Below are 144,179 nucleotides of genomic sequence, written 5' to 3' on the forward strand. Positions count from 1 at the left end.
CAGCAAACCCGGGGAGGGCCGAGCAGACAGAAAGAACAGCGCAGGGTTCAGTGTTGCTCCTCCACGAAGAGGGGGAGCGACATAATGGTGCCGTGACTCGGATATGAAGCCTAGGCAGGGTTTAGTGTCGTTCCTCCACGAAGAGGGGGAGCGACATAATGGTGCCGTGACTCGGATAGGAAACCTAGCTCGGATAGGAAACCTAGGACGGATATGAAACTTAGGAGGGAAGAAACGGGAAGAAGAAATGGGAAATTACCGGAGAGAGAGACTAGCAAACAGCCTAGGGAAAAGCCGGACGAAAAAGGGTGCCGGAAGAAGCTATTGAAAGCCTAGGCATAGACTCAGATACGGACTACGGGGGAAGCTGGGAGAAATCTTTAAGGTCGAAAGCGAAAGTGAAAGCTAGAACAAACAGACTCGGACGCGGACTGTGGGGAGAGGCCAGGAGAAATGAGGGAGGAATATCGTTGGAGGAAAGTTTGGGGAAACATACCGGGTAGAGAAAAATGTTAGGGAAATTGAAGCCGCGGGGGGCAGGCCAAGGCGGAAACGGAAGCCACTTTGGGGTTCTCAAGTTAGCCCGGGAATGGGGGGCGAAAAGTTGAAACCAGAAGCTGAAACGTAAGCCAGATTGGGATCCGTCTGATTAGCCCGGGGAGCAAAGGACGGGAAGCCAAATCGTGGGGCGGAGACGTACGCTGGGTTGAATTCGCCAGGCTAGCCCGGGGAACTTAGATTGAATGAGCACCTGCACGCAGTTCTAGCAGAGTAGAGCATGCGCTGCAGGGCACCGAACACAGGCATGCATCAGCGCCTAAAAACCTCCTCACAACATGGCGAAGAGAGGACCCGGATTCGGTTTGCCTGATGGATAGGACTTGTAAGAGCCTGTGGCAACTCTAGCAAGTAGAGCAGAGTGTGTGCCGCGGGACACCGAAGACAGGCGCGTATCAACGCCAAAAATAAAAAGAAAGGGGGATCTGTGGGGAGCAATCCGGACTAGACTGAGTTATTGGAATTAAGACTTATTGTATGCATCTGCTCTCCCACAATATGGCGCTGGGAGAGAAGTAAACAGCTTCCGCACAGCTGCCTCCAGTTCAACTAATAAACTGTAGGACTTGCTCCTGATTGGAGGAGAGCAGCGTACTCGGCGTGTGGGCAGCCGAGTTAGGATTGGCGGAGGAGGACTATAAAGGAGGAGAGAGACGGCATGCACCAGGAACATCTATGGGGAACATCTAAGGGAACCCGTGCAGCCCCCGAGAAAGCCGGCCGGCGGTGTGCCGCTCCCCTGCGGAAGTGGGGAATGCGGCCAGGGGGAACTGCCCTTCCACGGAGGTGGAAGGGATAGTAGCCAACCCGGGAAGAACCAGCAGCAAACCCGGGGAGGGCCGAGCAGACAGAAAGAACAGCGCAGGGTTCAGTGTTGCTCCTCCACGAAGAGGGGGAGCGACACAGGGGCCCAAGCACTTGGGCCATCCCACACTGCTTTCCCAGGCTATAGCGGAGAGCTGGATTGGAAGTGGAGGAGCTGGGACTCCAGCTGGCGCCCGTATGGCATCTGGCACTGCAGGTGGCAGTTTCATCCACTATGCCACAGCACCAGCCCCACAATAGGTGTTTTGGATTCTATTATGTAAGCCCTTTGAGATATCACAGGGAAGGTGATCATCCCGAGCCTCTCCGGCCTGGCTGGCTTTTCATAACAGGCTGTCATAAGACTTCAAAAAGCATTTAGTTTCTGACCATTAAATGCGCTGTTGTTGCAGGATTTGGGGGGGGTGTTGTTTGTTTATTTTACAGGTGTTCTTTATCAAGCTGAGGAAGGTCCTCACCAGTCCTAGTTTAACAGGAGATTGTTTTTGTTCTTTTATTAAATCATGAAAGGGTTTTGCATTTCGTCAAATACATCTCTATATCCATTGATATAGCCATATGGTTTTTCTTCTTTAGCCTGTTGATATTGTGGATTCCAGTAATGAATTTTTAAATTGGAAAATAGCCTGTCATATGTGGAATAAATCCCATTTGGTCACATTTTATAATTCTTTATATACATTGTTGGATTTGATTTGCCAATATTTTATTGAGGATCTTTGCATCTATGTTCAAGAGCAATGTTGTCCTGTAGTTTTCCTATCTTAAAATGTCCTTATTTGGTTCTGTTCTTAGGGTAATCCTGGTTACATCGAATAAGTTGGAAGTTTTCCCTCTGCTTCTGAACTCAGGGAGAGATTGTAGAACCCTGAGGTCACATAAATGTTGGAGAATTCAGCCAGCGAAACCATTTGGGCTTGGTGCTTTTTTCCCCCTTAACTTTTGATTGTAGGTATATCCAGGTTATCTGCTTCTCCTCTGAATTTTTTGTGCTTTGTGTTTCTTAAAGCATTTTTCCATTTCATCCAAGTTATCACATAGGTGGGCATGGAGTTCTTCATGTCATTCTTTCATTATCCTGTTGATGTCCAGGGGATCAGTAGTGGGTTATTAATCTTTCATTTCAGGTGTTAGCACTTTATGCCTATATTTTTCTGGGTTGACCTGGATAGAATTTGATCAATTTTACTGATCTTTTTGAAGAACCATCTTTTGGTTTCATTGATTTTTATGTATTGATTTTCTACTTTTGATGTTGATTTCTGCTTTAATTTTCATTATTTCTTTCCTATTGCTTTAGTCTTCCTCTGCACTTCTTTATTTCTCTAAGGGGAAAGTTTAGACTACAACTATAGACCTTTCTGCTTTTCTAATGTATGGGCATACTCAGTGTTGTTTCATCCTAAACACTGTTTTCCCTGCATCCTGCACATTTTTGATAGGTTTTATTTTCATTTTCATTTAGTTCAAAACATTTTACAATTTCTCTTGAGACTCCTTTGACCCATGTTTGGTTTACTTGGAACTGTATTGACTGATCTCCAAATATTTTGGGATTTTCCAGCTGTTTATCTGTTATGGATTTCTCATTTCATTTCACTGTGTCCACAGTGGTCTGAAAGCACACTTTGTATGGTTTCTATCATCTTGAATTTATTAAGATGTGTTTTTAGCACAGAATATGGTTTGCCTTAGTGAACGTTCTACATATATGATTGAGGAAAGTGTTTATTCTACTATTGTTAAGTCATTCTATACATATCAATAAGATCAAGTTTATTTGTGGTGCTTTTTAGTTCAATTATACTTTTGCTGATTTTCTGCCTTCCGGCAGTTACTGCTAGGAGGATGTTGAAGTCTCCCACTATGATAGTTATTTTCTTTTTCTCTTTATTTTGAAGCTTTTTCGGTCTTTGCCTCAAGTATTTCAACACCCTGCTGTTGAATTCTTAGAAGCTAGGGGTTTTTAAGTCTTCTTGGAGGGCTGATGCCTTTATCATTACACAGTGTCCCTCTGTATCCTTCATGTTTTCCTTGTTCTGAAGCTGGCTCTGTCAGAAATTTATAGAGCTACTGTGACTGTTTTTGTTAGTGTAAGCATGAAAATATTTCTTTATCTTTTTAATTTATTTGTCTTTATATTTAAAGTGGGCATTTACATAGAGTAGATCTTCATTTTTAATCCACTCTATTAATACATTTAACTTAGTTACACTTGAAGTAAGTATTTATATAGTTAGATGAATGTTTACCATGTTTGCAACTTTTTCCTTTTCATTGAACTTGTACTTTCTTCTTAATCTTCCCTGCTTTTTCTGCTTTCTCTGACTTTATTATTTTACTTTTTAATTTTATTTGACAGAGGGAGACGGAGAGGGAGGGGAGATACAGACAGAGAGGGCTTCCGTGTGCTGACTCACTTCCCAAATGCCTGCAACATCTATGGCTCGATTAAACTGAAGCCAGGAGCCAGGAACTCAATCCAGGCCTCCCATACGGGTGGCAAGGACCCAAATAGTTCAGCCTTAATCTGCTGCTCCCCACATAACATATGTTAGCAGGAAGTTGCAATTAGGACCAGAGCCGGAACTCAAACCCAGGCACTCCAATATGGGATTCAGGGGTCCCAACCAGCAACTTAAGCACAAAACCAAATGCCCATCCCATGCCTTCTCTGGTTTTAATTAAGCAGCTTCTATTATTCCATTTCTCTTTTCTCTTAGCGCACCAATTATATTTATTATAAAAGTTTTAAATTTCCCCGTAGTTTGCACATTACATTTACAAGTAATCTAAGTCCACTTTCAAGCAGTGCTATGTTGTTTCACAGACAATCCAGGTACCTCAAAAGAATTTCCAATTCCTGTCTCCCTTGCTTTAAAACATTGCTGTCATTCATTTCGTTACCCACATGCTACAGTCAGCCATGATATTGTTACTTTGGATAAGTGTTTTTCTTGTTAAGAAAAGAATATTAAGAACAAGGAAAATAGCAGATGTTATTTTACCTTACTTATTTGTTTATTTATTTTTTAAAGATTTATTTATTTATTTGAAAGTCAGAGTTACACACAGAGAGAAGGAGAAGCAGAGAGAGAAAGAAAGATCTTCCACCTGCTGGTTCACTCCCCAGATGGCCGCAGTGGTTAGAGCTGCGCTGATTCGAAGCCAGGAGCTTCTTCTGGGTCTCCCACACAGGTGCAGGGGCCCAAGGATTTGGGCCATCTAATAGTGCTTTCTCAGGCCATAGCAGAAAGCTGGATTGGAAGTGGATCAGCCAGGACTCGAACCAATGCCCATGTGGGATGCCGGTGCTGCAGGCGGCAGCTTTACCAGCTACACTACAGTGCTGCCCCCCACCCTTATTTTTTTTAATGTTCTTCTTTTTTTTTTTCTTTATGCAGATGATTTTCTGACCCATATCACTTTCCCTATGGGAAAAAATTCTTTTTATAATTTCTTGCAAAGCAGATATGCTAACAAAGTATCCCATTTTTCATTTGCCTGAGAAAGTCTTTATTTTTCCTTTATTCTTTTTTAAAACAATTTATTTATTTATTTGAATGACAAAGTCACAGAGAGAAAGTGACAGGCAGAGGTAGATACAGAGAGGAGATCTTTCATCTACTGGTTCACCCAGGCTGAAGCCAGGAGCCCGGAACTCCATCTGAGTCTCCTACATGAGTGATGGGCCCAGGCACTCGAACCATCTTCTTATGCTTTCCCAGGTGCATTACCAGGGAGGCAGATCAGAAGTGGAGTAGCCAGGAATGGAACTATTGCCCATATGGGATGTTGATGTCACAGGTGGTAGCTTAACCTGCTGTACCACAATGCTGGCCCCTCCTTTACTGGTGAAAGATAATTTTGTTGGAGATATAATTTTAGAATTTTTAAAATTCTTTTTGTTTTTAATTTGACAGGTAGAGTTATAGACAGTGAGAGAGAGAGACAGAGAGAAAGGTCTTGCTTCCGTTGGTTCACTCCCCAAATGGCTGCTAGGGCTAGTGCTGCACCAACCCAAAGCCAGGAGCCAGGTGCTTCTTCCTGGTCTCCCATGCGGGTGCAGGGCCCAAGCACTTGGGCCATCCTCCACTGCCCTCATGGGTCACAGCAGAGAGCTGGACTGGAAGAGGAGCAATCGGGACTAGAACTGTGCGCCCATATGGGATGCGGCGCCGCAGGCGGAGGATTAACCAAGTAAGCCGGCCCCAAATTTTAGAATGTTATACCCAGTTTCAGCACCTTAATTGTAACTGTTTTAGGCTATAACTTTTAGAAACATTTGTTAACCTGTTTTTATTTCACTGCACTCTTTGTGACTGCATGGTTTCTGAAGAGATGTCCTATGACAGTCTTAGCTTTTTTCTGTATAGGTAAAGTGTGTTTTTCTTTTTCAGAATTTCTACCTCTCTGTTTATATTTCCAATTTGCTCCTGCATACTGTATCCTTTTTTTTTTCCCATCAGAGCCTTTAACACATTAATCGTAGTTACTTTAAATTCATTATCTGAGGGTTGGTAAGAGTTAAGGCCTATTAGTTAGTTGTTTGTTGGAAGTCAGACATGGTATATATGGGATAAGGAACTGAGGGGATTGGTATGAAGTTCTGTGTTCACCCTGTAGGAACTGGGTTGCGTCTAACTGCTGAATCTCTAGGTGCCACAGACCTCAGTTTTCCTTTTCGCGTGTGTTATGCTCCCCTGTTTCTTTGGAGTTTTCTGAAAATCCCTTCCTATGTAGTGTTTATGACTTTACTTCTTAGTTGTAATCTTTGCTCTGAGTCCTCACAGGACAAGTCTGCCTATTCTTGTGGGTCAGCTGAGGTCCTCAAATAACTCTTCAAAAAGCAAAATTATTAGTAAAGATTTTGCTTTTGCTATATTAAGAGTGTTGTACTTTTTAGCTCATCTGTTTTTACCTACCTCTTCTGATTCTCTCAGAAATCTGCTACTGGCAGGAAAACTCCCTAGTAAGTTCTTCACCATAATGGGAAGAAATCTTGCTTTGTTTTATATGATGTTGCTTTTATAAATCTTTCTGTTGCCTTGGACAACGTAACTTAGATTACTGGCCAGCTTCTATTACAACACAAGTCTGTGGATTCTGTATTTGAAATAGTTTTGGACAACTAACTAGCCCAAGAATATCTACTGGCAGAACAAGGTGGATGTGTGCAGTAACTAATAGAATCTTTCATGCTTACTTTACCACCAATGTGCTAATGGAAAGAGCTATCACAAGGATTTATGTCCAAGCTGATGGTCCTATAACTTTGGTTAGGGAGCAACAGAAAACACTTTCCCTTTTCTAAAAGGAATCCCACCCATTATCTCTCTTTTTGTCAGTTATGCTCATCTTAACTGCTAAATTTATCTCTTTCAAAATTTGAGTTTATCACAGAAATGATGATCATGCAGAGACCCTAGACATTGGCCATGAGTGTTGTCAATCTTCCAGCTCTTGAAGATGTAACCACTAAATTAGTTAAGGATTTTCCAGGATAGGCAGGAAGAATGCCCCAATTTAGACAAACTGTCTTCATTCAATCTTTCTTAAATATTATGAGACAAAAATGTTTGAGGGGCCAAAGAGAAGAGGCACAGATAGGCAGAGAGTTAGAGTGAAATGATCTGAAAGATTTTTTCCACAATTTTTGTCTCTAACCCTTCACCTTAACTCCACCCCCTTACATGCCAATCATCTAGTAGACCCACTTTTCCATGATGCACCTCATTCTCTTCCAGGACCAGGAAGAAGAGGGTGCCATGATAAACATGCACACATAGAGCTCCCAGTAGAATTCACATGCACTAAACCTTGTCCGAACTCCACCTCGTTTGTATATTCAATTAGGGCACAATTCCCTATCCCACAAAGGGGACATAGGGGTATCCCTTTTTCAGCATCCCTTGTGGTCTCCTTCCATATTGTCTCATCACAGGGTTTGTCCACACTCATGCCTGAAGGTGTAATCACTCTCTTAATTTAAATAAATCCTGCTCTTATTACTGTCCATGACATATTTTTTATGCCTCAGCTTTGACTTCTCTTATGCAGCAGCAAGAGGCTGGTATAAAAACTGGGAAGCACATTCCTGCAACAACTAGAGTGACCTCAACGGCATTTTACAAACACAGAGCAGGTGGATTTTTGAAGATGCCCTAATAGCCTATGCAGGGGTCAGTAGATTCCAGCCCACCAGCCACGAATGGAATACCACCTCTTTTTCTATCTTCATGGGCTACAAATGATCTTTATGCTTATAAATCATTGGGGGGAGCATCAGTGAAGAATATTTCATGACATGATAATTATGTCACTGTAATGTTACTGTTCACAAAAAAGAGTTTATTGGAACCTGGCCATGCATGTGTGTTTACCTATTGTCTGGGAACCCTCACATTTTAGTGGCAGGGTTGAGTAGCTGCGTCAGAGACTAGATACGGCACTCACATCACTGGGCCCTGCTTCTTGGCATGCTGCAGACAGCACTGATGCTGTTAGAACGCAACAGTATCTCACAGCATTTTATAATGTGAAACCCATGCATCACTCCTTCCCTTCCTGTGTGTCCCCTTTCCCTCTCTCCCTCCTTTCTTACTGGTTATAACAGTACATATCCATCAAGCAAAGGCAAGCAAGGAAATCTGGGCATTGAATATCCACTTTTAAGGCACAGTGGTGTGTGTGCAGATTATTTCGTTATAAAATTAGATGGCAAAGCATTTTGCATACTATGTAATGACATTATAGTGTGCTAAGAAAATACATGTCAACATAATCACACTGACAACCATCACAATATTCCCACTCCATGGAAAAACAGTGGTTAGAAAAAATGTAAACTGGAGTCTCTCATCATGGCAGAGGTTATTCACAAGATAATGATTGAAAATGAGCTGGCAACCATAGAAAGTTTCCAAGTGGTGCATGAACCAATGGTGAGTTAACTGAATTAGCTTTGGGTACAGCAGACAGCAGAAAAAGAAAAATTTCTTTTCTTTTTAGTGAGAACACTTGCTCCAAGATTTGAGGACACTGGGGACAACATCAATAGTCAATTAAAAATAAGATAAGTGGTTACGAGGGGTTTTCTTTGGCTCATGATGAGCCAGCTGGTATCACTGGTACTGCACATTTATCACCAAAAATACTTCAAAAAATTCATGGAACTGGAATTACAAGATAAGTTTATTTTGCTGAGAAAACTTTGAAGTCCATGCATATGAGGGGGTCCTCAAAAATGCATATCTGGAAAAAGCTATGTACAAATTTAAACATTTTTGTACCAAAATAAATTTATCTTTTAATTCCATTTTCTATGAACTTTCTGAAGGACCCTTGTACTTTATTCAAAGAGCCAATTCCAATTTGGAAAGTAACTGAAGAATTAGCTATATAATATGTAGTCTGAATGGATTGACTAGAAGCAAGAATATTTGCAAAGAATTTGACCAAAGATGAATTTAGTAGCACCTGAGGGAGAATCTGCTGAGATATGTCATGTTGATGGCAGTAAAAATGTGTAGAACAGTGAAAAGGCTTAGTTGGCTACGTTTACAAAATTTGAGAAAAGGTATTTATTGTGTGACTCGTGAGCAGGTTCTTTGCAGTGCATATCTGACTTAGCAAGTGCCGTTGGTTCAATAGTTTGAATAGTGAATTCCACTCTCATGGATAGTTCCATGAATTTTTGTTGGAAAGAGAAGCTCAATATCCTAACTTGCTGTGCTTCCCAGAAGGGGAGGGGCTCAGCTGTGGGACAACATTCTTGTGATTTGTTTTTAGTTCAGAGAGGAGACTGGATTTTTTTTTTTTAATAATGAGAAGAACTGCTCTCAACCACAACTATTAAACAGTGAATGGCTTTAGAAATTAATTTTTGTGGCAGACTTGCTGGTGTTTCTTAATGAAGTCCATCTGAAATTCTGAGCCCAAACTGCTCACAGGAGAAGCTGATACTGTAGGTAAAGAAAGTCAAGTCAACAGCAGCTGACAGCATTTGGGTGCTGTTAAACAATCAAGATGTGAGATCTGCATGGAGCTTTCCATGCAGACTTGTAATGTACTGTGAATATTTGTTGAGTTCAAATTTCACTTCCAGCAGTGGTTTCCAACGTCCATGCAAGAACAAGCAACATTTCCTTATTTCAGAATCTATTTAACTGAGCAATTGAAGAGCTTCCACTTAACCTTCAATTGATGACCTTCAATTGGAAGCGACTAATCAGCAGTGTAATGATAGCTAAAAGATAAATATCAAGAGAGTAATTTAACAGAACTCTGTAAATGCCTTTCAAGTGACCAATATGTTCCATTAAAAACACATGCTCATGAATTAATATTGGTATTTGACAGTACTTACTGGGTGAAAAGAGGAAATAACTCATTAGTCTTTTACTTACAATGATGACTATACTTTAGCACATTTAGTTACAGACATACATAGCTGAGGAAAGGGGTGGGGACCAGGAGGCAGAGGAGGATAAAGAGGCCACCCTGAACTCCATCCCTGGGCCCCATTGCTTTCGAGGGGGAGGAGCCATGCAAATAAGGGGCAGAGGAGCGTCTTGGCCCCACCCACTCCGAGGCTGGCCCTGCTCCAGAACGCCCTGGGTAAGTCCCCAACTCCAGCTTCTCCGGGTCTTTCCGCAGTCGATCGCCTGCCCAGCTCCCTGCGATACCTCAAACCCCTCTGCAGAGTCCGAACTCTGCCAAGTAAAAAGGGGTCTGGTGGGAATGGCGGAGCCTTGGGCTGCAGCTGCTGCCTGTGCTGCGCTTTAAGCTCCTAACGGCGGCAGCTGCGTGGCGCAGGCTGTGGGCTGGGTTTGTGGTGGTGGGAGACAGTGCCGCATGCGGCCTTGCGGTGGCTTTGGTGTTGAAACTGTAGGCCAGTTTGGCACTCTTACCTCAGCGACATTGACCTTGTTCTGGATATAGAAGCTTGAAGATCCCTTCTCCAGAGAAGGAGTCACAGTTCCCAAAATGGCCCCTGAATCTGTCGGGGTTGGGCTCCGAGGTCACTGAGGGCACAGGACAGGCCTAGGGTGTCCCCACATGAGGCCTGTCTGCTTTGAGTGTGGCCTCCACGCGCGTGCTCAGCTTGGAGGGCCCCACATGTCACCTGCCTGCTTCGGGTGTGGGCTCCACGCGCGTGCTCAGCGTGGAGGGCCTTCTCTGACTGGGGCCGGAACCTGGTAGGCGCATTTCCGTGCGGTTTCCTCTGGCACTGGTACCTCTGCCTGAGTTTCTTCATGAAGGTAGTGGTCGCCTCGCCCTCTGCAGTGGGCCTGCTGTCCTCATCCTCCTTGGATGATACGTGAATGAAGGCATGAGTCGTGACCTTGGGCGTCGTGAGGGTGGGAGGGGTCTGACTGACAGGGACAGGGCAGAGCTATCTTTACAGAGCTTGCAGGTCGAAGTTCTCATTCACCTTTGAGTTTAAAAAACCCGGTGAGATAAAGATCTTACTACAGATCAGCATTAACAGGTGTTGGTTCAATCCCATTTGAACCGCAAGTAAGTGAAATGCACCCCGAAAGAATTCCGTTCTATATATCTCCTCCCTCTCTTATTCCCACTCCTATATTTAAGAGATCACTTTTCTGTTAATTTTAAACGCCCAAGAATGATTGTGTATTGATTACAGAGTTCAACCAGTGGTATTAAGTAGAACAAACGGAGCAACAACAACAACAAAAAATACTAAAAGGAATAAAATAGTAAGTTGTTCCTCAACAGTCTAGACAAGGGCTGATCATGTCATTGTCTCTCATTGTCTCACTTCAATGGGTATCATTTAGATGCTCGTTTAGTTGCCATCAATAGGTCGGCATATGCTCACTTGGACTTACCTCCAATGGTGGAGCTAGAAATGTGCCAGGGGATTTCAACTCAATCTTATCAAGGAGGCAGGTACCAATGCCAGTGCACTTGGTAAAGTGATAAGTATAAGTATATAACCGATCAAAAATATAGGGTAAGGGCAGGTGCCGCGGCTCACTAGGCTAATCCTCCGCCTAGCGGCGCCGGCACACCGGGTTCTAGTCCCGGTCGGGGCGCCGGATTCTGTCCCGGTTGCCCCTCTTCCAGGCCAGCTCTCTGCTGTGGCCCGGGAGTGCAGTGGAGGATGGCCCAGGTGCTTGGGTCCTGCACCCCATGGGAGACCAGGAAAAGCACCTGGCTCCTGGCTCCTGCCATCGGATCAGCGCGGTGCGCTGGCCGCGGCGGCCATTGGAGGGTGAACCAACGGCAAAGGAAGACCTTTCTCTCTGTCTCTCTCTCTCACTGTCCACTCTGCCTGTCAAAAAAAAAAAAATATATAGGGTAAGTGTCGGAGAGATTTCACAAATAAGACCAGTGTAAGCAAATAATGAAGGATAGAATTAAAAGGGAGAGAATGATCCTGCAGGGGAAGCAGGACACACAGCAGACTCATAGAATGGCAAATGCCCAAAACAGCACTCCGGCCTCAGAATCAACCCTTGGGACATTCGGATCTGGCTAAAAGGCCCATGAGAGTCTCACAGGCATGGAAAGCCATGACACAGTGGCAAAAACAACCTAAATGAAAGATCCTGGTGAACAAGACCCCAGCAGAAGGAACAGGCCATCAAGGAGAGAGGCGCCTTTCTCCGAAGGGAGGAAGGAATCTCCACTGTGATACGGCATTGACTAAACAAGTTCAGAGTTGGTGAACTCAAGGGGTTTCCATAGCCTAGACAGCTCATAGCAAGAGTCTCGGGTGATTGCTGACGTCATAAATAAGAGTGCCAATTGTTAAATCAACAAGGGGAGTCACTGAGTACAGGCTCCCCACGTAGGATCTCTGTCCTTAATGTGTTTTACTATGAAACTTAAAAACAACACTCCTAGTTGAACAATACCCTATACCTTGTGCGGTTGTGTGAGGGCAGCCTGTTGAAATCCTTGCTTAGTGTATACTAAGTTGATCTTCTGTATATGAAGGTAATTGAAAATGAAACTCGATGAAGGGCAGGATGGGAGAGGGAGCGGGAGAGGGGAGGGCAGCGGGAGGGAGGGAGGTTGGGGGGGGGGAAGCCACAACAATACAAAAGTTGTACTTTGTAAATTCACATTTATTAAGAAAAAAAAGAAAAAAAAAGAAAAATAATTCCATTCTGTATTATAAAAATGTGTTCTTAAGTATTATTATTGTATTTTGAATTTTTTTTAGCAAAAAGTCAAAAAGTGTAAAAATTTGTTTTCTTTCTGTTCTGCAAGTACATCTAGTCATATAATATTTTGTCTTTTGGTCTATAAAAACTAAAATATGTACTATCTGTCCCACATTGTTTGCCCAGGCTACCTGTAATTTTTTTTTTTTTTGCCTTGCTGTGTTCTAGAAGACAGTCTGAGGTCCTCAAGTGGAAAAGCCTCAGGTATAGAGCCAATGATGTACAAAGATCCTTGGATATTATAAATGAACAAAGTCAGACTTTCTATGTAAAGTCTGGAGCACAAGCACAATAGAGTGCCTCTTTCCAATGAATCCGTCTTAGTGACCCAGGGCTGCTGTGATCAAATCCCAGACTATGGAGCTTAGGGCAAACAAGTGTGTTCTTCGGCAGTTCTGCAGGCTCAAAATCTCAAATCAGGGAGGCAGCAGGGCCAGGCTTTCACCGAAACCCGGAGCAAAGAATCTTTGTCCTTTTCTAGATTCTGGTGGTTGTCTGTAATTCTTAGTATCCCTGGGCTTGCCACTGTGTCACTCCAGCCTCTCATGCCATTGTGACCACTGTGACATGATCTTCTTCCCTCTTGCTTTTGTGTCTAAGTCTCCTTTTGTAAAGGGACCAGCAATAGTGGGTCTAGGGCCCACCCTATTCCACACAACCTCATCCTAACTTATCTAGCACACCTGTAAAGATTACCAAAAAGGTACATCGTGAGGTTTTAGGTTAACATGAATTTGGAAGAGAGGGGTCACTTTTCAACTCAGTATATTTTAGCAGTAAAAGGAGGAATTGATCAAAGTGATAGTTAGCTAGAAAGCTTCAGGAAGCCTGGTAGACAGAGTAATGTCTCCCCTTAACTGCCCCCCCCCCCCCCCCCCCGCCAAAAGGGTGTTCCCATCCTAATCCTTGAAACCTGTGAATATGTTGAGAGGCTTTGCTGATGTGCGCGTTACTCTCAAGATAGGGGTCTACCCAGGATGTGCCCAGTGAAGGGAAAGGAAAGCAGGAGAATCAAAGCAGAAGAATGAGGTGGAATGAAGGAGGCAGAAGCTGGAACGATGCACTTTGAGCATGGAAGAAAAGGCAAGAGGTCAAGGACTGCAGGCCGCCTCTGGACGCTGGAAAGCACAAGGAAATAGTCTTCCTTAGAGCTCCCAGAAGGAGCGCAGCCCTGCTAACACCTTGATGTTAGTCCTGCAAGCATCACTGGAGACTTCTGACACGCAGAACTGTAAGAGAACATACTCACAAGGCACCGAATTTGTGGTAGTTTGTTTTAGCAGCAATAGGAAACTAATACAGTCCTCCCTTCATATCCTTGGGGGATTGTGTCCAGATCCTTCTCAGATACCAAAATGCAGGGTTACTTAAGTCCCTTACATCAAGTGGCATAGTGTTTGTACCTAACCTGCACACAACTGCCATGTACCTCCTGTTATCTAACACAGCGTACATGCTATGTAAGTAGTTTTTATTCTATATTGTTTAGGGAATGATAACAAGAAAAAAAGTCTATACGTGTTCAGTACTGATGTAGTTTTCTCCCTCCCAGATATTTTGATCAGTCGATTATGATTGAATCCAAAGATGCAAAACCACGAATGTGGAGGGCTGACTGTACAAAGGCTGTAGCACGAGTGTAGAGTCTACTACAGACCTGACTATGGATAAAAGAGAGAGCAGCAGTGGAAGGATGGGAAAGGGAGCAATGCAGGAAAAATCACGGGAGAACAGATGTGTGCATGAATGTGTGGCAAACGAAAAGTCAGAGATTTCATGCTTCTGATCTGTTACCGGCATATGTTCTATAGATGATTTAAAAGGGCAGGCACATTCTGTTTCAGGCATGAAATTTTAAATACATAGGACTATTATGTATGTAGAAGAGAGGTGGGGTAGCTGAGCATTGACATGCAGTTGTTCAGATTCTGAGCACTGGGAAGCAATCCCATGGTCACTTTGTTTCCAGATGGTCCTGGTAGACATGCTTTTCATTTCATTGAATGCCACAGTGCCAGTGGACCTCTCAGTGTTGGAAGTCTTGGGGTGGGAGGAATGGGAAATGCTTCACTTTGGCTTGAGGAGCTAAGAAATATTTGTAGCCACACAAACATTTGATAGGTGGACTCTTCTTGCAGAAAATGGTTTGCCCAGGACCATAGAGAAATGTCAAGGCAGGAGGAAGAGGTTGGGCAGTGCCACTCTTTATCGAAGTTGGATCTTTGGGCTAAAAATACACTATCTGCTAGCCAGCTCATTCTGTCATGACTCTAAACTTCTTAGGAAATGGCAATGGCAGAACTATTTTCTTTTAAAGACATTCCGAACTAAGAGGGCATCAAGCCAACCAGGGGATAGAAGATCAAATGTCCAGAAAAAGACTTCAAAACTATTTTTTTAAATGATAAAACAAGCTTTTTTTTTGAAAAATAAATGAGAATAGCTACACGCCTCCTTTAATACTTGATTTTATTTATTTTTTTAAAGCAGAAAATTGTAGGGCGGGGAGGGAGATTCTCTGATTTTGTTCCCAGAGACTGTACAAAGTAATAAGACACCTATCTTCTTGGCATGACAGGATGACAGAGTAAAAGATGGAGACCTTCCATCCTCTGGTTCACTTCCCAAATGTGTACAACAGTCAGGGCTAGGCCAGGCTGAGGCCAGGAACTCAGACCTCTGTACAGATCTCACAGGTGGGTGGTAGGGAACCAAGAATTCGGACCATTGCCTGTTGCTTTCCCAGGTGCTTTAGCAGAAAGCCAGATTGGAAACCGAGCATCAGTAACCTGAATGGGCACTCTGAAATGGAATGTGAGCATTGCAAGTAGCATCTTTTTTTTTTTTTTAAGATTTAAGATTTATTTATTTATTTGAAAGTCAGAGTTACACAGAGAGAGGAGAAGCAGAGCGAGAGGCCTTCCATCCAATGGTTCACTCCCTAGATGGCCACAATGGCTGGAGCTGCACTGATCCGAAGCCAGGAGCTGGGAGCCTCCTCTAGGTCCCCCATGTGGGTGCAGGGGCCCAAGGACTTGGACCACCTTCTACTGCTATCCCAGGCCATAGCAGAGAGCTGGAATGGAAGTGGAACTGGCACCCACGTGGGATGCCAGCACTTCAGGCCAGGGCATTAACCTGCTGCGCCACAGCGCCAGCCCTGCAAGTAGCATTTTAACCCACTGTACCACAATGCCAGTGCAAGAAAACCATGCCTGTTTATGGTTATCTTGGGTAGGAACGTGTGGGAAAAAAAATAATGATGCCCAGGCCCCAAATCCTGATAACCTGATACAGTTGGCTAAGAAACAAGATTATATGTGATCAGGAATTACTTGAAAATGTAAAAAATCCCTGTCAGAAAGATATAATGATGATAAAAGCTTCAGTGGGCTGAATCCTTTCACAGATTTCATTTAGCAAAAATTTATCACCACACACTGAATATGTAGCCTACTTTTTTAAAATCTGCAGTCTAGTAGGGAAGTAAAACATGAAAAAAGAGAAAGATGTCTCATGCTGTGCAACATGTGCCAGGCTAGAATTATGTGTCAAGTTGTGGAAGAGAGGGAGGAGAGGGTACATTAATTCAGGCTCTGGTCTTAGCTGAGTCGGGAAGGCTGACCAGAGTTTGCCACATTGTCAAACAAACGGAGCAAAAGGAAAAGCATGTGAAAAATCACAGGGATGTGGCACAGTACATTTAGAAAATGAACGGTAAAATCACTGGAAGATATTAAGGGATAAAGCAGACGTCAGAATTGGCAGAAGGAGCAGAAGCTGTTGAGTCAGGCTGGCCCTAAGGATCACAAGTATTTCAACCCCAGAGGCCTCGTGCAGGGCATTCTGGATGGGTATCTATTGCAGGGTGCTAACAGTTGGAACATGATTAACTTTTTTCTTTTCTTTCTTTTTTTTTAAATTTACTTGACAGGTAGAGTTATAGACAGTGAGAGAGAGAGAGAGACAGAGGGAAAAGTCTTCCTCTGTTGGTTCACCCCCCAAATGGCTGCTACAGCTGGCACTGCACCGATCTGAAGCCAAGAGCCAGGTGCTTCTTCCTGGTCTCCCATGCAGGTTCAGGGACCCAAGAACTTGGGCCATCCTCCACTGCCCTCCTGGGCCACAGCAGAGAGCTGGACTGGAAGAGGAGCAACTGAGACTAGAAGCCGGTGCCCATATGGGATGTTGGTGCTGCAGATAGAGGATTAACCAAGTGAGCCATGGTGCCGGCCCCTCTTTTCTTTCTTCCTTTTTTTTTTTTTTTTTTAAAAAAAAAAAAAAAAAAGATCCTTTTGGCCACCCTGGGAAAGATAGCTTAGGTCATCTTTTGGTCATTAGACATTGCACCACAATTTATTTTATAGAATCAGCCACAGAGCAACAGATATCTTTCTAAATTAATTAATTTGAAAGGCAGAGTGATGGGAGTGAGGAGAGATGTCTTCTATCCTCTGGTTCACTCTCCCATGCTTGCATCAGCCAAGTCTGGGCCAGGCTGAAGCCAGGAACCAGGAACTCCATCCAGGCCTCCCATGTGGGTAGCAGGAAGTCAAGTATATGGGCTGTTATCTGCTGCCTCTCAAATGCATTAGCAGGAAGCTAGATTAGTATCAGAAGCAGGAATGAATCCCAGACACTCTAATATGGATGTGAGCTCTCCAAGCCATGGTTTGACCTATTGCACCTCACAGCTGTCCCTGGAACAGGTGTCTTGAGGTATAGTTCAGCAGTGTGCAAAGCAAACCATGCCTCTGCAGGCCCCTCCAGCCTTTGAATGTGTGGCTGTGTGGCTGTGGGTTTGGAGTGTGAGGGGTGTGTGTATACCAGAGGTCTTCAAGAAGTTCATGGAAAAATATATATTATGAAAAAACTATGCATGATTGGCACCAAAATAAACTTAATTGTTTCCCATGAGCTTTTTGAAACTTGTAGGTGTGCAGGGTGAAATGTCAAAATATGGGAGTGAAGCAATGGCTTAGATTTAATTAGCTGCAGCAACTACAACCCCTAAAGCATTCGTATGGTTGAGGGGACTGTGAGGTTTTTGAATGTGTCTATGGCAGTGCTCTTATCCTTTCCTTTCCCTGGTCAATGTCGTTCTATGTCTCCTGGACGTTGATGCTGCCTTGTTGCTGAGCCAATGTCCAGAATAGCTGTCTACGCCTTCACATGGTCTCCCCAGTGTCCCTGTGGAATCTCTCTCTTCTTTCCCTTATAAGCACATCAGTCATTGAGTTTGGGGCTCACTCTAAATCCAGGATGATCTCATGTTAATATTCTTAACTTAATCACATCTGCAAGATCCTATTTCCAAATGAGGTCACATTCATGGGTGCAGGGGATTAGAACTTTGTGGTATCTTTCTGGAGCTGCTGTTTAACCCATTTCAGAGCTCAGCATCGTCTCCACATTGGTTGTTTCACTAAGGTGGTGAAGAAAGATGAATCTGATCATTGGCTGTTTGGGATAAACTGAGATATGGTTCTCCTCTGCCTTTAAGGTTAGGAAGATCCTATTTGGTGTCCTAAAATCTTTTTATTATTAATGGAAGTGTAGAGTAACACACACACACACACTCTAAAACATTGCTGTTATATATTTTTTTTTTGCTTTCAATAAATCTCCCATCTGCTGAGATGAATTTCCCTCTTAGTTTTCCACAAGCCACTCTATCCTCATACCTTCCCCCAGAGTTGTCTGACACATGATTTACCTTTCCAAAGAATGTCTTCCACCTGCATTCTTTAAGGCACAGAGAATCCTGGCATAGGTAATACCTCTTCTCAGCATATGCTGCCCCTGAATTTGATAGTGAAGGAATTCCTGACCATGCCCACCCTCCCACTGGCTTTGGCCTTGGCCATATACTCCTCCTACTCAGAGACCAGCAGGAAATAGCAGGAGGAGGCTAGAGCTGATTGGAGTGGTGTGGTTGATTCTCCCATTGCTTGACCCACTGGCTTTGATGATCTTACAACGTTGCTTGCAAATATCAGTTTCCATTTAGCATCTAAGGAGGGTTACTACTCACACCATCCTCAGACTAATGGCTGGGAACCTCTTTAGAAAACAGGATGCAGAGAAGAGAGTTAGCTGCCATCCTCCAGCACCTCCAGAGCAGAGACTAAACACAATGTTCTCCTTGGTCAACAGCAGGATCTCAGATCTCAATCACAAGTACTCAGTGAAAAAGCAAAGTCTTCTGGGAGAAAGAAGACTGACAAGGACATGTGGGAGTCAGAGAGAGATCGATGGCACTGATGTCAGCCCTGCTTCCAAGAATCCTCGTTCTGCTTAACACAGAGGAGCAGAGGCCGATATGAAGGTTAGGTCCCCAGTTCCTGTTCAGTTGCTTTTCCTACCTGCTCTGAGTTGGGCAGTGCAAGCGACCAGGGAGAGGATGCTAGCTGAATCTCATCAAAGGTCCCTTGGACCACAAAGGTGACTCACATGCGAAGTCCACTTTAGATACCTTTGGAATTGGTTAGGTAGCCTGGCGGGGGTTTTGATCTGTGATACTGAGTTAAAGAGAAACTACAGGTGTCTTCCCAGACCTAATGCAAGATATGGGACTTTGCAAAATTAGGAATGAGACCGGCATGTAAGTTGAACATTTAAAATAAAGAGGTGCAGTACTCTGTACATCCAGGAGACGGAAGCAGCTGCAAATAAGGTGCACTTCACTGTCTTAGGTGAAAGTAGTGAGATGCATGGGGAAATGTCTTCACAGAAAATGCCTTCATAACTTAAACATATATTTAACTTCCCAGAAGCGGCTTGAAAAATCCATGACAAATGGCTAAAAATCCCATTTTCCATTATACCTGCCCAAATTTGTCTAGAGGAAGGAAGCACAATAACACGCAGTTGTGTAGATTCAGAGAAATTGTCCTTCAATAAATGCATCCATCTGAGGTCACCCACCTACCCATATGTCCATCATTCTGCAAACACACTGAATCATTGTGGGGTATTGGGCATGGTAGAGGAATATGACATGATGCCCAAATCACACACCTTTCAAACTCAGAAGCTGTGACTCTGTAGTTTTTCCCATCGCATGATGAATCTTCTGAGCTTCCTTTAGCCTTAGCAGTTGACTACCAGGCAAGGTGGTTTGTGTCTGAGGCCAAAAAGTTGCAGTGCAGGTCTCAAGCCCTATTACAAGTTGGGTTGATGGTGGGTCAATTAGTTAACTGTCTGGACCATGGTTTGCTCATTTGTAAATGAGAAATAATTCCAGCTTCAGAGAGTCATTACTTGTAATAAGTACATAAAACACCCAGAGAGAGAGAGAGAGAGAGAGAGAGAGAGAGAGAGAGTCTTTCTCTTTTTCTTGTTCTTGGTGGAAGATCTTTCCTCTAATAGGAACGAGGAATTTTTCTCTCAAATAACCTGTGGTGCTTATAACTTGAATTTAAGGGTCATAAAAAAAGAGGTTTCATTGTATACTCCAGGTCAGGATTTCCCAGAAGGACTCATAATTTTGTTTTTCTGCCCCTCAATAGCTCCCTTCCAGGTTTCTTAGAATGTCCACATTTGCAAGGTTTCATAGATCTCAGTCTGCTGCTTCGTTCCAGGTCAGCTTAGAGGTCTTTTCTTGCCACAGCTGCATCTGCTTGAGTCTTTGTGGGTCTGGTGCCTGCTAGAGCACTGAGGGTTTCCGAAGGCATTGGCATCGCTGTTGCTCAAACTTAAATATTTGCTGACTCAGTGACACATACCAGGAAGTCACATACATTTCCCAAGTGTGTAGGTCAAACGCTGTTGTTTATCATTTGGATCAGACACATGCGATTTAGAAGCTTCTCTTAATTTGATCTCAATTTTTTTTTTAAATCATAAAGTGTCTCTAACCAAAATGTTGGGATCATAAAACATTTCTTTCTGAAAGATATTCTTTATTATTTAAAATACCGTTTATAGTTTATACGGGAACAAGAATACCTACCTTCAGAGTGGTTGTAAGGTTACCGATAATGCCTATGAAAAATGTCACATAAAGCCTGGCACATCATACTTAGTAAGCACTATATTATGATTTCTTTTCTATATTTATTCCTCAGAATTTCTGTAGGTCACTGTGTCTCAAAGGTGGGGACTTTTGTGGATAAAAATATCATGCACAGTGGTGTAAACTTAAAATGCAATCACTTTCTTCTATCTGTGAATGTGAGCTACTTAGAAATCACTGGTCAAGTAAGTCACTAAATGTGGTGTTAGGGATTATTAAGAACTGAAATCCATATTGTGGTGCAGGACACAGAGGGGTATTAGAATTTCATGTTTCATGAATTTCTTGCACACTTTATTTATTTATTTATTTATTTTTACCAGACAGAGTGGATAGTGAGAGAGAGAGAGAGAGAGAGAGAGAGAGAGAGAAAGAGAAAGGTCTTCCTTTGCCGTTGGTTCACCCTCCAATGGCTGCCAAGGCCAGCGTGCTGCGCTGATCCGAAGGCAGGAGCCAGGTGCTATCCTGGTCTCCCATGGGGTACAGGGTCCAAGCACTTGGGCCATCCTCCACTGCACTCCTGGGCCACAGCAGAGAGCTGGCCTGGAAGAGGGACAACCGAGACAGAATCTGGCGCCCCAACTGGGACTAGAATCCGGTGTGCTGGCACCGCTAGGCGGAGGATTAGCCTGTTGAGCTGCGGCGCTGGCTTCTTGCACACTTTAGGTATCAGGTGCTGCTAGGCTCAGTCACTCAGCAACAGACCAAACATAACTTCCATGTTTTTTTTTTCAATGATACTTAAAGCCTAAAACAAATACCTGGGTTACTGGCATAATTATTGATAGTGGTAAGTTCCATGAAATAAAAGACCAGGAGCTACTAGGGAGCATGACAAGGAGACATGATTTAGATTGAGGGATAGTTCAAAGAGGTATGGGGTGTGGATTAGAAGTAGAGGAGCTGGGGCTCAAATGGCACCCATATGGGATGCCAGCATCACAGGCAGAGTTTTATGTCACTGTGCCAGTCCCAAGCAAGTGCTGGTTTGATGAACCAGGTGAAGAGAATGAGTCCCAATCACTGAAGGAAAGGAAGCATGTGGAAAGAAATAATTAGAGCAGGTTCAAGGCAAGATCCTCCAAGGCCATATCATGTTATAGCTTCTATATGGCATCCGGTATAATGAAGACCATAGGAATGTTTACACAGGTGAATAATCTCATTAGATTTGGAACTTTTAGATGACGTTAGCTGCTGTGTAAGGAATGGATTAGGGTTAGGAATACATTGAAGCAAGGAATTTAGTTGGAAGGTGTTAAGGGGTCAGCTGACTTGGCCTAGGGTGGCGGTGGACAGACTGAAATGGAGGCAGGGCTGAGAGTACTTGCTGATGGCTGGTTGATGAGGATAGGATAGAGGATGAGTTCCAGGTTTCCTGTTTAACCAGCTGGGAAGAGTTCTTTTTCAACATGGCATTGTAGAATGATCTCAAGCTGATCATGGATCTCAGTTGCTGTTATTTTTGGTATTAACTCATATATCTAGAGAATTTGGCTTAGAGTTTTTGCTTTCTTGATCATTTTGTTTCTACCCAATCACTTAGTTGCTACTGTCTTGACTGCTTCGTAGATTGTTTCTAATCCTTTGTTGTCATCAAGGTCTTTTCACTCAGGCATATGAAACTTTTGTTTTTCCTGTGATTGAAGTCACAGACTTTTAATAACAATGCTTTTGTAGAAGGATCACACAAGGGAATTGGCCTCCTCTTTGTTCTCTGGACATCTGTCCTTTCTTTTCTGCAACTTAACTCTTCTCTGAAATACCCTCCTTTTTCCTGCCTACCCAGTAGACATTCTTTGAAATTTAGCTCATGCCTACTGTTCATGAGAAGCCTTTTATCATTCAGCTCACTGGGGCTTCTGATGCATCATACTTGGCTATGCAATCTTAGTTTTCTTTGGGTGAAAATAGACCTCTCCCATCCTCAAAAAAGTTTAAGGTCCTTGAAGGAAGGGTAGAGTTGGTAGACCCTACAGAGTTTTGCAAAAAGCCTGTCACATGATCAAAACTCAAATTATGTTTCTTGGTTCAAAGAGTTGAATTCATGTCAAGTCAGGCAGGAGAGGAGACTTAAAAAAATATCCCTCTTCACACCATACATTGAAAACATTCAATTACTGGTAAATAATATTAAGTTTCTAATATATTCTGCACATATGACAGAAGAATTGTGTTTACAGCCACTGTCCTTACTTGTCTGCCACTAACTGGACACTGTGTTAGAAGGAAAACCCATTTTGAGAGCTTTACTTTCATGTATTTGTTGGACTTTCTAGAGCCAGATTGTCCATTTTTGTTTTTTGTTCTCTGAAACACATTCATCAAGGCAACTCCTGGGCATGAGTCCAAAAAACAGTTTTAAGAAAGCAGGGAATTAATTAACACCAACCAAATTTTCAGTTGCAACAATAATTATTAATTCCAGACTGTGATCTGGACCATGGAAAATTAACTCTTGCCTTTTTGAAGTCTCAAGATTTATGAAGCTGGGTCACCAAAATGATGTCTAAGTTTTTGATAGCCTCATCCTCCTTCCAAAATGACACCTATATGACACATACATCCTTAAAACTCATCTAAAGTAACCTCCTTTTGCAAATTGGGCAATGTTTAAAAATGCCCTGTGGGTCACTTATAGTATCATGAAACCATACATGTAGTGTTTTGGTTAGGAGATTGAAATAAACAAAGAAAAGATAAAGTCAATGGGCACAATATATATTTTTAAAGATTTGTTTTATTTATTTGAAAGACAGAGTTAAAGAGAGAGAGGGAGAGACAGAGAGAGAGAGGCCTTCCATCTGCTGGTTCATTCCCCAAATGGCCACAGTGGCAGGGACTAGGCCAGGCCAATGCCAGGAACCAGGAGCTTCATTAGGGTCTCTCCCACATGAATGTAGGAGTTGAAGCACTTGGGCCATCTTTGGCAGCTTTCCCAGGCGCATTAGCAAAGAGCTGGATTAGAATCAGAGCAGCTGGGATTTGAACCAGTGTCTGTATGGGATGCCTGTGCTGCAAGCAGAGGCTAAACCTTCTATGCCACAGTGCCAGCCTCCTACAATATAATTTTTTAAAAATTATTTATTTGAGAGGCAGAGAGAGAAAGAACACTCCCCATCTGCTGATTTACTCCCTGAAAAGTCTGTAATGGTTAAGCCTGTGCTAGGGCCAAAGCTGGGAGGCAGGAACTCAGTCCTCCCAGGCAGGTGTCGGGAAGCCAATTGTTTGAGCCATCACTGTTGCACCCCAGAGTCCATACTAGCAGGATGCTGGAGTCAGGAGCTGGAGCTGGCTGCTAAATCCATGCACTCTGATATTGGACATGGGTATGTATCCAATGAGGTATCACAACCACCAGACCAAATACCCACCCCTATGTTGCCGTTAAGTATCGTCTTTCTAGAAAGCAATTCATTGAGGATTCTCTGAGCTGGATTATCATCTCATTTGTTCTGGAAATTTCAACATTTGACACAGTGATTCTTAACCCCAGCTCAGACTACAGTTACCTGCAGACCCGGCACCCAGGCACCGGGGTGATTCTGCTGTGTAGCAAGGGTATACGACTAAGGCAGCAAACTGCTGTCATTGGTAAACTCCTATCTAAACACAATGGAAAGGAATATGCATATCATCCTCCTTTATAAACAGCTCTAGGGTAGAACTGACTCATGTGTCTGCAGTGGAGTGGATAACTCCCATTGTGGAATACTCATAACACGGGAATAGCATATAGCAATGACAGTAACTGAGTTCCTGCTGTGCCAAGTGGCATGGATGAGCCTCGTAATACTGAGTGAAGGAAGCTAGACAGAAGAGAATGCACAGTTTCACATTATTGTTCTAAACCTCAGAGGCAAATCTAATCTATGGTGTTAAAAATTAGGACGTTCGTTAAATTTGGAGAGGGAGATAGGAGCAGTTATTGGGAATAATCACAAGAGACAGCTTCCATGATGCTGGCAATGTTATTATTAGTATCTTTTGAGTTTTGTGGAAGTTAGAACGAAAGGTTATACAAAATAAAACCTGTTTTTGCTTTATTACTTCAATATGTTCTAAAATCCATACACTGAGATAATTAAAGTGATTCACCTAAAATATGAAGTAGTATAATCTTTTTGAAGGAGATGTTTGGTTCAAAAATAATGAGATTTACAGTGGCATTTATCATTGTGAGTTTTAATTTTTATGAAATCTTTGAGACAGACCTACTTAAGATAATATTTTTGAAGATAATATACTAATCCCAGTAATTGAAGTCTAAGATGAATCTATTCATTTAATTCTGCTCTAAAGCAACTAGAATACTGCATAAGGCCATTTATAATCACTTCCAAATAATTGTAATTTTTTATATACTCATATTGCAATCTAGACCTTAATAGTGTTAGCACTAGACTACTTTAATCTCCCTTAATATCTTTAGCATCCCTAACAAATTTATGAGCTGAGATATCTTATTGAAAATGAAGCAATACTGGAGTGAATCATTTAATTCACTTCCAAATATTATTTTCAGAATATAATAGTAATACATGTTTATTGTAGAAAAGTTAGAAAATAATAAAAGAATTTAAAATGCTCATAATTCAGCCTCCCAGAGGTAAACACTTTAACATTGTGGTATCATTTCTGGAAAGGAAGAAGGATGCCCACATGTATGCACTTGAACAAAATTAGCTGTGTAGCTTTGAGTCCCACTTTTTCCATTCGGTATTGATATGAGCATCTTCCTAAAGCATGAAGTTCTGCAGAGGGATGAATTTTAAAGGTTACACAGCATGACACAATTTATTTAAACCTATTGCACTTCCATTTTCTTGAATCCATTAAATGCCAACAATGGATAGAGCCTTTGGTGGAGAAAGCAGGCTGAAGACTCATTGCAAGGGATGTGAGGAGTGGAGTCTGCATGGCTGAGCGTTGCTGCAGAACCCTTGTATGGCTGGCAGCATTTGCACCCTCCCTCTTCCTCTTACTCCTTCTCCCCCTTCCCCATCCCTCTCCCTCTCCCTCCTTCTTTCCCTCCTCTTCCTCATCTCTGTCTCTGTTCTGGTCACACTGACTTCCTTGGTGTCTATCAGTGTCTAGGCCTTCTCCTGCCTTTGGCAATTGTCAGCTCTTTCTGCATGGATTACTTTTCTGTCCTGTCACCAATGTCCCTTTCACCCCCAGAGGTATTCATTCAGATGACACCGTTTTAGACCTTCTGCAGTCACCCTGTTTTGCTTTTTCACACACACACACACACACACACATCCCAATTCCTGTATCACCTCCAGAGATTTATTTACCTTTTTCCTCTCTAGAATTTATTATTATTGTTAATCTAAAAACAACAGAGAGAGTGGTCCCTAAAGGAATGCATTAATTTGGGAATATGTCGGGATTGTAGTCCGAGGTACGCATACTGTGATGGATACGAGGGAAGGATAAATACACATGGGTTGTTCTGAAACAGCAGTTCATTGGTTGTAGGGACTTATCCCAGGCATTGGTGTGTGTGTGTGTGTGTGTGTGTGCTGGCTGTTGCTGGGAGGAGCTTCATAGAAGACACTCTGACTGCCAATTTGTAATTCAAGAAGGCTGCTTGCCAGGCTGTGGTTAGAACTGGCTGTTATCAGAGATATCCGCATAGAAGCATCCTTAACTGCTAGATTGTGCTTTTGGCAGAGACGTTTGCAACATTTTCTGTTACCAGGCAAATATGAGGGAACTTCAGGAAGTTTGTGAAAAATGGGATTAAATGTATGAACTTATTTTACTGCAAAAATTTTTTGGTGGAAAAATTTTTTGTCAGAATATGTGGCAAATGTGCACTGTGAAAAAAACTATGCATGAATTTCAATTTTTTTGCACTAAAATTAGCTCATACTTTTCATTTTCCCATGACATTCTTTGAAGTACTCTCATGTGAGTGAGGACGCCCCAACCTCCTGGCTTCATTTTTTAAGGACATAAGTGACTCTATTTTGATTCTGACGACATTCACATTATCAACCAAAAGCTCTGCTTCACTTATTTATTTTTCTTTTTAGTCTCCACAACTGGAATAGAAGCACCAAAAAAGGTAGGGATTTTTGCCTCTTTTGTTCAATGCTGTGTCTTCAGTCATTGGCCTGTCTGTGTAATTCTTACTGCTCAGAAAGTATTTGTTGGATAAATCAGTTAATCCACATCACTGTTGTCATCATCACCATTCCCATTTCTGCCAGAAATGTTGACTAGTCAAGCTATATGGAGATGTGTAACCTGGGCAGGGGGATCAGATACATGATACTGCTTAAAAAATTCCATGCTATAAAGTGGCCCAGGAATGTCTCATCAGAAGCAGATCAAACCATGAAGTCAAATAGATGGTCTCTGTTTATATCACCGAACATAATGGACAGTAAGAGGCTGGAAAGGCTACTTAAAGTGTATAATTAACCAGATTAAAATGATCCAAAGAGGATTTGTGAAGGAAAAGGAAGTTCAGGATTAAGAAACATCTTAATCTCTCTATGTCTTGCAAAATATAAAAATTAATTTACTAAGGCAACTGGCTTATCTTCCTTATCAGGAAGAACAGGACAACCTGACCTACTCCAGCCACAGCAGCTCTGCCAAACCTCAGCCCTGAATCGACCCAACAATACATGGTCTTTGTTCCTCCTGCTACTCCAAGGCCAGTAAATGCTGTAGAAGAAAACTGAGTTACCATTACAAATCTGCTATATATCCAGCCTCAAGCCAGCTCAGCTGTGCTTAGCAATCCTGGAATGTGCATGTTCTCAAAGAGTTTGATCTTAGGATCCCTTTACATGAATTACTGAGGACCCTAAAGAACTTTTGTTTAGGGCCAGAGCCGTGGCTCACTTGGTTAATCCTCCACCTGCAATGCCAGCATCCCATATGGGCACCGGCTTCTACTCCTGGTTGCTCCTCTTCCAGTCCAGCTCTCTGCTGTGGCCCAGGAGGGCAGTGGAGGATGGCCCAAGTGCTTGGGTCCCTGTACCCACATGGGAGACCAGGAAGAAGCACCTGGCTCCTGGCTTCAGATCAGCACAGCGCCAGCCATAGCAGCCATTTGGGGAGTGAACCAACGGAAGGAAGACCTTTGTCTCTGTCTCTCTCTCTCTCTCTATCTCTACCTGTCAAATAAATAAAAAAAAAATGAGTAGCACTTTTCTTTAAAAAAAAAAAGAGCTTTTGTTTAAATACATCATATCTACTGATATTTATTGGAAATTTAATTTTTTTATTGTGGTAAAATTTAAATATTTAAATCAGGAACTGACAAACTGACATTATGGCTTAGCAGATTTAAGTCACCACCTTTGATGCCAGTATCCCATATGAGTGCTGTTTCAGTCCAGGCTTCTCCACTTCCGATTCAGTTCCCTGCAGGAATTCCCACATTTGCTTCTGCATTCAATCTGTTGAGCTACAAATGCCAGCTCTTCTCTAGAATACTCTACTCTCTACTCACAAGGGAAAGGAGTGAATAAACAATTGTCTTTTAATTTACCTTGCATTTTCTTCAATGTGTAAAATGCACAGAATCTCTCTTTCTAGAAGTCTCTGATAACTGCTTAGTTAGTGTCAGAGTCAATGACAAGCTGAAGGGTTGGGGAGGCTCCAAGGATGTTAAGGTAGATGTTAAAGAACAGATCTGTTATGTCAGGGTAAGAGAATCAGCAGAGAGGGATGATAATAGATGGTGAACAGTCCCTGTGATGCTGGGAGAGGAAAGAGAGACAAGGAGTGCCCTGCTCAGAATTCTGGATGCTCCTGGAGACATTAAGGAGCCATGGAGGGTGACAGAGACCAGCTTGGGAAGAAGTATAAGATGACCCTTCTCTAGTGCAGGGAGAAGTGTCCTGAGGATGCAGCCCCTGATGTTGGTGGTAATGAAGCAAAGGAGAGTGGAGACTTCAGTCATCGATTAATTCACTTAATTCATCGAGCACCTACTATGTACCAGATAATTGATAGCTTCTATGTATCCATTGTTATTAAGTGAATGCCATTTGTTAAAAATAAATAGCCCTGGCTGTGGCTATGATGAGCAGAAAGTGTTTAGAGCAACTTCTGGAACTGGACGTCATCACAAGGTTTGACAGTCATGTAGCCACCAGGGTTTAGTCAGTGGTTACACTGATGGGCAGAAGACCAGAAGGTGAAAGGAAGCTGTGAGTGCTGCTTAAAATGGTTGATCCTGGATTCTAGGCCGAGGCTTAAAAATTATTGAGATACATTTTTCTTAGCATAAATGTAGCTGTTATTTAGTAGTATTTAGCACATTCATATGGTATGCCAGCATCATCTCTCTTGATTCATACTTTGTCACACTGAAACCATTAAACAGTCATTCCAGCTCTGCACACCATTGGTCTACTCTAGATCTCTGTAGATTTTCTTATTCTGAATGTTTCATATAAATATTTCATGCACTATACAGTCCTTGTGAATAGTATCTTTCTTGGCATACTGATTTCAAGGTGTACTCAAGTAACTCCAGGTTTACCACTTTAAGGAAGTGCCAAACTGCTTTCCAAAGAGACTGGACTCTGTTACACTTCATCCAACAGTGTCAGTGTTTCTAAGTTGTCCGATTTTTTTCCAACAGTTGTTATTTTCTATCTCTTTGATTATAGCCAACCTTGTGGTTTTGATTTGCATTTTCCTAGTGGCTAATTCTGTTACACAGTATTTCATTTGTTTACTTGACATATGTAAAGTTTCTTTGATGACATGCTGTTCAACTCTTGTCATTTCATTGTTTTTTATTTGACAGGTAGAGTTATAGACAGTCAGAGAGAGAGAGAGACAGACAGAAAGGTCTTTCTTCTGTTGGTTCACTCCCGAAATGGCTGCTATGGCCGGCGCTGTACTGATCTGAAGCCAGGAGCCAGGTGCTTCCTCCTGGTCTCCCATGCAGGTACAGGGCCCAAGCACTTGGAATATCCTCCACTGCCTTCCCAGGCCACAGCAGAGAGCTGGACTGGAAGAGGAGCAACCGGGACTCGAAGCCGGTGCCCATATGGGATGCCGGCGTTGCAGGTGGAGGATTAACCAAGTGAGCCATGGTGCCAGCCCCGCCCATTTCATTTTTAAAACAACTTTCATGTATTTGTTTCATTTCATTAGAGAGAGAGAGAGAGAGAGAGAGAGAGAGAGAGATCTTTCATTTGCTGGTTCACTCCCCAAATACCTGAAACAGCCTGGGCTGAAGTCAAGAGCTCAGATCTCCATTCAGGTCTCCCACATGGATGGCAGGGACGCAGGTACCTGAGCCACCCTCTGTTGCTTCCCCAGGTGCACATTAGGAGCAATCTGGATCAGAAACGGTGGGGCCAGGCACTCCAGTATGGGTTACGGAGTTCCAAGTAGCATATTCACCACTGTGCCAAATGCTCATTTCATCTTGCCCATTTTTGCTGTAGAGTTTACAGAGCTCTTAATACATTCTGCATGCAGACCTTCATCAGAAATGTGATCTACAAATATTTCCTTCAGGTTTATGGCTTGCCTTTTCAGCTTCTTAAGAGTGTCTTTGCTAGGGTAACACTTTTAAGTTTGTTGAATCCCACTGTAATGTTTTCGAAAAAAATTGTACAGATCATCTTTTTCCATGCCATGTCTAAGAACTCTTCATCTAACTAATTTCCTAAGATTTCTTCCAATTTTTAAAAGACCTTTAGAGTTTTAGATGTTAACATTTATGTTAGTGATCCATTTGAGTTAATTTTTATATCAGGTGTGAGTTTATGTCCAGGTTTATTTGTTTTGACCACAAATATCCAATTATTCCAATAACAGTTATTGAAAAGATGCTCCTTTTTCTCCCATTGAGTTGATTCTGCACCTTTGTCAAGAATTGGTTGGCTCTCCTGTATTGTAAGGTCTATTTCTGGATTCATTATTGTGTATACCTTTTTGTATATCTTTTCTTCAGTGCCACATTGTCTTGACTATTGTTGTTCTGTAAAATGTCTTCAAATTGTGTACTGTGAGTTCTCCAACTGTTCTTTTTCGAAACTATTTTGGCTTATTCCAATTCCTTTGCTTTTCCATATTCACTTTAAAATCAGATTGTTGATATCTACACAAAACTGTTAATGAACTTTTTTTTTTAAAGATTTATCTATTTATTTGAAAGGCAGAGTTACAGAGATGCAGAGGTGGGGTTGGTCTTCCATCTGCTGGTTCACTCCCCAGTTGGCTGAAATGGCCAGAGCTGCGCCAATCTGAAGCCAGGAACCAGGAGCCTCCCCTGGGACCCCCACATAGGTTCAGGGGCACAAGGACTTGGGCCATTCTCTCCTGCCTTCCCAGGCCATAGCAGAGAGCTGGATCAGAAGCGGAGCAGCCAGGACTTGAACCGGTGCCCATATGAGATGCTGGCACTGCAGTAGGCGGCTTTACCCACTACGCCACAGCTCCGGTCCCTGTTAATGAACTTTTAAGAAAAGATTTACTTATTTGAAATGCAGAGTTATATACACAGAGACAGAAAGACAGAGAGAGGGAAAAAGAGAGAGAGAGAGAGAGAGTCAGAGAGAGACAGAGAGAGAGAGATATGTCTTCCATGCACTGTTTCACTCTCCAAATGGCCACAGATGCCGGGGCTGGGCCAGGCTGAAGCCAGGAGCCAAGAGCTTCTTCCAGGTCTCCCACATGGTTCTTGGGTTGCTTTTCCAGGCCATTAACATGGAGCTAGATTGGAAGTAGAGCAGCCAGGACTCGAACTGGCACCTATATGGGATGCAGGCACTGCAAATTGTAGCTTAACCAGCTATGCCACAGTGCTGGCCCCTATTCTGGAATTTTGATTGGAATTATATTGATTGTACAGGTAAATTTAGAGAGAATTAGTATCTTGACAACATTGACTCTTTAATCTATGAGCATGATATATCGCTCTACTTACTCAGGTCTTTCTTGATTTCTTTCATCAAGCTCTGTAGTTTTTAGGATGCAAAATCTATATGTGCTTTGTTAGATTTAAATCTAAGTTTTTCATTATTTGTTATTTTAAATGCTCCTGTTTTTAAAATTTTAATCTTCTAGCTGTTTATTGCCAATATTTAAAAATAAAATTCCTTTTCTTTATTAAGCTTATTTTAATAGTTCTGAGAACTTTATATATTCCTTAGATTTTCTGCTGTAGATATTTGTGTCATCTGGAAATAGTTTTATTTTTCATTTCTGTAGATCTTTGCTGTTCTGCTTTGTGTCCATACCCCACACATACTTTAGGAAAATATAGGGGTTTGTATAGGTACACACAGGTTTGAAGGGTTCCTTTCTTTGATTCTCCCCTTTTTTGAATTCCTCTCACAGTTTTCATATTCAAAGGCCTTTATTCCTCATCCTTTACCTAGAAAATTGGTACTTTTTTTTTACTCTGACTGGCTGTTGCATATCTGTGCTAAACTCAATAACCTTCAGGTTACAGTGGCAAGACAACAGCCCAAAAGTGGTTAGGGATTGACAAAGGGCATCTTTGCTTTGCTCATCTGGCTAGAAACATGCATTTTCTCTTGGAGTTTCAGGTTCCTATTCCACTCTGCAACTGAGACTGCTCATGTGGCAAGAAAAAAAAAGGAGGAAAAAAGAGAAAATGACAAGAAGAGACAAAGATCTCGGGATATTTCCACTGCCTTCTCTGGCTGACAGAAGCCTCCTTTCCAAGGCGTATGACCAGGAATATGGGATTCCTGTTTCTGTCATCCATACCCACTGTGTTAGCTAGTTTATCACCACTATAGCTAAAAAAAAAAAAAAAAACCAAGAAGAGCTACTTAGGAAGGAAGAAGATTTATTTTGGTGCACAATTTTTGGAGGTGTACAATTTAAGATTGGGTGAACTTACCAGTCTGTTGTCTGATGAGGGTGGTGGAAAGTAGAACCCCTACAGAGGAGGGATCTTCTGGTGAGTTAGGAAGCAGAGAGAAAGAATGGCTAGGCCCGGCCCAGGCCTGTATACCAAGTCCCCTTGTGAGAATTCTCTCCTGAAAGCATGCCTTTAGCGACCCAAGGTTCATAGCCGAGAGAGTTTGCCTTGAGTCTCAGATGAGACTTTGGATTTTTGACCAATGCTGGAGCTTTGGGACTTGACTTTAGGACTTTGAGGGATGGGATGAATGCATTTTGTATTGTGAGATGGACATAACCTAGATTCTATAACTGGATCAAGTTTTAGCATCTCAATCCTTAATCCATTGACAATGAATATTAATTAACCATTCACATAAGACTTTGATGAGCAAGCCCACAATTCATAGGACTTTTGGGGGACACCCACACTATTATCCAAATCATAACGTTCCATCCCTGACCCTTCAAACCCTTCATTTGGTTGGGTGGGTACCAACTCTGCTTTAATGAAATAATTTGTGTTGTATGTGCTCCTAGAAAAGTTACTTATCCTCTTTGAGTCTCACTCCTCATCTATAAAGTGGAGATCCTAATGAGGTTTATACAGATTGAATGCCAATATGAGCAAAAGCCTTAATGCAGTACTTGACAACACAGAAGAAGTGCTCAATAATTGATAGCTACTTTTATCCATATCATAACAGCTAAGAGGGACTAAATGGTCTTCCTCAGGTCATATACCTGGAGGGTGATATACTTAAGACTGCTAGTTCTTACCAAGGCAGTATTTCCTGGATGGATTTCTGTTTGTCATGTAAGCAGTGGTTTTGGTGTTTTTCTCTCTAAGAGACAGAGATGACAAATTCCTGAACTTTGTCATTCTGGTCTGCTGGGAGGGCCAGTAACAACCAGTGAAGCTCACTGACAGATGGAATTTGAAGAGGAGAGCTTAAATTCTTCTGTGCCACATGTCAGGCCTGTGAAAAGTGAAAAGTGGGACTTCAAATGGCATTCATGATTTCCGTCAGCTCCTTTGCACGGAATCTGACTGTTCTCATTCCACTGCCTTCCCAAATTCTTTCCCTATTTTTTTCTTTTCAACCATATTTCCCATCTGTCAACTCATTCCCTCTAATTTCTCCCCATGTCTAGCAATTACCATTCCCCATATGGCCACATAAAATCTACCATCTAAGGAGAAAAAAAATCATAAAAACAAAACTAGAAAAATAAAACTCAACACTAAAACATAATTTAGAGTTAAACACTTCTACCTGCAGCCAAAAAATAATAAAAGGGACCAGATTTATGTTCCTGCTGGAAACTAAAAAATTTAGACAAAATATATATGATACAACTGTTCTCAATACATCAATGCATCAAATTTCAGTTGATGGAGGGACAATGGTCTCTGAGAGACAGGAAATGGAGCGATCCCTTCAGTTGTCTTAGCTTACTGACTGCACAGGTTTTCAGGTCATAATGAAGAGAGCAGATCCTCAGAGATTTCCTGAATTGTGGTAATGGAATCAGTAGTTCAGGGAGGCTGCTAGATTCACAGCGTGTGTTTGCAGGGAAACTCTCTGAAACCAGGGGATGAGACATCCAAAAGATTACAGGGGACAATAATTAGGGTCTATTCCCTAACTTTATAATTCATGTATCATTTGGTAGAACACTAAGGAGACTCTTGCTTCTATAGTGGGATGAACTAGCCTTCTACTAAATGCTGTTCCAGCCTTGCCCCAAAACTTAAAAGCAAGACCTAAAAAGATCAGACTATTTTCAAGTAACTTTACTTTGTTCCTGAATGAAAATAAAAAAAATTCATAGGAATGGGAAAATATCTTCCACCCTACAAGATGAAATTGACAATTTTGGCCCCCAATCTAATCAGGCATGCAGAGAAATAGGAAAATAGAAATACAATATAATAAGTGGGGAAACCATTGAAACTGACCCAGAAATTATACAGACAATAGAATGAGTAGATATGAACAGTAAAGCAATAGTTATTATAGTCGCATTCCATATGTTCAAGAAGTTAGAGTGCTGCTGATTGAATGTGTTCAATAGAGACACACAAGTAACAGACTTTGGTGCGGCCATTAAGATGCTGCTTGGGATAGCCGGATCCCATAGTGGAGTATCTACTAGGTGCAAGTCTTAGTATCTCCAGACTCCCAATTCCAGCTTCTTGCTAATGAGCATCTAGGGAAACAGCAAGTGATGGCTCAAGTAGTTGTGTCGGCTGCCCACCTGAGAGATCCAGATTGAGTTCCTGGCTCCTGGCTTTGGCATGACCTAGCCCTGGCTGTTGTGGCCATTCTCCATCTCCACCCCCCCACTGCCTTTCAACAACAAAAATTGTAAAGATAAAAACTAGAATAACTAAAGTGAAAGATACAAAGACTTCTGAATGGGATTAACAAGAGATTAGACACTTCAAAAGAAAAGATTAGTAAAGTTGAAGACATAGCAATGAAAAACTTGTAAATAGACGTACACAGAGAAGACTTCGATCCCCCCAAAGGAGATGAAGTAGGCAGGAAAAATAATTGAATACATAACAAACATGAATTTTTTAAAGCTGATGAAAAAAATTCATAGATCAAATCTCAATGAACTCTAACCACAGGAAAGCATGAAGAAGAGTACACCAAGACATACAATAATCATAAATTTAGGTATAAAGAGGAATTATTAAGTTAGAAGAAAAGATGCAAATGAAGGTGGATTTCTCATCAGAACCAATGCAATCTGGAATATAGTAGAAGAATGTTTTTAAAGAAAAAAATCCCTGTGACTGAGTTAGACAAAGATTTCTTAGTAACAGCAGCAGAAGCAAGATTTATTAAAAGAAAAATTAAACTTCATGAAAATAAGATGTTTTGCCTCTTGAAAGACTTATGAATATAAGATACCAAGGCACAGACTGGAAGAATATGTTTGCAAATGACATATGTGACTCAGGATTTGGATCCAGAATATATAAAGAACTCCCAAGACTCGATGTTGTGAAGATTGTCCAGTAAAAAATGGGCAACATATTGTAACAGACACATTAGCAAAGAAAATGCATGCATGGGTGCCAAATAAGTGCAGGAGAAGTTGTTGAACATTGTAAGACATTAGGAGAAATGTGAATAACAACTACGAGATAACACTATACACCTGTCAGAATGCCTAAATTAAAAGGCACATTGTTGATGGAATGTAAAAATGGAATGCTCAATTTGGAAAAGCTGTTTGGCAGTTTTTAAAAAACTTCAAGTATTTGGGGCCAGTGTTGTGGTGCAGAGGGCTGTCCATGTTGCCAGTATCCCATGAGTGTAGCCTGTATTCCTACTGCTCTACTTCTGATCTAGTTCCCTGCTAAAGTGCATGAGAAAGCAGCGGAAGATTGTCCAAGTAATTGGGCCTCTAACACCCATGTGGGAGAGCCAGATAGAGTTCCAGGCTCCCAGCTTTAGCCTGGCTTGGCCCCAGCTGTTCATTGCAGTTGTTTGGGGGAGTGAACCACTGGATGGAAGATCCCTCTCTCTCTGTAACACTGCTTTTACAACAACTAGTTACCCAAATAAATAAAACTTTTTTAAAAAATGAAAATGTGAAGCATTCTCCTGGCACATGACCTAATCTACTTCCAGGTATTTTAACCCAAGAAATTAGAACATACTTCCATACAGAGAATTTCACAGCAGTGTTTATTTCTGGGAGAGAAGGAGTGAAGGAAAACTGAATTCCTTACTAGGGACTTTTGTCCCTCACAGAGACAGCTTACCATCTAAGGAAGCCCTGTGTGTATGTGTGTGTTGGGGAGGGTGTGGTGTAGCAAATATGAAACTCTGGCAGTTGTTGAAAGAGCAGGAGTGTCTCAATAACAACATTCTCTGAATTGTGCCTTAAGCACTGGCATGGTAATCAAAGCCAGTTGTGAAGTACCTATTGTAAATAGCTCAGAAGCCGACCATTTTTCTACACGTCAACAGCTATTTATAATATTTAATCATGTCTGTACTTTGCATGTGAACACCCCCTTGGTAGTCATATCCCCTTCCCCCCACCATATATTTCAGTGGGTTTGCAAATTTAACCTTTCCATGAGTGAGGAATTGGAGGTGGCAAAAAAGGCATCTCCTGATAGCATTTTTTATTTTATTGGGTAGTTATGAAACTTGATTCTTGTTTTTTATTTTATTGGTTAGTTATGAACCTACCCTGTGAAAGGGTTCAGACTTTTCTCAGTTTGTCCCTAGATTGAATTGAAAGCCCATTGTCTATATTCAATTCAGCTGGACAGTGGTTATTTTCTAGACATTGTATGATATGTATTTGAAGAAAAATTGCATTTCAAAGGTCATTTGTAATGGATACAAAAGGTTTATTCTAAAAACCTGTCCACTAGGATTCCATGTGTTTTGAATTCCATGAAACCACTTAGTGAATCAGGATCAGCATGGTTTAAAATGAAATAGAACCAATTCCACAATGCATCTACAAATCAAAGCATCAACTTATATACCTTAACTATATCTGATTCCCATTTGTTAATCATACCTCCATAATGCTGGAGAAAATCTTTGAAAAATAAAAATCATACAGAAATTTTCAGAGTACATCACACTTAGGGCAACTAATGTTTCATGAAAATTTGATCTCATATATTTGTATTTTATGTGTGTTCTTAGGCTGGGTTCAGTGAAATAAATGTGTTCTTATAGTGAGGTGGGTCAGCATGTTTGAAAAACATTGTTCAATGCTTCTTCCTGAACTACCTGACTCCTTGCTAGCTGGCACTATAGGCAGGACTTAGGCTCAGCAAATCAGTGCGACTTGCATGAGATTTGAAAGTGTGATGGTTAATTTTATGTGCTCAAATACTCATCAAACATTATTCTGGGTGTTCCTATGAAAGTGTTTTTGGATGTGATTAACATTTTATGTATTTTAAAGGTTTATTTATTTGAAAAACAGAGAGAAGGGCACACATATACACACACACAGTGAGTAGGAGAGAGAGAGATTTCTCATCCATCCATTAGTTCACTCACCAAATGCCCACAAAAGCCAGGAGCCAGGAACCCTATCCAGGTCTCTCACAAGGGTGGCGGGGGCCCCAAGCACCTGGGCCATCTTCCACTGCTTTGCCAGGAGAGTTAGCAAGAAGCTGGATCAGAAGCAGAGCAATCAGTACAGAAGCAAGCACTGATACGAGATGCTTGAGATGCAAGTGACAGCTTTACTTGCTGTGCCACAATGCTGGCCCTGAGATTAACATTTTAACTGGTAGACAGTAAAGCCATTGTCCTCCCTCCTGTGAGTGGAGCTCATTCCATCAAGTGTTGTCCTCAACATGGAACAAAATGACTCCTGCGGACAGGGATATGGATTGCCCCTGCTTTTTTTTTTTTTTTTTTTTTTTTTTTTTTTTTTTTTTTGACAGGCAGAGTGGACAGTGAGAGAGAGAGACAGAGAGAAAGGTCTTCCTTTGCCGGTGGTTCACCCTCCAATGGCCGCTGCGGCTGGTGCGCTGCAGCCAGTGCACCGTGCTGATCTGAAGGCAGGAGCCAGGTACTTATCCTGGTTTCCCAGGGGGTGCAGGGCCCAAGCACTTGGGCCATCCTCCACTGCACTCCCTGGCCACAGCAGAGAGCTGGCCTGGAAGAGGGGCAACCAGGACAGAATCCGGCGCCCCGACCGGGACTAGAACCCGGTGTGCCGGCGCTGCAAGGCAGAGGATTAGCCTAGTGACCCGTGGTGCCGGCGCCCCTGCTTTTGCACTTGACTTGAAACATCAGCTGAGGGCTCTAGCTTGCTGGAGCCTCCATAATCATAGGAGCCAATCCCTTAAACAATGAATCTCTTTCCATAAAGATATGCATCCATTGTTGGTTCTGTTTTTCTGGGGATACTCTACTAACACAGATGAAAGATGTATCTAACAACAGTCATGCTATTTTTTGCTGGCCAAACACAATGTGGTAGGCAGATTTCTAAACTTAGCCCCCAAGGTTCCACACTCTTAATTCTAGAACATGTGACTACAAAGAGATAGAACTCCTGTGGTTATATCGTCTTATGGCACAGTTGACCTTAAAATACAGCAATGATCTGGGTGGGCCTAATTTCATCAGATGGGCCCATTTAAAAGTAGGGAGCTTCTCTGGATGGAGACAGTGAAGGAAGTCAGAGAGATTTGCGCTGGGGAGGGAGTAGGTTCTCCATGAGGAATCTTGCTGCTACCTGTGATGTGTGGGCGAGCCTGTGAGTGATCGCCAGCCAGGAAATGAAGACCTCAGGGACTGAATTCAACCAAACCTGAATGTGCTTGGAAGTACATTTCCCTGGGAGCCTTCAATAAAAAACCAACCTGCCGACACCTTGACTTCTGCCTAGGAGGCTCTAAGGAGAGAACAACCTAGATTTGTGAAGAGTGGTGTTAATAAGTGGATGTTGTTTTAAGCCACTAAATTTGTGGTAAATTGTTACATAGCTATAGAAAACCAGTGTACATAGTCATGGAGGTGTGTGTGTGTGTGCTGTGTTTGGCAGAGATTCTAGCAACCTGTCATGGATATCAAGAGATGGAGAGTACAATGCCTGTGAAAACCAGAGCTCATGTTAGTGTTGTGTCTTGGTGGTTTAAGCCACAGCCTGCAACACTGACATCCCACATGGACACTTGTTTGAGTCCCGGCTGCTCCACTTCCAATCCAGTCCCATGCTAATGTGCCTGGGAAAGCATTCAGAGGATGGCCTAGGTCCTTGGGTCCTTACACTCACATAGGAAACCCCAGTAGAATTCTAGGCTCCTGGCTTCAGCCTGGCTCAGCCCCAGCTGTTGGTGTTGGGACCGTTTTGTGAGTGAATCAGCAGATGGATGGTCTCTCTTTCTGTCTCTCTGTATCTCTGCCTTTTAATAAGTAAATCTTAAAAGAAAAAAAAAACAAGATCTCAAGGTTTAGGACTCAAATTTAGAGTCATCTCAGAAAGTAGAATCAAAATATCAGAACAAAGAGCAAAGATTTAAGACCATAGAACCTCAATAGTTTGAGAGCTTGCTCTGGTAGGGAAAAGTTCCTTTGGAGTTAGGGGAGAGACTGGACAGTATTCTGTAGGCTCCCCCTTAACACCACTGGGTCATTACCTCCCTACTCTCAGGCAAAAACCCCTTCTACTCTCCCTTGAAATGCCTGCCTGCATCCTCCTCACTCTGTCTACCCAGCTCCTGAGCAACAACACCCCATCATTCTGTTAACTCTCTGGAACCCTGTTCACACTTTTCCTCTATTGTAAGCAACTTCAGAATCCTAGCGCACTGGGTCCAACAAGGCAACTTCACAGTTTTCTAACTTCTCTGATCCCCCAACCTTAAGCCCTGGTTCCCTTTAGTAACCTATTTCCATGGCTGCATTCTAGGCTCTGTCATGACTTGGAAGAAGAGATTTGACTCTGGAATCTCAGACTTCCAGCCTAGTCTCTCCAAAGAGCAGCAACAGCCCAGGTGTCTCAGAACTTAACTGCATTGCTTTGCCTACCTATACTCCCCAGTTCATACAGGTTTAATCCCTAAAGTCTTATGTTAATGGTAATAAGAGGGTAGAAGCTTGCTCTAGTTATGGTGTTTAGAGGTGGGGCCTTTCGGAAGTGATTAGATTGGATTTGGTTGTTAAGGTGGAGCCCTGTGATTGAATCCTGACAGCTTTATAACGAGACACACAGACATTCACAATCCTCATCTCTTGCCTTGTGATGTCTGTGCTACATTGGGATTCTGCCAGTAGGAACACTGTCATCAGAGAGCAAGCCACAAGGGCCTGCCTGACCTTGCACTGTGAACCTTCAAAACTGTGGATCAAAATAAACCTCTTGGGGGCCAGCTCTGTGATGTAGCAGGTAAAGCTGCCACCTGCAGTGCTGGCATCCCATAAGGACCCTTGTTCAAGACTTGGCTGCTCCACTTCTGATCCAGCTCTCTGCTCATGGCCTGGGAAAGCAAAGGGAGATAGCCTGAGTGCTTGGACCCCTGCATTCACATGGGAGACCTGAAGAAGCTCCTGGCTCCTGGCTTTGGATTGGCCCAGCTCCAGCTGCTGGTGGCCATTTGGGGAGTGAACCGGCAGATCAAAGATCTCTCTCTCTATCTCTCTCTCTCTCTGCCTCTGCATCTCTTAAATAGTTCTGGACATCTATTTCCACTCACCACAGCAGCTATTCCAAACCTTCGTCACTTCCTTTAACGTACTTCTCTCATCTTTTTTTTTTTTTTAGAAGATGACTCTTAGTGCAAAGAAAGAACTTATACTATAGAAAACTTCAAATTCTCACCCAAGTCCTAACCTTCAACCCCCTCCAGCACCCCTACCTAAAGAGAAAGAATTGTATTTTTCCCATTCAACACACTCATTCCACCACCACTGAGTGTGAACTACATCCCAGTAGACCATGCTATATGTTGGGAATAGTAGAAACGCACAAGATGTGAACTCCATCTACAAGGAGCTTAAAATCATGTAGGGAGAGGTCAACCTATAACTGAATTGTAATTCAGTGTGTACTATTGTGTAATGATAGGAACATGCCCAGAGCATTACAAGATCCATGGGAGGGAAAAATCACCTGCTTCAATCTTCGTGGGAAGGGGTAGGTATTGTCATCAGGGAATTTCTGGATGGTGTGTTGCTTGAGCTTCCCCTTAAGGAAGGAGACAGAAGGGTCAAGAATTGGGAGAGAGGGTAGAGAGATGGAGAACAGGAAGACGGTTTAAGCAAAAACATGAAGTTGAGTCCATCTGGCCAGTAACTTCAAACTGAACACATTTTCCCCAGGGTTTTTTCTCCTTTATTCTTTATCCTACTCTATGGCACCCCTGCCTGTTTAGTGATCAGTAATGTGAGAGGTTTCTTGGATTCCTCTTGTTCCTTCACCCCCATCAGTCAACAGTGATTCGTTTTTTTGTTTTTGTGGTGTTAACATTTTGTACGTGCCTCTCTCTCTTTGCTAGGGTCAGTACAATGGTCTCATAATTAGCCTCGCCTGCATACCGCCTCTAGTGGGATCTTTCTCACATGCACAATGGATTACATCACTGCCAGTCCAAAACAAGGTGTCCCAGCAGGACAGGAGAGACCTTTGCCATACAGCCTCTGTGCTCACCTCTGCAGACTCACTCCCTGGTGATGCACCACACCTCTCAACTCTGGCGGAAGAAACTATTGGTAAGTTCCCTGGTGTGCTCTGTTGTTCCATAGGAACAATATTCTGCCATAAGTATCAGAATATTTCAATGCAAAATCTTCACATGGGTCCAGTTTAATGCCTAAAGCAATAATCAGACATTCAGCTGTTGTTTCTTTTACTTTCAGCAATAATGGCTGTAATAGGTACTCTTAATGCATTCCTCCACTTTTCCCTTTGGATTCTCTCCAGGATGGTGATGATGGTAATGACTGTTTACAGATTGACTCTCTCCAGTTTGATCATCCATCAAGAGTCTTAAGTTACCTTAGCTGTCCTGTTTCTAGTTACATTCTATTTTATTTTAAATAAACTTGTATTTTCATTACATTTTCCCATAAACTTCAGACAAATTTTAAATTTTATTTGAGACGCAGAGAGACAGAGACAGCCTGCCAGCCAGCCAGCCAGAGCTCCCATCCAATAGCTTAGTCCCCAAATGCCCATAACAGCTAGTGCTGGGCCAGGCTGGATCTGGGAGCTGGGAAGTCAGTCCCACGTGGATGGCAGGAACTCAGTCTTGAGTTGGAACTGCATTGGCAGGAAGCTGGAATCAAGAGTTGGAGCTGGGCACCAAGCCCAAGCACTGCAGTATGGAATGTGGGTGTCTTACCCAGCTGAACGCCTACCCCCAATCCTCTGTTGACAGTTTCTAATGCTTTTCTGTTTCATTTGTCTGCCTAGGGTACCCCTGTTTACTTTTGGTTACCACCACCATTTCCATCTCTCAGGAAGTCCTTCCAGTCACCCATCAATTCCCCTGACTCTATCTGTATTCACTGCCAGTGACACCTCTTACATTTTTATTGCCTCCATAGGACATGATCTCTCTGGGGATAAGAGATCATTCATTTTCCTAATTTCCAGCTCTTTCTCTAGTACTAGACCAGAGCAAGTGCTTTATAAATGGAGGTTGAATCAGTAAATGCAGGTTGAATGTACAAAGGAATGGGATACATTGATGAAAGTCTCAGTCTAGAACCCTGGTGCTTTTGAATTCAACCCACAGAAAAATCAGAGCTTTTGAGTCAACCAGAGAATTCTTTTGTTCAATCCTAGGGGAAGTCACTGTATTCCAAAACCCTATAAGCTGAGCGTAAGATCCTTTTGCAGATACCTGAAAATAGCATGATTTACTAAGAGGCTAGACCTTAGTGTTAAAGTAACTGTTTGGGAAGCTGTTAGACTGAGATGGCTCCAGTGCCCTTGAGTTCCTCCATAAGCAAACTGAAACCCACCTCAGTGGAAACAGAGTCTAGAGAAGGAAACACAAGCTTGGCAAACCACAAGCAGCCCACAGAACACTCACTAAGAAACTAGAGAGACTTGGGATGATCCAGATAAGACTACTGCTCCACTTCAATGAATCAAGTGCCTTCTTTGCCTTGCTTCCCCCTCCATCCTATAAAGGCCCCCCATGTCTCTCCTTTAGCAGGGCCCTGAACTACTGCAGGCTGCCCACACACATCAGGAGAGCCACAGCAAACACCGCAGGGTCCCTAGGGGTGAGGTGTTGCCCTTCGGTAGATGGCATAGTGTGACCATAGGCATACAGTGTGACCTTGAACCTTGAATGGGAGGAGAGGGCATCTGAAGTCGGAGGGTGTGGAAGAGAAGTGAGAATCCCAATTGGAGTGGCAAAAACTAAAAGGAACACTAATATCTTTTTAGTATGCTTCCCTATAAGAATCCAAAAGAAAATGGTATTTTCCCCTAATTGGTTTTTTATGGTAACATATGCACAGTAACAGTTCATACTTTATAAAAAGGTACTTAATGATAGTAAACCTCTGTCCTGCTCTGGCCCTCCATTTTTCTTCCCGAGAGGTAACCACTTTTATAAGTCTCTAATCTTTCTCCCCTAACCTCTAAGTATCAAAATAGAAATTGTAACTTTTATTGTTTTTAAGGATCTATTTTATTTATTTGAAAATATAGAGTGATACAGAGAGGGAAAGACAGACAGAAAGGGACAGGGAGAGTGAGAGTGAGAGAGAGAGCTTTCAGCCATTGGTTCATTCCCCAAAAGACTAAGCCAGGCCAAAGCCAGGAGCTCTGAGCTCCATTGAGGTATCCCACGTGGGTGGTAGGGCCCAAATACTTGTGTAATCCTCTACTGTTTTCCCAGGTCCATTAGTAGGGAGATGGATTGGAAGCAGAGCAGCTGGGACTTGAACTGGCACTCTGATATGGGATGTCAGCATCACAAGCTGCAGCTGGCTCTGAAAATTATCATACACAGACACACACACAAATCTGGCTAAATCTAATATATATATTTAAAACATATTTATTTATTGCTTATTTGAAAGGCAGAATTATGGGGGGAGAGAGAAAGAGAAAGAGAGAGAGAGAGAGAGAGAGAGAGAGAGAATCTTCCATCTGTTGGTTCACTCCCCAAATGGCCACAATAACCAGGGCTGGATATGGCCAAAACCAGAAGCTGAGAGCTCCATCTGGGTGGCAAGGCCTAAGCACTTTGGTCATCATTTTCTGCTTTCTCAGGTGCCTTAGCAGGGAGGTGGATCAGAAGTAGAACAGCTAGGACTCTAACTGGTATGCCAGCAGCAGTTTAACCAGCTATGCCATAGCACTGGTCCCTAATATCTATCTTTTTCCATATTTTTAAACATAATTGGTCGCATCCTATCATCAAGAGCTCTCTATATTTAGCTCAGAGACATTATTATTACTTTATTATGGTGAGAACATACAACAGGAAATCTACCCTCTTAAATTTTTAAGTATATAGTACAATGAGATGTGTTTAAATTCCTACTTGGCATTCCTACTATAACTGCATGATGGTTATTTAATCAAGTCCTCTGTTGATGGATATGTATCTTTTTAGTCTATTGCTATTTCTAGTAGTGCTGTGATGGAAATTCCTGTACATACATGTGTCAGCCAGTGATCAGCAAAAGCAAGTGGCACATCTGAAGCTTAACTGAAGAATTTAATAATGGAGGGACTGTTTGCACAGCTGCTAACCAAACTAATGGAACTAACAATGCACAGTTAAGCACTCAGGAACTGGCAACAAGGGAGAAGCTTGTACGACTACTAGGCATGAAGGGACAAGGGAAAGGAGCAGTGTAACTAGAAGCCAGGAAGACCATTGCCATGGTAGACAGGCCACAATCCACCTCAGGAGCTATGGCTGGCTGTTGGCTGGGCAGTGCAGCTGCTACCCAAACTGCAGCCATCAGAGTAGGAGCAGGAGGAACAAATAGCTTCCCCTGTCTCCTCTTGCTCTCTGGTTCTCTCCAGCTGTTGAAGACAAGAGGAGGCCCACGTGATGCAATCCATGAAGGTCAGTAAGTAAGAAGAACAGATTTAAAACCACATTTGGAAGGGAAAATGAAGGACACCCAGTGTTAAATAAAAATCACAGAAGGCCATTGTTGTGGACCAAGCTTCTGCAGAGACCAGGGTGAGAGCCAAAGTTGTAGTCACTCATGCTAAAGTTCTGTGTTGCAAGCTGAAACAAAGCTGTTTATCTGAACTTCCAAGAAATCAGGATCAGGGAAGAAACAGCCAAGCTGTGCAAACAGGCCGGTGTTAGCTGGCCTGTGATGAGGTTTCCTCTGCCTCAATCCCTACAAGGAAAAGTAATCTGAAGTAAACGGATGTTACCCAGTCAGATATCTTCTTATTGTTCTGTCCCTCTGCTCCTGACTTCCAAGGAAAGTAACTCTGAAATGACCAATGTGCTTTTGTTTTTGGTTTCTGCCTTTTTCAAGCCCTTCTCGATCTATAAAACCAACTTCTTTTGCTTGGGTCATCAGAACCCTCATGTTATTTTTTGGAATAAAGTGTGGCTTGATTCTAGAGTGGAAAATTAAGCCAATTAAGATCTTTAAATTGTTGTAATTTTGACCTTTGGTACTAGTGTACTATGTTTTTGCACAAGTGTATCTTAATTGGTTAGAAATTTTTCTAGAGATATAAAGAAAGTTTTTCTAGAAGTGTCAGGATGAAATAAAGAACCCGCTGAGTGTCCCCTCTGTGCCTATTCTCATCTTGTATGCTAATAAAATGCTTAGCTGTGCATATAGCTGCCTACAATGAAAACTACATTTCCCAGACCCCCTTGCAGCCAGAGCAATGTAACAGGAAGTGTCCTGTAAGAGCCTTCTCCATTTGACAGCTGATGTATGCCTTTTGTCCCTTATTTTTCATTCCTTCCTCTAATCCACAGGCTACCTAAGGCCACGCTATCTGGATGGTGAGTAGGAAGGAGTCAGGTTCCTGAGGCCTTTTAGAATAAGAGCAGGCATACTATACACCTCCATATTTCATTTAGTTGGGAGAAAAATGAACTTTTACTTGTTTAAGCCATCATTATTTCCTTTTCTGTGTCATGTAGCTGAACCTAATCTTAATGAATATAACAGGTGTAAATATTTTGAATTTTTCTATCATCAAATTTGTTTTATTTATTTTTAATTTAAAATACTTAGCAGATAAAATTACATATATTCAAGGTGTAAAACATGATGATTTAATATGCCTATATGTTGTGTACTGATTACTACAGTCAAATTAACTGACCTATCCATCACCACCTGTGGTTACTGTGTATATGTGTTATTGTGATGTTTTAAACTGAAATTTTCAGACTGTCTGGGTTTGAATCCCAGCTTCTCCTTTTTCTACTTTTTAAAAAGGCTTATTTTATTTATTTGAAAGGCAGAGTTACAGAGAGAAGTTGGGGAGGGGGAGAGAAAGAGAGAGAGAGCTTCCGTCCAAATGGCTGCAACAGCCAGGGCGGGGCCAGGTGGATGCCAGGATCCAGGAGCTTCATCCAGTTTCCCATATGGTATGGGGGCACAAAGACTTGGGCCATCCTCCACTGCTTTCCCAGGCACACTAGCAGGGAGCTGGATCAGAAGTGGAGCATCTGGGACTCGAACCATTGCCAGTATGGGATTTTGGCATTGCAGATGGTAGCTTAACCCACTATACCACAATGCTGGCCCTGTCTTTTTCTAAACATGAGCCTTAAACAAGTTTCTGATTCAGCACAATGATTCATTGTGCCTTAGTGTTTTTCATGATGATAATAATAGGAACTACTTCATTGATTATTAGGAGGAGAAAATGAATTCAAATATCTGAAAAACAAAAACCAATGCCCATCCAACACAGCAAAACAACCACTCAATAAATGTGATCTCTTATAATTACTATTGTCAATTTTAATTTTCCTTCAAAAAATTAGTCAATCAGTCTCAAAGTGTCTCTCTTCTTTTCCTTCTTCTGTATGGTGTATTAATGGAGATTTTTGTCCAACAGATGAGTAATAATATTTCATTTTTATTTAAATTGCTTTCTAAAATTATGAGGTTGAGTATCTTTTCATATTTTAAAAATAATATTTCTCTTCTGTTGATTTTCCTGTTTGTGTCCTCTGTTGAATTCTTGTTTTGGTTTGTTTTATTTTGTCTAGTTTTTTTTAAAACTTCTTCAATGTGTTACAGAAAGCAGCCCTTTTTTCTGTCATTGAAGCTTGTGTGAAAATTCATTTGCCTCTTCATTTGTCCCATACATAAATTTTAAATTTCTATGTAGTGGAAATGATCCTCCTTTTCCATCATAACATCTGAGCTTAATGTCCCTTCCTTACAAAGACCTTTCTCACTCTGGATTACACAGATAAGTTGCTTGTGATCCATACAACAGAAACATTTTAAAACAGGGTTCCCAGGGGCCATCAGGCGTGCAGATGTTGGGGCAATGTGTCTGCGTCCTGGGAGACAGATGGGCTGTTTATAGTATCATTTGATAGTCCCATGGTAGGGCTCTTTCAGGTCTAGCGTGAGCACTTCCCACATCAGAGCCCCTGGTTCTCAGTTCCACAGAATTCGACCCAGTCTCTTCCTCTGCCAACCGGACCCCTCTTACCCTCTGTACGTAGGTTAGGTCACAGAGCCACGGCATTGCAGCCCCACGTCTGTCAGGACCGATCTGTGGACACGTGTGGGCAGGCACTGCCTGTGTGCCACGGCCATGGTAGTGTTGGCCACGGAGTGCCATCACTGACCTTTTTCCTGTGGATTGCCAGTCGTTTCAACAGGTAGTTTGTCATAATGGATTGAAAAAAAAAAAAAAACAACTCTCAGCTGGGACTTCTGCTTTGCCAGGGGACCAGCAGCCAAGTTTCTTTCACCTTTTTGTGCTTTATTTTCTCATTTGTAAAGTAGGGAATTACATGGAATGGGGGGATTAAGTGAATGGCATGTAAAATGCTAAAAACTGCCTGGCAATAAGTGCTCGGTAAATATTAGTTATTTATTTATTTTTACACAGAACAAGAAATTTTATTATCGCCAATGCCGATGTATGACAGATCACAAGTTGAATTAGAGGAGGAGACTGAGGGAAACGTCAGGTACTTGGGATTTCTGGGCAGGTTAAAACCTTTCAAGTTCAACAGTACAATTGTTTATGCACCCCTTTTCAGAAATAGGACTGTCTTTTCACCTGGTACATTTTTTTAAAACAAGATTTATTTATTTACTTATTTGAAAGGCCAAGAGACACAGAAAGTGAGAGAGAGAGACCCAGCATCTGTTGGTTCACTTCCCAAACGGCTGCAACACCTGGGGCTGGACCAGGCCAAAGCTAGAAACCAGGACCTCCATCTTGGTTTCCCCTCTGGGTGGCAGGGAACCAAGCACTTGAGCCGTCATCTGCTGCTTTTGCAGGCATATCAGCAGAGAGCTGGGTCAGAATCGGAGCAGCCAGGACTTGGAACCACTGCTCTGACATAGGGTGTCAGGGTTGCAAAAGGCATATTAGTGCACTGTGCCACAATTTTCTGGCTCCTTCACTGGGCAATTTTCTCTAAACACTATTACAAAATGAAGTTCAACTAGTGTTCGATCTGTCAAGTTAAGCCAAAAACAGAATGAGTAAAACAAAATTTCTCAGTACATAAGGATGTGAGAAACTTTGTTTCTTTGGATTTTCACATACAACTTAAGCTTTTTAAAGGCTAGCTTTCGACTTTTAAAAATGATCATTACAATAGATTTCTTTTTTAATTATTGATCCAATAGCTTTATAAATGATCCAGATGAATGTACAAACCATAATTTCAGATGCTCTTGGAAACACATCTGAAGTTGTAGCCTATGGAATAATTATTTCTTGGGTTGGTTCACCCTTTCAGACAATGAAGAATACTCAATTTATCTTACACTGAAAATTCAGTCCTTGATAACCTTGGTTTAAATAGATCATGGTGGGGGGATTTTCAGTTTTCTCACCAGGCTTTGGGTTTAATTAAAGATACCTTAAGAGGGCCGGTGCCGTGGCTCACTTGGTTAATCCTCTGCCTGCGGCACTGGCACCCCATATGGGCACCGGTTCTAGTCCCGGTTGTTCCTCTTCCAGTCCAGCTCTCTTCTGTGGCCCCGGGAAAGCATTGGAGGATGGCCCAAATGCTTGGGCCCCTGCACCTGCATGGACGAGGAGGAGGCTCCTGGCTCCTGGCTTCGGATCTGCGCAGCGCCGGCCGTGGCAACCATTTGGGGAGTGAATGAACAGAAGGAAGACCTTTCTCTCTGTCTCTCTCACTGTCTGTAACTCTACCTGTCAAATAAAAAAAAAGATATCTTAAGAACACTTTGTTTTCATTCCATCATTCCTATCAGTGGACTGTCAACGCTGGCCGTTTGTCTGCGTCATGAATTGCCCTTGCAAAATCATCTTTACAGTGAAGTGTAAACAAATGTGAAAGACACCATCTCCAATGCAAGGAAAGTCCTCTGGATCCACAGCAAAGGCAAAGCCAAGGTATTTCAGGGCCTCCTTGAAAACAGACAGCAACAGTCCCTGACCTTTTTTCTTTTATGATCTTCATACCTGTGCAGTCATTGTCCCGTTGTTTTCCATTCTGAAACAACCACCTCTCTCTTTTTTTCCCCAAGAACAATGTTTTCATGGGCACAGAACCATTTGGAGTGAACCCCAAAGAAAGTGGAATGTTGGGTCTGGCTTCTAGTAGTTTCCTTCTCTTTCATCAGCATCCAGCTTTGATAAAAGCCAACTGGTCAACCGCGGTTTTCTCATTGTGTGTCTGAAACCTGCCATCCAAGGCTGCTTTGCTGGTACTGGATGGTCTCGGACACAGCTCATTGACTCCTTAGGGAGCCGCGGATAATCTGTAGTCGTAGCTGTCCTCCAGTCATGCAATTCTTTGCCTTCGTCCCTGCTCCGAAGCCTGGGTAACAAGCTGGCAGGGTTGCTACCCTTAGCAAGGCCACGTCTCCCCTCTGGCTCCGCCTTCACCTCCATTGGCCCTTGCTCCTGGAGCTGTGGCAGGGCCAGGTTGCGGGAGGGACTCGGAGGTGGCTCTTTCCAACCTTGTAAAAGGTGCTCAGCTGCTTTTTTTAAAAAAAATTTTATTAACCTAAAGATTCAGATTTCATATATTTCTTTTTAAAAAAGATTTATTTATTTTACTTGAAAGAGTTACACACAGAGACAGAGGCAGAGAGAGAGAGAGAGAGAGGTCTTCCATCCACTGGTTCATTCTCCAGATGGCTGCAACGGCTGGAGCTGCGCCAATCTGAAGCCAGGAGCCAGGAGCTTCTTCCTGGTCTCCCAACACGGGTGTAGGGGCCTAAGGACTTGAGCCATCTTCTGCTGCATTTCCAGGCCATAGCAGAGAGCTGGTTTGGAAGTGGAGCAGCCAGGACTCGAATCGGCGCCCATATGGGATGCTGGCACTGCAGGCGGTGGTTTTATCTGCTATGCCACGACGTAGCCCCAGATTTCATAATTTCATAATACAGTTCTAAGAAATTCACCGTACTTGCCTCCCTACCTCCCTCCAAAAGCCCCTCCCTCCGTTTTTTTCCTTTAATTTTTACAATAACATTGTTTATTTAATTTTTAAATTTTTAATTCGTTTTTAACAGATTCAATGTGCTTTATAGATACTACTCTAATAGCATGATATTCCCTCCCCCCAAACCTCTTTCCTTCTCCCTTTCTCTTTTAGTTTTTGACATAACATATTTTAAATTCATTTTACAGTAAAAAGGCTTACTATTTCACCGAATAAGAAGTTTAACAAATAAGAACCAAGAAGACCCTAGTTTAGTGGTAATGTATGCAATGGCTATATATAATAATTGAATGGAAAAATGACCATTTCACCCATAAACAGAATATTTTAAAGTAATCACAGGTCATTAAAACCATAGTAGTATAACATTCTTAACCATTGGTTTCACAAAGGTAAAAAATGTGGTCTTACCAAACAATAAGTGTAGCAATACTGATACACACAGACTTTCTTTTTTGTTGGCTTTTTAAAGTTTAGCTCTCGCATATAAGGAAGAACATGTACTATTTGTCTTCTGGGTCCAGCTTATTTCACTCAACATGATGTCCTCCAGTTGCATCCATTTTTCTTCAGATGGTAGGATTTTATTCTTTTTTTTATAGCTGAGTAATATTCCATTGTGTAAATATACTACATTTTCTTTGTCGATTGATCTGATGATGGACACCTTGGTTGATTCCAATTTTGGCTGTTGTCAACAGTGCTTCTATAAACATGGTGGTGCAGGTATCTCTTTGATACATTATGTCCATGTCTTTTGGGTATATACTGGGATTGCTGGATCATATGGCAAGTCTACTTCTAGTTTTTAAAGAAATCTCCACACTGTTTTCCACAATGGCTGCACTAGTTTACATTCCTACCAAGAGTGTATAAGGGTTCCTCTTTGTCCACATCCTTGCCAGCATTTGTTAATCTCTGTATTTTGGATTTTAGCCATTATGATAGAGGTGCGATGCTATCTCACTGTGGTTTTGATTTGCATTTCCCTGATGGCTAATGATGTTGAGCATTTTTTCATATATTTGTTGGCCATTTGTATTTCTTCTTTTGAGAACTGTCTATTGAAGTCCTTTGCCCACTTCTCAACAGGATTGGTTTTGTTGTTGTTGTTGAGTTTTTAAGTTGCTGATATATTAAGAATATTAATCCTTTGTCATATAGGTGGTTGGCAAATAATTTTTCCCATTCTGTTGGACGTCTGCACTTTTGTTTGCTGTATAAAAGCTTCTGAGTTTGATATAGTCCCATTTGTTTAGTTTTTCTTTTGTTGCCTGTGCTTTGGGGGTCTTGTTGAAGAACTCATCCCCTATACCAGTGCATTGGAGTGTTCCCTCTGTTTTTTTCCCAGCAACTTCATAGTCTTTTGTCTGAAATTAGGTCTTTGATCTATCTGGAGTTCATTTTTGTATATGATTAGAGGCATGGATCTAATTTCAGTCTTCCACATATATAAATCCAGTTTTGCCTGCACCATTTGTTGAAGAGACTATCCTTACTCCACTGTATGACCTGAGCACTTTTGTCAAAAATCAGTTGGCTGTATGTATGTGGATTGATTTCTGGGCTCTCTGTTCCATTGATCTATATGCCAGTACTGTGCTGTTTTAATTACTGTAACTTTTTAGTATGCTTTGAAGTCAGGTATTGTAATGCCTCCTGCTTGATTTTTATTGTTCAGGATCGCTTTGGCTATTCTAGGTCTTTTGTGATTCCATGTGAATTTTAGGATTGCTTTTTCTAGTTTTGTAAAGAATGTCATTGATATTTTGACAGGGACTGCATTGAATCTGTAGATTGCTTTAGGTAGTATAGACATTTTTATGATATTGATTCTTGTGAACCATGAGCAGGAAATATCTTTCCTTTTTTAGTGTGTGCTTGGTAATTTCTTTCATAAATGATCATTTTCATTGTAGAGATCTTTTACTGCTTTTGTGAAATTTATTCCTAAATATTTAATTTTTTATGGCTATTGTGAATGGGATTTCTTTCTTGATTTCTGTTTCTGTGAACTCATCATTAGCATCCAGAAAAGCTACTTTTTATGTGTTTTTTTTTTTTGTAACCTGAAAGTTTACTGAATTGTTTTATCAATCTAGCAGCATTTTGGTGGACTGTTTAGGTTTTTCCATGTTCAATGTCATATCGTCTGCCAAACTGATAATTTGACTTCCTCTTTTCCAATTTTGATACCCTTTATTTCTTTTTTTATAGAAAGCTTTTATTTAATAAATATAAATTTCATAGGTACAACTTTTGGATCATAGTGGTTCTTTTCTCCATACCCGCCTTCCCACCACCAAACCATCCCACCTCCTACTCCTTCTCCCATCCCATTCTTCAATAAGATTCATTTTTTTTTTGACAGGCAGAGTGGACAGTGAGAGAGACAGACAGAGAGAAAGGTCCTCCTTTTGCCATTGGTTCACCCTCCAATGGCCGCTGCGGCCGGCGCGCTGCGGCTGGTGCACTGCGCTGATCCGATGGCAGGAGCCAGGTACTTACCCTGGTCTCCCATGGGGTGCAGGGCCCAAGTACTTGGGCCATCCTCCACTGCACTCCCTGGCCACAGCAGAGAGCTGTACTGGAAGAGGGGCAACCGGGACAATCTGGTGCCCCGACCGGGACTAGAACCCGGTGTGCCGGCGCCGCAAGGCGGAGGATTAGCTTTGTGAGCTGCAGCGCCAGCCCTCAATACGATTCATTTTTAATTATATTTATATACAGAAGATAAATTCTATACTAAGTAAAGATTTAAGCAGTTCGCATCCACACAGGCACACAAAGTATAAAGTACTATTTGAAGACTAATTTTACTGTTAATTCTCATAGTACAACACATTAAGGACAGTGGTCCTACATAGGGAGCAGGTGCACAGTAACTCCTGTTGTTGATTATACGATTGACACTTTTTTTTTTTTTACAGGCAGAGTAGACAGTGAGAGAGAGAGAGAGAGAGAGAGACAGAGAGAAAGGTCTTCCTTTTCCGTTGGTTCACCCCCCAATGGCCACTGCGGCTGGCGCGGTACGCTGGTGCGTGGTGTGATGGCCGCAGTGCACTGATCCGAAGCCAGGAGCCAGGTGCTTCCCCTGGTCTCCCATGCGGGTGCAGGGCCCAAGCACTTGGACCATCCTCCACTGCCTTCCTGGGCCACAGCAGAGAGCCTAAGGGAGTGGCGGGGCTGGACCTAGTGGGCGGGAGGGACCGTGCACACTGTGCCCACTGTGTCGGAACACCAGGGTGCAGGAAGAGGCTGGGGTCTCCTTCCACACCCATGTGGGTGTCCCAGGAGGAAAGTGACTGGAAGAGGAGCAACCGGGACAGAATCTGGCGCCCCGACCGGGACTAGAACCCCGGGGTGCCGGCGCCGCAAGTGGAGGATTAGCCTATTGAGCTGCGGCGCCAGCCACAATTGACACTCTTATTCATGACATCAGTGATCACCCAAGGCTCTTGTCATGAGTTGCCAATGCTATGGAAGCCTCTTGAGTTCACCAATTCCGATCTTATTTAGACAGGGTCATAGTCAAAATGGAAGTTCTCTCCTCCCTTCAGAGGAAGGAACCTCCTTCTTTGATGGCCTGTTCTTTCCTCCAGGATCTCACTCACAGAGATCTTTCATCTAGGTCATTTTTGCCACAGTGTTTTTGGCTTCCTATGCCTGAAATCCTCTCATGGGCTTTTTAGCCAGATCTGAATGCCTAAATATGCCTGTTATTTATTTCTCCTCCCCAATTTCTCTCACTAAAATTTCCAGGACTATATTAAATAAGAGTGGTGAAAGTGGACATCCTTGTCTTGTTCCAGATATGAGGGGAAGTGCTTTCATCTTTTCCCCATTCAGTATGATATTGGCAGCTGGTCTGTCACATATAGCTTTATAATTTTGAGGAATGTTCTTTCTATACCTAATTTGTGCAATTATCATGAAGGGGTGTTGAATCGTATCAAATGCTTTCTCTGCATCTATTGAGATGACAGTATGGTTTCTCTTCTTCATTCTATTAATATGATTTATTGATTGTGAATGTTGAGCCACCCTTGCATTTCTGGGATAAATCCCACTTGATCATGATGTATGACCTTTTTTGATGTGGTTTTGGAATCATATTGCTAGTATCTGGTTGAGGATATTTGAACCTATATTCGTTATAGGTCTGTAGTTTTCTTTTTGTCCCATGTCTGGTTTTGGTATCAGAAGTAATGCTGGCCTCATAAGTAAAGTTTGGCAGAATTCCATCTGGTTCAATATTTTGGAATTGTTCAAAGAGTATTAGAGTTACTTCCTCTTTGAATGTTTTGTAGAATTCAGTAGTAAAGCCATCAGGTCCCAGATTTCCTTGATGGAAAACTTTCGATGACTGCTTCAATCTCATTGCTTGTTATGAATCTGTTTAAGTTGTCTATATCTTCTTGATTTAATCTTGGTAGGTTATATGAATCCAGGAATTTATTCATTTCTTCAAAGTTTTTTAGTTTATTAGCATATAATACTTCATAGCAGTTTCTTATGATCTTTGTATTTCAGTGGTATTGATTATATCTCCTTTTCATCTCTAATTTTATTTATTTGAGTTTTTTCTCTGCTAGTCTGGCTAGAGGTTTATGTATTTTGTTGATTTTCTAAAAACCAACTTTTTTGTTATGTTGCTCTTTTGTATTTTTTATTATTTTTAATTTCATTTATTTCTGCTCTGATATCTATTATTTCTTGCCTCCTGCTGATTTGGGGTTTGGTTTATTCTTGCTTTCTAACTCTTCAAGATGTATCCTTAGATCTTTAATTTGAAACATTTCTGTTTTTTTAAATGCAACCACTTAATGCTATAAATTTCCCTCTTGTTACTGCTTTTGCTGTACTCCACAAGTTTTAATATATCAAGTTTTCATTTTCATTTATTTCAAGCAAATTTTTTATTTCCTTTTTAATTTCTTCAATGACCAATTGATCTTTCAGTAGCATGTTGTTTAATTTCCAAGTATTTTATGAGTGCTTTGTTGTTCTTGTTGATTTCTAGTTTTATTCCTTTATGGCCTGAGAAGATATATGGTATGATTTTAATCCTTTTAAATTTGCTGATACTTGAATTGTGGCCTAATATGTGGTCTATCCTAGAAAATGTTCCATGTGCTAATGAGAAGAATGTGTAATCTGTAGCTGTTGGGTAAAATGTCCTGTGAAATACCTCTTGAGTACACTTGGTTGATATTATGTTTCAACTCCAGTGTATCTTTATTGATTTTCTCTCTGGATGACCTCCCCATTGATGAGAGTGGGGTGTTAAAGTCACTCACTATTATTGAATGGGAGTCTATCTTTCTCTTTAGGTCTAATAGTATTTGCTGTTTTTAGCAGAGTTGTCTTGTGTTGGACACATATATATTTATGATTGTTATGTCTTCTTGATGAATAGAACCTTTTATCAAAATATAATGTCCTTCTTTCTGTCTTTTGACAGTTTTTGATTTAAAGTCTGTTTTATCTGAAATCAAGCCAGCTATGCTTGCTTGCTGTTGGTTTCCATTTGTCTGGTTTATCTTTTTCTAGCCCTTCACTTTCAGCCTGTGTGTATCTTTGTGAATTGAGCTTCTTGTAAGCATATAGTGGGGTTGTGGTTTTTTAATCCATTGTGCCAACCTAAGTATTTTGGTTGGTGAATTTAATCCATTTACATTCAAGGTTAGTATGGATAGATAAAAACTAAGACCTGCCACTGTGTTGGTTGGATACTGATTCTATCTTCTCTGTTAGCGAATTTTGTGGTGACATGTGTTTCATGTTTACTTCTAATGAGCAATTACCTTCAGAACTTCTTGGAAGGATGGCCTGGTGGTTGTGAATTCTCTCAGTTTTTGCTTATTTGGAAATTTTTTCCCCTTCACTGTTAAAGGATAGCTTTGCTGGATAAAATATTCTTAGGTGGAATTTTTTTTTCTTTTAAGACCTTGAATATATCATCCCACTCTATTCTGGCCTGTAGAGTTTCTGCTGAGAAGTCTGATGTTAATTCTAATTGGTTTTCCTTTATATGTAACCTGACGTACTGTCTTTAGGATTCTTTCCTGGTTTTAACTTTTGACAATTTGATGACAATATGCCTTGAAGGAGATCTTTTTTGGTTGCATCTGCTTGGGGTTCTTTGAGCTTCTTGTATCTGGGTGTACAAGTCTCTTTTAAAACCTGGGAGATTTTCAACTATTATTTCCTTTAGCAGGTTCTCAATGCCTTTTTCCCTTTTCTTCTCTTTCAGGAATACCTATAGCACAAATATTTGGTCGATTAATGGTATCCTATATTTTTGCATAGACTTTCTTCATTCTTTTTAAATATTTTCTCTTATTTTGTCTTTTCTTTTTTTCAAAATTCTTATCCTTGAGGTCAGAAATTGTTTCTTCCACGTGGTCTGTTCTGCTGTTAAACCTCTCAATTGTATTTTTTATTTTACTGATTGACGATTTCATCCCCAAAAGTTCTATTTTGTTTTTTCTTTAAATAATTATTTTATTCATTTGAAAGGCAGAATTACGAAGAGAGTTAGAGCTAGAGAGAGAGAGAGAGAAGTCTTCCATTCTGCTGGTTCACTCCCCAAATGGCTGCAATGGCCAGAGCTGAGCTGATCTGAAGCCAGGAGCCAGGAGCTTCTTCTGGATCTCCCACGCAAGTGCAGGGGCCCAAGGACCTGGGCCATCTTCTACTACTATCCCAGGCAATAGCAGAGAGCTGGGTTGGAAAAGGAACATCCAGGACTAGAACCAGCACCCATATGGGATGCTGGCACTTCAGTATGGGGCTTTAACCCGCTGCACCACAGCACTAGCCCCTGTTTTGTTCTTAATGAATTCTGTCTCCTTAGTGATATTGTCATTCATTGATTTCCTCATTTCTTTAATCTGTCTATCTGTGTTCTCTTGCATCTTTTTTAGTTTCCTTACAAGTATTATTTCTTTTTTTAAGATTTATTTATTTGAGAAGTAGAGTTACAGACAGAGGGGAGACAGAGAGAGAGGTCTTCCATCCGCTGGTTCACTCCCCAAATGGCTGTAATGGCTGGAGCTGCACTGATCCGATATCAGCAACTTCTTCTGGGTCTCCCACGAGGGTGCAGGGGCCCAAGCACTGGGCCATCTTCTACTGCTTTCCCAGGCCACAGCAGAGGGCTGGATCAGAAGAGGAGCAGCCAGGACTAGAACCAGCGCCCATATGGGATGCCAGTGCTGCAGGTGGAGGATTAACCTACTGCTCTACAGTGTCGGCCCCCTTACAATTATTATTTCAAATTCTATATCTGTCATTTCATAGATTGCCTTTAGTTCAGGATCTAATTCTAGGGGACTATTGTGTTCTTTTGGAGGCATTATGCTACCTTGCTTCTTCATGTCTTCTATGTCCCTATGTTGACATCTGTCCATCCTGTATATTTGTCCCTTCTTCTTTATGGAGGAGGTTTTATTAGAAAGGAATTTATGGTTTACCTTGAATGCAGGGTATCACTTGGCTTGTTGCTTTGGCTTTGCTTCTAGGTGAGTGCAGTAGTGTAGTCCCTTGAGTGATTTCTTTTGTCTTAATGTCATCTCTGTCTATAAGTGACACAGTGGACTAGTCTGCTTCCATTCATAGGGATAGAAGTGTGACTTTGAGATGAGTAAGAGTTTCATTGGGTCTGTATCTTTGGTCCACAGAGAATTCAGTGTCAGTATCTCTGGTGAATGTGATAGCCAGGGCCTTGCTCTTGGTGCTGAGGGAGATAGAGATGGCTGCCCCCTTGTCCCATTGGCAAACCTGAGCAATGTGGGGCTTGTGGCATAAACTGCTGTGGCTCTAGGACTATGTCATACAGATGGACCCTTCCTCAGGTCCTGCTAGGCGAGTCCAGCTGGTTCTGTGGCTTCTAATACCAACAGCCCCAGTCCTGTGACTAGGAGATGTGAAGTGAACCCTGTTCCAGTCCTATGGGGCAACTGCAAGGCATGCAAGTGATTTATTCTGAGGATATGAGTCCAGAGAGGTGGAATGCAGGTAGGCTTTTCCCTAGGTCACAGCATAAATTCCAGTGGCATTGGGAAATTTAGAGCAAACTGTTACAGTCCTGGTGTTGCAGGATCATAACCCAGACCCCCCAAGGCAGAAGTGGAGTTTTTTATGGGCTGCTTCTGGTGTTAGCCCCCAGAAGCTAAGGTGACTCCACCTTGCTCACGTAGATTGCATGAGCTTAGCTCTAGAGATAATGCCCCAAAACTCCCACAGTTTCAGGATACAGGGGAGCTGTCATTTGCCCAAATGTTGCCCTGACTCTGATTGTGATGCTTTTAGGAACAGGATAGGGATGCGTTGTGCGCTGCCGAGTATGGTGCTCTGTGTCGGTGGGGGTAGGGAAGGAAAGAAAAGCAAGGCGGCTTCCTTGCTCCGAGCCAGGATGTTGCTCAGACCCCAGTCAGCTCTCCAGGCTGAAGTAAAAGTCAATGTGTGACTGTGGACTTCCCTCTCAGATAAAGCTGCAAACAGCTGGGTATGTGGTGATTTCTTCCTACCTTGACTTGGTAAGATGGTGGCTCACAGGCAGCAGCTGGCTGGGCCACACAGCTGGCTGCAGTGATGTTTCTGGCCCCTCTCTTGTCCTACAGAGTCTTTGTTGCTTTTTATTTTCACTTCACCAAACATTTCTGTCAAGCAGATGTCTGGGAATATAATATTTTCTTTATTCTTTTCATATACCACAGCAGCTTAAGTTAGTGTGGCTATACCCTATTTAGCCATCTTGGATTCAGAGCAACTTTTTTCTTTTATTGTATTTCACATATACAGATTTAAGAACATAATACTCCATCTTACTCCCCCTCTCCCTCATTCCCACCCTCTAATTTTTAAAAATTTTTACAATAATATACATTTTTTAAAAAGATTTTATTTATTTATTTGACAGAGCCACAGACAGTAAGAGGGAGAGACCGAGAGAAAGGTCTTCCATCCGATGGTTCATTCCCCAAATGGCTGCAATGGCCAGAGCTGTGCTGTCTGAAGCCAGGAGCCAGGAGCTTCTTCTAGGTCTCCCACATGGGTCCAAGGGTCCAAGTGCCTGGGCCATCTTCTTCCTGTTCTTCTTCTTCTTCTTTTTTTTTGGAAACCTTTCCTTTTAATATCAAATTTTAGATGACCATTTTTTATAAAGATTTACTTATTTATTTGAAAGTTAGAATTACACAGAGAGGAGAGGCACAGAAAGAGAGAGAGAGAGAGAGAGAGAAAGAAAGAGAGAGAGAGGTCTTCTATCTGCTGGTTCACTCCCCACTTGGCCCCAATGGCCAGAGCTGTGCCAATCCAAATCCAGGAGCCAGGAGCTTCCTCTGGGTCTCCCATCCAGGTGCAGGGGTCCAAGGACTTGGCCCATCTTCCACTGCTTTCCCAGGCCATAGCAGAGAGCTGGATTGGAAGTGGAGCAGCTGGGTCTCGAACTGGCACCCATATGGTGCTAGGGCATTCATGCTAGGGCATTAACCCTCTGTGATGGATCATCTTCTACTGCTTTCCTAGGCCATAGCTTTATTGGAAGAGGAGCAGCCAGGTCTACAACTGGCACTTATATGGAATGTTGACGCCACAGGCAGAGGATTAACCTACTGTGCCACAGCACCAGCCCCACAATAACATACTTTAAATTTTCTTTATAATCACAAGCTTAACTCTTCACTAGATAGAGGGAAAAAACCACTGTTCTTCAAGATTATAGAAAAGGAGTATAAATAATAATAAATCTCAAAATGTCAATTTCACTCATATATATTACATTTTTGTGCTCTATTAGTTACCACAAATCAGTAAAAATATGATATTTGTCCTTTGGGGATTGGCTTCTTTCACTAAGAACAGTGGTCTCCAGTTGCATCTATTTTGTTGCAAAAGACAGGATTTCATTCTTTTTTTATGGCTGAGTAATATGTCATTGTGTATATATACAACAGCTTCTTTATAAAGTCATCAGTCAATGTACATCTGTGTTGATTCCATATCTTAGCTATTGTGAGTTCAGCAGCTGTGAACATGGGGGTACGTATGTTGATTTCATTTCCTTTGGGCAAATTTCCAGGATTGGAATGGCTGGGTCATATTATAGATCTATTTTCAGATTTCTGAGGAATCTCCATATTGTCTTCCATAATGATTGCACTAGTTTACATTCCTACCCACAAGTATTAGGGTTCTTGGTTCCTCACATCCTTGCCAGCATTTTTTAAAAATTTTTAGCTTATAGCCATTCTAATTGGTGTGAGGCAAAACTGCATTGTGTGTTTTATTTGTATTTTCCTGATAGCTAGCAATCCTGGGCATCTTTCCATGTGTCTGTTGGCCATTTATATTTCATCCTGTGAAAAATGCCTGTTAATGTCCTTCTCCCATTTCTTAACTAGATTGTTTGTTTTGTTGTTGAGTTTCTTCAGCTACATGTATATCCTGGATATTAATCCTTGATCAGATATATAATTTGCAAATATTTCCTCACATTCTGTTAGTTGCATCTTTACTTTGTTGAGCATTTCCTTTGCTGTGCAGAAGCTTCTTAGCTTGAAGCAATCTCATTTGTCTATATTTGTCTTTTTTTTAAAATGTCATTTTTATTCCTTTTTTTTTTTTTGACAGGCAGAGTGGACAGTGAGAGAGAGAGACAGAGAGAAAGGTCTTCCTTTTGCCGTTGGTTCACCCTCCAATGGCCTCTGCAGCTGGCTTGCTGCGGCCGGTGCACCGCACTGATCCAATGGCAGGAGCCAGGTGCTTCTCCTGGTCTCCCATGGGGTGCAGGGCCCATGCACTTGGGCCATCTTCCACTGCACTCCCTGGCCACAGCAGAGAGCTGGCCTGGAAGAGGGGCAACCGGGACAGAATCCGGCGCCCCGACTGGGACTAGAACCCAGTGTGCCGGCGCTGCAAGGTGGAGGATTAGCCTAGTGAGCCATGGCGCCAGCCTATATTTGTCTTTATTGTCTGTGCTTCTGGGGTGTGTCTATTCAAGAAGTCTTTGCCTAAGCCAATTTCTTGCCATGTTTCCCCTATGTTTTTCTTCAGCAATTTGATGGTTTCAGGTCTTAGATTCAGATTCTGATCCCTTGTGAATTTACTTATGTATAGGGTGTAAGGTAGGGGTCTTGTTTCATGCTTCTGCATGCAGACATCCAATTTTCCCAACACCATTTGTTGAAAAAGTGGTCCTTTCTCCAGGGAGTGATTTTAGCTTATTTTTCAAAAATCAGTTGGTTGTGGATGCATGGATTAATTTCTGGGGTCTCTAGTCTGTTCCGTTGGTCAACATGTCTGTTCTTATGCAGTAACAAGCTTTTTGATTATATCTACCCTGTAGTATGTCTTGAAATCATGCATGCTGGCACTCAGGTTCTTGTAAAAGGCTTTCAGCAAAATAGCGGCTATGTGCTCAGTAAATAATTAAAGAGGTCTTTCCCTGTCCAAAATATAAAATAATCCCCTATGTCTTCTAATTTTTTATAGATTCATTTATTTAAAAGAGTATAACATTTATAATGAATATTGTAACATAATAAATATGTAACATTGTAAAAAATCAAATGTAAAGGAAAAATTATCCTTTGTGAATTGTATCTCTGTTATTTGAACTATGCATTTGCTTTGAAATGTCACCTTTGTCATACACCAAATTTGCATGACTGTGTGAGCTGAATTCTGTATTTTATATCATGATTCATTCATCTAGCGTAATTGTTTTTGCTTTACAGTATGCTTTATTTTCTGGTAGAGTTGCCTAATTCATTGGGCTTCCTTTGCAGAAATTTCTTTCTGGCCAAGCTTGAATTTTGGTACTCATTCAAAAATCTTAGAACCAGCTTCTCTGATTTTTAGAAATCGATTACTATTTTTATTGGGGTTGCAGCCTATTTACATATTCATTTAGAGAGAATTGACAGTCTTAACAATGTTAGCTTTTCCTCTTCTGATAAAAGGAATAGCTTTCCATTTTAAGCAAGCTGTTTTTATTTTTAAATGTCTCTCAGAAGAGTTTTAAAGTGTTTTGAAAGTATTCTTTATAGTTCTGGCATATTTTAAAAGTTTATTCCTATTTGCCCCTCCTCATTCCTTCTTTTCTTTCTTCCCACCTTCCTTTCTTCCTTCCTGCCTTCCTACCTTTCTGCATGGCTCCTTCTCCATACCCTCTTCTTTCCCTCTTCCTCCTCCTCCTCCTGCTACTGTGGCAAATGGCATCAATTATTTCATTGTTTTCTGACTACTTTTTGTTTGCATATAGAAGAACTATCAATTGTCCCTTTGTGAGCTTGTATTCTGTAACTAGATCAGAAAACTAATGAAAATCCTCTAATTTCACTTTCCTCATTACAATTATGTGTAATTACCATGTGTTGGAAGACATAAACTAAATCGAGAATACTTATTTTTGGAATAGAGACCCCAGTGCAGCTAGTACCCCAGAGACCAAATATAGAGAGGGAATAATGGTGGTGAGAAAGGGGCTGACTGTGACAAGGGGATTGGGATAGCAACCCAGAAGTAGTTTGATTAAGAATAACACAAATAAAAAATGGTTTAATATAAAAAACACAAGGAGATTTATGTTATTTGCTGCTATTAATTTAAATGACTGAATTAAAACTACATAAATGAAACATTACACTCAAGAAAATAGGCATGAAAAATCAAATTATTTATTAAGCTAAAAATTAGTGGCATTAAGAGATTAAATAGAATGTGCATGTGGCACAGTGGGCAGGGTAAGCTGCTGCTTAAGATACCTATATCCCATATTGGTGTGCCTGCTTTGAGTCTCAGCTACTCCTCTTCTGACCCAGCTTCCTGCTAATGCATCTGAGAAGCAGAAGCTGGTGGCTCAAATAATATGAATTTCTGGAGTTCCTTGCCCCTGGCTTTCTGCCTGGCCCAGGCCCAGCTACTGTGCATATTTTGGGGAATAGGGAAGGTGAACCAGTGGATGGAAAATCTCTCTCTCTCTCTCTCACTCACTCAGTCTCTCCTACTATCTTTGGCACTCTGCATTTCATATAAATAAATAAATATTTTAACAAAAGAAATAAATACAATGGCTATTTTGTTGGGAAAATATCTGAAACCAACAAAATCTCCCCATACCCACCCCCCTCATCAAAAAAAAAAAATGCCCACCCACAGGCACTTAATTTTATTCTTAATCAGTTCCAGGAAAGGTTTTGAGATTTCACAAATATTAATTCGTGTAATCATCCTAACAAAACTATTATGCTCATCTCACAACTGAGCAAAGTGAAGAAGTGAGATACTAAGGAACCTGTTATCCAATTTCACCCAAGTGGCACATGATGGCACAGAGCAGCAGGATGGAACAGTGCCCTAACATATGTTCTCTAGTGCCAAAATGCCCAAGTTCAAATCCTGGCTCTCCCATGTTTCCCCTGGTAAAATTTTTACTCTTTTTGTGCTTCGGTTTCCTAAAACAGGGGATGGAATACCTAAGAAGACATCATTCTACATTATTAATACAAATGCAAACTGGACTGAAGTATGCAATAAACCAAATGGAGTTCAACTAAGGAATTTAAGAATGTCTTACCCATCACTTTAATATATCCAATAAGAAAAACAGGGTGTCCCTGTATGTTTGTGGTGTGTGTTTCAGTCATCTCAACAGACCATGTCAACACTACTCCTGAACCAAAAAACAAACAACACAACCCTAAACAGCCAACAACAGCAACTTCTTCCGAATCTGATAAGGTAAATCATACTCCATGGTAAATTACCTGAATATGAGGAATTAACTCTAACATAAGAACCACATGGGAAACTTTAAAAAATTTCCAATGCCTGAGACCTGCTGTAGAGTAGCTAAATCAGAATCTCAAGGGGTTGGGGCATTGTCAATAAAATAGGAATAACTTGACTAGAAGAAACCTAGTTTTGTTTTAAAGTCCAGAATAAACCATGATGTATATCATGACCAGTGTTTTGTAACATTATTTTGAAAGTTCTGGTACGTACACTAATACATGAAATGAATAAAAAAATTGGGCATGAGGAGATACAGATCATTATTTGTAACCAACGTGATTATCTACTTGGAAAATGCCAGGAGGATAAATTGAAAAGCTGAAGAATTTCTAAGAGAGTTTACTTATCTACAAAGGGAGCTCTTCTATGTATCAAGAACAATGAGTTAGATGATGTAATGATAAAGATTCCATTTAGATTATTAGCAAAAAAATGTGGAACTTAGATCAAGAAGATAGTAAAGCTAGCTTTGATAAATAGCCTAGATCTATGGTTTTCAAACAATGTATCTGGGTCCCAGGGTCACAGTAGCAAAGTGGGACATGATGAATAGGCCTGAGTAGGAGCGTCACAGGACTCTCACCCTGCTTCAAGTGAAGCAGCTCCTTTGTCTTGTTTGCAGCATTGACCTTCTGCATAAGATTTTTCTTGGAGAAATGTTTCGGCCACTAACAACTACTTTCTTTCTGCAAACTTGTAGCTCACAAAAAATGTCCCTTACAAAGACGTGCTTCCCTTTGCTCTCCAAGGAAAGGTTGATTATTCAGCCACTTGTTTTTTGTCTATTGAGTGCCAACAATATATAGAACTTGCCATTTGTTGAGTACCTACTGGGAGCCACTACTGTGCTGAGATTTTACATACTTTATCTTGCTTAATCTGCAAATACAGATTGAGTGTCCCTTATCTAAAATGCTCAAGACCAGAAGTCTTTCAGATTTTTTTCTCAGATTTTGAAATATTTGCATATACTTAATAAAATACTTTGGGGATGAGACCCAAGTCTAAACATGAAGTTTATCTATGCTTCTTATATACCTTATACACATAGACTGGAGGTGACTTTACAGTATTTCTAGTGTGCCTGCATTTGGACTGCAAACTGTCACATGAATTCAGGTGTGGAATTTTTCCACTTGTAGTATCTTGTTGGCACCCAGAAAGTTTTGAATTTTTGAGCATTTCGGATTTCATATTTTGGGTTAGAACCGCCCAACCTGTACCATGTAAGGAAGGTATTGTCCCCATTTTACAAATAAGGAATAGCATTCAAAATAAGGAGCTTGTTGCGGTCTGGCAAAAGAACTTCAGTTATAACTTGAAAGTATCTCAGCCTGACTTTGGAGTTCCTTTTCTTTTTCCAATGTACCACACCATTGCTTAGCACCCGAGAAACAATGATGGCGTTTGAGGTTACTGTGATGATTACACTGGTGTTCCTGGCCCATGGACACCCTCATGTTAATGAGGCTGTTGGTGTTGTTGGATGTGGGAAAGGAAGGGAGGAGAGGTTGATCCTGGTGAAGGTGATGCACATGGGATGCAGCTGGTTCTGGTGGAAGAGGTGGAGTTATTCAGCCTAATGGCTGGTCCTCTGTCAGTTGAGGTGGAATGAAGAGTATAAATGTCCAAGACTCCCTGATAGAAGCATTTTCTGTCCAGAAGAGACATAAGCATGGCTGTTGGGTTTGAAAAGCAGATAACAAATCTGTGGGAACTGAGTGGTGACATTAAAGGAGAAGAGATGTGGAGAGATGGGACTCAGGTTGAAAATGAGCTCCAGGCAAAAGTCGCTTGGGCAGGACACATAGCACATGTAGAAATACTTTCTCTACCCGGTGCAGTTCTCTGAATTACATTGTTCCTAGCTGTTCTGCACATGTGCCAATAGATCCCTCCCCTGTGCTTAAGTGAGAAGAATGGAAGCAGTGGTATAAAGGACATTATGATCACTGCATTAGTCTGAAATCTTGACATTGGGCAAGACATGCTTGGCAGTGTTAAGGAGAAGGTGAGAATGTGGAGACAAGCAACACATTTCTGTAAGATAGTAATTACGAGTGTCGTTCGGCCTCGCAGGTGCACACCCTCTGTTAAAAATAAGTTAACAATGGGGAAGGAATGCTTCCTGCTTGTTTCCTATAGGGGCTGCTTGATCTCACAAAGCTCTGGATGCCCCCTGATCAATCAGGTGGGAAAATCAGATTGTGTTCTGTCTTGGAGACTACCTGAAGAGGGAAGAAGAGCTAAGTGCTGGGTGCCTACCAATGGGACCAACTGGTTGAGGACATTATGTTTTCTGAGTAAACCAAGAAAACTGACTAGGACCCAGGTGACTCTCCTTCATACTCCCTTTCATGGATGTTTCATAACACTCATTCTTTTCTCTTTGTTTTTTCTCTCCTCCATGTCTCCTCCCTTCTGAATAGTTGCTATTCCTCCATCTCCAGCAGTGAGCACAGGTCCCTTCCTGTACTGCCCCACATTCCATGCACGCAGTGCTCTAAGGGTCTGTTCTTTTCAGTTCATATTGGGTTTTGAGAAAGAGGCCCTAGTCCTAGGGAGCTTTGGAACAGAAGTAGCAGGCAAATTATCAAGACAGTGGGATCAGGAAACAGGTTGGGCCTGTTAATCATCACCAGGTGGAACCAGTTATCAAAAGGCGGGTACAAGGTTAGAACAAGCAAGGACAGTGGAGGCTGAGTCACCCCAGCCACTACACAGGTTCCTTGGGTTTACCATGCACAGGTGCAGGGTTGGCCCACAGCTGAGAGTGGTGACAGCCAGGAAGAAGGGATACAGATCTGGGAACTAGCACTGCTTTCCAGGGCTCTCTGGCCAAGCCATCGTGATTCTCTCTTCTGTCATGGTTGGGTTAAACAATGATCAGAGGCCTCGATCTCCCAGCTTGAGCACTTCCTCTAGCCAGAGTCAGGGGAAGTCCAGGACTGGGAGGGGAAGTCCTATATAAGCTGGCACTGTGGTTCCCACTAGTGCTCGGGATCACCCTGGGGAATGGGTCATCTTCTCTCAGGAATCTAAATGTAAACCTTTCAGAGAAGTTATTCTTCAAAGTCACAAACCACCATGCTGTTTCTGAAGTGGGTAAAGGGAGAACCACGGAATCTAATGGGTATTTGCTAAAGGGCCAGGAAAGGAGCTGCAGGGAAAGATGGGTACCCTGAGTGCACTCTAAGGGGCTGGACCTGGCTTGTGCCTCCCAGACTGATCTGCTCATGTCTTGGTGTAGCACCAAGGAGCAGAGTCAGCAGGTGAGGCAGTCGGTGACTCAGGCTTGAGGCTCCATGTGGCTTTGTAAACATCGAGGTCAAGTAGGGAGACACCTCATGGAGAAACATGGCCATCCTGCGGTGACTCAGTGCCCAGGATGGTTTTATTGTAGTCTTGCAAGTGGAATATCCTTATAACTCACCTGTTCAAGTATGCGTATATTTATTTATTTAAAAGCCAGAGTTAGGAGAGGGAGAGGGAGGGAGGGTGAGCTCTTCCATCTGCTGGTTCACTCCCCAAATGACTGCAACAGCCAGGGATGGGCCAGGAAGAAGCCAGGAGCTTCATCTAGGTTTCCCACATGGGTGCAGGGGCCCAGGTACTTAGGCAGTCTTCCACATCTTTACCAGGTGCATTAGCAGGGAACTGGATCAGAAGAGGCACCAGGATATAAACCAGTGCCCATATTGGATGCGGCGTCACAGGTGGCGACTTAACATGCTGTGCCAACAAACTGGTCCCCACCATTGCTTTTTTACTTTTTTGCTTTTGGAGGGAGTTAATGGGAGTCTGGGAATCTGATAGAGTGGATGAAAACATGAGGCAGGCATTAGAGTCTACAGTAATTCTGTTCCAATCTTTGTAGGTCATAATGGTAGCACATAGACCATGCAGGAAGGAAGCAGAAAAAGAAAAACTCTCTGCTGTGGCCTGGGAAGGCAGTGGAAGATGGCCCAGGTCCTTAGGCCCTGCACCCGCATGGGAGACCAGGAGGAAGCACCTGGCTCCTGGCTTCAGATTGGTGCATCCCGCCAGCCATGGCGGCCATTTGGGGGGTGAACTAACGGAAGGAAGACCCTTCTCTCTGTCTCTCTCACTGTTTAACTCTGCCTGTCAAGAAAAAAAAAAAAAAAAGGAAAACAAGCAGACATTTCCCACCCTGAACGCAACAAAGGCATTGAAATGAGGACAAGGTTTTTTTTTTTTTTTATTGTATTTAGGATCTAGAGATTGTGTTCATCAACACAGCAATCAAAGTACAAATCAGTTATATTGTTAAGCTATACACAGGGTAATTAAAAGTAATTTCTGTAGAGTGTTTACAAAGTGAGCCACCTATATCGTTGTCTTGAGTGCTCAACAGTGTCAATTTAGAAAGTATTTACTGTGAACTCAGCCCCTTATGCAAATTCTCATTTAATTCTCACAAGTACTCTAAGCAGAAGGCAATGCTAGACCCCCTGTTTTGTGGATGAATGAGTGAGGCTCAAATGGTCACATTATGTGTCCACAGACACATATAGCTAGTAGACAGAGCTAGAACTCTAAACCAGTTCTGAATCCCAATGCCAAACCATCTCATGGCTGACCTGGCAAGCGGGGACTTAACACGGCATAGGCAATTTCGGTTTATAGAAAGTTGAATGAACTTGCTGATGATCTACTACTTTTAACTTATAAAAGATGACCATATGCTACAACCTAATAGATACGAAGGTCATCCCAAGTTTTTACATGTCCCTGTAAGAATCTAAACTCATTCTTTCTGCAGTTCCACTCAATTTTACTCTCAGACATCTGACAGTTGCCCTTTGGGGATCTCACCACTTTGTTGGGGGTGGGGAGGAGTGCTGTGGCAAAGAGGCAAGGTGCTGTTTGTAAAGACTCCCCTAGGGAAATCTTGAGCTCTTTGGATAAGGCTCTGGGAGATTGTAGAGAATAGTCCTAGAGAGAATAGGAGAGACTTGGCAACCCATATTGCTTAGTGAGGGAACAGCTCACACAAAGTCAGTGACATGAGGGACATGAGTGACAGCGTCTTCAGGGTACTTCTAAAAAACAGTTACTTGAGAGAAAGCGCTTCCATTCATTGGTCCCAATTCCCCACCCCCCCAAACCCCACCCCAAGTGCCTGCAGCTCAGCCAGGAGCTGGGAACTCAATTCAAGATTTCAACACAGGTGGCAGGAACCCGACTACTTGCTGTCTCTCAGCATCTGCATCAGCAGAAGCTGAAATCAGGATCTAAAGCCAGGATTTACATCCAAGCATTCAGATACAGAACACAGGTGTCTTAGCTGCTAGCCAAACATCTGCCCCCAAGGGCCTGTGGCCGTGGCTATGGCATAGGCCTTTGCCTAGGGAGTGGAGGAGGATGACAGGGAGAACCCCAAAACAAAGTGCCTGGGAATGTTTCAGAGGTTGGGTTTTATCCACTCCAGGAAAGCATTTAGATACTTTGAGCATTGAAGTGACACATTCACATTTTTGGAAAGTACTCCTGTGTGTGTGTATGTGTGTGTGTGTGTGTGTGTGTGTGGAATGGGTTGGAAGGACGTGCTGGGAAGCAGGGGGACTGGTGGTGAGAAGTCTAGGCAAGCCACGATGGGTGCCTGGCTGATACAGCTGACAAGGGACAGAAGTCACAAATGATTTGGGACTATTTAGGAAGTAGAATTGACAGGCATTGGTGACTGATGAGAAGCAAGGAGACATTCTACAAATGGTGCATGTGTTTGGAATCTCCAAGTAGGTTCTTGGCTTCACCGAGTCTTACAAAGACTTACTCGGGCCTCCACAGAAAGGAAGGATGCATTCTCTATAGGAAGAATTCTTAGATCACAAAGAGCTGTGTGTGCGTGTATGTGTGTGTGTTTGTGTTTTGAAAGAAGGAGGGACCGGTGCAGTGGTGCAATGGGTTAAAGCCCTGGCCTGAAGCACTGGCATCCCATATGGGCGCCGGTTCTAGTCCCGGCTGCTCCACTTCCTACCCAGCTCTCTGCTATGGCCTAGGAAGGCAGTAGAAGACGGCCCAAGTCCTTAGGACCCTGCACCCATGTGGAAGGCCCTGAGGAAGCTCCTGGCTCCTGGCTTCGGATTGGCACAGCTCCAGCCGTTGTGGCCATCTGTGGAGTGAACCAGCGGATGGAAGACCTCTCTCTCTGCCTCTACCTCTCTCTGTAACTCTGACTTTCAAATAAATAAAATAAATCTTAAAAAAAAAGAAAGAAGGAAATAAGAAAGGGGTCTTTAGCCTGGAAGTCACTCCACTCAAGACAGGGTTGATATTCCTTGGTATGGACCGAACTGACATATTGGCCACTACTCTTTCTATTGGTGACTGCTATGCTTCATGAATTGTCAGATATTTTGATCATCATTCCTACTTTTTCACCAAGAGGACAAAGCAACTTAGCAATTCTATAGGTGTCAGAAGTGCTACATACATGAGACTGTACGCATGGATGAGTCATCATCTCTAAACTCTCGGGAGGAAAGGAAGCTTTGGCACCAGAATCTACTGATAGGGTTTGCTGGATCATGTTAAACACCAAAAGAAAAGGGGAAGTAATTTGGGCAGGGCCTTGATGCTTATGGACATCAGCTGATATCAATGAGGCATTGGTTCCAGGGCACATGGCAATTCACAAAACCTACAGGTGCTCTAGTTTCTTCTATCAAATGGTATAGTAATTGCATATTACCTGCATATAATAATACTAATACTCTGCGTCATTTACAGGTTATAATACCTAATGTACATGCTATATAAACATATAGTGCATTTTTACAGACAGTGAAACAGAAAAAGTCTGTACATATTTAATACAGATGAACCCACACATAGGAAGGGCCAGCTGCCTTTGATTTCTGGAAGAGAAGGCAGATCTTAGTTTTGTTGGAAACAACCTGAAACTCATGCTGGACCCCTCAATTGTTGCAAACTCTCTGGATAGGTTAGTCATCCTGGGTCTGTAAAAACCCTTTCCTTCCTTAAAGGGATGTTGACACCATTCCAGCCTCCCCACAGGAAGGGACAAGGATGGGGACAATGGATGGGTTTGTCCTGATGACTGCCAGTTTGTTTCAACATAATGTAAAAAGTCAGTTTTTTAGATACCTAAAGAAAATTTCTGGGTACATTACCTTTAGGTGATTGACTTTGAGTCAAAATCCAATCTCTTGAAAGAAATGTAGTCTTCTGATGAGATTAAGCACACACACAAATAACCACCTTGTCCTTCCCTGTTGGAAAGCTGAGTTGTCAAAGGAGGCTATATTATCATTAAGCATGTTCTTGAAAACTAGCAAAGCACATTTATTTTTTTAATTTATTTTATTTATTTGAAAGACAGAGTTAGAGAGAGAGGTAGAGACAAACAGAGAAAGAGGTCCTCCATCCACTGTTCACTCCCCAAATGGCTGCAACAGCCAGAGCTAAGCCTATCAGAAGCCAGGAGCTTCCTCTGGGTCCCCCATGTGGGTGCAGGAGCCCGAGCACTTGGGCCATCCTCTGCTGCATTCCTGGGCACACCAGCAGGGAGCTGGATCGGAAGTGGAGCAGCTGGGACTTGAACATGTGCCCATATGGGATGCCAGCACAGCAGACTGGGGCTTTAAGCCATTGCACCACAGTGCCAGCCCCACAAAGCTCATTTCTAATAAGTAAACCGCCTTCACCCAAAAGTGAAATCCATTAAAACTTTGTTCCTGGAAACTTTTCTCTCGCATATGATCTATATAGCCTAATGTGTATTTTCAGAAGGCTTGAAAATAGGAAGAAGACTTTGAAATTTTTCCAAGCAGCCTGGTGAGAAGATGTCCAAGGCTGGGGAGATAAATGTATTAATCAATTGCTTTCAAAGTAGGCTCCCGGCAATATTCGGGAAAGACATGTGTCAGCAATGGTGAACTGCTTGATGGGAGTAGAAAACAACATCAGCTGCCAAATTAAATCATTCCAAAGATTTCTGAGTTGGAAATGCCTCATGGTCCATGTCCTTCATGATTTACGTGTCTAAAAAGTGACATAATTTAACTGCTGTAAATTTTTGAATTTTATACTTTGTTTTTCTCTACTCTTCTGGTTCTTGGCATCTGTATTTTTAGAGGTGTGGATGTGTTTATAACACACAGTCAGGGACTCCATAGGTAAGGCCAGTTTTGGACTTGGCCAAAGACTGGCTGAATATTTCTGCTTCTGCATTTAGTGAAACCTGGAACTGGAGTTGAGCAAAGCCAAGGGACTGCTCTGGACTCCAGGATAACTTCACATCGCTCTGTCTGGGACTGCACAATCGCCAGCAGAGAAACGATGAGTAGGTTAGAAGGTACCAGAGAGTGGTCTTGATTGGGCATCCCCTACTGGGACCCTGTGTTCCTTGAGTCAAAATTTAGAGAACGATGCCTTAAAAATGAAGATATATTTTCTCTAGTGCACATTTTGGATATTCTCATGGCCCTAAAGGGCCCCCCTTTCTCTTCAGGCTGTACTGTTTCAAAACGTCCCTTCCAGATCCCATGATACAGACAAATAAAATGCAGTTATTCAGAATATACCTCTTATTTTCTTGAAGTGATAGAATAAAGGATTATTAAGTACAAATGAAAAACTTTCTTTCAAAATTTATTTGGGAGGCAGAGAGACAGAGATCCATCTATTTATGCATTCCCCAGATCCCAGCTGCGACTGGGCCAGAGCTGAAACTTGGAATGCAATCCAGGTCTCCCAAGTGGGTGGCAGAAATTCAGTTACTTGAGCCTGGAAAATTGTATTTCAAAGACATAGTCAGCTAAATTAGGTTCTCTTCATTGGTCTGAGAAAATAGCCTTCAGAGTTAACAGAATTTCTGTGATGAATGGCTTTCCAGGTTACAAATCCACCTCAGTTGAAAGTTAAAGGATGACTTTATTAACACATAGTGAAAATTTATACCACTGTAACAGAGACAACAAATTGTCCTCCACATTGCCTAGCAATCTAATTTAAGCTGAGCACCAAGCCTCCCAAGGTCAAGTGTTGCTTGTTCTGAGTGTTTATTGCAGTAGGGTGTGGCTGAAGGCTGATGGTGTTTGTGTTGTTGAGTGCTTCACATGTGTGCTATGTGTTATGAGAGGTTTGGGTACAGAGACCCTTTACCGTCCCCTCCACCGGCATTCCCTTCTCTCTTGCTGCTAGAGTATGTATGCTGCCATTTTGGGTCAGGACAACCAGATAGCAGAAGTTGCCTCCCAGCCCCGTGACTCATCAGGTCTTGAACATCCCTCTGGATGTGGGTGGAAGAAAAGCAAACTGGCTTTTCATCACTTGCAGCTTAACCTAATTCTAACTAATTAGCTTTTATTATCATGACTTAATCATGACACACTTAATTCTGCCATTTTGGTATTAGTTTAGTGCCTGGATTAAGTTGCTTCTGTAAATTAGCCTTGCAAACATGTGTAAGGATGCACACTCTTTTTAGTATTAAGCATCTCTTAGTGAGATCTCTGGCATGCAACTGTAAAGCACTATCACCAAATTTTTTCAATTACTAGGAAGCCTGCAAAGAATCAATTTTGCAAATGTACTCATTTTTTTTAATCCTTCTTCAAAGTTAGTATCAAGAAAACTATGAAGGCTTTGAACCTCCTAAAATATGAAAGTAGTTGAGAGACTGGTCTGACTGAAAACAGAATATCCAAAATACTGATTAGAGTGCAAAACCAACTTATGGACATTCTGTAGGTACCAGCCACTAGTGTTTCTGGGACTAACAGATCTAGGATGACCCCACTGGCAGTCGGTTTGCTGGCTGTCAGCTGAGTCAATGGATTGGCCAAGCCATGTGTCTTTCATTATCCAGCATGCTAGCCTGGTTTTGTTTATGCAGTGGTGGCTGGGTTCCAAGAGAAATGTGCAAGGTCTCTAGAGGATTAGGCTCAGAACTGGCATGCCATCACTTTAGTCTCATTCTATGCCAAAGAAAGTCTCAAGGCTAGAGCAGATTCAAAGGATGGGGGAATAGACTCCACTTCTGGGGGAGAAGCACTTCAGAGTCCCATTGTGATCGATGTGGCACAGGGAAGGCTGAAGAGTGGGCTCTATTTTGGAACCAACCCAGCACATGATTCGTGCATCCACATTCCTTGACCATGCTCCTCAAACAGAGTAGGGCATGCCCAGGAAGGCAGAATAAATCCTGTATGGATTAATGAAGAGAGCTGAGTGATTATGATGTCCTTGAACATCAGAGGATTATAGATTTCATTCTCAGATTTTGTACCATGCCAAGGCAATCATTTTGTTACTCGGATTCTAACTTAGCCTCTTTCTCCCAAAAATGACACTATCCAGGTAATGAAAACTGAGGGATCTGTGTAAAAGCCAAGATTGTAATTAAAGCAGTCTTTGCCTCTGAACCCCACGACTCATTCCAATCAAATGTATAAAAAATGGTAAGGTCAATGCCCTGGGAAGCCACAGTCAAGACAGAGGCAGGAAATCTAGGGTAATAGAGTACACGATGTGGTAGGTACAGACAACAGAGGCTCACACTGGGGAGAAAGGTAACATGGGGGAGGGCGCCTTCTGGAGGCAGAGTCAGGAATAGCATTCCCAGGCCCCACCCCCAGGCTCACTTTCCTATCAGTCCTTGTGGTCCGAAGTCATTCTTTGACACTAGCGCACACAGTACTCTCTAGTTGCTGTTGAGACCAAACCAGCTGGCACTGTCTAGGTCTCTCTCGGGGCTCCTGTGATTGTTTCCTCATCGAAGGCAAAGAGCCCTCTCTGCTCAGGGGTGTGTGAAGGCTCCTGCCAGGATGTGGCTGTCTCACCTCAAAGCTCAAGGTCGGAGTCTTTCTATAGATCTTCAGGTCTTTTCTATTCATGCTTCCTCAAGGGGCACAGGAAGAAGAAAAAGCCATTCTCTGAGGATGGAGGACACTTAAAAGATTGAGCAATGCTCCTCCCCAAGGTAGCTCTTCGTAGCCAGGACGTGGTGACCAATATGGTTTGGATGTGGTTTTCCCCCAGGGGCTCATATTGTGGAGGCTTGGTCCATGGTGTGGTAGGTTGATTTGGTGAAACCTTTAAGAAGTAGAGCCTAGAGGGATGTTCATAGAAGAGAGTTAAAAAAAAAAAAAGGGTAGGGGGGGGGGATAAAGCTAGCTTTGCCCTGCCCTCTGGCTTCCTGTCTCACTGTGTGGTTACTGCTGTTGGGATGCCATCTGCCATAAGGTTGTCCCTAGAGTAGATGCCAGTTCCATACCCTGGAACCTCAAGGACTGTGAGCTAAGTGAACTACTCCTCTTGGAAGAGGACTCAACCTCAGGTGTTTGATTAGAGTAATGGAAACAGAACTAATGCAGTGACCCAGGATGAAGACAGACATTAGCCCCAAGATGAGATCTTGCCATGGCTGATGGTGCCTGTTTTCATTCTCCCATTCAGGACTCCTTAGTTGAGCCAACAGTCCTCTCTAAATCCCCTGTGTCCATTTCTCCCAGTACAGCCCCAGAATCTTAGTACAGTGCAATCTGTGGTCACTTTCTGCTTCCTGGGATGGGAACGCTGAGTAGGGATTTCCCTATGACCCTCACCATTCTTCTCATTTTTGTGTGTGTCTAATCACAATTTTTAAAAATGCAGTCTTTGTTTTAGTTACAAACTCCCTTTCTTAAGTGAATGGTCACAACTGAATACACTGGCTGCCCATGGTGGGGCCTGCTTGGAGCTGGTGTCTTTAGATTCTGGATACTGAGGTTAAAGCCAGTAGCATGGAGGTTCTGGAAATGATACAAAGCTCTTTAGTACAAAGCTGTTCAGCACAGAGTAAAGTGGGCATCTTTCACGATAGAGCACAGAGCATTTATCATGTGGACAGTGATTTCCCACCCGCACTATGTGTTTAATGCTTGATAGTGAATCATTGTTGTAGTTTTACTTTTGTGCTGCATGAATACAGAGAATTGAACCTGGTGACCTGTGGAAAAGCTGGCAAGAAAGTCATAAGCCAGGGGCTGGTACTGTGGTGTAGTGGGTAAAGCCGCTGCCTACAGTGCCGGCATCCCATATGGGCTCCACTTCTGATCCAGCTCCCTGATGTGGCCTAGGAAAGCGGTAGAAAATGGCCCAAGTCCTTGGGGTCCCTGTATCCGTGTGGGAGACCCTGAAGAAGCTCCTGACTCCTGGCTTCAGATTGGCTCAACTCCAGCTGTTGTGGCAATTGGGGAGTGAACCAGCAGATGGAAGATTCTCTCTCTCTCTCTCTCTCTCTCTCTCTCTCTCTCTCTCTCTGTCTCTCCTTCCCTCTGTGTGTAACTCTAACTTTCAAATAAATAAATAAATGTTTTAAAAAAAGTCATAAGCCAAATGAAAGTCAGATGGTAACAGTTTATATCCCTCCTGACTGACAGGTTACAAAGAACAGGAGTGCTACTTGGGGTCTTCAAAAAAAAAAAAAAATCCATGGAAAATGAACAATTTGAAAACAACTATGCATGGATTTCTAAAGCTTTTTGCACCAAAGAAAACATCATTTAATTCCATTGTCCAATGACTCTTTGAAGTACCCTTGAATATCAGAACTGAGTCTTGTCTACGTGAGAAATTGGGAGAGAAAGACCTGAGTAGCAAGGTGAAGGGGCATGGCAGGATATCCAGCCATAGTTACCCTGGAGCTTTGGAGAGGTTACCCATGTTGGCAAGGTAGGAAGCAGAAAAGACAACTTTATGTAACAACACTCAAACTAGAATGTTTCATTAGGTTTCTGTTAAGTTTTAAGACTATGCATTTCGAACATGCTCCTAGAGGGAGGTGCTGGTCTTCACAGCACACTTTGAACAAGAAGATGCCATATTGTGATCTATCTGCCCAATGCATCCGTCTCCTGGAGAAGAGTCTGGCTGAATGGGAGACAGGAGAATTGATATGAGAAAGGATACTTGTCAGTGAAATAAACAGTCTGTGGCAGAAATGGTGCCAATGGCTTTCAATCTCTTGTTTAATTTTGATATAACCCTGTAAGGTAGGCAGCAGCATCTCTTAGGAAGATGAGGAAAGTACAGCTCTGAGATTTTTGGTTGCTCACCTAGTATGTTCCATTGTGAATTAAGGAATGACAGTATTTATAATATTGGGCTATTGGCCATGAATCTAGTAAATGCTTGAAATCTGTTGACTTGATCCAGTGGCAGGCTTATGTTTTTCCAAAGTGAAATAAACCTATCTATCTTTTCAAGCCTATCTACTTTAAAGATGCCTGGGTCGTATGGTAAGAACTTATGAACTGGATTGGCAATTACATTACTCCTGTTAGAGAATTGTGGGCCATCTGAACTTTCTAGGAAGTTTCACTGGGATCACTCTTTATAAAGATAGTCTTTGGGGCCTTGGCTAAATGGGTTAAAGCTGATTCAAGTCCCAGCTGTTTCACTTCTGGTACAGAGTCCTGCTAGTGCACCTGGGAAAGCAGTGGAGTATGGCCCAAGTGCTTGGGCTCCAGCACGTAGTTGGGAGACCTGGAAGAAGCTGCTGGGTCCTGGCTTAGGATCTGCTCAGCTCCAGCTGTTAAGGCCATCTGGGGGTGTGAAACAGCATATGGAAGACCTTTCTCTGTCTCTTCTTCTCTCTGTAATTATACCTCTCAAATAAATAAATGAAATCTTTATTTTTTAAAAAAATAGTCTTTAGAGGTGGGATTGATTAGGGAAGTTGTACCAACTCTTAGAAATGCACATGTATGTCATGATATTAAGGAATGATTAAAAATCCACCAAAGCCACATAAAATGGGAAAAGACGTGACCCATTTCTGATGCTCTTTATTCCTTTGTGCAGATCCATATTTCCATGTGATATTATTTTTCATCAGCCTGAAGGGCAGCTTCTTTTTTAAAAATATTTATTTTTATTCAGAAGGCAGAGTTAGAGAGCTGTCTTCCATCTATTGGTTCACTGCCCAAATGGCTGCAATAGCCAGGGCTGGGCCAGGCCAAAACCAGGAGCCTCTTCTGGGTCTCCCACATGGGTGCAGGGGCTCAAGCACTTGGGCCTCTTCCTCTGTTTACTCAGGAACATCAGCAGGGAACTGGATTGGAATTGGAGCAGCCAGGACTGGAAGTGGTGCCCATATGGGATGCTAACATCACAGGCAGTGACTTTACCTATTGTCCACAGTGCCAGCCCCAGGACAATTTCTTTAATACATCTTGTAGAAAACATGTGTTGATAACAGTTCTTTCAGACTTAGATGTCTGAGAATATTCATTTGTTTTTGAAAGATATTGTGTTGGGATGTAGAATTACAGCTTGACTATTGTTTTCTTTAGTAAGTTAAAATACTTTATCCCTTTTAGTATTTTTTTTGTTCTACTTAATACTATTGGTTGAACTCTGTAATTAACACAGAATTATTCTTAGGTGTTTAAATTTAACTGAAAAGTGATCTCTGTTAAATATGAGAGTGGGAATAAGAAAGGGAGGAGATGTACAATTTGGGACATGCTCAATCGGATTTGCCCCAAATGGTGGAGTTAGAAATGTGCCAGGGGATTCCAATTCAATCCCATCAAGGTGGCATGTACCAATGCCATCTCACTAGTCCAAGTGATCAATTTCAGTTCACAATTGATCACACTGATAGGTCTAAGAGTCAAAGGGATAACATAAGCAAGACTAGTGTCTGCTAATACTAACTGATAGAATAAAAAAGGAAGAGAACGATCCAACATGGGAAGTGGGATACACAGCAGACTCATAGAATGACAGATGTCCTAAACAGCACTCTGGTCTCAGAATCAGCCCTTAAGGCATTCGGATCTGGCTGAAAAGCCCATGAGAGTATTTTAGGCATGGAAAGCCAAGACACTCTGGCAAAAAAAAAAAAAAATCTAAATGAAAGATCTCTGTGAGTGAGATCCCTGTAGAAAGAACAGGCCATCAAAGAAGGAGGTACCTTTCTCTGAAGGGAGGAGAGAACTTCCACTTTGACTATGACCTTGTCTAAATAAGATCGAAGTCGATGAACTCAAAAGGCTTCCATAGCCTTGGCAAATCATGACTAGAGCCTAGGGAGATTACTGACACCATAAACAGAAATGTCAAATTGTTAAGTCAACAACAGGAGTCACTGTGTACTTACTCCTCATGTAGGATCTCTGTCCTTAATGTGCTGTTCAATGTGAATTAAAGCTATAACTAGTACTGAAACAGTATTTTATACTTTATGTTCTGCATGGGTGCAAACTGATGAAATCTTTACTTAATATATACTAAATTGATCTTCTATAAAGATAATTGAAAATGAATCTTGATGTGAAAGGAATGGGAGAGGGAGCAGGAGTTGGGAGGGTTGTGGGTGGGAGGGAAGTTATGGGGGGGAAGCCATTATAATGCATAAACTGTACTTTGGAAATTTATATTTACTAAATAAAAGTTAAAAAAAAAGATTGCCCTACTATCTTGTTCCTTGCATTGCTTTCTATGGAATATCTCTATCTTTTTTCTTCTGGCTACTGTTTAGATTTTTTTCTTCATCACTGATTTTGAGAAATTTATGAAATGCATGGGTTGGTCCAGTTTCCCTCATGTTTCTCATCCCTGAATTTTGTTGAGGTTCTTGAATATATGGGTTTATAATTTTCTCAATTTGGAAAATTTTGCACTTGATGTTAGCCAAAAGGCCATGAAATGATAATTTGGAAGATTTGGGTCAGTATTTCTTCAAAAATTCTTCTGTTCCTCTCCATTTTTGGGGGATTAAGTTATTCAGTCACATGTTTATTAGTCCATCTGAAGTCCTAGTCACTGATTTTTTTTTTGTTTTCTGTATTTTTTCTCTTTGTTTCATTTTGGATAGCATGTATTGGCTTGACTTCAAAATCACTGCCTTTTTCTTTTGCAATGTCTAATTTGCCATTAATACAACCAAATTTTTTATTTCACAGATTGTGCTTTTCTTTATCAGAAGTTTAATTTGTGTCTTTAAAAATGTCTTTCATGTTTCTACTTAACACATACAGTCTGTTATCTACCTTCTTGAATTTATGAAATGCAGTAGTAACAATTTTAATATCCTCATTTGCTATCTCAAACATCTATGATGATTCTGGGTTGATTTGATTGATTGGTTTTCTTCCTCATTATGAGTCAGCTTTTCTTGCTTATATGTATGCCTGATGATTTTTTTTATTGGATGACAGACATTGTGAACTTTACCATGTTGAGTGCTGGTTCTGTTTCTATTCTTGTAAATTTTCTTGATTTTCATTCTTATTCTGGGATGCAGACTTACTGGGAAACAATTTTATTCCTTCAGCTCTTATTCTTTTTTTTTTTTTTAATTTGACAGGTAGTTATAGACAGTGAGAGTGAGAGACAGAGAGAAACGTCTTCCTTTTTCCGTCGGTTCACCCCCCAAGTGGTCGCTACCGCTGGTGCATTGCGGCCGGCGCGCTGCGCTGATCCAAAGCCAGGAGCCAGGTGCTTCTTCCTGGTCTCCCATGCGGGTACAGGGCCCAAGCACTTGGGCCATCCTCCACTGCCCTCCCAGGCCACAGCAGAGAGCTGGACTGGAAAAGGAGCAACCGGGACTAGAACCCAGCGCCCATATGGGGTGCTGGCGCCGCAGGCGGAGGATTAACCAAGTGTCTTCAGCTCTTATTCTTAAACCTTCTAGGCAGGATCAAAGTAGCATTTTGTCTAGAGCTACTTTTTTCCCATTACTGTTTTCTTCTGTTGACTTTAAAAAAAAAAAAAAAAGCTGAAGAGGAGTTGATGTAACTTGGCAGGAAATTGAGAAAAATGAGTGAAAATAAGGGGTTTCTTGCAATAAGTTACTTGGGGTATTGTTCATGAAGCTGGCTGAAACTAGGAGCCAGGAACTCGATCTTGGTCTCTCATATGGAGAACAGGATCCCAAGTACACTGCCTTCCCAAGTGCATTATCAGAAATCGGAATCAGAAGGGGGAGTAGCTGGGACTTGAATTGGCACTCAGATATGGAATGCTGCCATCAGAGGTGGCAGCTTAAACCACTGTGCACAGCGTCCTCCACCCCCAGCTCCATCTTCTAACTCTAGTTTCCCACTAATACACACCCTGGGAGGCAGCAGTGATGACCCTGCCACCCATGAGGGAGATCTAGATGGATTTTCTGGCTCCTGACTTTGGCACTGGGCATTGTGGGTTTTTGGAGAGTGAATCAATGGAGGGGAGTGCTTGCAAGCTTGCTTGCTTGCTCTCATTTGCCTCTCATCTGTCTCAAAAAAAATTACAAACTTTATCTTGGTTATTTGTGGAATCTAAAAGTTGGTCTCGTAGAATTAGAAAGTAGAGCTCTACTGCAGATGTGGCAGCAGGATGTCTCACAGGAAGTTCTGTGCTCCTAGACATGGGGCTGTGGGCTTCTTGCCTCTGAAGTGAAGCAGCAGGAAATCCTGGGAAAGTGAATAACTTCCCCAAGGCTGACTGCCCTACACCTGTGCACCTCTTAGCCTTCCTGGACTACAAGCTGGCATGACTCCTGTCATGCAGGAAGTTGATAGGCCAGGATCCAAGATGAACAAGAAGGAAGTTGTGGAGGCTGTGACCATTGTGGAGACACTGCCCTTGGTGGTTGTAGGATTGTGGGCTATGTTGAAGCCCCCCAGTACCTCCGGACCTTCAAGAACATCTTTGCTGAGCATATTGGTGATGAGTAAAAAAGGCACATTTGCAAGGACTGGCATAAATAGAAAAACAAGATGGGACACAAACCAAAGCCCTATGGGATGCCAGCATCACAGGTGGTGGCTTTATTTGCTGTACCACAACAGCAGCCCCCAAAGTAACTTTTATTGAGATCCCACCAGCTGCACACACTGTTGCTGACTAAGCTCCTTCTTCCTATGTGAATTGATCTTTCTTAAGTGGTCCACAAATGCCTTCTATTCATCCAGAGCCTGGAAGTGGCCATGGCCAAACTTGGAGGTGGTGTCAGTGAATTTAAGGTCAACTGTGGCCTTGAGGGGAGTGCACCAGAAGATGGAAGATTGATTTCTCTCTCTCCCTCCCTCCCTCTCTTACCCTCCCCCATCTCTCTCAATCTCTGTAACTCTGGCTTTTAAATAAATAAATAAGTCTTTAAGGAAAAGTTAACTTTCCGTGGGGGTGGGTAGAAGAAAGCAGAATGGTGGTTACCAGGGGCTGAAGGGAGGGTGGCTTCCGTTAGGCAGATGTTGGTCAAAGGATACAAATTTCAGTTAGATGGGAATAAAAATGTAACATAGCTTAATACTTTACATGGATTGCATGTTGAACTCATGTTTTTTTAATACACTGGAGTAAACATTAACATCAAATTAAATATAAACAGAAGCTATTTGTAGATCAAGAGCAGTGAAGACAAATACTTTTTAAATGGGAGTCACTGTGCACCTGCTCCCCGTGTAGGACGTCTGTCCTTAATGTGTTGTACTATGAGAATTAACGGTAAAACTACTACTCAAACAGTGCTCTATACTTTGTGTGTCTGTGTGGGTGCAGTCTGTTGAAATCTTTATTTAAGTTGATCTTCTGTATATAAAGATAATTGAAAATGAATCGTGATGAAGAATGGGATGGGAGAGGGAGTGGGAGATGGAATGGTTGTGGGTGGGAAGGAGGTTATGGGGGAAAAGCTGCTATAATTCAAAAGTTGTACTTTGGAAATTTATATTGATTAAATAAGTTGAAAATAAAATAAAATAATAAAAAATGTTTTTCTTCATATGAGAGACAGAGTTCCAATCGGTTGCTTCACTTCCCAAATTGCCTGGAGCAGGGACCAAAGTCCAAATCTGGGAGCTCAATCCGAGTTTCCCATGTGGATGGCAGGAACCCAAACACTTGAGTCTTCACTACTGGTCCCCAGGTCTGGAAAAGCAGGAAGTGGAGTCAGGGGCAAGAGAGGCAGGTGTTAAACCTAGAGATATGATATGAAAGTAGGATATGATATGAAAGTAACTATTAGGCCAAATGCCCATCCCTGAATTCCTGACATAGTATAATATATCTAATCATGAACCTTAGCAAAGGAGATGTGTCATTCTTTTGGTTTGTCCTTAGTGAAAAAGACAGAGGAGGATTTCAAGCAGAAAAAATGAAAATTTAATCATTGTGCTATCAAGTGAAGGCAAAAAAGGCAAGCATTGATTGGGTCTCAGATATTCTTGGTGCTAATTTTACTACCTGAAAAATTTTTCATGACAGTAAAAAGGTATATTTTCTTTTTTATTAGAATACTAAGGCTATGTTAAAAAATCTTAAATTAAGAAAACATTCCAGAGGCAGAGGGACACACAGAGAGAAAGAGAGCTCCCATCTGCCAGTTCATGCCACAAATGTCCTTAGTGGCTGAGGCTGAACTAGAACCAAATCCAGGAGACAGGAACTCAATGCAGGTCTCCCACGTGGTTGGCAAGAACCCAGCTACTGGAGACATCACCACTGCTTCCCAGGGTCTGTGTTAGCAAGCAGCTGGGATCAGGAGCTTGAGCTGGGAATCAAACTCAGGTACACAGATAAAGGATGTGGGGAATTCAACTGCTAGGCTAAACACCTGCTCCCAGTTATTTTCAAACTTGACTGCATGCCACTTTATTGGGCAAGGTTTTTATTTCAGAAGACCATCAAGTTCTACCTTTGGCACAACTGAACAACTTGACTTTATCTTCCTGTGTTAAAAATTTACCCAGATGGGACTGGTGCTGTGGCACTGCGGGTTAATGCCCTGGCCTGAAGCGCCAGCATCCTATATGGGTGCCAGTTCGAGACCTGGCTGCTCTACTTCCAATCCAGCTCTCAGCTATGGCCTGGGAAAGAAGTAGAAGATGGCCCAAGTCCTTGGGCCCCTGCACCCGCATAGGATCTGGAAGAAGCTCCTGGCTCCTGGCTTCAAATTCGTGCACCTCCAGCTGTTGCAGCCAATTGGGGAGTGAACCAGTGGATGGTCTCCCCACCCCGCCTCTCCTCTCTCTGTGTAACTCTAACTTTCAAATAAATAAATAAATCTTAAAAAAAAAAATTCACCCATGGCTGGCGCCGCAGCTCAATAGGCTAATCCTCCGCCTTGCGGTGCCGGCACACCGGGTTCTAGTCCCGGTCGGGGCGCTGGATTCTGTCCCAGTTGCCCCTCTTCCAGGCCAGCTCTCTGCTGTGGCCAGGGAGTGCAGTGGAGGATGGCCCAGGTGCTTGGGCCCTGCACCCCATGGGAGACCAGGAAAAGCACCTGGCTCCTGACTTCAGATCAGCGCGGTGCGCCAGCCAAAGTGCTGGCCGCAGCGGCCATTGGAGGGTGAACCAACGGCAAAGGAAGACCTTTCTCTCTGTCTCTCTCTCTCATTGTCCACTCTGCCTGTAAAAAAAAAAAAAATTCACCCAGAATGAGAAAAATGACAGATTGGTGCCTTCGACTGAGTTTGTGAGTTTGAGAACATTCCTACCCCTCTGCCTTTCCCACCAACCTTCATGTTCCCAAGTTCTGCTTTTGTCTCTCAGCCTTCTTTCCTGTTCTAATTCCATTGGAGAAAAAAGTTAAGCATTGTTCATTCTTTTAAAACTGCCATTTATTTTCTATGTGAAAGAAGGAAAGATGATCATCTAAGCTTAAACTATCAATATCTAGGGGCGGAGCCAAGATGGCGGAATAGTGAGGGCGCGCACTGATAGTCCTGGAAAATTTAGTTTAATAAAAGGGGAGTTACGGTAGCCTCAGAAAAAAGAACCAGGAAAATATTGCAGAGGAAACCCTTCTGGATCGAGTGGCTGTGAATCTGAGGACCTACTGGGAGAACAAGGTCGCCCACCGCGCGGAAGCCGAGCCGCGGGAGCCACGGGTGCCACGGAAGCCGCAGGGTCTGCGTGCCAGTGCAGGAAGGGGAGTGCATGTCACACAGACAACAGCGGGGAGAGTTGGGATGGCCAGGGCTCCGAGTCCACACATCAGCGCTGGAAGGGGAGGTGAGCTCAATAACCCGAGACATTGGTGGGGAAACGGGGGTCAGAATCTAGAGGGGGGCTGGAAAGTGCAGCAAACTCACTACCGGAAAGAAGGAAAAAAAAAAAAAGCTTGGGGGTTTCTCTTTCCCCTAACCTTGCAAAGGTTGCAAGGCTGCAAGGCTTGAAGAATTCGCAAGAGACAAAGAGCAGGCCCCCTCTCTGGATTTACATATCAACAGGGGAGAGCTAAGGAACTGAGTCACTACAATTCAGTAGCCTAGGCAACCCAGTGGGAGTCCAGAGGAGCCTACACAGACTCTTTGGGTAGAAGCCAGAGACTGGAAGCTAAATACCATCAATTCTGCACAGCCATGCCGTGCGGTATTACTTACCCCCTGAATAAAATAAATAAATAAATAAATAAATAAATAAATAAAAAGAGAGAGATTTACCATGCATAACCTGAGGGCATCACCTTTGCACACCCTTAACCTGGAAGAACCAAGCAGAGCTCTCAGGCCGCACCCATCTCAAGCCTCCAAGGCTCCTCCAACAGCAGGCAGTCCACTTAACACGGACATAGTATAAAATAAAAAAAAATTAAAAAAAAAAAACGCACAGTGATGAAAGAAGAATTAACTATGCCAAGCAACAAACACAGAAATCGAGGGAACAAGATCAACGATGACACTATGATGCCTCCAAATAAACAAAACACCCCAAACCAAGATTATGAAGATGATGAGATAGAAGAAATGCAAGATACGGATTTCAAAAAATTTATGATAAGAACATTTAGAAGTTTTCAAAAGCAAATCCTTGAACTACAGAAATCCTTATTGGACAAGATTGAAAATCTCTCTCATGAAAATGAAATTTTAAGGAAGAATCAAAATGAAACTCAGAAACTAGTAGAAAAGGAAAGTGTGATAGTGAAGAGAAATCAAAATGAAATGAAGAGCTCAATAGATCAAATGACAAACACATTAGAAAGCCTTAAAAACAGAATGGGTGAAGCTGAAGAGAGAATATCGGACTTAGAAGATAGAGCACAGGAAAACATACAGTCAAACCAAAGAAAAGAAGAGGAAATTAGAAATCTAAAAAATATTGTTGGGAATCTACAGGATACTATTAAAAAAACCAACATTCGAGTTCTAGGAGTTCCTGAAGGCATGGAGAGAGAGAAAGGATTAGAAGGCCTTTTTAGTGAGATACTAGCAGAGAACTTTCCAGGTTTGGAGAAGGACAGAGACATCCTAGTACAGGAAGCTCATAGAACCCCCAATAAACATGACCAAAAGAGATCCTCACCACGACACGTGGTAATTAAACTTACCACAGTGAAACATAAAGAAAAGATCCTAAAATGTGCAAGAGAGAAACGTCAGATTACTCTCAGAGGATCTCCAATCAGACTCACAGCAGACTTCTCATCAGAAACACTACAGGCTAGGAGGGAATGGCGAGACATAGCACAGGTGCTAAGAGAGAAAAATTGCCAGCCCAGAATATTATATCCTGCTAAGCTCTCATTTGTGAATGAAGGTGAAATAAAGACCTTTCATAGCAAACAGAAATTGAAAGACTTTGTGGCCACTCTTCCGGCCCTGCAAAAGATACTTAAAGATGTGCTACACTCAGAAACACAGAAACACGGCCATCAATATGAAAGAAGGGAAAGGAAGAACACCTACCAGTAAAAAAGCATGGGAAGCTCAAAGCATATACTAGAAAATATCTCCAGGAAAATGGCAGGGCAAAGTCGCTATGTATCAATAGTCACATTAAACGTGGATGGTCTGAATTCTTCAGTTAAAAGACACTGTTTGGCTGATTGGCTCAAAGAGCACAACCCAACTATTTGTTGCCTACAAGAAACACATCTCTCTAACAAAGAGGCATGCAGACTGAAAGTGAAAGGTTGGAAAAAGATATTCCATGCCAATAGAAACCAAAAAAAAGCAGGTGTAACCATATTAATATCAGACAAAATAAACTTTAATACAAAAACTGTTAAGAGAGACAAAGAGGGACACTATATAATGATTAAGGGTTCAATTCAACAGGAAGATGTAACTATTATAAATGTATATGCACCTAATTACAGGGCACCGGTCTATTTAAAAGATATGTTAAAGACTTAAAGGGAGATTTAGATTCCAATACAATAGTACTGGGGGACTTCAATACTCCACTCACAGAAATAGACAGATCATCCGGACAGAAGATCAACAAGGAAACAGCAGATTTAATTGACACTATTGCCCAAATGGATCTAACAGATATCTACAGAACTTTCAACCCTACATCTACAGACTTCACATTCTTCTCAGCAGTGCATGGAACCTTCTCTAGGATTGATCACATACTAGGTCATAAAGCAAGTCTCAGCAAATTTAAAAGAATTAGAATCATACCATGCAGCTTCTCAGACCACAGCGGAATGAAGCTGGAAATTAGCAACTCAGGAAACCCTAGAGCATACAGAAACACATGGAGACTGAACAACATGCTCCTGAATGAACACTGGGTCATTCAAGAAATCAAAAGAGAAATCAAAAACTTTCTGGAAGTAAATGAAGACAACAACACAACATATCAAAACTTATGGGATACAGCAAAAGCAGTATTGAGAGGCAAATTTATAGCAATAGGTGCCTATATTAAGAAATTGGAAAGGTACCAAATAAATGAGCTTTCAGCGCATCTCAAGGACCTAGAAAAACTGCAGCAAACCAAACCCAAATCTAGTAGGAGAAGAGAAATAATTAAAACCAGAGAAGAAATTAACAGGATTGAATCCAAAAAAACACTACAAAAAATCAGCCAAGCGAGAAGCTGGTTTTTTGAAAAAATAAACAAAATTGACACCCCATTGGCCCAACTAACTAAAAAAAGAAGAGAAAAGACCCAAATAAATAAAATCAGAGATGAAAAAGGAAACGTAACAACAGACACCACAGAAATATAAAGAATCATCAGAAATTACTACAAGGACCTGTATGCCAGCAAACAGGAAAATCTATCAGAAATGGATAGATTCCTGGACACATGCAATCTACCAAAATTGAACCATGAAGACATAGAAAACCTAAATAGACCCATAACTGAAACAGAAATTGAAACAGTAATAAAGGCCCTCCCAACAAAGAAAAGCCCAGGACCAGATGGATTCACTGCTGAATTCTACCAGACATTTAAAGAAGAACTGATTCCATTTCTTCTCAAACTATTCAGAACAATCGAAGAAGAGGGAATCCTCCCAAATTCTTTCTATGAAGCCAGCATCACCTTAATCCCTAAGCCAGAGAAAGATGCAGCATTGAAAGAAAATTACAGACCAATATCCCTGATGAACATAGACCAAAAATCCTCAATAAAATTCTGGCCAATAGAGTACAACAACACATCAGGAAAATCATCCACCCAGACCAAGTGGGATTCATCCCTGGTATGCAGGGATGGTTCAACATTCGCAAATCAATCTATGTGGTTCACCACATTAACAGACTGCAGAAGAAAAACCATATGATTATCTCAATAGATGCAGAGAAAGCATTCGATAAGATTCAACACCCTTTTATGATGAAAACTCTAACCAAATTGGGTATAGAAGGAACATTCCTCAATATAATCAAAGCAATTTATAAAAAACCCACAGCCAGCATCCTATTGAATGGGGAAACGTTGGAAGCATTTCCACTGAAATCTGGCACCAGGCAGGGATGCCCACTCTCACCACTGCTATTTAACAGAGTTCTGGAAGTTTTAGCCAGAGCCATCAGACAAGAAAAAGAAATCAAAGGTATACAAATTGAGAAGGAAGAAGTCAAACTATCTCTCTTTGCAGATGATATGATTCTTTACTTAGAGGATCCAAAGAACTCTACTAAGAGACTATTGGAACTCATAGAGGAGTTTGGCAAAGTGGCAGGATATAAAATCAATGCACAAAAATCAACAGCCTTTGTATACACAAGCAATGCCATGACTGAGAAAGAACTGCTAAGATCAATCCCATTCACAATAGCTACAAAAACAATCAAATACCTTGGAATAAACTTAACCAAGGACGTTCAAGATCTCTACGATGAGAATTAAAAAATCTTAAAGAAAGAAATAGAAGAGGATACCAAAAAATGGAAAAATCTTCCATGCTCATGGATTGGAAGAATCAATATCATCAAAATGTCCATTCTCCCAAAAGCAATTTATAGATTCAATGCAATCCCAATCAAGATACCAAAGACATTCTTCTCAGATCTAGAAAAAATGATGCTGAAATTCATATGGAGGCACAAGAGACCTCGAATAGCTAAAGCAATCTTGTACAACAAAAACAAAGCCGGAGGCATCACAATACCAGATTTCAGGACATACTACAGGGCAGTTGTAATCAAAACAGCATGGTACTGGTACAGAAACAGATGGATAGACCAATGGAACAGAATTGAAACACCAGAAATCAACCCAAATATCAACAGCCAACTTATATTTGACCAAGGATCTAAAACCAATTCCTGGAGCAAGGACAGTCTATTCAATAAATGGTGCTGGGAAAACTGGATTTCCACATGCAGAAGCATGAAGCAAGACCCCTACCTTACACCTTGCACAAAAATCCACTCAACATGGATTAAAGACCTAAATCTACGTCCTGACACCATCAAGTTATTAGAGAACATTGGAGAAATTCTTCAAGATATTGGCACAGGCAAAGAATTTCTGGAAAAGACCCGGGAGGCACTGGCAGTCAAAGCCAAAATTTACTATTGGGATTGCATCAAATTGAGAAGTTTCTGTACTGCAAAAGAAACAGTCAGGAGAGTGAAGAGACAACCGACAGAATGGGAAAAAATATTTGCAAACTATGCAACAGATAAAGGGTTAATAACCAGAATCTTCAAAGAGATCAAGAAACTCCACAAAAACAAAACAAACAACCCACTTAAGAGATGGGCCAAGGACCTCAATAGACATTTTTCAAAAGAGGAAATCCAAATGGCCAACAGGCACATGAAAAAATGTTCAAGGTCACTAGTAATCAGGGAAATGCAAATCAAAACCACAATGAGGTTCCACCTCACCCCGGTTAGAATGGCTCACATACAGAAATCTACCAACAACAGATGCTGGCGAGGATGTGGGGAAAAAAGGACACTAACCCACTGTTGGTGGTAATGCAAACTGGTGAAGCCACTATGGAAGTCAGTCTGGAGATTCCTCAGAAACCTGAAGATAACCCTACCGTTCGACCCAGCCATCCCACTCCTTGGAATTTACCCAAAGGAAATGAAATTGGCCAACAAAAAAGCAGCCTGCACATTAATGTTTATTGCAGCTCAATTCACAATAGCTAAGACCTGGAACCAACCTAAATGCCCATCAACGGTAGACTGGATAAAGAAATTATGGGATATGTACTCTTTAGAATACTATACCGCAGTAAGAAACAACGAAATCCAGTCATTTGCAACAAAATGGAGGAATCTGGAACACATCATGATGAGTGAAATAAGCCAGTCCCAAAGGGACAAATACCATATGTTCTCCCTGATCGGTGACAACTGACTGAACACCAAAAAGGAAACCTCCTGAAGTGAAATGGACACTATGAGAAACGGTGACTTGATCAGCATAGCCCTGACTGTTAATGAACAACTTAATACATTATCCTCTTAGTATTTTTTTGTCTGTTGTACTTAATATGACTGGTTTAATTCTGTAATTATCACACAGTTATTCTTAAGTGTTGAAAATTAACTGAAATGTGATCCCTGTGAAACATAAGAGTGGGAATAAGAGAGGGAAGAGATGTATAATTTGGGACATGCTCAAGCTGACTTGCCCCAAATGGTAGAGTTAGAAACATACCAGGGGATTCCAATTCAATCCCATCAAGGTGGCATGTACCAATGCCATCTCACTATTCCAAGTGATCAATTTCAGTTCACAATTGATCATAATGAAAGGACTAAGAGTCAAAGGGAGCACATAAACAAGTCTAGTACCTGCTAACACTAACCGATAGAATAAATAAAGGGGAGAGTGATCCAACATGGGAAGCGAGATACTCAGCAGACTCATAGAATGGCAGATGTCCTAATTAGCACTCTGGCCTCAGAATCAGCCCTAAAGGCATTCGGATCTGGCTGAAAAGCCCATGAGAGTATTTCAGGCGTGGAAAGCCAAGACACTCTGGCAAAAAGATCTCTGTGAGTGAGATCCCAGTGGAAAGAACAGGTCTTCAAAGAAGGAGGTACCTTTCTCTGAAGGGAGGAGAGAACCTCCACTTTGACTATGACCTTGTCTAAACAACATAAGAGTCGGAGAACTCAGAGGGCTTCCATAGCCTTGGAAACTCATGACTGGAGCATAGGGAGATTACTGATGCCATAGACAGGAGTGTCAATTGGTAAAGTCAACAACAGGAGTCACTGTACACTTACTCCTCATGTAGGATCTCTGTCCTTAATGTGCTGTACATTGAGATTTAATGCTATAACGAGTACTCAATATATTTCACTTTGTGTTTCTATGGGGGTGCAAACTGTTGAAATCTTTACTTAATGTATACTAAACTGATCTTCTGTTAAAAAAAAAAAGAATTTATCAATTCCCAACTTGACTCTCACTGGGATTAAACATGACAATAGGTCTGATCTGATTTCATCATCATTTAAAAAAATCATCTATTATTTTTCACTTTATGTTTCTGTGTGGGAGCAAACTGTTGAAATCCTTACTTAATGTATACTAAGCTGATCTTCTGTATATTAAGATAATCGAAAATGAATCTTGATGTGAATGGAAGGTGAGAGGGAGTGGGAAAGGGGAGGGTTGTGGGTGGGAGGGACGGTATGGGGGGGAAGCCATTGTAATCCCTAAGTCGTACTTTGGAAATTTATATTCATTAAATAAAAGTTAAAAAAACTATCAATATCTAGACCTTGGAGTGTATCAAGGAATAGGGAAAATGAAAAAGCAGAGGAGAAGACGGCAAAAGAATTTCCATTCCTTGGCTGTTCGTAGAACAACAAATAACATTTGGTTAACATGTTATATTGACCATTTGGTTATCAGTTGCCTTTTAAATATATAATGTGGTGCTGAAGAGAATCTAGGCAAGGTGGTCGGCCTTCTCCATCACAGCTTCTGTACGGCAAGTACAGGACCAAGGTCGGAGTTCTTGGTTCTTCCCAGGTGTACGTCCTGCTTGAGTCAGGCTCTCAGTGAACCTTTGCTGATGCTTCCACCCCGTGAGGTCACAGAAGATGCTGGCAATTATTCCCCCTCCCACCAGGGCAGAAATAGCCACTGCAGCTTCCAGATGAGTTATTTGATGGTGATAGGGTCATACACCATGAGTAATCAATTGCAGGACTCTACACTCTTGAATAGAAAGAGTTCTTGGAGACAGGGCAATCCCTTGATTTTTACTAACAAAGGAAGCGTAAATGAGGTCAACCTACGTATTTGTAGCCTTCTCACTGTTGACTGCCAGAGCTTTAGCTGTAATCTTCTGTTACCCTCCTTATGTTCTTGCTGTCCAACTAATAATTTGCATGACAACTAATGATAAGCCAGGGGCCACTAATGTAGCAGAAACATATGGATCAGGCATACAGGTAGGGCTGGTGTGGGCAGTGCCCATTCTATCTGGAGATAGGAAATTTATTTCCTATATTAGTTTCCTGCTGCTGCTCAAGTGTGTTCAGCATCTGAGGTCAGAAGTCTGAAAAGTGTCTCCATGGGTTAAAATCAGGGTTCTAGCAGGACTGTCTTCCTTCTGTCTTGTTTTTTAGCTTCTAGAGGCTTCCTGCACTCCTTGGCCCGTGACTCTCTTCCTCTTTCTTCAAAGTAGGCCGCTGTCAGTTAAGTCCTTTTAATGATGTCATCTCTCTGTGACTCTTCTCTCTTCCGTGTTTAATGGATGCCTGTAATTACATTGGACCCACCTGATTAAGCTAGGATAATCTCCCTATGTAAAAATCTTAAACATGTCTGCAAAATCTCCTTTGTCACCTAAGATAGCATGTTTGTAGGTTCTGGGGTTTAGGGTGTGGACATCTTTGAGAAGCCATTATTCTGCCCAGTATTTATAAAAAATAAAACTAAATAGCCTTGCAAATGGGATATAGCCTATGGGCTGCCAGTGTTTGATCTTCAGTGTATTGCCATGCCAATGTCATGGGCACAGATAAGAAATACCATTAAGTTTCTGACTTTGAGTTTGGTCAGTGCCAATGGTTCTGTGTCCTACGAGATGTCTCTAAGTCTTAGGTCTGGACTTTCAGATCAGGAGAGAAATCCAAGTTACGATTTTTTTTTTTCATCTTAGGAGAAAGTGAAACCTTTCAGAAGAAGGTGGCAGAACGAGTTACTGGCTGAACTGGGGCCCGAGTTCTGATCCTAATGTCCCACTCAGTTCTCACGTTACACAAGAGGCTGTTCCCTACCGGTGCACTTGGCTAGCACTCAGGGTCATTTGTTACCTGACTCTCCCACCATCTCCTTCTCTCATGACCCCAGGCAAACCTTTCTCTTATTGAATTGCTCTCCTTACAGTCCCAAGAATGCACTGCACTTGTTCCTACTGATAAACTTGTTCCCTTATCTCAGTGTTCATCATTCATTCATTCCTCGCCTGGTGAGCACCTGCCACTGCTGGACTCTGAACCAGGATCGGCAAGCACAAGGCTAAATAAGACCCAATCCCCTCTCTTCAAGGGCTTTGGGCCCAGTGCAGTGGTTCCCACTCATTTTACACCATGGCACAAATAACAGATGATTTGCTCACTCTTTGGATGGCCTGCTGGCTATAACCCTGGGCACACCCTCTCCTTCCCTCCTTTCTTAACAGAGAAGACCAGAAGGGCAGTAGGTGAGAGGGTTATTATTCAAGGGAAGACACTTAGGTTTTAAAGTTAGACAAAATTATTTTGGAAGTACTTTATTTGCAAGCTCATATACAAGTGGTAAATAACTTGAGCTATGCTGCGCTGGCATCCAGGTCAGAATCTCTGATGTGGTGGCTCATGTGGGCTTCCGTCATAGCAACGCCCTTTTATTTTTTTTTTTATTTAAATGAACATGGAGGAGCTCCAACTAGTTCTCATTTTCTCAAAGAGAATGAAAGCAACTGAGAGATGAGGAACTTTTATTTTTTTTATTTTTTGGATAATAGTTTGGGAATCCCCCAGAGGCCCATGTGTTGGAGGCTTGGGTACCCAAGTCTTGGGTTAATGGATGAATGTTACTAGTTGTTAGATGGAGACTTAATCAAATAATGATGTTTGAGCTGGGGGCTTTGGGAAGTGAGTGGATAGGATTAAGCTTCTGGGTAGAGACCTGTGATCAAGTCATGATGGCTTTGGAAACACCACATGGTTCCAGGGGACTAGTTTGCCCATGTCTCCACTTCCTGGCTTGCCTCATGGTCTTCCCTCCACCCATGCCCCACCAGCCCTTCCTCAAACTAATGGAGTCAACAGACCTGAAACTCCAGATCTCCAAAACCATAACCCAAAAGAAACCACTGTCCATCCCAAGTTGCTCCTCTCAGAAATTTTAAAGTAATGAAAAGAAGACAAACAGAGCACCTCTGTACCCTTGTGTGGGGACAGCTTGACAGCTGAACTTTGACCTAGGTGTTCTTTGATGAGACACAATGGAAGTACACCAGGTAACAACCAGAGAAAGGTTTAGGTGAATACAGCCAAAAAGGCGAATGGGCTGCCGCAGAAGACGCACAGATGGATGCTGACTAAGTGTGACAGATGCAGGGACGGAGTTCACAGTGGGGAGTTCTAGGCAAAAACGCAGTGTCATGGCAGGCAGCGTTCATGAAGGAAGGACTCGGCAGTGAGGGAGGGAGTGGCCACATAACCCTGCAGAGCCCAGACCACAGCGGGATGTTGCTTTTGTTTTAGGGAAATTCTCTCTGAAAGAGCTAATGACAGACTTCATGAGGCTTAGAGGAACCTGCCCTGAGAACACAGCGGAGTGGTGGCACCAGCACGGACTTTGAAGTGGGTTTGAATCCTCCTGCCCCTTAAAGGGGTAGTGACCCTCAGCAGCTTCCCTAATCCCGTGATGTACAGTTTTCCTACCAGCAAAATGGTGAGAATGTGAAGACTGCCTGAGTACTTGTAAGGTCTGAATAAAAGAAACTTATAAAGAAAAGAAAACGGTATTGGAACTCAATACCTTACCCTGTGCGAAGTGAGGCTGTCAGAAAGGAAAACTGATAGACATCGCCTGGCTGAGGGCAGAGATCTTTCCCTTGGTGCCAAAGAGAGGAAGCCACAAGAAGGTAGGATTCACATTCAAGTGGCTCAGTCCTCAAAGTGAAGTGGCCAACATATTGATGAGTTAGGGAACACTCAGTTGCAAGGGAAATAGCTCTGACATGAAATAGCTAATCCAGAAGTAAAATTAGAGGGGGATTTCATGTATCACTGGAAGAAGCCAAGGATTTGGGGACTTCAGTCATCCTCCGGTTCATTCACATTTCCAGCAGTCTGTCTGTATCCCTGACCTCAGCCCCACTGCTGCACCCCCTCTCCTGGCCCCAGGCAGGTAGATGGGCTCTGAGAGGTTGTGCAGGAGGATTAAAGCTCACAGGTGTCCCAGTTCCCACTCCCATGGCCTAGCCATTTGCAGTTGCCCTAACACACTTCATGGATCAGCTTTCACTGGGAGAATGCTGCTGAGCCTGAGCCATATGCATGCTGAGCCCAGGACGGGGGACGGGCAGGAGAGGCATGGGGGCGTGGCATTTGTCCACTTCCCCCCACCTCCCCCAAGCCCCACTCAAATCTCAGTGTGTAAGGACCAGGTGGCTCCTCAAGACAAATTAGTTTGCTTGACTGAAGGAGGGCAATGGGTGATGGACAGGTGAAAAGAGCAGGTGTCCCTTCAGGTGCTGACAGGTCAGAATGAATTCAGCCCTTGCTTGTCCCAGCCACACAGGGGCCATGCAGGACTTGGGTCACACTTCTTAACAGTTCCCTGTGATTCCATCCGGACCTACCCTCCCACACACGCAGCGCCTCCACTGTCATTCTCCCTAGTGCAGGTGGGGCCCCAACCCTGTCTTCCCACCTGATTCTCTTAGACAGAACCTGAGAAGTGGTTTTACAGGTAGGGCTGGGGAGCTGGGAACGGGTCGAGTTTTGTTAGCACATCAGGACATCTGAATTCTCTGAGGTAGGAAGGTCTGTCCTAGAATATGCTCAGTTCTCAATCCCAGAGGATAGCTCGTTAAGGACTAGGGCCTGTCCGAACTCTCGGGATGCCTTTCTGCCACAGGTGCCCAGCGTATGTGGAGTAGGACTGCTCCCTTCTCTCCTGCTACATCTGATGTCGCTCATCATTTCTGTTTTTTTTTTTTTAATTTTTTTTTTATTTTTTGACAGGCAGAGTGGACAGTGAGAGAGAGAGACAGAGAGAAAGGTTCTTCCTTTGCCATTGGTTCACCCTCCAATGGCCGCTGCGGCCGGCGCACAGTGCTGATCTGAAGGCAGGAGCCAGGTACTTCTGGTCTCCCATGGGGTGCAGGGCCCAAGCACTTGGGCCATCCTCCACTGCACTCCCTGGCCACAGCAGAGAGCTGGCCTGGAAGAGGGGCAACCGGGACAGAATCCGGTGCCCCGACCGGGACTAGAACCCGGTGTGCTGGCGCTGCAAGGCAGAGGATTAGCCTAGTGAGCCGCGGCGCTGGCCCACTCATCATTTCTGCACCGTGGTCTGACACCATACCATGCCCACAATTCTAGTGTCAGGATTTATGAGATCTGTTGTACCGCAAGTAACCAGGACAGAGGGGGAAAAGAATGAGCTAAAAAAAAAAAAATCACAAGCAAATGAAAAAAACAAAAAGCCACCCATCCTCAATAAGGATTGATATTAAAAATAATTCAGAAGCAGCCACCACACTGGGATAAAGCCCATTAGATCCTCTCATCTATTTCTGATATAAATAATGGGTCCAATAGAAGTCATTCCAAAGCCAGAGTTAGGGTTTTTGAAAAGCACTCTCAACTTTGAGGCAGGCATTCATCTCAGGCCAGTTTGTCTTGGAAGGTACTCGAGGAAGCTCTATTTTATGTTCTTAAAAGACTGTTTTTTTTTAAAAAATGGGAGTTTTATTAAGATTTTTATTGCTTATTGGCCAAGGTGGATTTACAAGAACACCTGCTGCAAAATGTTTAAAAGACTGCAGTTACTATGACCTGCAACAACATGGATCTGAGCCTCAAGATCTACTTGCCATGGAGAAGACCGATGCCTGCCAGTCTCCCCCCACCAGGAATTCTTGACCATGACCCTGGTGTTCCCCCAGAGTGGCCTTTCATTCAAACCTCAGGAGGCCCCTGGCTGTCCTTAGCGGAGCCTCATTCCCCCGCTCCCTCCAGCTCAACTGACTGCCCATACATGGAGTTTTGTCTACCACCAGCGCTGTAGGCACGACCTCCATCTCAGACAGGGTCGGGACACACCATCTGGCCTTCAGGGTTTGCAGACCCTTGAGGGTGGCCTGGCTGCACCACTGAGTTCAGATACCACTGAGGGGGCTTTATGGAGCACCTTCGTGGTGTCCTGCCATTTGCGTGCTCCAGGGCTCTGTCTTCGCCAAAGCAAGAAGAAACCGTGCACCAGGAGCTGAAATTGCTGTATGTGCTTTTATTGGCAGATAGCCACCAGTCTTAAGTCCCAGGTCTTCAGGGGGTGGGGGATGGAGAAAGTTTGGCCTAACCTTCACATTGAACCATCCCTACAGATGGGGGAGTCATTGGATCATCTGGGGCTTCGATGTGGGATGGAGATCTGGCCAGCTGCCATTCGTTTAGGCAGTGGGCTGCAAATTGACTGCAGGGGTGTTGCTGGGGTTAAGGGACTCTTCTGTGGAGGCTGTAGGACTTGAACTGACCCTTGTCACTTAGAGACAGATGCCATGCCCTGAGGTTGTCCGGAATCGGTCACTTTTACATAATTTGAATGTACTCTCTGATGGCCAATTGGAGCTACTGTTTTAAGCATTGAAGTTCCTGCCCATAATTAAGCTGCACTGAACACAAGCAAGTATTGCATCACTTCACGTTTCACACAGAACACTCAATCCTGGGAGTTATTACATCAGCTCCCAGCAACCTGTTCTTCCAATCAATTAAACTCTTTGCACATGAATGCGCAATGCCTGCCAATCACTCTAAATTACCACCCCCCATCTATTTCACAATGGGCTGTCCCTGTGGAATGACTTCTCAAACTTAATCAGCCCCACCCCCAGGCAAGCTGGTCTTGAAAGAGATTTTCCAGTGTCTTTTGGGATCAACCCTATTATATTTCTCCCCCAGGGTAAAACCTGCTCAGGTCTAGTGCCTGGGATTGGCTACTCTGTTGCCTAGTTGCCGATTTGCTTTCTTGTCCTGGGATCCTATGGATTATGAGACTGTTTATCTTTAGAATACTAGTAATATACTTATTGTAGGAAAAGTTGGAATGCTGTATACTTTAAGCAGAATAATAAAGTTGTCTAAATCATCTTCATCTAAAACCTATCATGGCTTAATGGTCTCTGGTTTTTCCTTTTTGCAGTGGCTACTAAATAGAGCCAGACAAAAATCCCGGTATAAATTGGAATATGTAACAATGGAAAAAATGTAATATACAACTAACAATACTAGTACTGGCTTAATGTGCTCTCTATTTGGAGTATATAAACATGGACCCCCACCTTACACAATGTGGAGAAGCACAAGACCAAAAATTAATCAAATTGTTTTTAAACATAAAAAATATAACAAGATTAAAAATCTGGAGGCTACATGTGCACTCTAGGAGTGAGGTCTTTTGAAACTAAAACTAGAAGGTTTAAAGGAAAACATTTAATTTTTAAATCATAAATTAAATTAATGCAGGTGACAACATGTGTCTATAGTACAAACTCTTAAATTTGATGAGAAAAGGAAGAAGATGTACAAATGATACCAATAATTCAGAGTAAGTTCAAAATGGCCAGCAACCGTAAGAAGAAACTCAAACTCAAAAGCTGGCAGAGAAAAGCAAATTAAGCCATAGAACTCCGTTTTACACTTAGCTTGGAAAAAAGAACTGTAGTAATCTATGCTCCTGTGAGGGACAGGGGAATGTGCTCTGATACCTTGTGGTGAACTGTGATGTGCTCAAATCTTTTGGGAAAGAAATTGGATAACATCTGTTAAAATTAGAAATACATCTACCCCTAACCCAGTTAATGTATTTTATATATAGTTAAATGAATGAGGGTACTTTAAAACGTGTGGGAAAATGGAATTAAAAGAGAAGTTTATGTTGGTGCAAAAATTTTCAAATCTATGCATCATTTTTTCTTAATGTACATTTTTATGAGCTTTTTGAAGACCATGAGTATGCATGGGTTTCAAAATCTTCCACCAAAATATTTATTCCTTGTAAAGTTTTATTAAGGAGGGAGAGAGAGAGAGGCAGAGTGATAAACAGAGAGGGAGCTTCTATCTGCTGGTCCACTTCCCAGATGCCCACCGCAGCCAGCAAGGAGCTGAAGCCAGGAGCCAGGAACTCCATCCAGGTCTCCCACAGAAGTGGCTGGGACTCAGCCACTTGAGTTGTGGCTTCTGCCTCCCACGGTCCTTATTAGAAGGACTCTAAAATCAAGTTCTGGGTGTTCCGGTGTGGCATGTGGGCATCTTTATTTTTATTTTTTTTCTTTTTTTTTTTTTGACAGGCAGAGTGGACAGTGAGAGAGAGAGACAGAGAGAAAGGTCTTCCTTTTGCCGTTCGTTCACCCTCCAATGGCCACCGCAGCCGGCGCGCTGCGGCCGGCGCACCGCACTGATCCAATGGCAGGAGCCAGGTACTTCTCCTGGTCTCCCATGGGGTGCAGGGCCCAAGCACTTGGGCCATCCTCCACTGCACTCCCTGGCCACAGCAGAGAGCTGGCCTGGAAGAGGGGCAACCAGGAGAGAATCCGGCGCCCCGACAGGGACTAGAACCTGGTGTGCCGGCGCTGCAAGGTGGAGGATTAGCCTAGTGAACCGCAGCGCCGGCAAGCACCTTTTTTTAAAAAAAAAAAAAATTATTTCAACAAATGCTTATATAATTTCAATGTGAAAAAAATGTTCGCCTGCTCTTTCCCGAGGTTGGTGAACTCAAAAGGCTTCCATAGCCTTGGCAACTCATGACTAGAGCCTAGGGAGATTACTGACGCCATAAATAAGAGTGTCAAATTGTTAAGTCAACAACAGGAGTCACTGTGTACTTACTCCTCATGTAGGATCTCTGTCCTTAATGTGTTGTTCAAAGTGAATTAATGCTATAACTAGTACTGAAACAGTATTTTACACTTTATGTTCTGTGTGGGTGCAAACTGATGAAATCTTTACTTAATATATACTAAATTGATCTTCTGTATATAAAGATAATTGAAAATGAATCTTGATGTGAATGGAATGGGAGAGGGAGCAGGAGTTGGGAGGGTTGTGGGTGGGAGGGAAGTTATGGGGGGGTGAAAGCCATTGTAATTCATAAACTGTACTTTGGAAATTTATATTTACTAAATAGTAGTTAAAAAAAGAAAAAAATGTTACATACATTTCTTACTGAAGTCTCATAATTTGTGAGATGGTTCACAAAGAAATGAGGGAATGCTGTGAAAATCCTCCAAACAAAAACCATATGGATGTCCAATTCCCACAGTATAATTTTGCAGAAAGAAATAAACATAACAAATTTCCAACTTGAAGATAATTACTCATATGTAGTCAGAACTAGGATTGTATGAGTTTATATCAGCTCACCGGGCCACGAATTCTGTCACAGGTCCAAATCTGAAGCCCCGCAGGGGCTGGTATAGGCCCCTAGTCACCTGCACTCGCTGGCCATTATCATGGGCCTCTTGGGTGTCTGCCTAGATTCAATGTGAAGTAAAAAAAAAATCCCAAGCCTTACACCAAAATAGAGGCTCAGAGCTAGAAATATGCTTTCAACTTTATTTTAAAAATAAGACAGAAAAAAATCAAGTTTGAAACACAGTGACACTTATTTTGGCAAGATGGCAACCAAAATCTAGGAAGTATAAGCTATGTGGTTCAAGTGGAAAAGGCATTAAGGAACAAGTCATAGTATTCAGGGAAAAACCACACCTGAGCAAAATATACAGCATGTCTAAGTTTTCTGAAGTTTCATTTTAAGCCATAATGGTAAAAGCTAAAAAACTAGGCTCAGTTTCTGCTAGGATTAAGTGCACCTTTACCTGTTTCCCCCACATAAAAAAAAAAATCAGTTGATGATTTAATCACACCTCAGAATTTGAGTTTTCTTTCTCGGTAGGAAGCAACCTCTACTTTCACATAAAATGCTTCTTTGTTAATATAATTTCCCTGGCTTATCCAATATGCAATGCACATGACTTCAAAGACTACAAATTTGGGGAAAGTGTATACAAACTGTAGAAACAAATTTCAGATTTTAAAACCTGCTCTTAATTAACTTTTATAGGACACTGAGGTCACTTTGGCTCCTTGGTTAGATGCTGCACTGTTATTTGATTAGAGTCTACCTCAGCCTAAAATGTACATCACCAAATGCCAATTTATGGGATCAGAGGTCAAACTTTAAAAGTGCTATATTTCTTAGTGGCTAAATAAGGTCATTACAAATATGTATATTTATACTCTGAAGACCTCATTATGGTCTCAGCACCTAACAATATATCAAGGCTCCAAGAATCCCATCAGGTTAAATGATGGTACATTTATTTCAGCCAAAGTCATTCAGAGCCAAGAATCTTAAGAATGACCCAAATCAAATCTTCATTTTTGTTAACTATAAAGTGTGATCCAAATGTGTCCATCACTAGTTTTTTCAAAAAGGAACAAGCTATAAAATAAGCATATTATATCTGCTCACTGATCTGTACAGACTCCCTAAATGTCTTGTTGGGTTTAATCACAGATCACTCCCAGTAATAGATTTTTCTGTACAAAATGTAGTATGCTGTTAAGTTACTTTGGCTTTTGCACATACATATTGCATTTCTGGCTGATAATGGAGAAAAAGTTGCTGCGTTACACTGTTAAGCTGGGTTGCATCTGGCCCTTTAAATGGCATCAATATCAATGTCATCATCCTTGTAGTCAGACTTCACAGTTTCAGCTTTCGGTACACTGGCCATCTTCAAATACACCACCTCAATGTTCTCATCTTCACCACCACCAGAAGATTCTCCCTCTGCCTCCTTCAGCCATTTACTACATGGTTCTGATTGGACATGAATCTCTTGGGCAAGTTCCTTTGAGACCTATTTCTTAGAAGCCTTTCCCAACCAGCTGATAACGACCTCTTCTTCTAAAAGGTCTTCGTCATACATCTCCTTCAAGATGTGTGGACTCTTGGAGATGAGTGGGGCTTGATGCATTGCTACCACACACTCCAAACCGTGAAGAAGGTACCTTTGAGCTTTTTTGTTGTGACAAAATCTTAGGAAATGGCACCTGTATTTCTTAATTTGTTCTCTAATCTTCTCGCTAAAAAGAATTTCAGTCATAGTAAGAGGACCTATAGCTTTTACATCCGGTCTTTCTGTTTCAGCAACAATGTCCCTGTCAGCTGAGCCAGTAACACCTTCTTCTTTGTTTTTCTTAACAAAATCAAACTTGATGTTGACTTGCTCTTATACAGTGATTTCCAAATCGCCACTGAGCAGCAGAATGTCTGCATGGTCGCAGTTTCAGCCAGTCTCCTCAGTTGTATCCTCTCTGCCATCATCCTCCTCCTCCCCTTCCGCAGCACGTGGAGGTGGCATGATTTCATTTGGTCGTGGTGGTTCACTGCTGGATACGGAGCCATTTTCCTTGCCTGTGCCCTTCCTGTTCTTCCTTCCTTTTTCTTTCTTTCCTGTACCACTGTCACTGTTCTCGGGTGGGTTTTTGAGAATGAATGCGCAGAGTGTATGATGTGTATCAAGCACACCTTGATGGCCACAGGCTTTGTAAGAATTACCTACTGTTTGCTTCTTGAGAGTCACATGCAGACCTGTTTCAGGATTCTCACGTTCAGGACAGAGAACAAAGTTTTTAATGAATCTATCCAACAGGTTTTATAACTTATTTGCCTCATGCGATCCATGGACAATGGAACAGTCATTCTTGACATCAAACTGAATCTGTGCTCCCAGCTCACAACCAAAATGTTTGGTGAGCTACACTGGAGGCCGATTAAGTGCCTTTGCTATCTCAACCATGTTAACTATAATTGTCTTGATTCCGTTTCCTTTGCCCTTGACCTTGGCAATCAGACAGGGCATCGTGTAGCGATAGAACTGGCCTGATACTCTGCAGTTGACATTGACAGACATTTTGGCTTATTAGTGACTTTATCACTAAGATGAAAAGATCTTTGATTGCACTTTTTTGGCAATTTCTGTCTGTAGAAGAATGGGTGACATAAACAACTGCAAGAGTTCTTGGTCTCTGTCATGAAAAACATTTTGCCACTGGGGCTGTATGCTTCTTGCTTTTATGCTGTGTTTCCCCAGTACAGGTACCAATGGCTGTGCAGCAGCTTTTTTTTTTTTTCTTTGACAGGCAGAGTGGACAGTGAGAGAGAGTGACAGAGAGAAAGGTCTTCCTTTGCCGTTGGTTCACCCTCCAATGGCCGCCGTGGCCGGCGCGCTGTGGCCGGTGCACTGCGCTGATCCGAAGCCAGGAGCCAGGTGCTTCTCCTGGTCTCCCATGGGGTGCAGGGCCCAAGCACTTGGGCCATCCTCCACTGCACTCCCGGGCCACAGCAGAGAGCTGGCCTGGAAAAGGGGCAACCGGGACAGAATCCGGCGCCCTGACCGGGACTAGAACCCGGTGTGCCGGCGCCGCAAGGCAGAGGATTAGCCTAGAGAGCTGCGGAGCTGGCGGCAGCTTGTTTTTATCAAAGACATAAACCCAATGAAAGCAAGCATCTTAACCTTTAGGCAAAGCATTTGCTCTTCAAATACTTATTTACATTTCATTTGCCATGAACTTCTTGAAATATCTACCTATGTGTGTTTAATGGTTTGAATTGTATCCTCTCAGAAATGATATATTGAAGTCTTACCCTTCAGTACTTCACAATGTGATTGTATTGGAATATAGAGGTAATCACGTTAACATGAGGTCATTAGGGTAGGTCTTAGACTGTTAACCTTAAAAAATGGGGCAGGTTTGGTGGTACTGCTGATTAAGCCACTGCTTTGGGACCCCCCCCCCATCCCATATTGGGGAGTGCCTGGGATTGAGTTCCACTTCTGATCCAGCTTGTTGCTAATGTGCTTGGGAGGTAGCAGATAATGTCCAAATACTAGGACTCCTGCACCCATGTAGGAGACCCTGATGGAGTTCCTGGCTCCTGGCTTTGACCTGCCCCGGATGTTGGGGACATTTGAGGAGTGAACCAGTGCATGGTAGATCACTTTCTCTGTCTCTGTCTTCCTCTCATAAAAAAGTAAACCTGAAAAGGGGAAATTTGGGCACAGAGTCAGATAGATATAGAGGGAAAATAATGTAAAGGTAGATTGGAGTAATGCATTTATCTTTTTTTTTTTTTTTTTGACAGGCAGAGTAGACAGTGAGAGAGAGAGAGACAGAGAGAAAGGTCTTCCTTTGCCGTTCGTTCACCCTCCAATGGCTGCTGAGGCCGGCGCACCGCGCTGATCCGAAGCCAGGAGCCAGGTGCTTCTCCTGGTCTCCCATGGGGTGCAGGGCCCAAGCACTTGGGCCATCCTCCACTGCCTTCCCGGGCCACAGCAGAGAGCTGGCCTGGAAGAGGGGCAACTGGGACAGAATCCGGCGCCCCGACTGGGACTAGAACCTGGTGTGCCGGCGCCGCTAGGTGGAGGATTAGCCTATTGAGCTGCGGCGCCGGCACACATTTATCTTTAAGTCAAGGAATACCAAGGATTGCTAAGAAATTACCAAGAGCTCTGTGTGTGTGTGTATGTGTGTGTGTGCATGCATATATACATACCTGCATATATGTATACTTCAAACCTTTAAGTAGCATTATCAAATTTATTTTAGTCTGATTCTGTCCTTCACTTATATAAATATCTTGATACTCATTTTAAATTATTTTTGGAATGTGGAATTGTCTAGATCCTAGGGACTCAGGGCTGGTGGGCAATTTGGACATGCCCCTTAAAGGAAACTCACCAAGAACAGAGAGAGTGAGACAGAGAATAAGGTAACCAGCAGCCTTCAATGATCAGAAAGAGGTGAAGGACTAGCACACCACTCAGATGTGGAGAGAAATCAGCTCAGAACACACTTCCATGTTCTAGTTTCAGTCAGGTCACATTAATTTGAGTGAGAGGCAAACTTCTAAGATGTCCCTCTTTTTACTTTATTTGAGAGTCTGATTATTATAACCAAATGTATGGAGAGAAAGATAAGTTCATGGAGGCTAGAAGGAAAATTGCTGGATGGTGAATTCCAAATTAAGGAGTTCGGTTGTATAGTTGAAGGATGGAGTCCCTCTTTGGTTATCCATACAGTGCTACCACTGGCTGTTATGTGAGAATGTCCACGTTGTCCAACAGCCAAGTTTGATCTATCTCTTGATGGAAAGATAATCAAGTTGAGCAAAGACATAGTTTCAATGTGAAATGTGTCCTCTGAGACCAAAATTCAGGAGAACTGACATGCAAAAGATTAAATCAAAGCACAGTGGGAATAATTCTTCTGGGAGAAATTGATAATGGAATTAAGATGAGCCAGATTGTATGGGCAAGAACATTTTGGTAGGGGGCTGGTGTACTTTCAACACCATTCCAAGGAGAAGCCCGGTTCTCCAGGTCACTCACATGTTTGTTGGAAGAACAAACATGTTCCAGAGTAGAAGGGGAACAAGGAATCAGTGTGACAAAACTCGAGGGCATCCCCCATTAACATTACCAAGACAACCCACTCTTGCTTGCACTTGATGCTTATCCAACAACCTTCTAATGGTCTCTCCAAGTAGATTTCTCCATGGGAAGAATATGAATATTGGCCGGTTCCCACAGACAGCCTGGCACTGGATAGTTGTATTTTGTCTGAAAAGAAGTAAATGATGGGCCACTTTGTAAGTCAGCCTCCAGGGTATCAGTCCCTCGTGTCTTCCTAGATGAGAGTACTGCAAAAAGTTCACTGAAAATTGAATTAAAAGATACATTAGTTTTGGTGCAAAATTTTTTGAAATCCATGCATGGTTTCTACGAAATAGAATGTTTTGAAGACTCTTGGTCTCTGGATATTAATTACACAGTTTCTGGCCCTGGCTAGCTGTCTTCCCTGATACTGGCTCTGGACACAAAATGTTTTATCTGTCATGCAGCAGACAGGCAGTTGGGATGGTACGTACCAGAAGGAAAGCTTAGTGAATTCTGTAGTATTTTGATGAAAATCCAAGTGTTGGTGACCTGAATATGTGTTTAGGCTCATGGGCATTGATGGGGTAGACTGACTGTGGGGGCAACATTTGGGCAAGAAGATAAAATTCTTCCTCAATTCTGGACATCAATCTCAATACTCATTCCACATGAACACCATAAAAGACACAAAAAACAAGAGCTACAACTTTTTGTGAATTTTGGGACCAAGGCAATGCAAAACTATGTCATGAACCACCAAACAAAACTCTTCATTGAATTGTTGCCTTTGGCTAAAATGGGATGGACCAAGCGGGCCAATCACATAAAGCCTCTTTACCTCTCCCCCTCCACTGGCCCACGAAGAATCTGATTTATAATTTGGTTTCTATGAAGTCGCCCTATAAACCACAAATCTGAGCTATACCCACTGCTGGGAAATCAAAAGCCTGGATTACAGCTTAATTAAGCTTAATCGTTTAATTAAGTTTAATTGGTTCATTCCTGTATCCAAAGCAATGATCACCACAAGCCATGCAGGGTGTGACACGCTTGGCACCCACGTCCAGCAACTGTCAGCCCCACAGTTCATAATCCCACTCCATGCCCAGATCAAGCTTCTCTGAGACACCACTGACTCCGGCTCTGAGTGCCCCGTCTGCCCAGTCCACTCTGCAGCTACCTTACACACATCCAGAGGGAGGTCAGGCTCTTTCAATGCTAGCTGTTTCCTTGAAATGCAAGAATCTTGCTTTTGGGAAGCACACTTGAGAAGTCATGAGCTAGGCTCTCCTCTTAAGAGCTTTGCAGAGCTTGGAGTGAACCACACATGGATCCCTGCATCCCCTAAGGATTTCAGGGAGGTAACCACTATCCTTTTGGCCTTGATATGGTAGATCTCACTAGAAACCCGAGTCCTTCTCAGAGGCCCCAGAGGAAAGTGTGTGTGAGAGCTCTTATGACAACGGTCTGGCTAGGGTCCAAATTAGATCCAACCTGAAACCTTCACTAAATAGGCCAAAGAGGAGACTAATTGGACCTAGTATTTGGTGAGCCTTGGCCTTGGTGTTGAGTGTATGAGGCCTCGGGGCACGCTACAACCACTGTTTCAACATTTGGAAAGGAGAGTGATATAATTGACACTGGGTCATTTCCAAGTCCTCTAACACACGGGCATTCTGTTTCTGGTCTGATGCCAAAGTGTCGATATAAAGTGAAAAGAGTAGAGCAAAAGCTCCTCGATGCCCCTATGTAATTGATTTCCAGGCTCAATCACTTATTCCTAACTTTTGGAGATCCATCTAGAAAGGCAGTGTGATATGAGATTTCGCATACATCTTTTTCCCTCTTTGATTTAATTATGTATAACTCTTCAAACGCGTTTAGAAGAGACCAAGCTACTGTGCAGCTGTGTGCAGCAAATGCCAGCTTACCTTTATCATGGAAAAAGAAATGGCAGTTCTCTATCAGTGATGCAGAATCAACATGAGACGTGCACTTGGCTTTTTCCTGGTGCTGGTGCCATTCTGGGGTGGGGAAATGTCTAGGGACCCTTGGTGAATAGCTAAGGGCCAAAAGAGCTGACAGGTTGGGACCTCCCCAGCCCACATATAATCATCTCTGGATAGAAGTGCAGCCTCGTGGAGAAGCTGGGTAGGTTCCTCTTCCTGCAGGTTCCCCGCTAACTGCTATAGGAGTGGCCCAGGCTCAGCTGACCCATGGGAGTGTGGCATGATTTACCAGGCCTGGAGTCTTGGACCTTGTCCTGGCTCCTCCTCCCCTCACCCTGCTACCCTCAGGACAAGCACACACAGAAACACTGGTGTTTTATATTTGATTATGAATACTCTAATTGTGAAGTTCTATATTGGGTGCTGTTTCCAATTTTGCCTTGGATTTTATGTTGCCCTATTTTCCTGTATATGGGGGGGGGGTGTCCTTAAAAAGTTCACTGCAAATGGAATTAAGGAATAAGTTTATTTCAGTGCAAAAGGAGTGTGAAATCCATGCCCAAGAAGGATCTTTAAAGCCAAAGTATATGAAATGTCCCCTCACCCCGTCTGATTGGCTATCATCCAAAAGACAGACGGTAACAAACGCTGGTGAGGATGTGGATATTATATACTGTTGGTAGGAAAACAGTATGGAGATTTCTTTAAAAAGCTAGAAATAGACTTTCTGTATGATCCAGCAATCCCACTGCTGGGTATTTACCCAAAAGACATAAACTCATTGTATCAAGGAGATACCTTCACCACCATGTTTATAGCAGTGTGGTTCACAAGAGCCAAAATACGGACTCAACCCAGATGTCCATTGTCAGATGAATGGGTAAAGAAATTGTGCACAAACACACACACACACACACACAATGGAATGTTACTCAGCTACAGAAAGGAATGAAATTCTATCATTTGCATAAAAAAGATCGCGACTGGAGGACATCATGTTACGTGGACACAGAGAGACAAATGCAGCAGCATGTTCTTCCTTATATGTGGGAGCTAAAATTTGAAAAAATATCAAATGTCTGTGTATATAAGTTGGGCTTCACATATAGTGTTTTGTCAAACTTTAAAAAAAACTTTGTCAAATTGTGAAGAATGATATAACACTATAATGATGTAACTATTTTAAAATTTACTGTTTATATGTGAAATGGACTTTTTCTATTTTATTGTTTATAGCCCTTACCTATATTCTGCTGAACTATAGTCTTTTTACTTTTTATTTGTTGAATTCTTTATTTAGTGGAGCTTCAAGCCTTTGACTACAATGTAAGTTAAAATTCGTTATCTCAAAAATAAAAATGAAGTTCATGAAAATGCATATATTAAAATTTCTTTGGATTTCAGAAGTTTTTGACATCAAAATAAACTTTTAATCCCATTTTTCTGTGAACTTTTAAAAGTACCCTTGTATATTCCCCCAAAGGGAAAGGATCTTAGGTGGTAACAAAAAATGGAAAGGGAATGAAAGAAAAATAAATAGGAAAGGAAGAGAAGAAATAGCATCAGCACACAGTTCTCTTTCATTCTCCAGGAATTCCGTTCATTGATTACGTAACCTAACCTACCCTGTTGTAGGCTTTTTAAAAAAATATGCCAGAGACTATTTTAGGTGCTACATGAATAACAACCCTGATAACAACCATTTGAAGTATGCGCTATTGTTATACTCAGTTCTACAGGAAAGGAACTAGGTGCTACAGTTTGGATGGTGCTTGTTTCCCAAGCTTGGACCCCAGTAGGACACTCTTTAGGCTGCAGAATCTTCTAAGAGGTGGAGCCTCATGGGAAGTTCTTGGGTCATTCTGCCTGCAGAAAGGATTGACACTGGTCTAGGGAGTGAATTGCTGCTTCTACGTACTAGGAGTCCTGCCCTTTGCCATTCAGTCTCTGGCTGCCTCTTCCCTGTGATCTCCCCATCTCAGGCACACTCCTGCTATTGTGATACAGCCAAGGTGGCCCTCAGGACAGGGCAGGTGCTATGCTGCGTGGACTTTCAACCTCCAAAACTGTGAGCTAAATAAGCCTCTTTTTCTTATAAGTAACCAGTCTCAGGTATTTTCATTATAGTACTGAAAAAATGGAGGTCCTTACCAACATGGCTTATTTTAATAGAAACAAATATTTGCCAAGATGAGTTCTAATTACTATTTTAATTTGCAAATATCTGAGTACTAGTAAAGGGATCCTTTAAAAAAAAATTTAGGGGCCGGCACTGTGGCTGAGCGGGTTAACGCCCTGGCCTGAAGCGCTGGCTCCAGCTCTGGCTGATCGGCGCAGCTCAGGCCATTGCAGCAATCTGGGGAGTGAACCAGTGGATGGAAGACCTCTCTCTCTGTCTCTGCTTCTCTCTGTAACTCTGCCTGTCAAATAAATAAAAAATTAATTTTTAATTTTAATAGATTCAACATGCTTTGTAGATAGAATTCTAAAATATTTTTTAGAATTTTTTTTATTTGGAAGTCTGAGTTAGAGGGAGAGACAGAGCTCTTCCATCTGCTGGTTCGCTCCCTAGATGGCTGCAATGATCAGGGCTGGGCCAGGCCATAATCAGGAGCATCTTCTGGGTCTCCCATATATGTGGCAGGGGCCCAAGCACTTGGACCATCCTCCGCTGGTTTTCCTAGGCCATTAGCAGGAAGCTAGATTGGAAGCGAAGCAGCTAGGACTCTAACTGGAATGCCAGCATTTTAGGCAGTAATGTAACCTGCTATGCCACAACGTTGGTCCCAGGGATCATTTTTAGTAAGATTATTGACTAGTTATCCAATTAGCCTATTCTTTTTTTCTCTTCTATTAGTGTTTCCTTCATACTAATTTGTAAAATTCTTTTTTGAAAAATTTATTTTATTTATTTGAAAGACAGAGTTAGGTAGAGACAGAGAAAGAGGTCTTCCGTCAGCTGGTTCAATCCCTAGAAGGCCGCAATGGCTGGAGCTGCGCTGATCCGAAGCCAGGAGCCAGGTGCTTCAGGCCAGGGCTTTAACTTGCTACGCCACAGTGCCAGCCCTGTAAAATTCTTAATATATAAAGGATATTGCATTTTTGTTTAAAATTGACAAAAATGCCTTCCTGGTTTATCATTTCCCCTTAATTAATCATAGTTTTTCTGCATGGGTATTGAAAAATGTTACAGTCAGTCACTGTTCTGCATGGTTTCTAATTTTGCTTTCTTACTTAGAAATGGTCTGTGGTAGGGGCCGGCGCCGTGGCTCACTTGGTTAATCCTTTGCCTGCGGCACCGGCATCCCACATGGGCGCCAGGTTCTAGTCCTGGTTGCTCCTCTTCCAGTTCAGCTCTCTGCTGTGGCCTGGGAGGGCAGTGGAGGATGGCCCAAGTGCTTGGGCCCTGCACCCGCGTGGGAGACCAGGAAGAAGCACCTGGCTCCTGGCTTCGGATCAGTGTAGCGCAGGCCATAGCAGCCATTTGGGGAGTGAACCAATAGAGGGAATACCTTTCTCTCTGTCTCTCTCACTGTCTATGACTCTACCTGTCAAAAAAAAAAAAAAAAAAAAAAAAAAAAGAAAGAAAAAGAAATGGTTTGTGGTTTCATTTTTCCCAGTATTTTATTGTGAAAATTTTCAAAGTTGGGAGAATTTTATGGCGAACCTTCTCATGCTCACCACCTGGATTCTGCCAGTACCATGTGCCTTCATTTCCTGTTGCTATTGTAACCAATTACAACACACTCCATGACTGAACACTAATCTACTGTTTTCCAGAGCCAGGAATGAGAACTCCGAAGCGGGTCTCAGTGGACTAAGATGTGGGCTTGGGTGCATTCCTTTCTGGAGGCTTCCAGGAAGATTTGCTGGCCTTCTCCAGGGTTTAGGGGCTGCAAGCAGTCCTAGGCTCATGCTGTCTATTCTCCAGCTCCAGAGACAGCCGTGCCACATATATTTGGCCCTTTTTCCAAACTCATGTCTCCTCTGACCCCCCTGTTCTGCTTTCCTACTCTGCCTTAAGGACCCTTGTGATTAGATTGGGCTCCATCTGGATAACTCAGGATGAAGTCCCATCTCAGGGTCAGTTGACAGCCAACTGCATTCCAACTGGAAACTTCATTCTCCTTTGCTGTGTAATTTTATATTCAGAGTTTCTGGGAATTGGGTTGTAGACCTGTGGGAGGGAACTTCAAAAGTTCATGGAAAAATAGAATTAAACGATGTTTATTGAAATTCATGATACATAGGAAACCCGAGACTAGGTAATTTATAAAGAACAAAGATCTATGTCTGACAATTCTTGAGGCTGGGAAGTCCAAGGTCCTAGGGCTCCCTTCTGCTGGGGACTTCTTGCAGTGTTATCCCATGTCAGAAAACAGAAGTGCCAGTGGATGGGGTGAGGGTGGGGGAGTGAACTTGTCCTTTTATCAGGAACACACTCCCTCTGTAATGGCATTAATCCACTCTCCCTTTAAAGGTTGCACCTCTCAACACTGTTGCATTGGGAGTTTAAGTCTCAAAACATGAACTTCAGGGAACACTCAAACCATGGCAACTATGAACATCAAGTATCTACCTCTCCGCATTTCTATCAATCCATGTTATTTTAAAAATGAAATTATTTGAGAGGGAAAGAGGAAGTAAGAGAGAGAGAGAGAGAGAGAGCAAGAGCGAGCTCCTAATTGCTGGTTTACTTCCCAAATGCCTGCTGCAGCTGGGCCAGGGGTGGAGCCAGGAAGCAGGAAGCAGGGATATAATTCAGGTCTCCCTCATGGTGGCAGGAATCCAATTACTTGAACCCTCAGGACTGCCTGCCAGGATCTGAACTGGCTAGAAACTGGTCTGGAGCCAGAGCCAAGAATTTAACCCAGGCATTCCAATGTGGGACACAGATGTCTTAGCGGGTAGGCTAAATGCCAACTCTCATATTATTTTTGTTGCATTTCCATAGTAAAGTGGAAACATCATTATTTCTCTCCCTAACAGCATGAACATTATAGAGTTTATTATTTGTTTATAGTTTTTAAAAAGTTTGCAGATAGAAAACACACACAAGAAAATGTGTAGATTAAAAATATACATATGTTGACTACGAACACCTGTGCAACCCGAACTGCTATTAAGAAAAAGATCATTGACTTCAGCTTCCCACCTCTCCTCAGCCAGCCTCCACCCTCAGCCACCACAGGCAACCCCCATGCTGGTTTATGGTACCGTTCATCAGTTTACCTGTTCTAATTCTTCATCTAAGTAGAATCACTCCGCATATACTTTTTGTATACAAGACTACTTTGCATGCTTCTGCAATCTATCCATGCTGTTGGATGTATCAGTTCACTCTTTTTTATTATTATCCCATCGTATTGACAATCACTATTGCTCAATGGATGAGTTTGTTGACTGAATTCAGTTCTTGGCTACTCTGAATAAATCTATGGAAATTCTTACACAAATCTTTTTGTGAGCGTATTTATCACTTTTTACTGATATATAAGATCATATATTTATGGTATGTATTGTAATGATTTGAAATGTGTATGTATTCTAGAATGGCTGAATTGAGCCAAATAACAAAGGCATGACCTCACAAACTGACAGTTGTGTGGATGTGTCTGTGTGGGAAGAACACTTTTCTCTTTGAAATTTTCATTACCACTTGTACAATATAGATCTGTTGAGCATATCCTTCCTGTCTAACTCAAATTTTATGTCTTTCGACTAATGTATCCCCAATCCATCCCACCTCTTTACTCTGCATCTGTGAGTTTGACTTTTTAGATCCTACACTGGAGTGAGATGATGTGGTATTTGTCCTTCTGTGCCTGGTTCATTTCACTTAATATAATGTGACATTTATGTTGGCATCACAAATGATAGAATATCCTCCTTTCATAAGGCTGAGTTTGTCCCATTGTGAATATATACCAATTTTCTTTATTCATTGATAGGCGCTGAGCTGGATCTAATATCTTGATTATTGTGTATAGTGCTGCAATAACCATTGGACTTCAGATAGCTATTTGAATTTTTTTTTATTTGACAGGTAGAGTTATAGATAGTGAGAGATAGAGACAGAGAGAAAGGTGTTCCCTCTGTTGGTTCACTCCTCAAATTGCTGCCACAGCCGGCACTGCACCGATCTGAAGCCAAGGAGCCAGGTGCTTCCTCCTGGTCTCCCATGCGGGTGCAGGGGCCCAAGCACTTGGGCCATCCTCCACTGCCCTCACTGGTCACAGCAGAGAGCTGGACTGGAAGAGGGGCAACCAGGACTAGAACCCGGAACCCACGTGAGATGCCGGCGCCGCAGGTGGAGGATCAACCTACTGAGCCACGGCGCCAGCCCCTATTTGAAATATTGATTTACTTCCTTTGGCTATATCCTTTAGTGGGATTGCTAGATCGTATGGTAGTTTTTTATTTTTGTAAGCAACTTCATTGTGTTTGTCATAATGGATGTACTAATTTATATCCCTACCAAAAGAGTATCAATGTTCCCTTTTCCCCACATCCTCTTTAGCATTGATTATCCTTTGTCTTTTTTGATAAAAACCATTTTAACACGTCTGAAGTGATATCTGATTGTGGTTTTAGCTTGCATTTTCCTGATAATTAGCACTGTTGAGCATTTTTTCACATATGGAAGTGCCCTCTTATCCAGTTCTGTTTGCCATGATTTCAGTTACTTGTGGTTAGCTGTGGTCCAAAAATATTAAGTGGAAAATTCCATAAACAATTTGCATGTTTTAAATTGAGTGCTGATCTGAGTAGTGTGTGGAAATTTATGCTATCCTAGTCCATCCTACTTGGGGCATGAATCATCCCTTTCTCCAGTGTATCCACAAAGCATACACTACCTGCATGGTAGTCACATGGTAGTAATTTTGGTCATCAGGTTAACTGGTAAGGTATCACAATGCTTATGTTCAAGAAATCCTCCTCTTAAGAATGGTCCCAAAGTGCAAAAGTGTTGATGTTGGAAATTCAAATGCCCAAGAGAAGCCATAAAGTGTCTCATGTAAGTATCATCTCACATCATCACAAGAAGAAGGTGAGTTCAATAAAGTAAGACACTTAGAGACCTAGCATTCTTGTAACTTTTGTTAAAGTCCTGTATACTGCTATAATCCTTTTTATTTTTGGTTATTGTTAATCTCTTATTGTGGCTGATTAATGCAACATATATACATGTATACATATGTATATATAGGAAATGTGTATGTGTGTATATATATATATATATATGTATATGAATATATAGGAGAAACCATGGTATACACAGAGTGGGCTACTATCTGCAGTTTCAGGTATCTACTGGGGATCTTGGAACATACCTCTTGTACCTATTGGTCATTTGTATGTCTTATGAGACTTGTTTATTCAGGTCCTTTGTCCATCTCTGAGTTTTGTTATTTGTTTTCTTGCTCTTGAGTTGAGGTTCTTTTATATTTTGAATGTTAATCCCTTATTAGATGTATGGCTTAGCAATATTTTCTCTGTTCTGTAGGTTGTCTCTTCATTCTGCTTATTGTTTTCTTGGCTATGCAGAAGCCTTCTAGTTTGATGCAATCCTACAATCAAGTGAAGAAGTGAATGGATGCATTTCCCAGTTTCTAGCTATTCTTTGATTTGTGCGGAAGGGGTCCACAGTCTCAGCACGGTCATTTCTACAAAAGGGAGCAGCGCAGGCCATAAACCAGTGCACAGAGGAATGACTGAAACCCCTGGCATGAATTCATTCATGCCACAGCACTCATGAGAGAGAAGGTAAAACACTGGAACATATTACTAGAGATCTACTTCTTCTACTGTGAGTTCTAGAACATTTAAATATAGACCAGATGTTTCCAATAAATATACAACATCTAAATCGAGATGTAAAATGTATGCTGGATTTTGAAGACTTAGTATAAAAAAGGTAAAATGTCTCATTAATAATATTTCATACTGATTGCTTGTTGAAATATTATTTTGGATATTGGGATAAATAAAATAGATGCTAAAATGAAAAAAAAATCCTGCAATCTTATTTGTCTATGTTTGCTTTCAATGACTGACCTTTGGGGTTCATGGGCAAGGAAATCATAGCCCAGGCCAATGTCATGGAACCTTTTCCTAATTTTTTTCCTAGTGGTTTGAGTTTCAAGTCTTCTATTGAAGTTTTTAGTTCGAGTTGATTTTTGTGTATGGTGTGTGCTAAGGGTCTATGTTCATTCTTAGGATATCCAGTTTTTCCCACCACCACCACTGAAGATACTATACTTTATATTTTGTGTGTTCTTGTACTTTGTTAAAACTCAATTAACATGGCATGTGGGTTTATTTCTGGCCTTTTTTGTTCCATTGGTCTATGTGTCTGTTTTTATGCTAATACTCTGCTGTTTTGATGACTATAGATGTGTAGTCATATTTCTATTGCGCAAATATGTTAGAAGTAGAATTGATGAGTCATTGCATTAGTGTGTGATTAGTTTTAGAAAAAGTTCTAGAATATGTTAAGAAATAATTCTATTATTTTATGTCCACCAACTGTGTGTGATAATTCCAGTTGCTCTAAATCTTTTCTAACTTCAGTGGTGTCATTGTTTTTAATTTTAACTATTTTGGGAGCTGGAATCTCCTTATGGTATTAGTCAGCATTTACTGATGCCTGTACTGTTGTTGAGTACTTTTTCATGCCCATAGAAACCATTCATATATCTTCTTTTGTGAATATATGCTTAAATTTCTTGCTCATTTTTATTTTTATGGCTTTAAGTATTATTCTACATTTCATTTGTTTTATTTTGGTGGATCATTTGAGATGGAAATTAAAAATCATTCCTAAAAATTAAACTAATTTTCCCCAATATATCTTTAAATTACCCTTTATATGTCCATTGATGTGTAATGCCATGTTTATCATACTGTTAGATGCATTGTTTTCTTTTGCAATTTTTCGTTCCATTTTTAAACCCTTTTTAAACACTTTATTTCAGAATAGTTTTTATGAAATAAAAATTATGAAGTAGTAATATAGAGTTCCCAGATACAGCTCACTCCCACCTCCCCTATTGCTGGCATCTTATATTCACATATTTGTCACAATCAATGGAACATATTCAGCTTCTCTGATTTTTTAATCCACACTCCCTCAAGCCTTCTCACCTTCCCTAGTCTCTAGTAATCAACATTTGGGATCAGATTGAGTTTTTTTAAATTTTAACTCCTGCATGTGACAGAAAACTTGCTGCATTTGCCTTTCTGTGTTTGGCTTATTTTATGCAACATGAAATCCTGCAGTTCCAGCCATTTTACTGCAAATGATAGGATTTCCTTCTCTTTCATGGTTGACTAGTATTCCATTGTGTCTATACACCACATTTTCTTTATCCATTCACCTGATGATGGACAGGTGAATTCCATGTTTCAGTTATTGTGAGCAGTGCAAACACAGGGGAACAGGTATTCTTTGATACAAGTTCATGTCTTTTCAGTATATTCCCACTAGTGGAACTGTTGAATCATATGGCCACTCTCATTCTAGTTTTTAAAGAAATCTCAATACTGTTCCCATAGTGGTGGCACTAATTCAGATTCCCACCAACAGTGTGTAAGAGTTTCCATTTTTCTACCTCCTCACCAGCATTTTTTACTGTCTTTTTTATAATAGCCATTCTGACAAGGGTAGGGTGATATCTCTCTGTGGTTTTATCTGCATTTCTCTGATGGCAAGTGATATTGAACAGAAAGTATTTTGATGGCCACTTACATTTCTTTGGGAACTATTCAGATCCTTTGCCCTTTTCTGAATTATACTGGTTGTTTCTCTCTTGTTGAGATTTTTCGTTGCTGATATATTCTAGATATTAATCCTTTGTCAGAGAAGTCGCCTGCAAATACTTTCTCCCATTCTTTTGGCTGTCTCTTCACTCTACCACTTGTTTCCCTTGCTGTGCAGAAGCTTCTGAATTTGATACAATTCCATTGTCGAATTTTGCTTGTGTTGCCTGCACTTTCAGGGTCTTATCCAAAAACTCATCATCCATACCAGTGTCATGAAGTGTTTGTTTGTTTTCTTCTAGAATTTTCAGTTTCAGGTTTTACATCTAAGTTTTTGACCCACCTTGAGCTGATTTTTGTATATGGTGAGAAGTATATCCTTTTTTTTTTTGATAGGCAGAGTTAGACAGTGAGAGAGAGAGAGCAGAGAGAAAGTCTTCCTTCTGTTGGTTCGCCCCACCACCACCCCCCAAAAGGCCGCTATGACCAGCACAGCGCGCTGATCTGAAGCCAGGAGCCAGGTGCTTCCTCCTAGTCTCCCATTCGTGTGCAGGACCCAAGGACTTGGGCCATCCTCCGCTGCCTTCCTGGGCCACAGGAGAGAGCTGGGCTAGAAGAGGAGCAACCAGGACAGAACTGACGCCCCAACCTGGACTAGAACCCAGAGTACCTGCACTGCAGGTGGAGGATTAGCCTAGTGAGCCACAGCGCCAGCGAGAAGTATATTCTAATTTCATACTTCTACATATGTACATGTACCAACCAATTTATTGAAAAGGCTATCACTTATTCAATGTATATTCTTGTATGTATTATTCAATTGTATGTATATACAATTAATTGTATTAATACATGTATTAATTTCTGGGTTCTCGATTATGTTCTATTGATCTATATGTTTTTATACCAGTACCATGCTGTTTTAATTACTATACCTTTATAGTATGCTTTGAAATTAGGGATTGTGATACTTCCAGCTTGATGTTTTTTTTTTTTTTTTGGCTCAGAATGGCTCAGGATTGCTTTGGCTGCTCTGGGTCTTTTGTGGTTCCATGTGAATTTTAGGATTTTTTTCTGATTCTATAAAGAATATCAGTGGTAATTTGGTAGGGATTGTGCTGAATCTATAGATTGCTTTAGATACTATGGACATTTTAGTGATATTACTTCATCCAAATCTATTAGTAAGAAGTATCTTTCCATTTTTGTGTATGTGTCCTTGATGATTTCTTTTATCCATGTTTTGTAATTTTAATTGTAGATATTTTTCACTTCTTTTGTTACATTTATTCCTAAATATTTGAACATTTTTAAAAATTTTATTAATATAAAGAGAACAGATTTCATGTATTTCATGGGTACAGTTGTCAGAAGATAACCATACTTCCCTCCTTCTCTCCTCCTTCTCTCAGTTCATCTTCTTCCTTCCTTCCTTTTTTTTCTTTAATTTTTGCAAACACATACTTTCAGCACACTCTATAATCACAGGTTTAACACACCACTAACTATAATAATGAACAAGTAAAAAGTAGGAAGACTACAGTTCCACATGAGTACAAATAAGGGCTAAAAACAAATCAAAAGATGTCAGTTTCCTTCCTATGCTTTCTTGTATTCTATATTAACTGCCACATATCAGAGAAAACATATGAAATTTGTCTTTTTGGGACTGGCTTGTTTTACTGAGCATAATGGCTTCTAGTTGTGTCTATTTTGTTGCAAAAGACAGGATTTCATTCTTTTTATGGCTGCATAGTATTCCATAGCATGTGTGTGTGTACCTATATATATATATACACTATATATATTATATTATATATAATATATATTGACACTATATATATATGTGTGTGTGTGTGTATATATATATATATATATTCCACAATTTCTTTGTCCTAGTCATCAATTGATAGACATCTGGGGTTGAGCTGCATTAAATGTGGGATATACAGATAACTCTTTCAAATGCTGATTTCATATCCTTTGGATAAAGTCCCAGCAGTGGGATGGCTCAGTCATATGGTAGATCCATTTCCAGCTTTTGTAGCTATGTTGAATGGAATTTCTTTCTTGAGTTCTCTTTCAATGAGATCATTATTGGTGTATAAAATGCAACTTTTTAATATGCCAATTATGTATCCTGTGGGTTTAGTGAATTGGTTTATAAGTTCTTAAAGTTTTTGGTGGAGGATTTAGGTTTCTCAATATAGAATACCATGTAATCTAAAATATGTATATTTTCACTTCCTCCTTTCCAATTTTGATACCCTTTCTTTCTCTGCCTTAATTGCTTTTGATAGTACTCTCAATACTATTTTGAATAAGGGTGGTGAAAGTGTTATCTTTGTCTTATTCCAGGTCTGAGGGGATTCAGCCTTTCCCTATTCATTATGATATTGGCTATGGGTTATAATTTTGAGGTATGTTCCTTTTATACCTTATTAGTGGGAAGTTTTTGTCATAAAGGGATGTTGATATCTTATCAAATGTTGGTTTTTTTTGCATCCATTGAGATGATCATCTCATTTTTGTTTATTCATTCTGTTGATGTGATTTATTGATTGTGAATGTTGAACCATCCTTGCATCTCTGGGATAAACCTTACTTGGTCTTTGTGATGTAGTGCTGGATTCATTCTGCTAAAATTTTATTGAGATTTTTGCATCTGTGGTTATCAGTGGTATTAGTATATGGTTTTCTTCTTTGTGTTGTATCTTTTTTTGGTTTTGGTATCAGAGTTATGATGACCTTGTTAGAAAGTCTGGCAGAGTTCCATCCTTTTCAGTATTTTGGGATAGTTTGAAAAGTATTGGAGTTCATTCCTCATTAAATGTTTTATAGAACTCAGTTGTTGGGGCAGGTACTGAGGTGCAGCAGGTTAAAGCCCTGGCCTGACGTGCCGGCATCTCAAATGGGTTGCTCTGCGTCCTGGCTGTTCCACTTCCAATCCAGTTCTAGTCCCGGCCACTCCACTTCCAATCCAGCTCTCTGCTATGGCCTGGGAAAGCAGTAGAAGGTGGCCCAAGTCCTTGGGCCCCTGTACCCACGTGGGAGACCTGGAAGAAGCTCCTGGCTCCTGGCTTACGTCAAAGGTTAATATTGATAATAACTCCTATAATTTTCTTGGTTGATTATTGCTTGTATCTACTCTGTTAGTGAGTGTTGTACTGTCATGTGTTTTTATGTTAGCAACTTTTAAGGCAGACTCTTCATGATTTCTAGGAAGGTTGATCTGGTGTTCATGAATTCCCTGTTTTTGTTTTTCTGGAAAATGGTTTATTTATCTTTCTCTTATTTTTTAAAAAATTTTTATTTTTTTTATTTTTTGACAGGCAGAGTTAGACAGTGAGAGAGAGAGAGAGAGACAGACAGAGAGAAAGGTCTTCCTTCCGTTGGTTCACCCCCAAAATGGCTGCTACGGCCGGTGCTGTGCTGATCCGAAGCCAGGAGCCAGGTGCTTCCTCCTGGTCTCCCATGCGGGTGCAGGGCCATCCTCCACTGCCTTCCTGGGCCACAGCAGAGGACTGGAAGAGGAGCAGCCGGGACAGAATCTGGCGCCTCGACTGGGACTAGAACCCTGGGGTGCTGGCGCTGCAGGTGGAGGATTAGCCTAGGGAGCCACAGTGCCAGCCCTGGTGAAAATCTTTTCTCTTCTAAAGTATAGCTTCATTGAGAATACTATTCCTGGTTGGAAGATTTTTTTCTTTCAAGAATTTGAACATATATTCTCACTCTCTGCTGGCCTGTAGAGTTTCTGTTGAGAGGTCTGCTATTAGTCTAATTGGTTTTCCTTTATTTGTAACTTGATGTTTTTCTCTTACTGCCCTTAGGATTCTTTCATAGTCTTTAACTTTTGGAAATTTGACTATATGTCTTGGAGAAAGTCTCTTTCAGCTGAGTCTGGAGTTCTTTGAACTTCCCATATCTAGAAGTTTATATCTCTTTCAATATGTGGGAAAATTTCAACTGTTATTTCATTCAGTAGATTCTCAATGTCTTTCTTTTGCAGTTATTCCTCCTGTATGAATATTTTTTCACTTAATGATATCCCATACACCATGTAGGCTTTTCTTTATTCTTTATTATTATTTTTTTTTTTTTTTGGTGTCTGACTGGGATAGTTTAAAAATCTTGTACTCCGGATAAAAAATTATTTCTCCTGCTTGGTCTTTTCTGTTCTTGAAGCTCTCAGTTGTATTGTTTGTCTTACTGATTGAAGTGTATAGCTTCAAAATTTGTTTTGTTCTTTTTAATTATCTCAATCTCCTGGTTGAAGTTCTCACTCAAAGCAAGTATTGTTTCCCTAATTTCTTTAAATGGTCTATCTGTATGCTTTTGCATCTCATTGAGTTTCCTTAGGGTAATTTTTTCTCCAGGTGTTTCGTAGATTTCCTTCAGATCAGGATCTATTTATGGAGACAGCTGTGTTCTTTAGGAGGCATCATGTCCTTGGTTCTTGACGTTTGCTTTTGCATCTGGTGTAATGTTCCTTCTTTCTGTGGAGGAGGTTTCTTTGGCAAAGACTTTTTCTGTTTAGATAGAATGTGGGTGTCACCTGAGTTGTTGCTTTGCCCTTCATTCTAGATGACCCCAGAAATGTAAACTCTGAGTGACTTCTTCAGCTTTCACCAGAGTCAGCAGTGTTTATGAGTACCACAGTTGCCTAGTCTGCAGCAGTTCTTGGAGGTAATAGTTATAACTTTGAAGTGGATATGAACTTCCCAATATGTGTGTGTGTGTAGCCATCCCCATAGAGTTGGGTATCACTCATACTAGGGTTTCTGTTGCCTACAATCACCTTCCAGTGCTGCTATCGGACATAGAGAGTGGGTACAATCTTCTTGTACATCCAGACAAGACTGCATAATGCTGGGGCTTGTGGTGTCAATAGCTATGGGCTTGGAACTGTGTGGTGTGGATGGTATCTTTCCCAGGTCCTGCAGTGTGGGTGTGACTAATACTCAGACTTCTAACAATTGTGTTATAGTGGACATAATGCTCATATCCCAGCACTAGGAGATGTTAAGGGGACCTTGCCCAAGTCCCTTGGGGGTAAATACAGGTTATACTGGGAACTGTGCACTGGCAAATGTGAGTCTGGAGCAGTGGAATACATGTAGGCACTTCCCCAGGTCCATCCGGGTATGTTACAATGATTAGGAGGAATACAGTACTAGTCGGTGCAGTCCTGGAGCTGCATGACACAGCAGTGCTTCCTCATGTCTCTCAGGGTGAGTGCCATTTATGCTGGGGATTGTGGCCTGACAGCACCATTCTGAAACAGAGGACCCAGGTAGAGCCCTCTAGATCTCACAGGTGAGTGCAAGTTACTCTGGGGTAACTGAAGTTACTAACACCGACAGCAGCATTCCCAGAATTGCAGGGAACCAAGGGGTCCTACCCCAGTTCCCAGATAGCATGCAAGCGTGATGCTTAGGCTTGTGCCTTGGTCACTCGGTACCTTGTGCTAAGAGCTGCAGAAGGGGCTTCATTAGGTGGGGTCCTCTGGGATTGTATATGGACTGCCAGCTCGAAGAAGTAAAGGGAAACTTCCCTAGATTATACCCAGTGAGAAAAACTTATGCCCAGAACCCCTGCAGCAGAGGCCCTTTGCCTAGAAAATCACCCTTGCTCTGTCTTTGGGGACTTCCAGTAGTGATGTGGTTGCTTACTGCCCTTTAAAACAGTAACTTAGTAACTTCTTGGCAGCCACTTAAGCCTGGAGCTTTGGGGCTAGAGGGAGGCAACCTGGATTTCTTTTTAGGAACAAAGTAGTCACTCAGTACCCAGTCAACTTTCTAGACTTGAGTTAAAGTCAATGAGGAGGGACTGTGGATAGGGTTCTCTGCAGCAGTGGCAAGGGTGATTGTGCTGTCTGCTTACCTCTTCCCAACAAGGTGGCGTCCTCCAGCAGGGAAGCTGGGGTAGGGGCAGTGAGCAGCAACACGTGGCATTGGTGGCATTTTGTTCCTCCCTTTCTACTGGCTTTCAGAGTCTTTGTGCTGTTTGCAGTTCTCATCACTTGCTTATTCAAACTGTCCCTCAGTCAGTCTCTACAAGTTCTATTATTTTATATATAGAATCCTTTTCCTGGCAAGATGGTGTTCCCCCAACCAGGGCCCCAGAATAAGAGTGGCAGGGGCAGTGATGGTCAATGTTGTTTGCTTTATTCCCTTCTCTCTCTGCTGGCTTTCAGGTTTCTGTCTTTCTGTCTCTTTCTAATGTATGTTCTTTCACTGGTACTAACAAAATAATAATTATTAAGGATTAGAATATACATTAAAAACTGGTACATTAAACCCAGTCTTTTTGTTCTTCTCTTTTTTGTGTTTTACTATATACCCATTCACATTCATTTTTCTAGATGAACTTAAAAATTATTTAGTAAAAAATCACTTAGTAAAGCTACACACTTTTGTATTTCCTTATGATTGAGAATGGAAAATTTTCAAGCTTATAAATTAATTTGAGGAAAACTCATTTTACCTGCTTTGTCTTATCATCAGGAAGCATAGTATCTCTATTAAATATCTAAATTTTTTATTAGTAAAATTAAGATTGGTCCTTGGTATTTTGTATTTTTTGGTATCGTGAGACTGTGCTCATTTAGATTTTTATTTCTGTTTCTGTCTGTAAATATTTTATAGACCTTAAAAGAAATAAACAACTACAAACTAACCAGAACAATTTTTTTCCTTAACAGACATGTCTCAGAGATTGCTGCATAAAGGCTTCCTAGGAGAAGACCTTCCAGATAAATACAGCCACAGATGCCAGACGGTCTGGTCTGGTCCACAATATTCTGTCTGCAGGGATGCCCTGTGCTTTACAGACTCACTCAGCCCCGAGACCAAGTAGTTCCCCAGGTGCAGCGGTATGCTATGGTCTTTAAGTCTTTGTGAACTTCTTCAAAGCCTTTTCCACCTTTAAAGGACAGTGGCTCTCAGTCTTTGCTGTAAAAAAAAAGGCTCACCCATCCCCAGAGACTCTGATTTAGTTGATCTACAGTAGAATTGGAGTGTCGATATTGTTAAAAAATCTCCCCAAGTAATTCTAATTTGCTGCCAGAGTTGGCAATCATTTTCTTAATTCTTATGTAAAGAGCAGGATGGAACTTTGCCTGTAGTGCCCATGTTCCCCAGAAGACATTTTGATTTAATGGAGAAAGGAAGATCTCTGCTTCCCTTTAAAAAGCCACACTACCAAGGGAGAAATGTTTTACAGGCGCATGAGGAGGTGAGACTATTAAGGACCACCTCAAAAAGTTAGAGTGATGGATGTTGAAGACATTGACCCTTCCATTAGCAAAAGCCAACCACCATCAGTGTAGAAGCATTGTGGTTGTAGGTCAGGGAGATTTTGCCATCAGACCCATCACAAAAGCTACTACAATCTGAGTCTCAGAAAGGATCAGGTATTAGGGTTTGTCAGTCATTCTCCAGATAAGAGCAGGCAGGTTTTACTCTATCCCCTGGACCATGGAGTGTGATACAGCTGCATACTCTGGGGGTAACTGCCCATTCTGAGCTTGAAAACATGTAGATTAGTGTACATGGACTTATGTCAGTATTTCAAATCACTATTTATATTCTGTTAGAGGCACACACTGTGTGTCCAATGACCATATTCTGGCAGTCTTCAGGTTCTTTACTGGACATGTGATATCGTGTCACTACCAATAGGAAATTTGGGGGAGAAAAAGCAAAAGTGGGCTTTCCTTCCTCCCCTAGGCAGAGCCATTGGCCTTGGTCACTTGGGACACCAAAGCAAAAATGTATATTCTGATGTTCAAAGGGGGCTTAGGAGGTCAAATTTTATTATGAGCATCTCTATGGTTATTTCCAATTGTAAAACATTGACAATAAGCAGTTAACAAAATCTTTACTTGTGTCAGGCTCTGCCTAAGTGTTTTCTGTCTGTTGAAAATTTATTTCCCACACCCACCCCAGAAAGGATGGAATAATAAAATAACAGCAACAAGAAGAAGAACACAATTCAGTTCTGTGGCCAGGTCTCTCCGGATGCCTTACAAAGAGAAAACTGTATGGTAGAGTAGCAGAGACGCAAACCCGAAGCGAGATTGCCTGGGTTCAGCACCTGCTGCACCATTCACTTCTTTTGTGACCTGGACCTGTTCCTTCCCCTCTCTATGGCTCCGCTATTTGAAATGGGCAAAGTGAGAATACTACCTACTTCATAGGATTGCTGAAAATCTAGATAAATTTATGTCTAAAGCAGATAGAGTCAGCAGACAGAAAATGTAAAAATGGCTGCCATTTCATCTGCCATTTGTACTGTTATAGGGAGAATGGGATATGGAAACGTTGATGGTTGATTATTATCTATAATCTATAGGTGAAATTCAGTATGGGCCTATTAATAGTGCAGTCATGCTTCATGTAAGGATGGGACATGATCTGGGGAATGTGTCATTGGATGAGCATGAGAACATCATATCTTGTGCTTACACAAACCTAGAAGGTGGAGGTCAATAACTCAACCTGGCGCTCTTGATGCATCAAGAGACACAGTCAACGAAATGTCAGTATAACACAGCACACTCTTCTACTAGCGTTTTATAAGTGGAAGGAGTACACGCTAAAATATGGATAAAATTTCAGTATAGTAAATATATACTCCAGTAGCATAGTCATTTACTATCAAGTATTATATATTGTGCATACCTGTGTTACATCAGCATCACCACAAACATGGGAGTAATGCATTTTGCTGCATTATGATGGCTAAGATGTCTCTAGGCAGTAGGAATTTCCTAGCTCTGTTCTCATCTTTAATAAATATTGTGTACAAAGATATGATGAAATTATGTAAGCAGTCTGTTTCTTATCACACTTATATGCACTCATTTTAGCACCTTTAGACAGCTTTTGCTATGACATATATTGTAGAATTTGTCTAATGGTGATTGTCTACTCTCATTGTTCCAGAAGAAAGATTTTACTATACCATATCCTGTGTTTTAGGAAGGAGCAGAAGTGGTATTTTGAGGTCTGCATGACTGCCACCTTTATTATTATTACTGTTACTATTATTATTTAAAGATATATTTATTTATTTGAAAGAGCTACAGAGAGGGAGGAAGAGAGAAAGAGAAAGAGAAAGAGAAAGAGAGAGAGAGAGAGAGAGAGAGAGAGACTCTTCCATTTGCTGGTTTACTCCCCAAATGGGTACAATGGCTGAGACTGGGCTAGGCCAAAGGCAGGTACTTCTTCCAAGTCTCCCACATGGGTGCAGGGGCCCAAGCACTTGGACCATCTTCTGATGATTTCCCAGGCCATTAGCAGGGAGTTTGATCAGAAGTGGAGCAGTGAGGACACAAACCTGCGCCCATATGGGATGCCGATGTCACAGGTGGCAGTTTTACCTGCAACACCACAGCACTGGCTCTTATTATTATAATCTTGATCACTATTGTGCTAAGAGGCCGGCGCCGCGGCTCACTAGGCTAATCCTCTGCCTTGCGGCACCAGCACACCAGGTTCTAGTCCCGGTCGGGGCGCCGGATTCTGTCCCGGTTGCCCCTCTTCCAGGCCAGCTCTCTGCTGTGGCCAGGGAGTGCAGTGGAGGATGGCACAAGTGCTTGGGCCCTGTACCCCATGGGAGACCAGGAGAAGCACCTGGCTCTTGCCTTCGGATCAGAGCGGTGCGCCGGCTGCAGCGCGCTGGCTGTGGCGGCCATTGGAGGGTGAACCAACAGCAAAGGAAGACCTTTCTCTCTGTCTCTCTCTCTCACTGTCCACTCTGCCTGTCAAAAAAATAAATAAATAAAAATAAATAAAAATATTGCGCTAAGAATTGTTTAATAACTTTTCTAATGTTTATTATGTGAGAGACTGAGCATGACAGAGAGCTCCCGCCTGTTTGATTTCCTCGAATGCCTAGCAGACATGGAGTGGCTGGGAGGCTGAAGCTGGGAGCCAGGAGTACAATGCAGGTCTCCCATGTGGGTGGCAGAGACCCATTACTTGAAGCATCATTGCCGTTTCCAGGGTTTGCCTTAGCAGGAAGCTGGAGTCAGGAGTTGCAGCCAGGTATCGAACCCAACTACTGAACTACTAGGCCACACGCCTGCCTCCTTGTCATCTTTAATTGGTTTGTGTCACCTCTGTATCTCTGCCTATCACAGGCCCTGCCCATGAAGAGTGAGTTTGTGCTCCTATGCTAGTGACCTATGTCTCCCTTCGGGGATCAGAGGCCTGCAGATGACTGCTGATGGATTTGGAGGAAGGACTTGTCACAGTTTTAACTTCCCAGAAGCCCAGTGTCTCACATGTCCATGGGAACTGGAAAGTCTCCCGGGCCTTGAGTTCTGTTAGGAACCTGGTCACAATGAGGGGGGCTGCTGGATCTGGGAGAGTGGTCAGCAAATTAGGACAAAGAACACAAGACAGCAGACAGCAAGAACCGGCTGGCGGTGTGTGTTGGGGGAAGAACTCTGGACTCTCCCCCCTCAGTTTGTAGGTTCTTTTCCAGAGCCCAGGTGGGATGTAGCAAAGGATACCGTACTCTCTATCACTCTGAGGTTGCACTGTGGGGAGTTCCTCAAACCCGGGGTGATTTGAGAGACCCACCCAGTCTCCAGCCTGGGGCTACTTCTGATCCTACCCAGCATTCTCCGGAGACACAGAGCCAATGGGATATGCAGTCATCCTCATCCCTCCTTTTTTTTTTTTTTTTTTTTTTGGACAGGCAGAGTGGACAGTGAGAGAGAGAGAGAGAGAGAGAAAGGTCTTCCTTTTGCCGTTGGTTCACCTTCCAATGGCTGCCGTGGCCGGCGCGCTGCGGCCGGCGCACCGTGCTGATCCGATGGCAGGAGCCAGGTGCTTCTCCTGGTCTCCCATGGGGTGCAGGGCCCAAGCACCTGGGCCATCCTCCACTGCACTCCCTGGCCACAACAGAGAGCTGGCCTGGAAGAAGGGCAACCGGGACAGAATCCGGCGCCCCAACCGGGACTAGAACCCGGTGTGCCGGCACTGCAAGGTGGAGGATTAGCCTAGTGAGCCGCGGCGCCGGCCGCAGTCACCCCTCCTCACCTCTGGGGAATCTGTTCCAGGACCCTCCAACGAATACCAAAATCCATGGGCACTCAAGTCCCTTCTATAAAATGGCTTAGTATCCGCTTATCACCCATCCATATCTTCTGGTCTCTTTTAAATGTCTCTAGATTATTTATAATACCTCTTACAAACATAACACTATGTATGTAGTTGTACTATATATACATATATTTTTGACAGGCAGAGTGGACAGTGAGAGAGAGAGACAGAGAGAAAGGTCTTCCTTTGCCGTTGGTTCACCCTCCAATGGCCGCCGCGGTCGGCGCACTGCGGCCGGCGCAGTGCGCTGATCCGATGGCAGGAGCCAGGAGCCAGGTGCTTCTCCTGGTCTCCCATGGGGTGCAGGGCCCAAGCAACTGGGCCATCCTCCACTGCACTCCCTGGCCACAGCAGAGGGCTGGCCTGGAAGAGGGGCAACCGGGACAGAATCCGGCGCCCCGACCGGGACTAGAACCCGGTGTGCCGGCGCCGTTAGGCGGAGGATTAGCCTAGTGAGCCGTGACGCTGGCCTAGTTGTACTATATTTAAGGAATATAAAAAATATACAAAAATCTGCATATTCAGGGTAGGTGTTTTTTTTTTTTTCTGAAAAATTTTATTCTGTGGATGATCGAATCGGTGGATGTGAAACCTGCAGTTGTGGAGGGCTCATTGTATATTCCTGGAAAGATATTCCTTTAAAAAGGAATTGACATGAGGCCGGTGCTGTGGCGTAGAATGTTAAGCCTCCACATGCGTCCCATATGGGCTCATGTTCGAGTCCTGGCTGCTCTACCTCTGATCCAGCTCCCTGCTAATGTACCTGGGAAAGCAGTGGAGGATGGCCCAAGTCCTTGGGCCCCTACACCCGTGTGGGAGACCCAGAAGAAAATTCTGGCTTCTGGCCTCAGACCAGCCCAGGTCCAGCTGTGGTGGCCATTTGGGGAGTGAACCAGCAGATGGAAGATTTCTCTGTGCTTCGATCTCTCTCTCTCTGTAACTCTGCCTTTCAAATAAATAATCTTTAAAAAAAAAGAAAAGAAAAGCAGTTGGCTGATGCAGACGTGGAAGCTGGGAAGACCTGGGATCTGCTGCCTGGAAGCTGTAGGCCCCAGAAAGTCAGGGCTGTCATTCTAGACCCACTAGTACACAAAGAATTCTGTGACTTCTTGGCAAGAAGGAACCTTGAGACTGGGCTCAGTGGACATTGTGGCCTCACTGTGGAATGCTGAGTCAGCAGGGAAGATTTGATTGACAGTTGGGTTTCTTCAGTTTACCTCGTATTTACTGAGACCTAGCTTTGTGCAAGACATTATGAAAAGTGCTGGTTCCTCCTAGAAAAACTTTCTGTTGTCTATTTCTTCCTGCACAAAATATTAATTAGCAGCATTCGCTGGAGGTGGCACACTCCCAAGAGCTCTTGCAAAGGTTGTACATACTGTCTGGGCCAGGGGATAGCAAACCGTCTTCCTGCCAAAGGCCATGGGGATATTTATAGCATCATTTGTGGGTCATACAAAATTGTCTACTTAGAAGCCTGCTATCTGGCTCCGCGGCTCGCTAGGCTAATCCTCCACCTGCGGTGCTGGCACCTTGGGTTCTAGTCCTGGTTGGGGCACCGGATTCTGTTCCAGTTGCTCCTCTTCCAGTCCAGCTCTATGCTGTGGCCTGGGAAGGCAGTGCAGGATGGCCCAAGAGTTTGGGCCCTGCACCTGGCTCCTGGCTTCGGATCAGCGCAGCGCGCCGGCTGTAGTGGCCATTTGGGGGATGAACCGACGGAAAGAAGACCTTTCTCTCTGTCTCTCTCTCTCACTGTCTATAATTCTCTTTCTGTCTGTCTCTCTCACTGTCTAACTCTGCCTGGCCAAAAAAAAAAAAAAAAAAAAAAAAAAAAAAAAAAGCCTGCTGCAGATTTATTGAATTTCAAGTCCCACCTCTGGTGGCCTTGGCAGGGCCCAGATAAAATGATTCTGTGGGACTTGCACAGCCCGTGAGTCAGGCGTTTCCCTTCCCTGTAACCATGGCCAACATATATAATGAAAAATGCATGTCAGGGGCCAGCGCTGTGCCATAGCGGGTAAAGTCACTGGCTGCAGTGCTGGCACCCCATCTGGGCACCAGTTCGAGACCCAGCTGTTCCACTTTTGATCCAGCTCTCTGCTATGGTCTGGGAGGGAAGAGGAGGATGGTCCAAGAGATTGGGCCCCTGTACCCAAGTGGGAGACCCTGAAGAAGCTCCTGGCTCCTGGCTTTGGATTAGAGGAGCTCTGGCCATTACTGCCATCTGGGGAGTGAACCAGCAGATGGAAGACCTCTCTCTCTCTCTCTCTCTGCCTCTCATTCTTTCTCTGTGTAACTCTGATTTTTTAATAAATAAACAAATCTTTAAAAGAAGAATGTCAGAATACAAGTGACTGAGAAAGATGATCTTGAACCTCCTCTATGAAGTGCTTGCAATTGTTGGTACATGGAACTCTTAGTGACAAATTATGACATATCTCAGAACTGGCAGAGAAGCTGTGGTCTGGACTGCACCTGGTGTGCCTGGCAAAGCCATCTGGGCTAGACACCCAGCCCTTCGGCAGTGTTTCGCAGTGACCTTACACAGAAGAAGATGTAAACATAAATTCTGGTTTTCTGCAAAATGTATTCTTAGCTACTTTGCTTCTGTTCCCAACTCTTTTCTTCCTCTGGCATTCAGGCTCTAAAAATTATCTTCCTTCTCCTTTCTTCTTCTTCTTTTTTTTTTAAATTTTTACAGGTAGAGTTATAGACAGTGAGAGAGAGAGACAGAGAGAAAGGTCTTCCTTCTGTTGGTTCACTCCCTAAATGGCCACTACAGCTGGTGCTGCGCCAATCTGAAGCCAGGAGCCAGGAGCTTCCTCCTGGTCTCCCATGTGGGTGTAGGGCACAAGCACTCGGGCCATCCTTCACTGCCCTCCTGGGCCACAGCAGAGAGCTGGACTGGAAGAGGGGCAACCGGGACTAGAACCTGGCGCCCTTATGGGATGCAGGTGCCACAAGCAGAGGATTAACCAAGTGAGCCACGGCGCTGGCCCCATCCCTCTCCCTCTTTATCTCTCTGCCTCCCAAATAAGTAAATTTAACAATATTCTGAGCTGCCAAATCTTGTACTCTGCCTACTACACATAACCCCATGTGAAGTGAGGGACTTCTCTCTTCATTCCTACTTCTGATGAGTCTTTAGGAAAGTGAGCCGATAATAGCCTTCTGCTTTCTCACACTGAGTGAACCCTGCAGTTGTTCACAGGAGAATGCTACTTCTGTGATGAAGGGAGTGGCCAGCACCTTGGATTATAGTGCTTTACAAACAATGTTTGTGATTAAAAAAAGAAAAAGAAAAAGAATGATGCTCAAGTATAGACAGGTCAGTATCTAAAGATTTCTGCTTTGCCTTCTAAGTCATCAGTTCATCTGATGGGGATAAATGGTGGCAAAATCTCAGGATGCCAGCACTTCAGTAACTCAGCAGCATTGACACCTGGCGAGCGTGTAGAGTGCCTAGCTGAGTGGTTACCTCCCCAAGCCTTGCTCAACCTCAGAACAGATTTAATCTTCTTCCTTGATCTTTGGTCCACCAATGATGGGGTCTATATTCTTTCCTGGCCTCAAGTGTCTTGAACAAGACATATGGATTTGTAGGCCACTGAAAGAAACAATACCATCTGGTAATCATGTGCAGTAATCAATTGTTTCATTTGTCTATTCGACACCCATTTCCCGAGTGTGCCTTATACCAGGCTTTCAATTAAGGATGCACTGGTGACTGAAGTAACAATGGCCCTTCCTTTGCTGAAAAAATGCCTCATTGCAGGAAATACAAAAAGTCAAGGAGATTTCATTATAAAAATATTAGCTCATGATAAACATTTGTATATTTAATTTTACTTTTTAATATTGGAACCATTGATCCATCTGGAATTTATTTTGGCTAAGAAGCAGTATGAAGATCTGATTGCTTTCTCCTAAAACATGAGCCAGTTTTCACAGTATCACCTATGAAATAGACCATGTTCTCTCCATAGATCTCAGATAGCATCTTTATTGTCTGCTAGACAGTCACAGGGCCACAGAACTGTCTGGGTATTCTAGTCTGATCTATTCATCTATCTGTATTTTCAACTCTGCTGGTTTTTAACTTCTGTATTAATGTTTTCAGAGTTAGCAAATGTCTTCTTCCTTCTATATTTCCTTCCTCCTTTTTCTACCTTATTCCTTTCCAGATCATTCCCTTGCCTGTATTTACCACATCATGTTTAATATAATTTTTTGAGTATGCTTTTGTTCCAAATTTATTTTGGAAAAAATCTGGGCCTGCCTATGCTACCTCAAGTCCAATCTACAAGATGTCTACTGCAGATATTTTTCCACTAAAATAATTCTGGAAATTCAATGTCTCCATGAAACTAAGATTTCTGCATATTCTTCATAGAGCAAAAAATTGAGTGGGTTATGTTTGAAGACTAAAACCTCCAAGGCTTATTCCTTTAGAATATTTTAAACTATAAAAATCAATTCCAGATGCACTTTCTAGTCAATGCCTTCAGGCAAGCAATTCCCAAATGTGTTTTATATAACATGGTTAAGGTAAATAATCAGCTGCCTGCTGGAATTTAAAAGGAGAAATACCCTTATAGTATGTGTTATTTATAAGACACTAATATGCATTGATAGCTGGAGAACAATGTGATTTTTTTGAGCAATGGCCTTGATGAGCACTCCTTTCACACATCTTGAATAAATATAGACCTGTTATAGAATCTTAGAGTATTCTTTGGTCAATGCAGAGCAGTAAAGCAATGAAATACAACATCAACATTTCTGGTGGAAATAATACCACATACTCTGGTATCTGGTAGCAGCTGGTTCAAGGCGTCCTATTAGGTCTCTCTCTTTCAAGCTTATAGTCAACCATGTAACGACAAGCATGAAACACAGTACACCAGGGCAGCATCCATGGGGACATAATTAAGGACGTAGTCTTTGAGTCCCAAAAGAGGTTGACGATCATTAAAGGCACAGTGAGATCATAGAACTTCATTCACACAATAGCAAGGAAATGAAAAGGATTTATCAATATGAAATGGGAAAAATGTATATTAAATATCCAAATCTTTGGTTTGAATCAAGTACACACCACTGCATATGATCATGACCTCTCTTTACTGAACCTTTCAATATTATTGTAATAACTGTCTTGTGTATTTCCTAGGGTTGTTATTTCAGACCAGTAGAGCCTGCAAATCAACATCTTTCTGATGCTCTGAAGTGCATTTTCATGCTGAAAATTTTTAAAAAGATTTATTTATTTATTTGAAAGGCAGAGTTACAGAGACAGAGGGAGATGCAGACAGGGAGACAGAGAAAGATCTTCTGGTTCACTCCCCCAAGTGGCTGCAACAACCAGAGCTGGACTAGGCCAAAGCCAGGGTCTAGGAGTTTCCTCCGGGTGTCTCACTTGAATTTCAGGGGCCCAACCTTGCGCCATCTTTCAATTCTTTCCCAGGCCATTAGCAGGAAGCTAGATCAGAAGTGGAGCAGCTGGGACATGAACCAGCAGCCATATGGGATGCTGGGACTACAGGCAGCAGCTTAGCCTGATACACTTCAGTGTTGACTCCTCATCCTGAAATTCTAACACCAGTTGAGTAAGATGATAAAACATCTCACTGACTACTTATTTTGGAGAAAAGCATTAAGAAATTACACTGCCCCAAGAAAGTGTGTGAATGTACCTAAAACCACCTTAATCCAGTTGATCCTCTGCCTGCAGCACCAGCATTCCATATGGGCACCAGGTTCTAGTCCCAGTTGCTCCTCTTTCATTCCAGCTCTCTGCTGTGGCCCAGGAGGGCAGTGGAGGATGGCCCAAGTGCTTGGGCCCTGCACCCACATTGGAGACCAGGAAGAAGCACCTGGCTCCTGGCTTCAGATCGATGCAGTGCCGGCCGTAGTGGCCATTTGGGGAGTGAACCAAAGAAGGAAGACCTTTCTCTCTGTCTCTCTCTCTCTCACTGTCTATAACTCTACCTGTCAAATTTTAAAAAAATGTTAAAAGCCTTTCTAAAAGAAGCCATTTCAGCTTAGATTGCACTAGTTTGCCTAGGGTGGAGTAAATGCTAATATTATGGCATGTGGTCAAAGATTTTATTGCTTCTAATTACTTAGAAGCTACATACTACCTGACCCCATGGAAGCCAAGATGTCCCCTGCTCCACATCTGGCCATCTAACTGGCTTTGGCCCGCGTAGGTGAAAGTGACATTGCGTTTTAGAGCAAGGCATTGAGAGCCATCATGAGGTTCTGTGGTTTCTCATTTCTTTCTGAATTCAGCTACATGAGTTTTGTATCCCACAATGTGAAAAATATGCTGCTTTCAACTTGGTCTTGGATTGAAAACGTGTAACAGAGTCACAGCCCAAGTACAGTTAACATCTATTGTTATTTTTTAAAAAAAATGTAAGACTTTGAGATTTGAGGCTATTTGTTATTAGTCTAGGCAAAGCTGACTAATAATGCCAATTATAGTTTTAATATCACATTTCTACTTCACATTTAGATCCAGTTTCTGCAAGCAGTAGTGGATTCTTTGTTATCACCATGGGTTTATCCTCTGTTGATTCCATAATTAGGATAACGGAGAAATATGGCAAATAGGAATTCTGGACAGCTGTTCATTGAGAACTCCCAGGGGCAAGACAAATTCACGTGGGAAAGTATTTAACCTTGATAATTAAGGATTTTTGAGCTTTATGGACAAGCTGTTTGTAAGACTTTGCAGAAATAAATTTGACATGGGCCTCTTCCAGCCCTATACACACTCAATCCATTTCTCTCTTGGCCAAAGCATGCGTCAGTGAACCAACAGTGGAAGTAGAAATGACACCTTTCACTATTAGTCACTGTCATTTATTTGCAATGGACTCATAAGATATTTGCTTCTTATCGCCCCTGACTACAGCCTGTGTTGTTTCAGAGGCCTGAGTGTAGGAGGAAGGAAGGCTGTGATAGGGCCACACAACCATGGCTCTGCCGGATGACAGTGCCGCCTGAGCTTTACGGCCTCTTCATGTCATTGGATGAACAGGCAAATAATAAGAGAGGATGGGCTGGAATGAACTCTTCATCACTAAGGAAAAAATGTGTACTTGATCCATAATGGAGCAGTTCTGATATGCTTAATTTTCCTGTTGTGACTGTTCTGTTGGATCACTCAACAGTAAACATTATTGGAGGACAATTGCAATCTCATACAGGCAGGGCCCCCCAGCACCCTATTCCTTAGGATGTATGGTGTGAATCCAGATGCCAATCAAAGAGCCCCAGGTACCTGAGATGCTGACTGAGAACAAAGAGAACAGGGACTGGGTAGTGGAGGATGGAAATCATAGACATCAACTCTGCATGGTGAATAGATGCAGAAATGGATTGTAGTGTCTACCCATACTTTATTTTTTACTATTTCATTTAAATATACATATGTTCTAAGTACTTTTCCATCTCCTCTTTAAAATAGAAGATACTGGTAAAATTTCTGGTTTGATTTATTTAATTCAGAATACATAGATACAATCCTGGGCTTTGAAGCTAGATTTAGTGATGATAAAGCTTTATTTCCCTTTAAGGAGAGGGTTAGTGTGGGCTGTTGGGTTATGTTGACATGCTAATTTTGTTTCTAGTGGTGGCAGTGTAGTTACAGTCTGGAAATCTGAGTATGGAAGAAAGGGTAGACTAAGTGATAGACTGAAGTGGAGTCATGTTGTGTTTTCATCCCCAGCTTATTTGACCTCATTCTTGTTTTGGCTGGTTTCCTCCTTCACCTGAGATGTACCTGTGACCTAGGTTCTGACATCAGGTATACCCAAATAAGGCTTTGTTTTGGAAAACAGTTATGTGAAAGTCATCACCATCTAGTATTTATGCTTTGGAGATGGTGGCCATACCTGTGTTCTGCTTTGGGGGAAGTATGATATTTAATTTCCTGTGTCAACTTGATTGGGCTAAGAGATGCCCACATAGTTGGCAAGATGTTATTTTGGGGTGTGTTTGTGAAGGTGTTTCCAAAGGATGCAAACATTCAAGTAGAGAAGCCCCACCCTCACGAATGAGAGTGGACATCCTCTAATCTGTTGAGGGCCTAGGTAAAACCAAAAGGTGGATGAAGAAGAATTTCCTCATTCTGCTGGAGTTTGGGTGTCCACCTTCTAATGCCCTTGGACACTGGTGCTCCTAGGCTTTGGACTTAGACTGAATTACATGACTGGCTTTCTTGGTTCTCCATGGAACATGGCCTCTATAACTATAGGGGCAAGTTTGTATAATAAATAAATAAATGCACATATATATGAGGGAAGGTCAAAATGTGGAAAGTAGAATTAAAAGATAAGTTTATTTTAGTGGAAAAAAATTTTGAAATCCATGCTTTGTTTTTTCATAAGACACATTTTCCTTGAGCTTTCTGAAGAACTTGCATATATGCGTCCCATGGAGATGCTGTTTCATAAATGTTGACCTAATTTTCTTTAAAAATTTAAAATGCCTCTGATATGCAATATAATCCTCTCAAAAAGTGCTGTAGTTAGTGTGGGGAGCAACCCGGACTAGACTAAGTTACTGGAATTAAGACTTATTCTATGCATCTGCTCTCCCACAATATGGCGCTGGGAGAGGAGAAAACAGCTTCTACGCAGCTGCCTCTTGCCAACTTGAGTGATGACCTCCAGGAGCTGATCCTGCTCCTGATTGGAGGAGAGCAGCGTACTCGGCATGTGGGCAGCCGAGTTGGGATTGGCAGAAGAGGACTATAAAGGAGGAGAGAGACAACATGCACCAGGAACATCTAAGGGGAACATCTATCTGAAGGAACACCTGTGCAGCCCCCGAGAGAGCCGGCCGGCGGTGTGCCGCTCCCCCGCAGAAGTGGGGAAAGTGGCTAGGGGGAACCGCCCTTCCACGGAGGTGGAAGGGACGGTAGCCAACCCGGGAAGAACCAGCAGCAAACCCGGGGAGGGCCGAGCAGACAAAAGAACAGCACAGGGTCCTGTGTCGTTCCTCCACGAAGACGGGGAGCGACAGTTAGTACCAAGGATTGTAGTCCACAAGGGATATTGAACAAGTTAATAGCAGAGTTTTTTTTTTTTGATGTGTAAATGTATGTTTTACAATTTTTTTTATTTTATTTAATGAACATAAAATTCAAAAGTACAGCTTATGGATTACAACTGCTTCCCCCCCCCATAACTTCCCTCCCACCCACAGCACTCCCCTCTCCCACTCCCTCTCACCTTCCATTCACATCAAGATTAATTTTCAATTATCTTTACATACAGAAGATCAATTTAGCATATATTAAGTAAAGATTTCCAGTTTGCACCCACACAGAAACACAAAGTGTAAAATACTATTTGAGTACTAGTTATAGCATTAATTGAAAACCTAAGAGTTATTGTGTAATTTTTTTCACCTCCCACTAACACCCCTCCCATCTCCCACTCCCTCTCCCATTCCATTCACATCAAGATTCATTTTCAATTATCTTTATATACAAAAGATCGATTTAGTATGTATTAAGTAAAGATTTCATCAGTTTGCACTCACACAGAAACACAAAGTGTAAAATACTGTTTCAGTACTAGTTATAGCATTACTTCACTTTGGACAACACACTAAGGACAGATCCCACATGAGAAGTAAGTACACAGTGACTCCTGTTGTTGACTTAACAATTTGACACTCTTGTTTATGGCATCAGTAATCTCCCTAGGCTCTAGTCATGAGTTGCCAAGGTTATGGAAGCCTTTTGAGTTCGCTGACTTCGATCTTATTCCAACAGAGTCATAGTCAAAGTGGAAGTTCTCTCCTCCCTTCAGAAAAAGGTACCTCCTTCTTTGATGGCCCCGTTCTTTCCACTTGGATCTCACTCGCAGAGATCTTCCATTTAGGTTTTTTTTTTTTTTTTCCAGTGTGTCTTGGCTTTCCATGCCTAAAATACTCTCATGGGCTCTTCAGCCAGATCCGAATGCCTTAAGGGCTGATTCTGAGGCCAGAGTGCTGTTTAGGACATCTGCCATTCTATGAGTCTGCTGTGTATCCTGCTTCCCATGATGGATCGTTCTCTCCCTTTTTGATTCTATCAGCTAGTATTAGGAGACACTAGTCTTGTTTGTGTGATCCCTTTGACTCTTAGACCTATCAGTGTGATCAATTGTGAACTGAAATTGATCACTTGGACTAGTGAGATGGCATTGGTACATGCCACTTTGATGGGATTGTATTGGGATCCTGTGGCATGATTCTAACTCCACCATTTGGGACAAGTCCTGTTGAGCATTTCCCAAATTGTACATCTCCTCCCTCTTATTCCCACTCTTATATTTAACAGGGATCACTTTTCAGTTAAAATTTAAAAACCTAAGAATAATTGTGCATTAATCACAGAGTTCAACCAATAGTACTAGAACAAAACAAAGTGAAAATACTAAAATGGATAAAGTATTACATTGTACATCAACAGTCAGGACAAGGGCTGACCAAGTCACTGTTTCTCATTGTGTCCATTTTACTTCAACAAGTTTCCACTTTGGTGCTCAGTTAGTTTTCGCCGATCTGGGAGAACATATGATATTTGTCCCTTTGGGATTGGCTTAATTCACTCAGCATAATGTTTTCCACATTCCTCCATCTTGTTGCAAATGACCGGATTTCATTGTTTTTGACTGCTGTATAGTATTCTACAGAGTACATGTCCCATAATTTCTTTATCCAGTCTACTGTTGATGGGCATTTGGGTTGGTTCCAGGTCTTAGCTATTGTGAATTGAGCTGCAATAAACATTAATGTGCAGACTGCTTTTTTGTTTGCCAATTTCATTTCCTCTGGGTAAATTCCAAGGAGTGGGATGGCTGGGTTGTATGGTAGGGTTATATTCAGGTTTCTGAGGAATCTCTAGACTGACTTCCATAGTGGCTTAACCAGTTTGCATTCCCACCAACAGTGGGTTAGTGTCCCCTTTCCCCCCATCCTTGCCAGCATCTATTGTTGGTAGATTTCTGAATGTGAGCCATTCTAACTGGGGTGAGGTGAAACCTCATTGTGGTTTTGATTTGCATTTCCCTGATTGCTAGTGATCTTGAACATTTTTTCATGTGTCTGTTGGCCATTTGGATTTCCTCTTTTGAAAAATGTCTATTGAGGTCCTTGGCCCATCTCTCTTTAAGTGGGTTGTTTGTTTTGATGTTGTGGAGTTTCTTGATTTCTTTGTAGATTCTGGTTATCAACCCTTTATCAGTTGCATAGTTTGCAAATATTTTTCCCATTCTGTCGGTTGTCTCTTCACTTTCCTGACTGTTTCTTTTGCAGTACAGAAACTTCTAAATTTGATGCAATCCCAATAGTAAATTTTGGCTTTGACTGCCTGTGATTCTGGGGTATTTTCCGAGAAGTCTTTGCCAGTATCTATATCTTGCAGAGTTTCTCCAATGCTCTCTAATAATTTGATGGTGTCGGGTCATAGATTTAAGTCTTTAATCCATGTTGAGTGAATTTTTGTGTAAGGTGAAAGATAGGGGTCTTGCTTCATGATTCTGCATGTGGAAATCCAGTTTTCCCAGCACCATTTATTGAATAGACTGTCCTTACTCCAGGGATTGGTTTTGGATCCTTGATCAAATATAAGTTGGCTGTAGATGTTTGGATTGATTTCCGGTGTTTCTATTCTGTTCCATTGGTCTATCATCTGTTTCTGTACCAATCATGCTGTTTTGGTAACAACTGACCTGTAGTATGTCCTGAAATCTGGTATTGTGATGCCTCCGGCTTTGTTTTTGTTGTACAAGGTTGCTTTAGCTATTCGAGGTCTCCTGCGTCTCCATATGAATTTCAGCATCATTTTTTCCAGATCTGAGAATAATGTCTTCGGTATTTTGATTGGTATTGCATTGAATCTGTAAATTGTTTTTAGGAGAATGGATATTTTAATGATATTGATTCTCCAATCCATGAGCATGGAAGATTTTTCCATTTTTTGGTATCCTCTTCTGTTTCTTTCTTTAAGGTTTTGTAATTTTCATCGTAGAGATCCTTAACATCCTTTGTTAAGTTTATTCCAAGGTATTTTATTGTTTTTGTAGCTATTGCGAATGGGATTGATCTTAGAAGTTCTTCCTCAGCCATGGCATTGTCTGTGTATACAAAGGCTGTTGATTTTTGTGCATTGATTTTATACCCTGCTACTTTGCCAAACTCTTCTATGAGTTCCAATAGTCTCTTAGTAGAGTTCTTTGGGTCCCCCAAGTAAAGAATCATATCATCTGCAAAGAGGGATAGTTTGAGTTCTTCCTTCCCAATGTGTATCCCTTTAATTTCTTTTTCTTGCCTAATAGCTCTGGCTAAAACTTCCAGAACTATAGTGAATAGCAGTGGTGAGAGTGGGCATCCCTGTCTGGTACCAGATCTCAGTGGAAATGCTTCCAACTTTTCCCCATTCAATAGGATGTTGGCCGTGGGATTTTCATAAATTGCTTTGATTGTATTGAGGAATGTTCCTTCCATACCCAGTTTGCTTAGAGTTTTCATCATGAAAGGGTGTTGTATTTTATCAAATGCTTTCTCTGCATCTATTGAGATAATCTTGTGGTTTTTCTTCAGCAGTCTGTTAATGTGGTATATCACGTTGATTGTTTTGCACACATTGAACCATCCCTGCATGCCAGGGATAAATCCCACTTGGTCTGGGTGGATGATCTTTCTGATGCGTTGTTGCATTCTATTGGCCAGAATTTTATTGGGGATTTTTGCATCTATGTTTATCAGGGATATTGGTCTGTAATTCTCTTTCAATGCTGCATCTTTTTCCGGCTTAGGAATTAAGGTGATGCTGGCTTCATAAAAAGAATTTGGGAGGATTCCCTCCTTTTCGATTGTTCTGAATAGTTTGAAAAAATTGGAATTAGTTCTTCTTTAAATGTCTGATAGAATTCAGCAGTGAATTCATCTGGTCCTGGGCTTTTCTTTGTTGGGAGGGCCTTTATTACTGTTTCAATTTCTGTCTCAGTTATGGGTCTGTTTAGGTTTCCTATGTCTTCCTGGTTCAATTTAGGTAGGTTGCATGTGTCCAGGAATCTATCCATTTCTGATAGGTTTCCCTGTTTGCTGCCATACAAGTCCTTGTAGTAATTTCTGATGATTCTTTTTATTTCTGTGGTGTCTGTTGTTACATTTCTTTTTTCATCTCTGATTTTATTGATTTGGGTCTTTCTCTTCTTTTTTTAGTTAGTTGGGCCAATGGGGTGTCAATTTTGTTTATTTTTTCAAAAAACCAGCTCCTCGTTTGGCCGATTTTTTGGAATGTTTTTCTTGATTCAATCCTGTTGATTTCTTCTCTGATTTTAATTATTTCTCTTCTCCTACTAGATTTGGGTCTGGTTTGCTGCAGATTTTCTAGATCCTTGAGATGAATTGAAAGCTCATCTATTTGGTGCCTTTCCAATTTCTTGATGTAGGCACCTATTGATATAAACTTTCCTCTTAACACTGCTTTTGCTGTATCCCATAAGTTTTGGTATGTTGTGCTGTTATCCTCATTTACTTCCAGAAAGTTTTTGATTCCTCTTTTAATTTCTTCTATGACCCATTGTTCATTCAGGAGCATGTTGTTCAATCTCCATGTGTTTGTGTATGTTTTAGGGTTTCCTGAGTTGCTAATTTCCAACTTCATTCCTTTATGGTCTGAGAAGCTGCATGGTATGATTCTAATTCTTTTGAATTTGCTGAGACTTGCTTTATGGCCTAGTATGTGGTCAATCCTAGAGAAGGTTCCATGTACTGCTGAGAAGAATGTAAAATCTTTAGCTGTAGGATTGAAAGTTCTGTATATATATGTTAGATCCATTTGGGCTATAGTGTTGTTTAAATCTACTGTCTCCTTGTTGATCTTCTGTCCTGTTGATCTGTCTATTTCTGAGAGTGGAGTATTGAAGTCCCGCAGTACTATTGTATTGGGGTCTAAGTCTCCCTTCAAGTCCCTTAACAAATATTTTAAATAAACCGGTGCCCTGTAATTAGGTGCATATACATTGATAATTGTTATATCTTCCTGTTGAATTGATCCCTTAATCATTATATAGTGTCCCTCTTTATCTCTCTTAACACTTTTTGTGGTAAAGTTTATGTTGTCTGATATTAAGATGGCTATGCCCCCTCTTTTTTCATTTCTGTTGGCATGGTATATCTTTTTCCAGCCTTTTACTTTCAGTCTGCATGCGTCTTTGTTGGAAAGATGTGTTTCTTGTAAGCAGCAAATAGATGGGTTTTGTTCCTTAACCCAATCAGCCAATCGGTGTTTTTTAACTGGACAGTTCAGGCCATTAATGTTCAATGTGACTATTGACAGATGGTAACTTTGCCCTGCCATTTGCCAAAGATATTTTCTAATATATGCTTTGAATTCCCTGTGATCTTTTTCTGTGCGGTTTCCTTCCTTTACCTTCTTTCATATTGATGACCGTGTTTCTGTGTGCAAGACATCTTTAAGCATCTTTTGTAGGGCTGGACGAGTGGCGACAAATTCTTTCAATTTCTGTTTGCTATGAAAAGTCTTTATTTCACCTTCATTCACAAATGATAGCTTTGCAGGATATAATATTCTGGGCTGGCAGTTTTTCTCTCTTAGTACATGGGCTATGTCTCGCCATTCCCTTCTAGCTTGTAGGGTTTCTGATGAGAAGTAATAGCAGAGTTTTGTGACTCCATAAATGACTGTTCTTTTCAGCTACGGCTTCCAAGTAAATGGATAACATAGCTGGGTTTTGATGAAAGCCTGTGACTTTTCTCACAGATCCTCCAGTACTTGTCAGCCCCCAGGTATATATGGCAACCTAGTCTATGGTCCTAGTCTAGGGGCATGCTCTGAACATATTCCAGGCTTTGCATTAAGTACTGGGAAAATAATAACAAATCCTGACTTCATGTCATTACCAAATTCTGTTTCCATTAGCGTCTGTTACTGCCATCTTGTAGGAAAGATCACTGTCTTAAAAGCCTTGACAAAAAGCCCTGAGGTAGAAAATTTCTCAAGAAACGTTAATTATTCTTACTACATTACAGCAGAAATTGATGCCTTTCTTGTTCTCACGTCAAAAACTGATATCCAATCTCAC

General features: G+C 42.0%; 1 protein-coding gene and 1 pseudogene across 7 annotated transcripts; one reads left to right on the forward strand and one right to left on the reverse strand.

Moving 5' to 3' along the window:
* The first annotated feature begins 9,813 nt into the window (after nucleotides 1–9,813).
* LOC138849197 (uncharacterized) lies at nucleotides 9,814–116,099 on the forward strand. 7 transcript variants are annotated; one of them, XR_016230955.1, is made up of 5 exons: nucleotides 9,834–10,002; nucleotides 26,646–26,677; nucleotides 41,480–41,693; nucleotides 48,025–48,106; nucleotides 49,114–49,341. XR_016230955.1 is itself a non-coding variant. In XM_089328446.1 (4 exons), the coding sequence occupies exons 1-4, from the start codon at nucleotides 9,931–9,933 to the stop codon at nucleotides 115,775–115,777; spliced, it is 441 nt and encodes a 146-aa protein (XP_089184572.1). In that variant the 5' UTR covers nucleotides 9,814–9,930; the 3' UTR covers nucleotides 115,778–116,099. The 7 variants fall into 7 exon arrangements, 1 of the variants encoding a protein (XP_089184572.1); XM_089328446.1 differs by lacking the exons at nucleotides 26,646–26,677; nucleotides 48,025–48,106; nucleotides 49,114–49,341 and adding exons at nucleotides 41,050–41,118; nucleotides 115,692–116,099 and having other exon boundaries at nucleotides 9,814–10,002; XR_016230950.1 differs by lacking the exon at nucleotides 26,646–26,677 and having other exon boundaries at nucleotides 9,851–10,002; nucleotides 49,114–49,327.
* On the reverse strand, nucleotides 102,453–103,709 carry LOC100343891 (eukaryotic translation initiation factor 5 pseudogene; annotated as a pseudogene).
* Nucleotides 116,100–144,179: the final 28,080 nt, after the last annotated feature.

This window comes from Oryctolagus cuniculus, chromosome 3 (genome assembly GCF_051225735.1).
Source record: "Oryctolagus cuniculus isolate XC-2025 breed Fujian yellow rabbit chromosome 3, ASM5122573v1, whole genome shotgun sequence".
Taxonomy (NCBI): domain Eukaryota; kingdom Metazoa; phylum Chordata; class Mammalia; order Lagomorpha; family Leporidae; genus Oryctolagus; species Oryctolagus cuniculus.

Coding starts and splice junctions, on each gene's coding strand:
- LOC138849197 (XM_089328446.1), top strand. CDS start 9,931: ATGCAAATAAGGGGCAGAGGAGCGTCTTGGCCCCACCCACTCCGAGGC. Junction 10,003..41,049: donor CCTGCTCCAGAACGCCCTGG/GTAAGTCCCCAA, acceptor GTGTAATGATAG/GAACATGCCCAGAGCATTAC. Junction 41,119..41,479: donor TTCAATCTTCGTGGGAAGGG/GTAGGTATTGTC, acceptor TCTCTTTGCTAG/GGTCAGTACAATGGTCTCAT.